This window comes from Neodiprion virginianus, chromosome 1, assembly GCF_021901495.1.
Source record: "Neodiprion virginianus isolate iyNeoVirg1 chromosome 1, iyNeoVirg1.1, whole genome shotgun sequence".
In the NCBI taxonomy this organism is placed as follows: Eukaryota; Metazoa; Arthropoda; class Insecta; order Hymenoptera; family Diprionidae; genus Neodiprion; species Neodiprion virginianus.
In genome coordinates, this window is record NC_060877.1 from 12999119 (window position 1) to 13143297 (window position 144179).

Genomic DNA, 144179 nt, shown 5'->3' on the forward strand with positions numbered 1-144179 from the left:
TTTCAAATCTGTTCAAAATCTATTCTAGGGTCTGACGAAAATCGTTACTGTATTTTAGAAATAGAGGAACAATTGGAAAAATCAGTAATCAAATTGGAGATGCGATATGTATTAGAATTGCGTTCATTTTACATAGTAAGATGATCTGTAAATTTTAGCCCTTCAACTCTATTGGTCATCAAGGAAAAAATGATTATTTATTTTGTGCGAATTGCAATTGTGTGGTTAGCCAAAAATAGATACTTTTGAATAATTTTACCAAGCGATAATCATACATTGAATATTTATCGAGTTATTATATTCGTAAGCTAGGAAGATTTATGTAAGAACACAAAAATAGAAAAAAAAAGGAATTATATATATAAACAAAATTCTAGATCTCGATGCTTAATTTCATTTTATTCAAAAGAATATTTTCCAAGAAAGAAATTTCAAGACAACATCACGTTGGCGTGGTTAAATATCTTATTCTAGAACATTGCGTCGATATAAATTATAACAAACAAATTTCTATATTGAATTGAATACTGAAAACCCATTTGTCGCCTAGAAAAACGGAAAAAAGGAGTGCTGAAGGCAAATAGATTATTAGTTGCATTCAATTCAATTTGAAGAAACTTTTTATCTCAAAGAAATAAAACTAAATTTTTTCAACGAAACGTGCATTTGTAAGAATAAGAATCTTCATTTTTTTGCGTATACCCGATTTTTAACCGATTTTGAAGCGATTTGAAACGAAGTATCGATATCTAGGCTTTTGTTAATAACCACAATATTTTTTGCGTTTATATTTTCAGAGAGATCTTTGTAGCTAATACAAGTATAGTATTTCAATAAATACTATTAGTTTTGAAAAACCGGAAGAAATCACGTTCTCATTTCACTGTCAGGTCTACTGCGCAAAATTCACTTCTATCATTTCGGGGTGATCAAAACGCATGTTTTTTTATATCTCAGAAGATAAAAATTGTCCAATTGTTCCATACTCGCGTGGGGAGTTTTATCATCGCATCGAATCGATATAAAGTGAGGAGCATGTTCACGGACTCATTACGGGCTGTCAAATTTCGCCCGCATAGCCTCCGGGTCACTCTATTGTCTTGTCAATCTTGAGCAGGATATGTGGTCGAAGAGTCTGTGAACTAGAGGAAAATCGACTTTACTCTTAGAATCCATAGTAAATATCATAACATAGCTATGGTGCGAACATATGAAATTTTCGCAATAGGTAAGTGCAAGTATATCAAATAATATAATCCGGAACCTGGCAGTTTCGAAACTCGAAGCAATTCGAAAAATTCTTGCTCGATCAAACGGAACCCAAAATCACTTTGTTACAAAAGCAGGATGGAAAATGCAAACAAAATCAATACATCGATCTCTGATCAAATTTACGTACAAATTTTTCTAACAAATAAAATGCTTCACAATCTGCTGTTATAAGATCAGACATGTTGTTGTTTCGTCCAGAATTTTTTCGGAAACTACGTTGAACAATTTAACGGCTTGTGTATCCTCGGATGAAGCCTAAAATACCTACTGTGGAAGAGAAGATTTGTCTAAACACGGATTCGAACGGATTTCATAATTACGTACAGTCAAGAACATGATAACATGGCCATGAAATTAGCAGTGAGCCATTACATCGTTACAAGTATTCGTATACACTCAGATATGACCCGCCATGGTCTTAGTTTTTTTCAAATTTTCAAACTCAACGCATTTTATGGACAATCCGTACAATTTCCTGCCTTACTCGGAGAATTTTCATTTCGAACAAGCAAGAGCATTCATGCTAAAGCCTTTCCTTCCAAGACATCCTGTAGTAAACAATACACCGACAGACAATTTGATTATGTCGATACTCGATATGAAGCACAGGTGCAAAGACTGTTCCTCATAAAAAATGGAACAAGGCACCGGTGGTAAGAGGCAGGCAAAGATTAGTGTCACACAATTTGAACCGAGTATTCTGGTTCTATACATGTATAGGGATATCAATTTGCCAACCATTAGCGACTCGGTCTAACACCGGGGCCATCCACCACCTTTAAAACGTTTTCTAGAAAATAGTCGGGTCGATATGCATTAGCATGTAGTGAACGTGGAAACGGATTGACAACCAGTCAATAATGCCGCGCTATGGTACAAAATTTTAATCTTCTCTTTTCGTACATTCTCTTTTCTACTTCCTATCAACCAAAGACGATAGACGTAATGTATTGGTCTCAGTCAAAAATCGATTTTTGTAATCCCAATCAGTTCTTAGATCTTTGGGTCTCTGGTATCCGAAAACAGATCTTCAGAAATACTTCACACATCGGTTTGTCCGTCGGAAATCTGTTTGACTGTCCCGACAATCGTCCGCAATTGCCCCGGAAACCGCCTCAATTTTACAATCTTAAATTTACAGAACTTTACGTTCAGAAAATGTGATAGGCGCAGATTTACTGTACAAAAGAGTTGTCAAATTACGAAATCAGGTTGCGAAATTATAAATTTCGTGCAACGGCGTAAAGTACTATACATTTCCCTTAAATTGAAAATAAAAAAGTTTGATTTTACTAAAATTTACAAGAAGAACACAATAAAGAATTTTAATTCGCTAAATTGTGTAGTAAATTTGCTTTATTGGTAAATTGAATGAACAGCCAACGTATGATGCATTCACTTATCCACGTCCGAATAAAACTTCCAATACAGTGTAGGAAGTTCCATACAGAAATTTTCAACAGTATAACCTTGTGACGTTACAACGCCACAGCACAAACAGCGAATTATAACGATTTCTAACTTCACCTGTATCTTTCTTGTGTCGTAAAGAGACAATATTACAATACCCTGAAGTGAAAATTTCTACCAATGATTCTCATTCTGTTAATTTCTGAAAGAACCGCGTGTAACCTAGCCTAGTGTGTAATAGTTGAACTATTAATATACATAGTAGGAACTGTCAAATAAGTACCATACCATATAATACGTTCTCTCTAGGCAGCAATTTTATACACATGAATTGTTTGTTTCACAGGGTGACTCGCGTTGTTCTATTGTTAGATTATACCGGGTGTCCCATTTTAAAGTACCACCTGATTTGTCTCAAAAATACTGCTCCAATCGAATATTAAGTCGAATAAAACTTTTAGAGTTCGAAGGAGAACGTTCAAAAAAAATTTTGGTTTTTTGTCTGAAATTACACACATACGCACACATTACACACACACATTTAAACATGGTATGTTCAGCCTTTACCTCCTCGTGGTACATACGTACATTCTGGGTAGCGCTAATATAGTCGGAAATAGTGTCCTTACTTAAAAATTACTAACTTTGTTGGAAAAAATTTCATACAAAAGTTGTTCGCTGTGATATGACTAATTTTTTAGTAGAACAAAAACTTATTTTTCCATTTCAAACAAACGAGTCTGCTATCTTAACGCCGCCATTTTGAATTTTGGACCAGAAACCACATTTTTTTTGAACATCCCCCTTCGAATCCTAAAAGTTTTATATGACCGGAGCAGTATTTTTCGAGATAAATCGAGTGGTACATTAAAGTGGAATACCCGATATTGTTAGATTTCTCTCAAAACTGTTTTGTGTAGGGCCAATCGTAACTATTTATCTATAACTAATATTTGAAAAGAAACGTACAGATCTGCTGTTCAAAATAAGTTTTTCAACGGAGCAGATATAAATGTCGCTACGCAACTGAACACCTTTGTAAGCATAATTTATATTGCACTCAGAGGTGCCGAATACATTAATTGCATGTTGAGTGAGGATTCGTTTATTGCAAATACTTGTACGAAAATTGCAGATGAGCGTCAAATATTTCCGGTTACCACCTTCTCGTTTCACCTTACATCTGGCATGCCACGAGCATGCTGTTACGTACACTTTAACGCGGCACCTTTTGCGTGCTTATTTCCATTCCCGAACTTGACTTACTCATTCCTCGATTTTCATTACAAATTACCTCATCCGTCAGTCTGTTCAACCTACAGATATACATTCAACGTATTGATATTTTTCTTCCACGTTTACATCGTATTATTTCAGAGCAATAGTGAAGTATAACTATGAATTATCGACTATATGATATACTGTGAATCGAGCAGGAAAGGGTCGAGTTTGATGAAAGTACATCAGGAATAAGCTATGTTGGTCAAAAGAAGCAACCTCTGGTGTCGGAGTTAGTAGAATCCATAATTAAGCAACTGGATTTGGGGAAATTTTACTACAATTATGAATTCTTAACTTCAAATAATGTTACGACGATTCCCATTTTGTGACAGTTTCTGTTTCCCAAATGTTGCAATACCTTGGGACTGTAAGCAGGATGGCCACACACCTGAAAAACCTGGTATTGTCAGGAGATTTTCAATTTGGCCATGAAAAAAACTAAAAATATTAGTTTTCTATCATGGGAATTAAAAATGACCTTTTGACGTAACAAGTTTACTTTTTCTCGTCGAGAAAACAAATTGGCTTAAACTGATTTTTTTTTGTACCTTACATTTTTCTTCAATGCGAATTGAATTTGATTCGGATATAGAGTTGATAAGCTGAACGATTTAGGTTTTAGTAACTTACTAGAACTGGGAAAATGTCAGGGAATACTAGGTTTGAAAAAGAAAAAAAAAATTGTGGCCACCCTGATAAAATCAATTTTTGGTGGGCAGTTGAATTCGAAAGATTCAGATTCGGATTAGCCGAGTGGACGTCTCACCAGCAGGGTGCTTTGTGTTTTTTTTTGAGGGACTACTTGGATGAACGTCAAAGGTATATATTGCGAATCTCACAGTGCACCCGCGGCAGAAAGATACATAGTTTTTTGTGGACATTCGACGTTGAGAACCACGACTTGCACTGCGATCGTTTCTATTGTGTTGCGAACTTCAATATCCTTTAATACAACTGGGCTATTGACGAGGCAACCCCGCGTCTATGACACGTGACCAACAGTTTTTGTATCATAGACCAGTTGTCGGAGGGTACCAACATGTAATATTTTACAATATTCAACATTGGAGATACCGGTTTATTTTGTAGAAATGCTTTATAGACAATTTAATGTCTAGGCTGAGTCCGCCAGCATTTGTGCGATTAGGAGTACATTTTGCCAGAATTCGCATGCATTTTAGCAAGTTAGCTGTACGTTTTACCAATCAGCATCTCTATCATGACCCACGATTGGAGAGAGTGAGGAATCGGCCAACCGTAGACAATAAATCAATTGTTGATCAATAAAACGTAATTTTCACGTAGTTAAAATGCACGCAGATGTGTAACGCATTTTTCTGAGACATCAAAATTTTGTTTTCACCAACGTGCGCAGCTTTTAGATTAGTTGCGGGGATAATTTAAATCGAAACAATAAGCTTGCCATTCGAAATGCAGGTCTGTAGCCCTCGTCGCTCTTTTCATATTTTATTGCACGTGAGACCTTTATACCGATCCCGCACATAACAAGACCGTGCTAAGATTTTTCAAAGGTATGACCGAAAAGTACTGGAAAAGTGTCAAATTCATTTTCTATGGTGAGCTAATTACGTGTAGGAATGATCCTAAGAACAGATTTTAGATCGATTTTCACTTCATAATATTCTGCAAGTACAATCATTCATTATTATACCTGAGAGTGGGTATCATTCAAATGATGTTTCTTCTCTTGAGAATCTTGTTACCCGAGGATAGAAAAAAGTGTAACTATTCAAAGTAAGGCTATTGGGAAAATAGTTGCATTACGTTTAGTCACGGATTAAATTTTCTACAGAAATAACCGCCGATCGATGGTGTGAGTCTGAGTTTGTACGTAAAGTAAATATACCCGGTGGCGTTGAATGTGGAGCGAGACTCTTGTCAAAAAATTGATAGGGTAACTCCCTTCTTCGACTATCCTACTAGCTCCCGCGATTTGTTTGTACGGAGATTTCTGCGCCCCCTATGTCCACTATGCAAAACTGGCAATATACGATACGAGTGAAGATGCATACACATGCTTCAACGCGTTCATATTAGAGGTACGCGAGACACGAAAGAGTATTGAAACAATTAGATTTTTTGAAAAAATAGAATTGTAATGATCTCCTAAACCAATAATCAAATCGCAATTACGCCGATCGAGCGAAATAGATTGTTGGGTGAAAAAATAGTGGACCAATCCCCGGTGACATTCTACTTATACACAGTCAGGAGGCCAAGAAAGTGATTTTTTAAGGATTTTTCATGCAAAGACATTTCAATTTATTAACATAACAATTTATAAACATATAGTGGTAATATTGAACTTGATTCTGACATTTTTTAATGTTAAAGAAAAATTATATTTAAAGCTGCTATAGCGGATCTCTGGGAGCACCTCTAAAAAAAGACGGCTTGCGGTGAACAAGATTTCTCGGAAACGGCTGAACCGACCAGTTTCAAATTTTTAGAGGTGCTCCCGGATATCGGCTATAGCAGCTTCAAAAACCATTATTTTTACAAATAAAAAATATCAGAATAAAGTTCAATGTTACCTTAATATGTATATAAATTTGTACATTAATAAATTGAAATGTCTCTACATGAAAAATCCGTGAAAAGTCACTTTTTTCGGCCACCCGACTGCGTATAATCCCTTAACATGCCTCTACTACCGACAGGTCACGGTAGAAATCGAAATTCAACAACGACCTGGCTACCAAATAGCTGCAATATGGTTTTTTGACATGGCGATGGTAGATTCTTGGTATTCTTTTTCGGTAGCCACCATATACATGGTTCCCATGTACACTGCTACTCATCGTCAGCGCTGGATCTAGGATGTTTTCTAGGGGGGCAAGACCTTAGGCTGCCGCCCCCTACTACTAACTTAACCTAATTGTCACCTCAATTTGCTTCTTTAAGAACTGGAAATAAATTCAGGTATTTCAGAAAAGCAATGAAAGTGTGAAGTTAATGAAAGAAACAAATTATTTATTGCACGAGTAAGTTACATGATAATATATTTAAGAAATCAAAAAGGCCGATGGTTTGTAGCAGAATTCCAGCTTTTTCTTAAATATATTTGAAAAAGCGGCATGTATCCTAAAAAAAATATCCTCTTTAACCTGATTTGTTTGAAATCAAAAGCCAACCTACACAAAACTTCTGGAGAAATATGTTATGGGTTGATATGTAAACAAAACATTCTTCCTAAGAGAACTCGTTTTCTCAAATCTATTCGTTCATGAGTGATGGCAGATGAACAATGTCACGATAAAACCTCTAGGAACGTGTGAAGTCAGTATGTTTTTTTTTCTTTCATATTCTATTATCAGGTAAAATATCTTGGGCAAATGTGTTCGCAATCCGGCAGTTCGATTTCTTTCTTTTTGCCGCCCCATTAAGTTGCCGTCCAGGGCAAGTGCCCCGGCTTGCCCCCCCCCCCCCCCCCCCCCCGCAATAGATCCGGCGCTGCTGCTGCTAAATGGCACCAGATAGAATTTACGTCAGCATAACTGGCAATGTTTGTATCCCAAGCACGCTATGTAACGATTGAATACACTAGACGTGATGACTCGATACACAGGATTTAAATGGCCAGCCAATAATATCACCCTATCGCCGTTTGGCAGTTTTTAGTCGTCGTGTAGTCGACAACAATATCCAACATATCGGGCCTAAATGTAGAAACAACCTACGTCGCCGCCTACAGATAGGCAACCGGGCGTTACATTTCGTTCATAGGTTGGCACTTTGGAAAACCGCGTAGCGCGGCAACCCGGCAAGATGACTCAACCTCAAGTTTGAGGTGTTATTGGCACTACGGCCGTATTCGTAAATTGACTGATAGTGCTGAAAATTCCCTAGGACAGAGTCAGAGCTATTCGCGAACTTGGAAGCGCAAAAGAAATAAAAGATTGCTGACAGTACTGTTAGTCAATTTTCGAACACGGCCTACGCAGCGTTCCAGAGTGCCAACTCACGAACGAAATGTAACCCCCGGTTGCCTATCTGTAAATGCGAAGGTTGCTTCTTTCCATGTTTAGACCCGGTAGTTGACTCCGAGATGGTTGCCAAGCGACTATACGTAATACTGCGCAATATTTTTAAGTTTTAGATGCGGCAGCTGGGAACCAGAATTGCCTGTATCGTGGTCCCAATTACTTCACAACGATATAACGTCGTTTTATGCAAGTTTGCTGCTTCTTTGGTGATAGAAGCTAACGTAATCTAGAAGCAAGTTCAAAACCGACGCTACATAACATGTTTAGTTTGCCATTGCCGAATACATGCCACGGGTGCGTTCCGAAATGAGCCGGTAGCGTTAAAAACTCCCTAGGACAGAGACAGAACTACTCACGATCTTGACAACGCAAAAGAGATAAAAGATTGTTGACATCATTCGGAGCTAATATCCGAACACATCCCAAGATGAGTCATCAATTGACCACATGGCAGTTACGAACCTAGACGGATTATCGGCCACCAAATAGTTTTCACATAAAACTGATAGTTATTTCTATGATGTAATTGTTGGTATTCACAGTTCAAATTTACTATTTCCAAATTTTTCCCTGCACCAAGAAGAATTTTTTAGTTAGACGCAACTAGATTAGCTTCAGTGTAATTTTTCAAACTTTTATTTCATCACCTTCTTGTTTCAAAACTTTTCTCGACTCAACTATACATCCCGTATATTCTAATCATACTTGTGATATTGATGTACTTGGCGTAAAATATAGCATTCCGTGATTTTCAAGAACTGTAACTTTCAAATGATTAGAACATTCGAATATCGAATTCAATTTTCATATTGAATTTTACTATTTGCTTAGATTTGATTTGACCGATATTTGGACACTCCTAGTCTGGACACGTTCTATAAGTGTGTACCAGCATGCAGGGTTGATCCGAAGTTATGTCTCGTGCCACAGTGGCGTCATGGTGCGACGGAGACCCGATGATTATCGTAAACTGTTTGCGAAAAGGAAAACAACCATCAAACAAAGTAAGAGTTAGCATGGATCGGGTGTATTCTGAACAGGGGAAAAGGAACCCCTCCGGTCATTGCTGGGCCAAGGGCAAAGGTAAACAGTAAATTCATTTCGATCAAAGCGCAGAGCGTGCGTTATTCTCCGCGAATTTTTCTCCTCGCTCTATACCCGGGGGAAATCTTCAACCTCCGGATTAATCGCATTTATGCGTTTTCTCTTTACGTTCGTTTGTAAAGCTTTACCTCTACCCATATTATAAAGAGAACGTATACCAAATCAACTACTGAACAGTAGAACACATGACAAATTACGTAATTCAGTTGGAACATCGTGTCTCCCGAGCTGTTCGTGACGTACGATTTATGTCGCATACCTATGTGATGAAAGCTGCTAAATCATGTTGTACAATAGGTAGTAATTCTGCAGGAGCATCATAGGTGTATTTACGTTAGAATGTTTGGAATAAAAATAGATTTTTCAACGGGCTACACGTAGCTAGTTTAGATAGAAGAAAAATTCTGTCAAAAGGTGAGCATTTTAGTTTGAGTAGAAAATTGGGCGTATTAGCTTTTTAATTTTTTTTATTTTACATTTTTTCGAAGTCATGAAGAATCAAGATGTAGCAGTTCAATTATAGCTCTTTTTAAATTTATATTTAACCCAAAGATCACGATCCATAACATAGCGATATATCGAACGGGAGTTTTATTTCCCTAAATTAAAGGTTCATATTTATAATACAACTATTTTATGAGATTGAATGAATACGAAAAAGTTGTCAGATACACTTGTCAAACATCAACTGGAGACTAAATATTACAATTATAAGCCTTTTTCACGACGCAAGTTGATATTATGATTGTTTCAAAAATAAAAAAACCTTTTTGTTCACTATTCTTCATAAATTCATAAAAATATAAAAAAGTGAAAAATCAAATGCGCCCGATCTTCCGCTCAACCGAAAATGCTCATCTGTCCACAGAATTGTTTTTTCTACCTAAACGGACTATTTCAGCTGCAGCTCGTTCGAAATTTGAATATTTTTTTATTTGGAACACCCTAATCTACGTGTATTCCCACGCAGCACACTGGATGAAATTTCGGTTACACAGTTTGATAAATTAAAGTCGAACGCAATGTCGACAGATAAAAAATTTAACTTACAGTTGCCAGGAAATCGGAAAAACAGTGACTATTCGCCTGAGATGTGGTAATAACTGTTAATAAGCCAAAAGTCAAAGCTGTACCAGCCGTATGTCAACGAATCTCGTTAAGATCACGCCAACCCCAAAACAAAAATTAGATAACACATAGAACTCGCTACAGCGAATGTAATTATCGAGATTTTAAAGTTTCGCTGTACTGTTTTTTGATAACGACAAACACTGGTAAATACAAATTGACGACTTAGTGGACATTTTTAATCGTATGTTTGACACGTAATCAGCTATTGTATTCAAATACGCCATCTTCGGCGGTATCCGATTAGTTGATTTCATTTTTACCGGTATCGTATAAGTCAAATATGCGTCAACTGTGGGTCACTTCAGGATTAGAATAAGTTTCCAATTGCGCTGTCTTACCACCATAGCTGCCAGCATCGATAATGCAGAACGTGGAGTTATCACTTTTTCGCTTATGCGAAGTGTTCGCTGTTTCAAAAACGAATTGAAACTACGATCGGAATGCAGGGGCGGGAAATTATTCGTCAGTGGAGTTGGATAGTTGAAAACCTTATGTAACTAGCCATTATTGATTTCTTACCGACCTTGAACGGCAGTGGACCGGACAAATGCGAGAGGTATTCATTTGAAAATCCTTATTGCTAGTGTGCAAAGCAGTTTCTGGAGGAATCTGCAATACGTATTTGTAAATATTAAGATGTTTCGTTAAGAAGCAACATTTTTTTCGCTTTCAGCCGATAAACTTGTACATAGTAAAAAACGAATCCTCACGGAAGGATATCTTTTAAATCGGATTTTCGAAGATTTTTAAGTTGTTAATTCTCTACAAGAGATTACAAATACAAATTAATAAACTTGACTGTTTTAAGATTATTTAGAAGAAATGGTCTTTCACATTATACTCTGAATAAATATCTACCTAATACGACCAGGTGATTGTTGAAAAAAAATTTAAAAACCAAAATATTAGTTCATTTACTAAAAACATCTGAAAGATGTTTCAAAAACGTATTACGTAGTTTTGATCCAAAACAATGTCAACGCTACAGGTACATGAATCCACTGTTGATTCTGAACTTAATGTACGAGACATGCAAATATTTAAATTTTAGTAAATTGTGAATAAAATGAATGTGTATCCCACGATCCTTCGAAATGCAGAAGTACAGAGATTTTACCAATGTGTTTCTGAGTATAATAGTTGGGCGTCGGTATGCAGCTAAGCAGGGGCGTACCAATCGTAAATGGCACCTAGAGCAATCATCAAAGTTGCGCCTATTCATAAATTATCTAATTACAAAATAAACAGATACACTAAATAAAATGGTCGTAAATCTTACAAAACATTTTTATTTTCTGTCTAAGGGCAAAGATTAGTCAGTGCAAGTGCTTTTTTAATAGTCTCAAACTTCAAATTGCACCTTTCTTGCCTTCTGCTATGCGAATAGATTTACAACATTTTCGAAAGTCTACGGATGTTACACCACTAATCCTCTCTCGCTCGTTCGCGGAAGACCACTAAACGAAGTAAAAGAATTATTTGAACCAAGTGATATTCGATTGATTCAACTAAACGCTATAGTTAAATGCGGCGAACACTCATTTAGCAAAATACTTTTGTCGGACGAAGTACTTGTGGTAACTTGATGTAGAATTGAATCAAGACTTTGAATGATCTAGCTGACTATCGATTTATTCAAAATAACATGCGCCGTGAGTTTCTTATGATAATGTGAATTTTGTATCAAGAAAATGTGTGATCGAGATGACGAAAAATTCGATTAAACGTGATTCGATGGTTCTGTCTTAAGAATATGAAATTGTTGTACTGAAATAAATTGAGCTTCGTATTTATGTATTGCTGAGTCAAGAGTTCAATGGTTGAAACAGGCCAGGAAATTTGTTGCTACAAAAATCTTCTGCGTTGACTGAACATTAGAGTTATTCAACCGCACAAATCGTATTTTTCAACTGAAATATTCTTATAATACTATTGACTCAGAATTTTGTGGGATTTATCCGATATTTAATGGGCCTAACCCGAAAACTTATGGTTGTAAATGTAGAAATGTAAATTGAACATATGTCAACAGTTTTTGTTTGTGTCGTCAATATTAATTTCGATAATTCGGAACTTCGTATTATGCTTTCTTCGTTTGTACTTTGCGATAGGTTATGGTGACAGATCTATCTTACGTTGTCTGAATCAGAACTCCTAGCCGACTACCCGTTTTTATAACTATCTCTGAAGCTACTTCCGTAGCGAGAAAGTTCACCGCCTAGCGGCCGTTTATAGTACGAGTACGAGTACGATGCTTACGATCACTACTACTTGTTTCAAAGCATGTGGTGTTTCTTTTACCTCGTTAACAAATTAGTGCATCTGATTCAACCAGTTACGCCAAACAAACTCCGGTTAGATCAACAAAGTGTGTCATTCAATTAATGTAAATATATTGTTAGCTAGATTCTTTCTTATTTTATGTGAACCACTTCATTTCTTGTCAATGAACACGCGATTTGGAGGAACAATATATAAACCTCGAAGGTCGAAGGAAATGATATTTGGTTGACTCAATTTCGGAAACACATCGAGAGGTTCACTCGAATGAATATTTCATTCGATTGCGACAAGAAAGGCTTTCGTTGAATCAAGGGATTCTCAACTAAATCAAAATTGTTCAATCGAAGTCATCGTATTTGGAACAAATAAGGGGTACTAGATTGGAGTGAATTGACTCCAACAAAATAAGTTTTGTTGGTTCAAGAATTTCTCTTCTTCCGTACACGTGCAGGAATCACGGTATTATTTTAATATGAATTATGTTGTTGGTTTATGCCGACTTTTAAGTTTAACAATTTGCGAATCGTGCGCCCCATACTCTTTGAATGGCGCCCAGGGCACGTGCCCTACTTTGCCCCACCCCAAGTACGCCACTGCAGCTAAGGGTGGTAAGTCGAAGCGCGGAAACGTGACACTCCTGCACAAAAACGTGGGTTTTAAACACGGAGTTAATACATCGAAATCAAAGGGTATAACAGTCACTCTTTTCGCACAACATTTTCATTTCCAACTCATTAAAAATAACGAGCCATGAGTGGGTGATGTTTTCCACAAGTATATGATATCCTGCATATTATTGTTACCAGACCGAAATGCTAACTGCACAGCTTTATTCTAGCCGCGTTCAGCCCGAACGAGAGACGATTAACTCATTGAGCATTAATTAATCGATTTCGACGAACGATTGGTGTCCAAATATCGTGACCGGATGTTATTTGGACTTTTCAAATGCCAAAATTTGTGTAACCCAACGTCAAAACACAAGCTTTTCATATAATTACCGTTGCATGTAAATCAAAGGATTATTAAAAATTTATACATTTATAAAAGTTCGTTTCCACAATAAAAATTTAATTCCGATGGGAAGCTGGAAGCGCAGAATTGCTAACTGTGACTAGATCATGGATCGCTAGTCCATCCTCGCCGTTTCATCAATGTTCTTACTTGCTCGTCAATGAAGATTTAAAATTTGCTCTACATCGCTGAGAGTTAAAAAAAAATTTCTAGGTTACTGTAAGGCATGGCTTTAAACATTTCTTTTGTACTTAACTTTAAATGGTGTATATATTGTTGCATAATGTTTGTCACTTGCCTTGTTACAAAATTCATTGTTCGTGACAAATGTGAATCAAATGAAATATTCGTTCTGAGGAGGTCTCTCACTCGGGCCGATAATTAAACTTAAAAGTTGTTCGTCTCACCGACCTCCACATCCAAGAATCCCCCAATTCATCAAAGGATTATTCTCTTTCTGTGAGGAAACCGAACTTTCGATGAGCTGACTGCTTGTATTGATGAGAAATGATTAATTCACAATCAATATTTGACCTTCTATCACAATTTTAATCAAAGTTAATGAAGAAATACTTCATTTTCTGTATTTAAGGGCATTGGAGTGAGCTAAATAATATTTAATACGTAACTCTTTCTTCGAAGTTTGAATTGTAATAATCAAATGAAACCGCTCCTAAGTTGGTATTTTGTTACGTATCCTTCAAACGAAAATTATAAAAATAGCGTTTATTATTGTTGTACGTCACGCTATTTTTATTTTTAATCTAACGGTGCGCCTCATTGGTAACTGATCATTAATACAATTTTAATAATAATTAACGGTAATAATTTTGTCTTACGTACAATATCAATTCCGCAAACGATGATATGGAATCTTTGCATAATTGTTTCGCAGTGTTTAATGTTATTTCCAAAGTCCACCACCGAAAACCCTGAATCAGATATTTTCGAAAATTTACATATTCTCATTTATCTCACTGTAGTCAAAGTGATACTCGGTTCTAAGTTCCGATGCCATAAGTTTCATGTTGTGACCTAAAACATTTTGAGATTTTTTTGTATTCTGTCTCGTCTGAACGCAGATTTGTAAACGCGGTTGTTACGTCCGACTCCCGTCCAACTACAACAAGTAAAACTGCGACAGGAGCACGAAATGGAAAGGGGACAGAAAAAACTCACGGTGAGAAAGCAAATCAATAAACTTCTCTCCCTCTCTCTTTCTCTTTCTCTCTTCCTCCCTCTCACTTTCTCAGCCTCCTTGTAGCTCCTTACGCCAACCCTCCCATCACACCATCCAGCTTGTACTGTGTAATGCGCTCGGGCATTCCCTTCACGCGATTAATGAGCCAAGCCTCTTTTTAAGGGGGGTGGTCACCCTTTCGAGCTTGATTTTTGAGGTAACTTTGAATAGTTGCTATTGACACGCGGAGATTTGAAAATAATAAACGATTATACAGCTGAAAGATACTGCATAGTTTGACCTTTATTTTTTATTTAAAATTAGAAAAATAATACAATTTTTTTCAACTCCACTCATTTTACTGGTAACGAATCTTTCCACGCGATAATGTCACAACTGTTGGTGCGATTTTTATGAAAGTTGATACGCATTCTTTTCTGATAATACAGTTTTTGCAGGAACTAGAATGATTCATGTCTGACAATGACTTAGACGATGTGAGTTGTGAATTGGAGACGTACTATTATTCGAGAAGTTCAGCACGTCTCTCGTAATTTTATCGAATTTCAAGAGAACTTTAATATATCCAAAGTTATCGTGTGACAACTATTGAAAAATGTCATTTCAAGTAAAATGAGTTCGGTTAAACAATTATGGACTGTTTATCAAATTTGTAGGTATAAAATGAAGATAAAAACTAGCATATTTCAGTCGTATAGTGATTTATTCAAAATTATTATGTTTTAGCTGAAAAATCAAGCGTGAAAGGGTGACCGTCCTCCCTAAGTAGCTTTCCTCCTTGTGGGCCACGAAATCTAACTTTGTCGATTACTAACGCCGCTAATTCATTAGATTTAGATTCTACGGCACATTAAGGGCTACTTGAACTACATTTTTCCAACTCCACTGCAGCGAACTCGGAGTTCGTTAACGTAACGACTACAACACATTCTATCGTTACTTCTAACTGGCGAACCTCAAAGCGACGAATACCGTTGACCTAGATTCTTAATTCCTTGCGTGTCCATTATCATGTTGATCACTTGTACAGTTTTTGTTCAATGGACGTAAAAATTTTCACGCGGCTTTTCACACAAACAAAATGTTTGTCTCATATGTTATTATTCTTTAGTATAGATTGATGCTTCTTTTTCTTGACACAAGCATCTTCATTTTGTGAACTAGAAATCTGTATTTATTTATCTATATCTGATAAATCTATCCGTATTCTGCGCTAGACACTGTTACGATATGGTGTAGCGCGTGACCGATCAATTTCTGTGTCGAGGGTTTGTTTTATTAGTAACGATACTTGAAAAATACAACCATTATGTTTTTAAAGTTCTTTCGTGATTGTGGCGAAAATACAGCCTTCTCAAAATTTTCCAGTTAAAGAAGACAGGTTGTTTGTCGCAATAAGTCAGTGATTGCAATAGAATGAAACATTTAGTTCTGCACTATTAAAATCCTGTTAATCAAGTACTGAAATACTTAGAATCATAAATAAAGAGGTTGACAGGTCATAAACTACTGTCAAAATGATCAGAAACATTTAAATTCAGCACTGCTGACAATTAATCGCTATGACTAGGTACTTAAAGAACGATGATATGACATGCATCAAAAAGCGTGACATGTCAATGATGCAGATCCAGTATTGGTATAATATAATGCAGGATGATAAAAGCTGCACAAACTTGCGTAGCTTTTTTCTAAACACCATCGTACAAAGTTCTGATAGTAATTAGCACGTAACTACAAACCGAGAAGTAGTCAAGATGAGAGTATAAAAATAAATTTGCAAACATAGATGTAGTAGATTGTTAATAAATAATTACTGAGCCAAGAGACAGGTCTCCGACTTCTGATTTCTGAGCTTGCAAAGAATAAATTTACAGGCCATCGGGATGAGTTTGAAAGTTCACTCTACGCATTTGCATATCCATCTATTTGTGAATTTTTTGAGCATTTAAAAAATATTTATTCATTGCATCATTTCCAGTCTGTCACTTTGCTCGGTAACATTTTGCTTGGATAAATTTTTTTTCCAAGGATTTGAAAAATAAAGGAATAAAATTACAGGAACTTAGGTAAAGATCCCTGCGTATAAATCTAATTCCATAGGCCAGTTACAGCAAAGGAAAGGCACAGGCAAGATGCAGCATAATTGTCATTCTCACCCTAAATTGCATTCGAAATTTGAATAAAGTCATTTGTACACTCAGCAGAATCTAATTTAGTTCCCCCGCTGCAGACTACTCGTCTCTCACTACGCAAAGCGGTCATAAATCAACCAGTTGCTCACCCGCTAGAACGCCACAGTCTAGCACGCCCCTACGATGTCGGCAAATGGGTTAATTTCATTCAATTGTGGTGTGGAAAAATCCATAAAGACCACCACCCGCGGTGAACTGCGACTCGTGGTAACATAGGTATACTACATTCTTTAGTTTCGATATACTGGAAAATACTGCGGCGTTAGCTGTATAGATGAATGATTTCACACATTAGTTATATTATATATATATGTATATAACGTATGCCTTGACAGTTTTATGAAGAAACTTCAATCTGTTTCTAACAGGCTCATTCGTAGTTTAATTTCACAACACAATCAAATTCCCGATTATAAGCTCATCGGTTCGCACAATTTTTATTTGCAAAGAAAATTTTTTATTTCGGAAGGTATCCGGGTGTCGAGAATATTTCTGAAATTCCTTCGATTTGACAGGCAAGTGAGTAATTTCCATTAATATGATTAACGAACGAGATGCAATTAAGAGCGGTTTATGAAGTGGTTGATTGATCTAAAACCATATATAGGTTCACACAAACACTTATTGGAAGGTTTTAAGCATTGTAAATAATGATAACTTATATATTCTTCGTTAATATACATATCATACAGATATCATAAAAAATGTAATACAAATTGACGTATTACTGAAAAAATACGTTTGGAAAGGTAGACAGAGGAGAAGAGGCCTAATGGAAACGTAGAAGCAATAAATAAATAACTGAAAAAAACAGTCCAAGGCAGGTGAGACAGCTATTTCTAAAGATATAATGTATCGCTAAACACCCAACAGCCAGAATTTAAAACATCCAATCTCTTTCTCTCTATGTATGTATGAGCATGATATCGTGTAGCACAGAAATTTATTTAAACATCCATCGAACATGTAGACACCAGACAGCCATCTCACCCCCCGCCTGCACACTCTCAGAATTTCACGAGTGTCAAACTTGGTATTATCACTTCCCAATACGAGATTATTATAGGTATGTGTATGTCCTCACTCGGATGCTTCAATTTTATTATTTAACATTACAAACATATAATATATATTTATATTATATAAACATATTACGCAGAGAGATCAACGAAATCGGCAATATAAATATATTATGTATATATCAATTTTTAAAAATACATATTTTATAACCTATAATGCGACACTGCTCTTAGACCCGTGCGTGCTACGCTGTGGAGCAGCCTTACAGACTCCGGGAAATTCTAGAAAATAGAATTTCCTTCAGTCATGCGCGAGTAGCGTGCTTTTAATCGAATTCCACCCAGCACCAGCGGCAACAATAGGAACGCACGCTTGAGTTTCCCGAGCGACCACCAAACGCGCATAGAGCTTCTGCATGCAGAGTCACAATATATCCGTCGGTACAGTCTAAAATTTCGCCCGTAGCATGCATACGTAGCATGCACTATGTCGTCGTGTTCAAAGGAAAGCCTGGTTCCATTTCTCTTAAAAAATACGTAACAATGCCTTCGTATGGACGGTTTCAGATAGCACAAATCATATACCTCGGTATAAATATACACTCGAATACACACCAAGGCTGAATCACGCGCCTGCGTTTATGTATATAAGCTTCACGCGCATGGCTGCCTTTGAATTCCAAAAAGTAATCATGATAATAATAACAATAATATAAGGTGTTTGGTTATAATGCCTCATTACCTCTCTGTTCAAGCCACAAAAATATATGCATCGAGTCACATCTGCATGCCTGTTTTATAGCGAAAACACATTGCATTGATCGTTACGATTCTTGTATTATAATTTATACCGTACCATTCGCACCATTTTATTTACGAATAAAAAATAACTCCGTGCTTAATCCAGCAAGTTCGCTCAATTTGAATGGGGTCAGCGTTATTCTTACATGTATTCGTTTCTAACGGACAATCAAATACTTTGTTTGAATTTTGGATAACGTTCCAAAGGAGCTTAAAATTGCCGCGACGCGACTGAAACTTGGCATATTTACAGGTCAGAGACATCGACCAGCGTTGCCAGTCCTGAAGAAATTTCTTTAAAATCAAAGACATTAGAGAATGTTCAAAAAAAAAAAAAGTAAAGTTGTTTTCTTGTTAAGAAATATTGTCATTTAGGCCGGAATCTGACGAAATCTCAAGATTGATGGCGAAATCTCTAGATATGGCCGGTGAAATCGAAACAACAGACTACAAATCAACCAATCGTGAGGTTCCTGAAAAAACATGCGACAATTAGTAGCTTCTGCAATATTTAAGTGTTAAAAATAAGAACACATTATATAAGTAAAGGTTGTTAATATCTTTATACTTCAAATTCCGATTGTAGGATATATTTCTAGGAAAAATGTCCATGTTATAATGCAAAAAAATTAAATATATTATATATTCCTATATTTATTCAGGTTCAATCCCGTCAAACATCACTGTTGAAAATGAGAAATATGAAGAATTATTGTGGCGCCATTGAGACATCTGAAAAATTATTGTGATGCCATCTAAATAAGAAATCTAAAGAATTGTTTTGGCGCCATTGAAAAAAGTATTTGTCTGATAGGTTGGTAACACTGATATCGACCACATCGATTCGCAGGTGAATTGCGGGCCGAGAAGCGTGAAGCGCAAGCGCCGCATCCGTCGCCACGGTACAGCGATACGCAAGGACTACACTATGGCTGCGCCAACAAAAAAACGTGAGATCCAGCCGAGGAACGAGAATATTGGCCACAATGGGGAAGAACACAGTTCGTCGGATGATCAGAGTGATTGCGAAAATGAGGACGCATCGGAGGCTGAGCAGGTTAGCGAGATTGCACATTTTTTAATCGTTATTGAGCAAACGAAGTGATCTAACCTCCACGAAGCACGTGGTCGGTTGCCACATCACTTGTCAAGAATTTTCAAAAAATGACGAAAAGTCGAAACAGGCGACGACTGGTCATCTGCTCTGTTCGAAATTTAGAATCTACTCAAGCAACCGTTTACATTGATTCAATTAAATGATCATATTGCAGTTTACAGTTTGCTACTTTGTATAACTTGCGAGTTGCGCGCATCCCATTCTCTGCAACACATGTACGTATTGACAGTTGCCGGTACCCAGGCGCTCACGGTTGAATTTTATTTGTAACAAATGTGAACTCAGAATTTTCACTCGTTTTAAGACCTTTAATGTGAGTTTAAAAAATGAAAATGAACCCTTCAATAATTATGTATTTGTAATAACTGTATAATTAAAATGGTTCTATGAAATTCATTTTACTGGAAAATGTCATTTTCAAAGTAGAATTGGCAATTTGAACGGTTTGAGACAAGTTTCACCCTTTAGCGATTACAATTTTTCAGAAAACAAATGAACTAACTGATAAAAAATTCGATCACATTCATACTTTTTTGTGCACTCCGGTATGTAGTGGATTATTTCCAACCAAACCTAGAGTTAAATCCTAATATAACTTCCAATGATATCTGTAAAACCCAGATTTCTTGGGATTGTCTGATAGGCATATTAAATAAATTAGCGATCAACAGCGATCACCTGGATCGAAAGCTATCATGTATTACTATGTAACAGACTATTATAGAATCTTGGTGATCGGTCAATTACGTAAACGTATTTTTAGTTAACGTTTCGACCCGGATATGGGCCCTCCTCAGAAAGATTTATTTATTCAACTGTCAAGAACAACAAAAAATTTTTTTTAAATAATAATACTAGAAGTACAATCAGACATTAAATATTGTAGATGTAATAGCCAAGACAATTAATTCATGGCTCACCACTAATATCACACCTCCCACCTCTAGTGTTAAAGATAGCTTTTCCTTAGTTGACACAATAAAAACATTGATTATCCCAGACAACTATACTTTAATATCGCTAGATGTAATATCACTTTTTCCAACGTTCCGATAGATCTTGCATTGCGCGCAGTAAACAACCGTTGGGCTTCTCTTGAAAATAAGATCCCAATTCCTCTTATTGAACTAGATAAAGCTTTAAAAATATGTTTTGATTCTGCAATATTCAAATTTAACAACGATACGTATGCACAACAATTCGGGTTGCCCATGGGATCTCCTCTCTCCCCAATCTTGTCAGACCTTGTCATGGAAGACTTGGAAACGTCTTGCATCAACTTATTTAACATTGCATTAACAATAAAACATAGTATCAATAAACAACATACTTTTAACTACGACAATACAAACATCCTTTGTGAAGAACACAATTATTATAAAAGACTATTACTAGAAATGTGCAACATTGTAGGTCGCACCAATTCCGTTAATCTTAGACAAGATGTTGAACATTTAAGTAATATTTACAAACCTCTAATCTCCGCCCACACAACAAATATTGTTTAACCTTAACTAGATACAAACAAATTTTTGTCCCCATAACACAGTTTTTCTACATAATTTTTTTCACAAAATATTGTTTGTTTTTCTGTATAATTGTTTATATTAGGTTCACCTTCACTCTGGATCATATTTGTTTCTCCCATCAGTCGTTATTCACCTGTTGACCCAATCGGTTCAACCAACAATAATTTTTGGTTAGACATGTGGAATATGGTCATAAAGAGCCTACCTCCACTTCTTGGACACTTGCAAATTAATTTTACTACTAAAAAGACTTTCTTTAAAAACCTTTTAACACAATGACATACTGACTGTGAAGAAACATAGTTCTTTAATCTTTTTAATTAATGACTTCCAACTATTAACTCCTACATGTAAAATAACTAAAAGATTGACATTGACTACCGTCACTCAAAGAACATTGTCTCCACTAATTGTAAATTGTGAATTCGACTACATCTTAGTCCACTTACTTATAAAAAAAGGTAAATAACACTTAAAGCCATTCTTTTTTCAATTAATCAAAATGTTCTTACTAACCAATAATATATAATAGCCCTAAGAGTATTACATCTACAATATTTAATGTCTGATTGTACTTCTAGTATTATTATTTAAAAAAAATTTTTTGTTGTTCTTGACAGTTAAATAAATAAATCGTTCTGAGGAGGGCCCATATCCGGGTCGAAACGTTAACTAAAAATACGTTTACTTAATTGACCGATCACCAAGATTCTATAATAGATTATATACGAGGTCGAGAATTCTTATTCATCACTATGTAACAGAGAAGCTTGCATCATTATGTACATTTTATAAGAATTGTATAGTAACGGAAGAATCGTGTTATTTTGTATTAATTTCCACCCCTACTTCGTCAACCATTAATGAATAGGTTACAGTTATTGTTTATCAATCAACAGTGTTGGAAATCAATGTATCTGCGTTTAGAATGTCAGTATTCGATAAAGTTTGAATTTGAACTCTCTGTACAAGGAACGTACAGCTCTGTGCTATTAAATAAGGAAACATGTTTTTATGACTAGATGTAACATATTTGCCGTAATGAGTCTAAATGTACGATGGCTATCATATCATTATAAATTTGACCAAAAATCACGAAAAATATTCCACTTTTAGGGAATGGAAATCCAGGTAGATTTTGAGGGACGTAATCCGCAAGATCCTGACTTCAACGGCATTAAAATACTGCTGCAGCAATTATTCCTCAAAGCCCACCTCGACCTCAGCGGGCTCACAGACTTAATTATTTCTCAAAATTACGTGGGATCAGTCGTTAAGCAATCATCCGATGACACGGAGGATTCAGACGAGGACGAGAACGAGGACCCAAACAACGTTTTCGGAATCACAACAGTCGTCAACATATCCGACAGACAGGTAGATGTATGACTGGATTATATTTCTTCACGCATTCAAATATAATTAACTTTTCAGCCTCGACAGACTTAAATCAGATTGACATAATAACTATTCCCTGAATTACGTGTACAGCATATTGTTTTCTTTCCTACACACGTGAAGGAAGAAAAAAAATCAAATCATAGGAAATTGAAAAAATTATAATTTGTGAAAGCTCACAAGAATTGTAAAACAAAAAATGATTTTCTAAATGATCTGTGCAGATTCTGTATGGGCAGATATAGATTAATTTTGAAATTGTTTTCAGAACCAGCCATGCGTGAAACAATTGAGAGATTTACTAAAGCAGCTTGCAGAAGAGCATGCAACCGACGCTACCAACGCCCTGATTAGAAATGTACTGGAAAACGACGCAGCACCGTTGGGTCTGTTGATCAATGAAAGATTCATCAATATTCCCGCACAGATATCAGTGCCGCTGTTTGAAAATTTGGTTTCGGAAATTGATAGGGCAGCAAAAAAGAAAATGCCATTCAAATTTTCCTACTTCATACTAATATGTAAGGTGTACGAAATCCAGAATCCTAAAAAGGATCCACAAACGAAGAACAAGAATAACGCACCTCATGTTGACATACTCTGGAGTAATCGTGAGGAGGAGATATTCGCCGAAGAAGCAGACTGCAGCTTTGAATTTTCCGTTGAAAATGAATCCGATAGTGGATTAGAAGGGACCTGGACTGAAAGTGATAACGAAATGAAGCCATATCGAAAAGTTTTACTTTTTGAATCTTCAAAACTCCAGAGTATCATTGACAAAATCAAACTTCACATTGCGGGAGCTAGTAGTTAAGACTGGACCGAAAGTTTTTAACTCTAATGGACGAAAAGTACTCCTTAACGAGCCTTCTGGCTGCAATTCGTATTCGAGACATGGAAAAAACGTTTGCTTGGAATTAAGCTGGACGATGTTCTGTTCCACCTGATGAAATGGAACGTTTAATCCATCCAAAATACTATTGAAGTACAGTTTATCTATTTGGTTTAGTCGGGGACCATTAAAATTACCAAGTCTTATGAGTAAATGTGGATTCTCGATATATATTGATATTATTAATCTTGCCGTTGGGTCGTCATTTCGGCCGTTAATGTACTTTTCTGAATTTTTTTTTGATTAGATATGATTTCACTTTATACGACGCAGCCTGCTCTCAAACGAAATGGTCAAACTGTACAGTGTAAGATTGGGATTCTAAAACTCGGGACGAAGTGACTATTTCCAGTAATATCTGAACAATTTTGTTCCGTTTTCGTGTCGGCGTGTGAGACTAAAAAATTTTTCTTCAAAACTATTTCGCTAAAGTATACAAGAAGTCATACTTTTGTTTTATATTGCTACAAACAATTTTTTTTTAATAAATTATTTTTGTTATGAAGCCAATAACTCCCATTTCCGCTGTTTTAAATATATTGAAAACCTGTTGATGTATTTGTTCCTTTCTTGAAATTAAATTTTATCTACTCTGATGGCAATAAGATCAAAACAAAAATTCCAAATATAAATATGAATATGGCTTGCATAAATCTTGATTTCCCTGTGGTTTTAACCCTAGAACGGTACACTTTTTCGCCATCGCGTGGTCCTCTTAGTTACAAAACACAGATAAATACGATTTATTTATCACGATTCGTTGCGAAACTGGAGTTTATCCTACTTTCTCGCATACTCAATCATTCAACAGAAAATTCTGCGTTGTATTTATGAAGAAATTTTGATTGCAGCTGAAACCACAGTTTTTTTGAAGTTAGCCGGGTGGCAAACACCCAGGTGTACCGTTAGTAATCGGCTGCACAAGTGTTCTAAGATTGAAGACGAAACTCACTACCTCTACATGCATTCATCATCCATCCCCTCTCAACCAACCATACAGAGGTTGAATCATAACATTTATAAGAGCAAGAAATACCGAAGAGTTGAGTCAATAATTCGCGATGACTCATCTGTTGTATCCACTTAACACATAATGAAATAATTTTGTAATGTGGGATGATTGATTTTGATCGCCCCAAGTGAACATTCCATAAACAAAAAGAGATACAAAAAAAGTCTTACACAAAACGTGTTTGGTTTCAATGGAGAAAAATGACCTTGATATCGGTTGACACGTGAATAGTTTCATTTTTGAGATTCTGCAAGTGACATCTGTCTTTAGATAGAGAATGCATATTTTAAATATGAGCAGTTGATAGTGAGATCAAAAACGAATTCAACGACGTGAAAAAAAATATTTCAGTGTTTTTCTTGCACGTCAGCTTCGAAATGTATATATTGAAAAAAATTCTTGCTGATACAGAAAGGTATTCTTTGCAATTTTTGTTTGAATCATAAATTATGGTCACAAACTTTTTTAGCGAGGGTGAGGGACAGTGCTTGAGTGCGAAATTTAAGGTGAAAGAGAGTGACGAAAAAATTATATAAAAATAATGCATTGTGTTATAAGTGCGAAAAGTGAGTGATTTCCCACGAGTGTGAAGTTTGCATCGAGAGTTACAAAAGCGAGTGTAGTAATCACACGAGTCAGATATGACTTGTACGCACGTGTGACACACTATTTTTTCCAACATATGCGAAGGTAAGTTTAATTTGAGAAATAAACAAATGTAATATAATAATTTAAAAGAAGTAGATCAAGGTAATCGAAAAATCCAAAAGCATGTGCCCAACTTCATGACGTCTAATCCAAACGCACAAACTTCAGGTTGAACTCACCCCAATGACGTTCCCAAATGTAAAATTGAATTATTGAAATGCGCATGCGCTGAGAAAGCCGTAGTGCGTAAAAGTGAGAATATCATTAAGCGCATGCGCTAGCGTCGTTTCACCGCACTGTTTAGAAATGGGGCATCTTACGTACGCTTCACAAACTTTAAACATCCAACTTTTTAAGCATGTGGTGGAAAAACATTATTATTTACAGAAAACAAGTTTTCTAGAAATGTTTCCTCATTAAAATTAAAATTATTTGTTTTGGGCCAAGACGAGGAGACATATGTGATACAAAACTGATACATTCTCAGGGTAATGGAATTTATCTTACGGTAATAATAGAGTTTGCTGAACAGAATTTCGACAATCATTTTAGTACGTTAGATCGTTATCAGACAAAATGAAAATCAATAACCCGATGAGAAAGGATTAATAAAAAAGATACTTTATTTATAAAAGAATACAATATGGTAATCGCGAACATACTTAAACGCAACGGCATTAATCTATATCGTGTTTAATACATCGACGGCAATTTCTTTCGCAAACCAATACAGCAAGAAGTCAGTTTCAGGATGTCAATAGCGCTACTTTTAAAAAAAATTCTTCATCACTTCGACTTGTGTTTCAGTATCCTATTTTCAATTCTTAGGAATCACACGCACGCAATTTTCTTTCCTTTGATCAGATCATTCTTATCCATAAAAAGGTCCGCCGTTACTAAATTGAAACAACAACAACAAATATATCGCACATATTCACAAAACTCAGTAGCAAACATAAGTTTTTCTGCATTCGCGACATTTTTCACATTGAGTAACCATCTTAGGATATGGTTACTTGACGTTTTTAATGAACATGTTACAAAAAATGTTAAACTCCCGTGCTTTCGGGACCAATATTCTCTTGCTGTAATACGTTTGTAACACCTATAATACTTAAACAAGTCTCAATGGCCCAAATACAATTATATGTTCCGATACAAATACCGAAAATATCTTCAAGTAAATTAAGTCTCATAGCGCGAATCCCATTGGCAAGCATTGGAACGTATCATAACTCGAAAAACGAGAGCGCATAGCCTTAACGAAAAAAAGAAATCATTTTTTCCATGATCAGAAAAGTGCCCTCGTTCTTGGTGCTACGCGGTTGACTCGGAAAATTTAAATGATTGTCGGGTGGGCTTGGCTCTCCGCCTCATCGTTCCCAAGATGGTCAGCATTTCTGAGACCGCAGGGGGAGCAGCTTCAGCTTCTTGCCTGCGTTTTCGCTCTTCGTCACGCTGTTTCTGAAATAATCATCATGATAATTGACCTTACTTATTCAAAAAAAAATGATTCATAGTTTCTGTATCCGACGTCAATATAACAGGAAGATTCACTGAGGGTTGACGACGCAAACGACGCTTGTCGGTAGATAGGCAACTGAAGTTACACCTGGGGTACCTGTTGCGTGTGAGATGTAACTTTGATTGCCTATCAGCCGACGAGCGTCATTCGGTTCGCTAACCCACAAGGAATCTTCCAGGTATATATTTATATGTGTGTATTTACTTACGTCAGTCTGCTTTAACGTGAATCTCCCGCCCTTTATCTGGCTAATTACGTCGTCGATGGCTGGAATAAGCAGAAAGAAATATTATGATAGTGTTGCATCAGGGCGTGAAAAGTTCGTGCAAGCTGCTCAGCTTTTAATTTGCTGCTCTGATTGTGAGCTGACATAAAGTGAAACACCTAATAAGAAATTATTTTTCTAATTAAATACGGTGATCTCCGATTCGTGTATTTTCCATCACTTGACGGCGTCCGCCGATAATTCATAGTTCCATAATTCTTTTCAAGCATATTACACATGGAATAGTACAGTGTTTTGTTTGAAAACGACATGTTTTTCAACGTTGATGAATTTCTCCCAAAATCAACTATGATCTTATTTAATGAGAATGATAGGTTTCCAATGAAACATTTCAAAACCCCGACCTCTGCTTCGCGCACTCGTAAGTTATCAACAGCATCATTTTACATCCCCCTTTAAATTTTAAAATCTGTCGCCGAAATATTTTTTTTAAACCTACGTTCCTCGAGACATTTCCAGGGCATTCCATTCGAAATGGAAGACCTCGTATTATATTGACGCATTAATTGAAAGACGCATTAATTTTCAAACTCTTACCTGGTTGCTGCGCGACCGCAGCTGGTCTCTTATTGATACCAAGCATATTCTCCATGTCCGATAAGGCCGAATTATTACTGTTCGTGTGGTTTTTCTCTCGCGTGAGTAGCTTGATCGTTGCGTTAGCCGATTCGAACATTGGCGGTGGGGGCGGAGGTGGAGGTAGCGGCGGCGCGGGCGGTTGTGCTGCTTTGGTCTCAAGGTCCTTTATCTTCTCCTCAAGTTCCTTGACAGTTTGTTCCAGTCTCTCAACCGAAAGTTCAGCACACTCTGACCTCTGTACCGCAATCTCCAGCTCAGTGTCCGCTAGCTTAAGTTTTTCCTCCAATATTTCGAACTCTACGTTTGATTCTCGCTCTTCAAGTTTCTCCTGGAGCGCCTGGACCTGCGCAACATGACGCTGCTGCTCCTCCTCCAGCGAACGCTTCAAGGATTCAACCTCCAAGAGGACGGCCAACAATCGCCCGTCAGAATCCGTCGCGATCTCCGCCAAGAGTAACGAGCTCTGATGCGCAAGAACATTGCGCTCTTTCTGCGCCTGTGCATTCAAATCAAATATGATTAGACGTGCTGTGGAAGCTTTCTTCGAGAGAAGAAAATTCACCATGAAATGTTTGGCTATCGCTCCAAAGTGAGACGAAATCAAAAATATTATACAATCGGACCACAATTCTACGGAGTTCGATTCTCCGCACTCTCCATCCCTATCGCAAGAGTAGGGGTAGGTGGGTTCTATGAAATATTTCTTCCTCGTCAGTGGTTCCTCGATTCTGCGGAATTCGGTCCCAAGTTATCCGTAGAATCGAGGTCCGACTGTATTGTGTAACAATGAAGCAAACTCGTTCTTTTCGGGCCGCGCGTAAGTTTGCAACATGAGTCGTGGGTGAGCACGCATATGAGTGGAAGGTGAGTATGCTTGTGCGAACCGGAAAATTGAGGTTAGGATCGCATAATGTCAGATTTGATTGCGACAGCGCATGCGCGTAGTACGGAAAAGATCACTTTTAACTTCTAGGACTTAAAAGTGGTCTTTTCAGTACTCCGCACGTGCGCATTTACTGATTCACTCTACCGTTATAGAAGTGGATACTTTAGAAGACGAAACAGACATGAAAAAGGCGTGAAATATGCTTGTCTTATATAAAAAAGTATTTCGTGAACTGATGTGATTTTGAGGAAGAACAAAAAAAAAAAACTTTAATATAATCTTCAGTAATGTTATTTGCTCCAGTGATGGTGAACACAAATGAAACGACATCCTTACGAATGTGCAATGACTGAACAACATTTCAACAATTGAAGAGAACGTTTGGTAGTTCTAACATGCAAAATACTTGAACTCTTAATCCAATCCTACTGTTTTTAAGCTTTTTTTCCGGAGCATAAAAATGTCTAGAGCATTCTGTCGTATGTTGGATATATGATAGCTTCTCCCACATTTTACATAACGAACAAACTATGGAGAGGTCGGATATCGATTTGAATCGAACTATTTAATGCTCTTTAGCTCTCTTCAATCCGATTCAGGTTTCTCTGTACACGCGCAATAACGTATTTTCGTCATGACGTAATGTTCTATCGGTACGTGGCACTGCATTCGGCAAGATTTTGGCAATTTATTAGTGGTCCAATTTATGCCCTTGGATTAAACATGGATCACTCGATAACATCACTTATTTACTCAGTTGATAATTGATACGCGTCAATTCTTACCGGACAATGAGTCTGTACTTTGTGGATATGACATTGTGCCATAGTATAGCGCATGACGTCAGAGGCAAGGATATTTAAATTGCAAATTGATATAAATCATATCTTGATTGATTCAAATTAGACGAAGCGTTGCAAGCTTTGGCTAGCTCTAAAATAGCAGCCAAGTAAGAATTCCAAAATATAGTTAGCAAATCCTGATGCAGTACCGTAAGTGGCATCAGGTGGACAAAGAACTAACGATAAGCACTGAAAAATTTGACAAAATTACAACACGGGGAAGAAAATCTTTTGAGGAATGCAAAAGTTTCGAATTTTAGGGTGCCTAGACGAAAATTTTAAAAAACAATATTTTGACCAAAAATTTTTCAAAAAGGATTCGTTGATTTTCGATTAAGAGGGAATAATTATTGCTGAGATTATAGCAACGAAGGTAACTCGTCTATTACACAAAGGAGATCCCAAATTTTCTAGATGAGTATTTTCTCCTTTTTTTTTTAATATCATTGCTTGACTTTATTTACTATTACTCTATTACCGGATGGGAAGCAACTAGTTGAAATTTTTTTTTTTTCGGATTAGAACAAATATGAATGGATTTGAATTTTGATGTCATGATTCTTTCTTGAAATCTTTCAAATGATCTTCTCCATGCACAGAAAATCGGTCTGAATTAGCTGGAACAACCCACCCATAGACGCTCGAAATAGAAGGAGGAAAAAAGGTTACTGAAATTTACTTTCAATGATTTTATCCAGCCGTTATTATACTTCAAATAAATCACTCGAGCAAATCATCAATAAGGTATCATGCTGTGAATGGATCACTGGCAATTTGCAGTCAACGCTACTTATGGTGCAACATCTAGATGTTACTACATGCTTAGAGTTGATATTATTCGTTACTTACCTTGTCGGCTTCGATCTTCATATTCTTGGCGTTTTCTCTTTCCTTTTCACACTGCTCTTTCAGGGCTTGAACCTCATCAGCGACCATCCGGGTCACTCGTTCCATGTTTTCCCTCTGCTTCTGGAACTCCTTAATCTTAGCCTCACCTGCAATAAATGAATAGCCTCAGTTATTCACAGATTACCACGTTCCCTAAAATGTAGATGCATCATCTGATGGATCTCAATCGCACCTTCCTCTCGAAGTGCTCTTTCCTCTTCGAGTTGTGAGGAGAGCAGGGTGACCTGTTCCTGGGCTTCGAATTCCTGAAGTTTTGCCGCATTCAACTCCGTCTGCAATCTGGCAACGTCCTGGCTCAATTCTGAGAACACAATCACGATATTTTTATTTTTATTGCAATCCCGTCTTCGCTGACTTGCGCCAAATCTTAAATTTTTAATCCTAATTCCTGTTGCAATTATTACAAATTACGTATCGACATTCTAGGTACTCAAGGTCAAATAAAGGGGGAGAGTCAAAACTTAACGTTTCGGCCTTGAGAAAACTAAAAGAATACATTTATTCAATTATAATAAGCAAAAAAGAAAATATTGTAACAAAATATTTTCTCCTTATAAGCGCTAACCGACAGAAAAAACATCAAGAGAAATACAGTATGATAAACTTACAGTCATTCAAGTAGAATCCGCTTAAAAACGGTGAAAACTTGAAGACCAAATTCAGATTTAATCTGATGAATAGAACTCAGTTCTCCTCGACATTTGGTAATCACTTCAATTTAGCAATGTTTGGATTACAATGGATTGTGATGTGAGAGTACCACTAACCTGCCATTCATTACATTATAACTTGGAATCCAGTGGATTTGAATAAGAGATCGACTTTTTCTGTCGTAAAGACATAACATTTATAAATTTCACAGTCTATTTAGTAGGCGGTTTTTTCGTTTGAGAATTTAGTTTTGAAGTTTACACCGTTTTTAAGCGTTTTCTACGTAAATGAATGTAAATTTATTTTACTGTATTTCTCTTCAATTTCTGATATCAGCTTATCGCTTATGAGGAAAAAATATTGTGTTACCACATTTCCTTTTATGGTTAGTGCGATTGAATAAATGCCTTCTTTTAGTTCTCTGAGGAGGGCTCCACTCAGGGCCGAAACGTTAAATTTTCACTTTTCCCCTGTATTTGACCTTGGACACCGAAAATATTTGTACATACTTCAAGATGAGGTCGACAAATTTGTCAAGATTACAAATTACATTTGCAATACCTCTGACGGTTTCTCGCAGCTGTTCCGTGTCATCGGAATTCGAATCAACTTCATCGGAGATATCGATGTCAATATCGACGATACCTTCCGGGTTGACTTGGAGGAACTTCTGCGCGAGTACCTGGGACTTTCTTTTGAGCTCTCTGTTTTGCTTGTACCACTGAAATGAAAAGTGAATGCACGCGGTGTTAAAAAATAATAAGTTTTCAGTATTTATCAATTACCATTTTTGAATTACGTGTCAAATGCTGATAGGCACAATGTCGTGGATGTAATGAGAAAAATCTTATTTATTAAGGTGACCAAAATATACGAATAAAATAGATATCGTTGTAGTAATGGTTTAAACATTGTTGGAATTACAAGAAAATGTGGTACAAGTAACTATTTAGTGTGATATTTATAGTTAACAATACCACATATTCTTGCTATACTCAGCAAAATTTAAATCTGTTCATTTAGTTTAATGTTTTTTTTTTTCAAAGCAATAAGGCCTCAACATCAATCTATTGTTGTAACAACATAAACTTATCGTAATAGTTATTAAGAAATACACGGAAATGTAATCAATACGAAAAAGCCCAGCAACACATAGTAGATTTTCTGCATATAATATCAGATTTCGTCACCATTGGTTATCGTTGATGAACGTTTTTTGGCCGAAAATTGAACCGAAGATGACTGAACGGACCCAGCCGAAAGCTCGAAGTAAATAATGAGAACAAAACATTCATCAACAATAACAAACACTGACAAAATCTGAAATTATCACAAAACCCAAGACACGAACTCATACGCATCATGGTATTTTTTGGTTACCATTACTATAAATAGTACCAAAAACTAGTCATTTCTTTTGATGCAATTTGCGCACATTAAGGAAATCGAATGAGTATTGAATCGCAGAAAAGAATAAGTCTACAACGCAAAATATAAATCGATTAACCCTTTGCGGCATGGCATCTCATATATGAGACACCTTTTTTAAATCAGTTCTTCAAGATTTACATTCAACTTTTGAAATATGGCTGTAATTTTTATTTTTTTATTTTTTCTCCATAAATGGACGTCTAAGATGTCAATGTTGATGTTTTAAGAAGAATTATGACGATTCCGCAAATATAATGAGCGCTGCAAATAAACAAAGTGTTGGAAATGCTTGTTTTTACAGAGCACGTGTAATTGTCAAAAGGTCATGGGGACCAGAAAAGTGGAACTCGGTAAACTTGGGTTTTTTTGGGTCGCTAAAAAGAATCTGATGTCGAAGTTTCAAAATTAAAGATGGCCGATCCAATATGCGGGTCTGGAAATACAAAAATTGATCCTATTCGCTTGAAATTTGTGACTCGGGCGTTTTCGGGATCGTATTTGGTGACTGAGAAAACCCCTCAGTGTGCATTTTCGAGCCATTCCGACCACTTTCACATCTCCAGTCCGTCACGTTAGATCCGCCGTTTCAAATTTTTTTTAATTTCTCAAATCTGACCTCATTTTTGAAATCAACGACCTCGAGAACCCTTGTATATCCAATTTCAAGAAATTTGACTACAAGAAAAAAAATGCATGCTTCAAAGCGTTAAATCCTTTGTAGCGTCGTTGATGCTTTATTAATTATATTTTTTACTTGTTACGATGATGATTCATAGGTGTACCTGAGTAGCCTGTTGCATCGCTCGGTGCATCGCTCCCGTCTCGATATCATATTGCCGTTTCAGTTGTTCGTATTCCTTGCAAACGGCTTCGGACACTATTCGAAGAAATAAAACGCATAATTAATTTGTCTGCGAAGGTCGCCACGTCAGTTATACGTGAACTTTTGCCTCGACATACTTCACACGTGTAAGCGTGCATGTGCAATACTTCGTGTAATGCATTTTACGCGCGCTGCACGAAACGCGTTAGTATTGTTGCATGCATAACAACATTCGGATCGGACATATCAGCGAAGCTCTTGAATAAAAATTCTGTACCTGTTCGTAGCTTGTTCAGTTTCTCTTCATTGTCTACAACTTGTGCTTGCAAGCTATTGTTTTGCCTCTGAAGATGATTGTATTTTTTTTCCAAATCAGCGTGATCCCTCAGATCTGCAAAAATAATGTAAATAATCTTTATTTATATTACGATGGCGTCGCGATGGTTGACAAACACTTTGACACGTATTATTGGTCGCACGGCTTGGTGATGAAATACATATATTAGTGGTGATTGCAGACAATGAAACTCGTCTCTGGCCACACCCAAGGCATGTCTTTTGACCAAGTCATGGTTACGATCACACGTTATAAAACTCGAATCTCACTACTAACAAAACATCTCTCTGCACTTTTTTTCCTACCTAGAAAACAAATCCATTGTCTGCTGCAGTATTTGACATTCTGCAAAATTTCGAATTTCCAATACACGCACCATGTACAAAAATAAAATGAGCATGTTTCTAATTTTTAATTTTACTAAGTCTATCTTACGCAGTGTAAAATCTTGACTAAACATGACAATTGTATTTTGTTTAGTTAGTATTTCAAGATTGAATCAGTGATGCATCGAAGAAAACTTTTACAGTTAGTGTAAATTATACAAAGTAATAGCGGCGTGTCGTTTTCATTTTACACACATTTTTAATTTACAACCAATTTCATAAACACAGACTGCAGTTATACAGTAAGCATTTGTTCAATGTATGGGTATATTGTTGATTTGGTCAAGTATATTATACTGCAGCAGCTGTAAAAATATGTGTCGTTCGAATACACCCAACTTTTAAAATACCTCTCCCCCCTCCGCCCCTCCCCCCCCCCCCCCCCCGCCCCGCCTATTCGCCAGTCACTCGTACAATTGTTTAAATCTCGTCTTATGGTAGTCAGCACAGCGGTTGATTATTTGCAAAACAAATTGAGCAAAGAATTCTTACGATGGATTATAAACAAAATACCAATGAATTAAGGTATGCCAATATTATGCAGCAGTAGTCAGTATTTACACTTGCCTTATTGATAAAAATATTTTTGCTGAAAAGAAAACAAACAATGTAATAACTGTATTTGTAATTTCATACTGGTTGAAACCATCGCACGTATGGAGAAGGTGTACAACGTGAGTCAGTTTGGTAGCTACATAACACGATTATATGTCCCCGGTTTTGGCATATTTGGCATGATTCACCAGTACTCGAGCCCAACGGTCTGATTCAAGCGTCCGAACGCCAAGGCGCCGTTGTTTAAACCTTCCAACTTTTAAAATTATTAACGCTCGAGTCCGGTTGAGTCGTTGTGTGCCGGACCACAAAACACCAATCTGTCATGAAATATCTACGGAAGAATGAACAAGAGAAAAACTGTTGTAATTGTCCTTGCTTTGTTGTTTTCCTCGACATTGAAGTTGGCAATGAAATATTAAACAAAAAGTTTCGATTTGACGGAATTTAGTTTGCAGAACATGGATGAGCTTTCCTTTATTAAGCCTTATCAAATTTTAAATTATTCCAAAACAGCGAAATAAGGGGATTTCCAATAGCTGTACCATTACTTTAAAGTTTCGAACTTCATCCTCATGGTATGAGCTCCACGGCGATTAACCTATACTTTCATGCATACGATTTCATACAACACAAATATTGCTACCACACGATCTTAAACGTGGAGTTTTGGGATCGGTAAAATCCTTCAAATTTTCCCGAAAATTGTCCGGTTAAGTCAACGATAGAAGAGTAACTGAAACACGGCTGTACTGTTGTTTCGACCTTATAGGGATCATCGTTCGGCACCCACGCAGATGCAATCAAACAGTATGACAAAATGAAATTTTCGTTCCTTGAAATTCGCGTGTTTATAGTTCCTCTGGGTAACAGTCTTGATAAAAGACGCGATAATGACAATATACAACGAAAGCATTTTATTTTTACTTTCAATCAAACACAAGATCGGCTACTGCATGAAACTTTTTGTTAAACATGCTTTCCACGCACGTTTCGACATCCACTTAAATTGATTGACGTCACCACGACAGAAACGGACCATCGTCGCATCGAATTTACAATTAGAGACATAATGATAAACGACACATAAGGTTCGATTTGAGGCAGTCTATGTACCACCGTGACGTATTTTATGATACTCTGAATGAGGCTGGGGATCCTCATTCAATTCTTTTTATCACCTTTTTTCTTTCTCATTTGATAAAATTCGCGTTCGTGACGTAACGTCTGAAAGTATTCAATCACTTGAGCACCGTTTAATTGCAATGCGGTAGATGCTTAAATATTCGTCCGTTTGCACGCGTAGCAATATTTGTGTGTCGTTCTACACTAAGAAAATAATTCTCAAGTTTCTTACTAGATTCGCTCTTTTGCAGCAGCATCTTTCTCCGTTTTTCCGAGTCCTCGTACTTGGACTTCCACTTGCTCTCCATGAAGCTGTTACTTCTGTTTAGTTTCTTATCGCCTAGTTCCAGGGTACTCCTTATGGTCTCGACCCTCTTACCATCCGTCGAGTTCGTTCTCCACATCATCTTTTCCTCGGTATTTCTCGACTCGATTGGTGAATTTGAAGAATACGAACGAGACTTGTTGTTAGCCTGGACCGGTGAAGTATCGCCCTTTTCGAACGATGCTCGCTGAAGAGCGACAGAGGTCGTACGAGCTGGACTTCTCCGGTTTACCATCTTCTCCGGAGATTCTCTTCGTGCCGGTGGATACCGGTCCAGGAGTCGGACCGTAGAGGAAACCTTCGGCAGGGGGATGTGAGAGTGGGACGAGTTGCCAGATGGCGAGCGTGGCGGCTCCGTCGCCAAGACGATCTCTAATTGAGTCTTGTTCATCGTATCTGCAACAACGTTATACTTGAGCTTCACTCATCCGGAGATCGCGATGAATAGGACAAGCACTGAACAGGATAGAAATAGAGAAAAAGATTTGTTCGTTCTTTCCGGTGTCACCCCGACAGTTTTCACAGACAAGCTTTTCACTTCAAGCTCGTTAATCACTCGACAATTTTACTTGACCCTTTCGTTCATAAATTTTTCCTTACATGTGATTCACTTGAAATTTTGCATACATGGGCTCATGGGGTCGCCAATTGCGAATCTGAACTCGAAATACGAAAATTCAAAATGACAGATCCAAGGCGCGGACGTAAATTCAAAAAGTTGTTTGATTTAAAAAAAAAAACTTTGTCTATCGTCGTTTTTGCAGTCGCCGATCTCAAATCTCGGATCCAATATAGCGGATGAACAAAAATTTTGAAAAAATTTACAAATGTTTTTTGGTGTGTATTAAGTTTGTGTAAAAATCGGTATTCTGATTTCCATGGTCAATTAGCAGAAAATGGGTTTTTCGTGGGAAATCACGAACTTCGACCGTTTGTTTACACGTTCTACTTTTGCAATGAATAAATAAATGAATTTTGTGTTTTTTGTAGACTTAGACGTATTCCAGGGGACATCCAAGGACCAAAAACTCGGCGGTTGTTACCAAAACAGTAATAAATAAATGAAGAGGTGCAAAAAAACAGGTGGAACGCTAAACGACCTAGCTTGAATTGCAGGGTTTATGGAACTAGAAATTTTCACAAAAAACCCATGGATGGTTCTGACAATATTCGCATTATACTCATAATTTTGAAACAAAAGAACCAATAACTTTTCAAATTTCAAAAATGCTGCTCATTTTTTCAAAAATGTCTAATATTTATACTCTAATGTTTAAATACTCCTTTCAGTTTTAAAACATAAGCTCTAGATAATAATAGTTTTTACAAATTTGGAAAATGCTTAAAACATACTTCAGAGCTCCGGGAATATTGCCCATTAATATTTTACCACGGGCTACCCGAAGAATGACATTGATCATGTGACAAGCAAACACCAACGAAATCAGACCTTCTTAAAACAATGTGTGGCAAACTGATATAAGCGTAAACACGCGCCGCGACAAAACGTCTCACGTCTTGGAATTTAATCAAGCCGTTTGTACTTCCAAGAATTTTTCTTACGTTAGACCTGGTTATGGTCGTTGTCAGGCCATTGTTTTATGCGCAACTAGTTTGACTGATCGTTATCAGCAGATGACAGAGCTCATTTCGTATGAAATACCGTAAGCAATTATCATCACGAGTGACGTAATAGAATTTTCCAACTGCACTTTCACCGAATTCACGACATCGCAGATAAACGTCTTCCTATCAGATTAGATTACACGGAAACCCGGATGACTTTAGACCAAGCTGATAACGGGCATTGCGGTGAACTCAAAGCCTTCCAATTTTTATGTAATGCGGACCGTGAAACCTCATTATCTGAAAGTAAACATTCATCGAAACACAATTACGCGCCTTGTAGCGAAGCTAAGGGTTAATAACTTTCTGGGACTTTTCTAAAAATAAGCTTAATAGACGGCCCCCTATGAGGACCTGGAAATAGCGCGGTGTCAAAGTTTAGGAGCAGCCCCACGTATATAGTAGCGTAGATATTCTAAAACCAAAGGAACTGCTTTCTCTGCTTTCCGGTTTTCTCTTCGTATTCCAGCCAAACTCAATATTCGGTGCTCAGGTGTTCCCACAAGTCCAATATATGATTTCCTTGTACGATGATGAAGTTAGCAAGGATGCATGTCCAGGAAAAATTGCTACTTCGCGTCTTTAGGAATGTCCGAAGTTTAGTAAACCAGTAAAAATAGAATGTACTATTATTTTGAAAAGTCAACTCCTTGAAAGTCATTCTAAAATCGCCTATTACCGACGATTTTTTACCCTAACGTTTCGTTACGTTAACGCTACCAACTCCAGTCTCATTTCCTTGTTTCAATCGCCAACTACAGATTACATTGTCCATTGCTTACCGTCGTGACAAACGATTAGCTCACCATCAGAGCATTTGGAACGCAATTTTAATAAATTAATTATATATAAAAATGTTGGAGCCAGTTATACGAAGTTTGACTTCCGTCAAAGATTTCTGAAGAAGAGATTAGTAAAATTATACCTAATCAATCCTTGTCTCGTACAGTCGTCAGAGTATTCCTCTTATTCCCGATATAGTCTAGAATTTTCTAGAGTACCATGAACCGTGTTGCACTTTGTCCAAAACGACGAATACAATATTATCATTCCGGCGTTTTCAAACAGTAGAACATGATCTACCCGACAATTCCTCGTGGCGGGCTTACAACGTTATAAAATAGTCTGTCACTGACGACATCGGCTGAAATCTACAGCACGTGTTACGCAGGTAACACAAACGTTTTCCTTTTCCTGCCTCGCAATCGTTCGCAATGCCGAATTCCAGTAAAATCAAATGTCTGTATACAAGGATCACACTGCACTCGGTAGTACTTTTCAAATCAACGATTACCCAAAATTGGACGTGATTCAGCCGCGGCAACGGATGAGATCCGACTGTCCGTCCTCCTTCGCGTCTCAGGACAGACTACGCACGACACCCAGCAATATCACTTCACTTTATCTTGGACACTCCACACCGCTGTTCTTGACTCGGTACTTTGCTTGGCAGTGTGCTGAGTTAGTTAAGCTAGATCCATGAACGCTGAATCCGACTTGGGCAGGGGGGGGGGGGGGGCTCGTACGTCCATTGGTGTTGGTTTGTACCGCTATCCTTAAACCGCCGACCAAGCTGCTTTTTCTCCAACACACATGCACCAGCGAACAGTACGTACGACCTTCGATTCACACGACCTAACGACACAATGAAGAAACAATTTGCAACAGTGGGACGGCAGGTGTCTGCATGTGTGTGTTACACGTACATGTCCGTGTTTACATGCTCCACGGGGTCGCCTCAGCATGGGTCTGTTATTGATATTACGGTTTTTACGTACTAACCGAGCAGAAGACTTGAACGAAACCCAAAAAAACAAATTGGAGATTCCTTCTTTGCTTTGATGATAGATTTTATGGAGTGTTAATGTTCAAATTGCAAACATTTTATACGTATTTGAGATTGAACTGTCGCGTAATGATGTTAATGTATAACATAACGAGTGAAAGGATATATACAATTATTACGCAATGAAGCCTGTTTGCAACATATCCCTCCTTCAAACACTTTGAAAACCATCGTAAAACTACGGACAGCTGGGTTTCATGACAGCAGATACAAGAGCTATAGCGACTTGGTTGGGAAACTTTTTAGAAGATTTATAAAAGATAATGTCTACACGAATAGGAATTATTTTTAATAATTCAAAGAGTAGAAATAATTCATTTTTCCAACACCTGCTTGGAAAGTTACATTTTCGAACAGTGCGCTAAAACGACGTTGGCGCATGCCCATAATTGAAATGCGATATTTAACGAACTAGAGCTTTCTCCGGTGCATGCGCACTTTCGAATAACAGAATTTTACCCACTACATCGTTGAACATACGTTACCTAATCCTAACTTTACATGCTGCAAGCTTCGCTGCTCCTCGAATCACTTTCCTTTGTTAGGTTTCGGAAGTAAATAGCGTGTGTCACACACGTGCGGATGAGCAATATATGACTCGTGTGATTACAGCGTTTACCTTGCTTACATAGCAAACTTCACATCCATCGAAACTCACCCACTTTTCGCACTTGTGACACAATATACTAATTCGTTAACACTATATTTAAAACGGCACGTTATATGAAACGAAAAAAAAAAAAATAGACTGGACTCTGCGGGATTAAAGAGCGTGGAATGGAGAATATTAATCAGATTTCAGTACATCGACATAATCTTTGAAGGGACTTCCTCAGATTCTAACATAAAATCGGGATTTAAAGAAAATGTAAAGAAATTTGACAGGCGTGTAATATAAATAAGTATGAGTATATTTGCAGGTAATGTACTGATACAGTGTTAAAGGGAATATCAGCATGGATTGCGTTATTGAATGAAGTGAAGGCAGTCGAAAGATTGTAGTCCACCTCTTAACAGATATGAAAATTTGAGAAACCCTTATTCTAATTATGTTATAATACGAATAAGTAGTTTTCATTGAATATCGTCACTAAAGTTCTATGTACTTTGTAGATATTTCCAAACCACAATACCCACACAGACATGCTCGGGGTGATTTATGTCATGTGTACCTGTAACAAATATGGCGAAAATTTAATATTCTTTTCATTTTAGAAATTTTATTCAATAAAGTAACAATGAATATGGGCGCAGCGTCATTTTTGTTAATAGAGAAAGAGTCTACAAGATATGAAAATTCGGTTACTTTATAGGTTTTTGAATACATTTTTGCCTTATGACCGGTTTCGTGATGCGATGCTGATGCGTCTATGTCACCTATAGCCTTTATGTTCTTCCGTATGCTTCTCGATCAACGTGCGTGAGGAAATGGAACAAATCATTGCTTAATTACGCACATTAGCTATATTAAGTGGGAAAAAGTTTCCTGTTCGATTTTGTGTTTAACATATAATATATATTTCTTACTAGTAACGAAAGCGTTGAATGTTGGATTTCAGTAGCAAAGTCATGCAGTATTTATTACCAATAACTATACGTTTGTTTTACATTTTACATAATCACGCAACATGCCATTGAGATTAATAAAAGAACAACGGTTGATAAAAATGGAAAAATAACAATAACAACAAAATATTCATTCGGACTAATTTGAATCCCAGTGAAATATTATCGTGAATCGGGTAAAACTCTTTACCATTCCATAGTTATATTTGCAGAAAGTTATTATTTATAAAAGTTGCCACGAGATTTCAGTAAAATTATCTTAAAAAGCAGAAAATTTAATTTACCTAACACATTACTAACACAGAATTTATAACCGTTCAGATAAGTATGCCTGTTATCTTTGACATGTATAAAGTACTTGTAAAACAACAGTTACACAGTTATACACAGTTTATAAATATGTAATTTGACGGGAAAGTTTTCTTTCTGCAGTTTACATCTTTCAAAATTCTATGAAGAATTATCCCTTTAACTATCACGTTCCACAGTTGGTTAATAACGGACATAACATGTTTAGTAATGAACTGGCGAAAACAAAAATCAGGTGATTTTCACTTACAATTAAAGGTACCCTGGTCAATTTCATTTACTTATACATCGTCAAATATCGAAATCCACGAATTTCAAACGTGAAAAAGGGCTTAACAGTCCCATTTTATGAGCGATTCTGAACAAAAACACTCTAATACATTTTCATTTCATGCTGAAATAATGAAATCGCAATAGTAAGTTAAGATTAAAAAACAAATTAAACTAATGCTGGTTAATTAACTATGGTCTAACCATAATTTTCGCAAGAAATTAATATCCTTGTTTGTATCAATTGTAATATTCAAATACAACTGACACCTTTATTCGATCCAACAACAACTTATGAAAATAATCAATCACTGCGTTAAATGCTAAATTTCTATCATGCAAGTATTTACGGAAGCATGCGGATGTGTACGAAAGTATCTAAATAAGTATCGCATACTTATATACTGAAATATTTTGAATTTTTGCTTCCATAACTACATAATTAAAATCTAATTTATAACTTGTAATTGTCTAACTATAATGGTTTTCATTGCTCGAGGTATAGCAATATGGAAGTATGTATATGTCTGCATCAGGTGACTCTGGTGAAAATTTCCACTACGAATTTTTATTGAAATTGGAAAATTTTGTATTATTTCATACAAAATTGTATACGTGCATAGTTTTTTTTAAGAAGAATTGTTAAATTTTTTGTCAAAATCGTAGTGTCTTGTAGATTTTTTTCATTGAAACGATACAAATCTTTATGAAAATATACAAGCTTTTTATGAGAAAATATGCATAGGTATTTACAATTTTGTACAAAAAATTGTTTTCGTACGAAATATCTCAATTTCTCTAAAAATTCGTAGATAATTGTGGAAATCACTTAGACTAGGCAAACCGGGGTTACGTAATACACCTATTTTGATATAATCCTCACGTCATCGCTCAGATTGATCATAGCTGAAAAACAAAATTTCTAACGCTGTGCGGACTAATCGACTAAGGGGCTTCGCGTCTTGCCACCACGACCCACGCGATCTAGGTGGATTTCAATGAAATGAAACGTGAGACTTCGTACAAACTTAGCCGTTATATTCAAGGAATGAAGATTTCATTCAGCGAAATTATACGCAGCGCATGATATACCTACAGCTATATTTAAAATGTGAGCCATTGCTTACACGATGATACATAAATTACCCTTGTGTCGTAGTGCTTCACTTCGAAAGAAAAGAAATTCACGGGAAAATCTGTAGATGTATCTGCGTACGAGGTTCACTGTCACAGCCCGCAATGAACGCGCGTAATAATAACATGCTTATAACAACCAGACCGCGCACATCCTCCGGAATATTGAAATAGATAAGACGTAGTCGGAGTCACTTGGCTTGAGTCATGCTCTTATGAATAATGAGACTACTTGGATATCATTTCCTATTCATTCTATGTTCAATAGCTTACGTAGAGAGTCTATAGCTTCCTGCTATCCGCAAAGATATTCCAAAAATTTAGTAAAAAAATGTTTTACCCGGGCGGGGTTGAAAATCCGAATTTGAATAACCACGACAAGTCAAAGTTCCGAAAGGGCGAAAATGAAAAAATTTGATAACCGGAAGCATCGAAATTCCGAATTATCGAAGATTTTCAGTACTGTGAATTTTGAGCTTCCTGAAATTTCACCACTTTGATTTTTCTTTGTTTTGGATTTTCGATATTTTCACGTTCGGAATCTTAGTCATTCTGATTCTCGGTTTTTCTAATTTCTTACACCAACTCGTTGAGTAAACTACTCTGTGTGAGCGTATTTTATATTTCGCAATTTTACTCTAACGGAACTTTACTTTTCGGGATGTTGCATTTTGAAACTTTGAGCTGTCGAGTTTCCGACAATTGCATTCGAAACTTTGTTGTGTTCGTAGAAATTTGATTTCTTTACTTCAAGTTTTGCCATCAAATAATACGAAATTAAGCGCTTTCGGAACTTTTCAAATTCGGAACTTGAACCCCGTCCCGTTCTACCGGGCGCTATAAAAAAAACTCGAATATAGGACGTATCCGAAGCTAAATAAAGAAAGATGTAGGTCCATATTTATACGTTATTTACTAAAAAAAAAAAAACAATTCTTAGTCCTCTGCAACGTAATTTATTCATACTGATTGTGAGCTGTATATTATTTTGTGCTTAAATACATGTATATGTATACCTACACTCACTACTTATATAAGTCGTATTAGCATCGAAAGAAAAATCGAGAATGTCTGAGCAAATGTTGAACATGCATAAATTATATGCATACATACACCTACCCGTAATTGCACGGACTGTGAAACGCGCAACGGTGAATTGCTAACCTGCATTGTAGACGAATGCAATCTTACTTTCACGACTCCTACTGCAACACTCACGCCTCTAGCCGACCATGATAGACGCGAAGAGGCGTGCTATTTCACCTTTACCAGCCTCCGGCCTTCCTGGACAGATGAATTGTTATCGGAAACCCGCTGCATCGGCTGCAGATTGCACTCTACAAATTCGTAGCGTATCTGAGAAAATGCAGGTATATCATGACTGGGTAACCAATCTTATCGAGCATCGCTTTTATTTATTTCTTCATTTCAAGTATAAAGATATAAAGAACAACCGATTCTTGTGAATGGTTCGGGATCGTAAAACCAATTTCACAGCCGTTTTTGCCACTTTTAGTGCCGACTCAGATCTGAAAGGGAATCAAATTTTACACTTATCATACTCTTGATGTATCAGGAGAATAGAATGCTACTACAAAACGGGACTGAAAAAGACGCTATCTCCCGTATACATCTGTTTTCTTCGAACATTCGTTGGCATCATTACGGCGCGATAGGTGTTAATTTAAAAACTTGCATGTTAACATCCAGTAAAACATTGACGATGCGAAGCATAGATAATTCCAATTCCTTGTAGTAACAGTGTGAGGAAAGTTTGAGGGTTGCAACGATTTAATAGGCATGTTTTTTTTGTTCAGTTTAAATTTGTTGATTTTCAGGTGAAAATGAACAATCTTTTCGAATACCATACCAGTATGTTTTTCAGCACCTACGCGAAAGGAATTATTTTGATATTTTCATTGAAGAATAAAAAAATGTTGACAAATTGGCCTGCCAATTTTTGGCAACCTTGCAAATTATTATGGAAAAATTGAGATAATGTTGAGTTTGATAACGCTTATTGGAAAAGTCGGTGTGCTTGTTCGTAAGCATTTGACACATTCGTGAGTAATATTACGTGCTACGCATCGCGCGATTCTCCATGTAATAGCTGCTTGTATAACTAGTAGGCTGTACTGCAGCGGGCTGGCCCCACAGTTTAATCACTTCATTGTTTTAAATTACACATGTACAGTTCCCTGCCCCTACTGAGGAACTAAGCTACATGAGTCACGCTGAAATTGTTCACTTAGGTTATAACATCCTAATCATCCTCGTCCACCGCAATTAATTTTCATGTCTCTTGCAACTGCGCGCAAAAAACGCTTTTCATGCGTCCTGGAAAGCTACCTGCATCGCAGTGAAATATTGAAAGACCATTACAAATAAGGATAATTCTTTACTTTTTATCACCTCTGGTTTCGGTCAAGGATCGCTTTTTTTTTTTTTTTTTTTTTAATATCAGCGAATCTTTACATTTTTGAACCTCTAGAATCCGAAAAATAGGTTTTCGTCACGTCAGTCCGTCGGCCTATCGCTTTGTCCGACGAACTCCCGCAATGATACCGGAAAAGGCGTGAGATGATGAAATCTGAAACTTGTAGGATTTTACCACCAAATAATGGGCACAAAAAATGCAATTTCAACTTCCGGTTCTACCGGAAATGGACCAGTTTTTAATGTTTTACCGACAAATCTATACCTTTTCTTCTTTATTGTGTATATTGCTAAGTACTTTTTCTAAATAAACAATCACGTTTTCCGAAGTTTATAATTTATTTTTTAAAATGTTGTATTTTTCAAAATTTTGTTTTTTAATTTTTCTTTAGATATTTTTTCGTTTGGCTGTCAAGTCCTGTCAGTTCCATATTTTGTATTCAGCCGTTTTCGAGATCGTCGCGGAAATTCATCGGATAAACCGACAGACGCTTCCTTTTCATGGCGATGAAAAGTATCGCAAAAACGGGGTTTTCCAGCTTGTTTTCTGCTGGAACAAGATCTAAACATTCGTTTTTGGCGCGCAAAATATTTTATTAAAGTACTGGATTTTACCTCAATATTTCAAGAGGCGTCTCACAGAATGTGGCTTTTATCCATACATACAACATAGGTATAAAAACATACTTGTTGGAGCTTCTTCGCATAATTTTTCACAGTAATCGTAAGTGCGACATATATATTCTATGGATATAATCGTATAAATAATTCGATTATAGCTCAAAATAATAATAGTTTTTATTTCCGTTGCAGTAACCAGGAACGAGGTATTAGCAAAATTAAGATTTTTGTACCTTTTGTTCAAAATGGCGAAATGAAGCTGACATTCTACGGTCTGAAAAATCTAATAGATTATTAATTAATTATACGAAAATGCAACCAGTCCAATTGTCAAACCGTAACACACGATTATTTCAGAAAATTCTATGAAAAAATTGGAATGAGTGTATTTTTTTACACGTTATGAATGATACATAGCCTCTTAGTATATAAGGCACCTCCTAAAAGTTTAGATGAAAAACCTATACCTCGGGAGGATTTTGAGCTAGCGTAAATTAACGTTAGAACTTATTCCAGGACAAAAAAGTATTGCCCTTATCTGAAAAGTCCAATTTACCATATCGATGTATGTTAGTATCCACATCAAATAGGCTATTTTTTTGATCAACAATCACCGATTTTGATCATCACCAGGTATTTTGTACTACTATGCCCGGTGTCATTCATGAGTGAGAGTTACTCCAGGTTAACCTAACCCACAGTTAGCGTGTGCTCGACTTCACGTAACAAAAACAGTATCACTGAATTTTGGAATAACCCGTTGTTAAAAGCTGGAGTAGCCTACAAACATATTATGGTATCTGCGAAAAGTTAAATTGCAGCATAGATAACCCAGGTTTAACTCTCGTGGAGCCATATTTTCGCAGGTTATTAACGGCGTACCCGTCACTCGGCGAAATAATACCGATTTTCTAACTACTGTAACTCAATGGATACTGCGAGAATAACGACTTCTTGGATTGACACGTATTCTAAGGTTAGATTCGACGGTCATGGGTTGTGTTATGTTTGCGAGATTGAGTTAGTTTCGCGCTCGGCCGACTATGGCGCTGCAGGTTCCTCTGCCTTGCCAACATAACTGTCTAGTGTAAAAAATTAGCCGTCTCAGATTCATTGTCCCTAAGTGTACAGTAATGTTCATCGATACAACTGTAGCTGATGTAAAAGAACCAAAATTAAATGCGCCTCAATAAGTTTTTGTTGGTCATCGACAAGCTTAGAGATGCTATATATTCTAAGTTTGATACAAAATTCAGATTCCTCGGTAGACTGTCATCGCTTCCATTATGTGACATCAGAGACCAATAGCTGAGATCGTTAACATTAATATGCACGAATGATCTGGAAGATGAGTTAGTGAAGAGTATATATATGGGTGGATTTAAGCTTGAGACGGCCCTGCCGTCGACCGTGGTTCGGGGGTATGAAATTTGAATAGTGGTTTCGTTATTGTGCTTGATTAATACATACGTTGGCAGAAAATATGGAGGAGGAAGTAGGAGAAAATTTATTCGACATGTAATGAGACCGCGTTTTCCATATTATTTCACTTATTAGTTGTTTTACAGAGCGTAGACTTTTGGTGCAACGCACAAATGTACGATATCATAGGTACGATACTGAGTAGCGAGTTCCGCTATCCCCACCGGACCCCCCCCCCCCCCCCCCCCACTCCACCTCACAGAGCAGAGTATAGAAGACCGTAGCTCCCTCTTACTTCGTGACCGTGGCCATGAGCAGTGTTCTTGGGAGATGAGACATTTTATTTTCGACGCATGGTATTGTTTATATTTATTTATTAAATGCAATGATAATCTACACGCGTTTCACAAATGTTTTTTTTCCTGGAGCGCTCAATGATCCTAGATTTTTCGTATAATGCATGAGCGGACTCTAGTGACTGAATTAAGAACCTCAAAGCGTCCCAACAAGCACCAAGGCACAGTATTCGACCGTGAACACAGTGTCACACTGTGTCTCCTTGCTGGAAAGCTCCCCTTAACTCTGCGTGTCCATGCTTCCAACTGTTGAGAATTGAAGAGTCAAGATATACGCAACAGCTGATCGACCTAACCTGTCAGTGACACAAGAAACAGCATAAGGATGCGTTTACGGTAGAAACGTGGAGTAAAGTTTTATTTAGATTCACTTGAAGCTTTGCAAAGAATCAAGGTGAATTCGCTGAAAAGGAGGTGACAGCCATGGGTAACCAGCTGGTGGGGATTGCTCCCAGTCAAATATTTCCTGTCGAGCATTATTTGACAGATCACAACGATCTCCAATTTGACATAAAGTGAGTACCAGTAGTTGATTTACACGAATTTTGTTCTTATTCAATACTTGCTTATTACAGTCTAGGAAGTACCAGATTTTTCAAAGTCGCTCGAGCCCGCAGCCAGGAAGGTCTCATAGTGGTCAAAGTATTTGCCATCCATGACCCGACGCTGCCATTATCCACGTATAAAGACAAACTGGAGGATATCAGGTCGAAACTCGCATCAGCTGTAAACTGCCTACCCTTTCAGCGAACTATTGTGAGTAAAAATACTAACTTTATTATTCTAGGTGTTAACACATTAAGGCACGAGCTTAAGTTGTTTGGTCTTCAATTGTTTCTTCCATTTTTAAGTAACAATTTTCACTAGTGTTTGGATGATCTATTAAATTGAAAAAATGTATTTTTTTAAATTTACTTCTGTAAGAGCTCCAGTCTATTATATCTGATCTCAGATTGAGCTTTTCAAAGTCCCGGCGATATTTCGATACTACTTGAATCACATATTTCCTCATAACCAATCTACCATGACATTACAATAACAAATTTGGTAGATCGTCAAGCAGAATGATGAAGCTGCAACCATACAATACACTGTTGTTTTAAAAGCTATTACACTACTTCTAGAACAACTTAAATCGTGTTGAACTGGTTTTAGTCACCAGAAATTGTTGATAGAATAGAATTGAAAAACTATTTTGTTCAGTCACTTTGTATATGGGTAATTTTTTTAATTCAGAGGATTGTTTCCGGCTCAATGACTCTGGCCAGCTAGTTCAGTAGCTAATAAATGACCTGTATGTTGTTTTGCATGAAAAACATTTGGTATATTTTTTTCAGAATTTTAAGAACAACTGTAAACCGGCTATTTCCACAGCATTTTTAAAAATTTTTTTCTTGTCCTGCACTAAGTATTTCGAAAAAAAATTCCCTCGACACATGTTCTTTATATAAAAAACTTTTAGCTTTCTGAGCAAAATATCGATTGTGGTAAAACTATTGCTAAACGAAAAAAATACGATTTGAAGAAGAAATATAATTTTTAAACTGGAATACCCATTTTGTTTAATAAATTAATATTTGTTTGGCGGTAGTATGGAAATTTCAGCCCTAAAATTGTCAGAGTAGAATCTCCCGGTGATCATTGATTTCAATAATAGTATTTAAAAAGAAAGATTTAATAATGATACGTTTATTCATAAGGCTTGAATTACTGAAGAGTTCTCAAATATTGTGTAATAATGGGTGAAAATTCCTAGAAGCTAGAGTTTTTGCAAGCTCTGGTTGTCTCGGCTGTCTATTATTAATTATCATTGAATTAAGTAATCCCATTGAGGTTCCAGTCCGAAAATTACAGATTCACAGTAAGATGACTGACTATACACAAAAAAAAAAAAAAAACATACTACGGAAATTATCTGTTTCATGTTATTTTTAAGCACACTAATAAAATGTTGATGGAACATTGTTATAGAATAATCGAAAATCATCCCGTCGGGAACTACGCTAAGAATTGGAAGAATGATTCATATATCTTTCTCTTCTTTCAGTAAACTCATCGAAAGTTCGATTCACATTTTTGTAATTAATTTTGATGTATTCCGAAACTTTTCAAAGCTGAATATATATTAAATTCACAACTGCAACAGCTCCTTTTTCACGTGTTCTTGATGTTTCTGAATGGGAAAAATAACAAAAGAAAATTATTTTTATCAAGTTTGACAAATTTGCAAAGTCGGAGGTCAAACGATGTAATACTAGTATGGAGTAGAAGAAAAAAATTACACGGCTTATAAACTAAATTTGGTGATGAAATTTATACACGTTTTTGTACAGTGACAGAGGAATAGTCTTTTAAATTAACAGTGAAAAAAAAACGTACGTTTCTGTAGAAAACTGAAAAGCTCAAGTATTTTTGATTTTTTGGAATGAGTTTTATAATGTAAACGACATGTGAACCTGATTCGGTTCATGATGTACGATAATTTTTTGTAATCTGAATTGTGTAAAAAGCGCCGTACTTGTACGAAAGAAGACAGGTATCAATAATGTTATCAATAATGTTTGTTTGAATTGTGAATTGAAATAAAAACTTGTGACGAAATACAGAATAAGAACTGTCTGGCTTTGTATAGAAATGTAATATATGCTGTTGTTTCTTATTTTCAGCTAACGGAAAAAGCTGGATTTATAATGAGAGAGTTTGTTAAGTGCTCTCTCTATGACAGAATTAGCACAAGACCTTTTTTGTCCAGTATAGAAAAAAAATGGATCACTTTTCAAGTGCTTTATGCTTTACATCAAGCTCATAAGGTGTGTAATATTGTGAAACTAAGCATTGCTGAATTCTAAAGTATACGATTGAAAATTATATACAGTTCCCAAAATGTGTCTTTATACAATATTTCAGTTTGGCGTATGTCACGGTGATATCAAACTTGAAAATATAATGATAACTAGCTGGAATTGGGTATTGTTAACTGACTTTGCAAGTTTCAAACCAACCTACTTACCTGAGGACAACCCAGCCGACTTTTCATACTTCTTTGATACTTCGAGGCGGAGGTTCGTTCATTATAATTCATCATATTTTAGATTGTTATTTTTAATTTATGAGTTGGATTAGTTATGACTTGAAGTGGTTCTTCTTTATTTTCTTAGGACATGTTACATAGCGCCGGAACGCTTTGTCAAGACATTGTCATCAGAATTGAGCAATACAATGTTGTTACCAGAACAGGAAGTCAAAACAGGAGACCTACATCCTATGATGGATATATTTTCTGCTGGATGTGCCCTAACCGAATTGTTCAACGAAGGACACCCCCCCTTTGACTTTTCCCAACTTTTAGGTACATGACATGCAATATATTAAAAGCTTGATATCTTGCCAGTAATGAGGCATTGAAATAAGAAAATTCCCGAGAATAGATAATAGAGAATAGAGAAGCTAGACATAATTGATGCCATTGTATGTCTGATTGTCAATGTACTTTTCTATTAAAAGTACACGCTTTTAAGTGGGGATATTGTGTTATGAAAATCTGACTCAGGTTGCACATAAAAAAAGCAAACTATCAAGCTTCCATTTTAAACCATTCGGAAATCAGCAGTGTTACTATTATTTATGCTGATAATAAATGAGTAACATTGTTAACTGAAGAAACTCACTGAATTTGCTTTAATATTTTGTAATTTATTAAGTTGGCATACGTGTTTTTAAATTCTGATTTTTCTTTTTATGATTTTTTAAGCATATAGAAACGGAGAATACTCAGCAAGTAAACACCTGGATAAAATTGAAGATAGTGAAATGAGAGCGCTGTTGGCATCAATGTTAGAAAGAAATCCTGCAAACAGAAAGAGTGCTGAAATATACTTGGCTCAAGAACGTGGCAAGATTTTTCCAGAATATTTTTATTCGTTTCTTCAGTCATACATGCTGATATTTTCAGCTGCACCGATACTTTCACCAGATGAAAAGATAAACAGACTCAGAAAAGATATAGCTAATATAATAAATATATTAAAGACTGAAAGCAAGGAGAAATCAAACCCGAGCGAGTCTTCTGCGTCTGGTTGCCTCAAACTAGATGATAAAAATTCGGCATCAGTGAACGAATTGGTTAATAGAGAGAACATAGCAAAATTTGTTCAATCTATTGAAGAAAAAGAAAAAATCGATGAAGAGAAAGCTATGAAGGATGTAAAAACCAGTGAACATCTGGAAGGACTTATTATAATAACTCAACTAGTCACTTCTTGCATCCGAGGCTTACACCATTCACAATCGAAACTACAAAGCTTGGACATTTTATTGCAACTCGCAGAAAACACTACTGACGAAACGATTTTGGACAGAATTCTACCTTATATAGTAGGTAACACATTAAATCCCCTTAGAATAATAAAGTAACTCACAAAGCTCATGAATGCTTGCGAATTACGTTCTTATTCTTAGTAGTAGCCAACATATTCTCATCGTACATTGGTATATGTTTGTCGAGTTAATAGTTGATAGGGAAAAACATTTCTTATTATTTGCAGTTCCATTTGGTTCACGACCCAGCGCCACGTGTAAGAGTTTCTGCACTACACACATTAACGAAATGTTTATATCTGGTCAAGTCTATCCCCCCCACAGACGTAAACATATTTCCAGAATACATACTGCCGGGATTGTCTCATGTAACGCTAGATGACGCTGTGATAGTTAGGGCAGCATATGCAGAAAACATTGCACACTTGGCTCACATAGCTCTGCGGTATTTGAAAAATTCTCATTTGACGAATTCGAGTAATAAAGAAGGACTAAAGCCGAGCTACGAGAGTGAACTTCAAACACTGCATGAGATGGTACGAATATGCAGTTCTATTCTTAGACAGAAATTGCTGCTGAAATTACCCTAAGAGGGAACTATTTGGAACTATTTTTTAAAAAAAATTTTTTTTCTAAATTTCCAGGTTCAACAATCAGTTGCAATGCTGGTGACAGACTCTCAGAATCTGGTAAAACAGACCTTGATGGAGAATAGCTTAACAAAGCTGTGTGTATTTTTCGGAAAACAAAAAGCGAACGATGTGATACTGAGCCACATAATAACGTTTTTAAATGATAAGGACGACAAACAGCTCAGAGGGTCGTTTTTTGACTGTATTGTCGGGGTTGCAGCCTACGTTGGCTGGCACAGCAGTTCCATTTTGATGCCTCTGCTTCAGCAGGGTCTCACCGACCCTGAAGAGTTTGTCACTACTAAAGCTATTAACGCTATGGCAACACTCACCGAGCTTGGCCTTCTGCATAAATCGGCTCTGTATCAATTGCTTTCAGAAAGTGTAGTTTTCTTGGTAAGTTTTGTGATACATAAAACGTATATTTACATAGTAATTATCAAACAAATTGTGGTTAATATCAATGCTTTCAGGATTCTTTTTAACAATATACATTGGTGATTGCATTTATTTGAAAATTAACAAACAGGATAACTATAATACATTCACTAGATGGTACCACTAGATGATTTACTGCTGAAATTTTCAGGTTCATCCCAATTTATGGATTCGACATGCAATTGTGGGTTTCATTTCGGCCTCAGCAAGGACTTTAAATCTAGTCGATGTCCAGTGTAAAGTTCAAACAATGATTCAACCATATTTAAGACATCCATTGATACAAATTGAAAAGGAGGTTTTGCTGTTGGAGGCTCTAGTTGCTCCAATTCCGCGAATTGTTTATGACTCTGTCATTAAATACAATGATATAGATGAATTATTCCGAGTTTTCGAGCAGAGGCAGAAGGCTCGGGTAAAAGCAATCTCTGGTATTATTCCACAGTACAGTGATATGAGTACTACATTGAAAAATGTAAGTGAAACGACTAAAAATTTTTTATACAAAGTATTAAATTGAGTCAAATACATCGATGCTGGCTGAAGGTTTCAGCTGCGAATCTAAAACTTGTACTTTTTAATACAAAAAGAATGAACTTTTTTATCAACTATTTTTGATATCTGTCTAGTTGTTCAGAAGATTAAGTTCAGAGGCAATGACAGAAATGGAGGAGGATCAATTATTGATGATGAAACCGCATTTATTGAAAATCAATAAACATCGACAGTCAATAGAAGCAAAACAAGGAATGAACAAGTCTTCAGTCGGGAAACTTGAGTTGAATCTTATAAAGGACAAAGTGCGTCATCACATGGTTGTCTTATATCCTGACACAAAAAGTGATCTCGGCATGAATGCGTTCAAAAAAATTGATCGCAGAACTCCCGATAGTATTGTTACACACGCTACTATGAATCAGGAATGGCGTACGATGTTCGCTGCACAAGACAGTGTACAGGTTGGCCGTATTATTTCTTACCACCATATAATGATCATTTACCAACCTGTTTATTATCTTGGGGGCGCCTATGGATAATATTTTCTCAAGTCGAAAGCATTACAAATTATGACTTTCATGCATCAGTAAACATTTGTTCTTGATTTACTTTTACCAACGTAAATGTAAACCCCAAAGCATTTTTTCTTTCTTCAGCACTTATTGGTTTTGACCAATGAATAATAAAAAATTTCGAAGAATTAGCAGTTTTCAACTTACGACGTTTTGTTTCTGCAAAGTGACTTGCTATAAAAAAAAAAAATATGCTTGTCCATAAAATGATCACGTTCACTCAAAGTTTGCGAAAAAAAAAAAAACTTCAAACTCCCATTACAAACAATGACAATACATTTTCAAATTCAAACACAAAATTGACTATCACCCAAATACATCATTTATAATTTTGATGTTTTATTTGAAAAAAAACTAAAATTTTCACCCCTGAATGGACATGGGACAAATTTCCTTTGATTTTTTTTTTTATTAATTTTCAACTTTTTAATTAGGATCTTCTGAAATAACGCTGACTGTTGCATACAGAATGTCCCAATATGTGAATTAAATTTATTTTCAATGGTTCTGTGATCATCCGCACTAAATTCGATTAAAAATGACCAAGAAAGTAAAACAAAAGTTGAAGTGAAATTTTTTCTTGAAAAACAATTTTATTTTCATTATTCATCGTTTAAAAGAATGTTGATGAGTTGAAGTTCGTGACTGTGGAGAATAATATTCTAATAAAGATCAAGGATGGACTGATGCACATTTAGCAATAAATTTTATTTTATGTACGACGTTTCGGCAGGCCCCGCCTACCATCATCAGGTTTCTTTAATATAAATAATAACAAATTGTTACATGACTTACACTTGCTCACTAACTACACAGTTGGGTAATTGTTTATCTCTATTGCATCTAAATAAATGAAGAATATCAATATTAAAAAAATGGTGTACTTTGGAAATTTCCAATCTTGCATCACAATTCGAAAGTATATTGCTATTATTTACGATGGGTGTTTAAATAATTTTTTTTCGTAAATTTTCAGTGAAAATTACTAGCTTATGTCGCGACAACTTTTGACTTAGAGCAAGACATCCTTGAGAAACAGAATGTCATAATACGCGTTGTGAAGTGGTGGTTCGTTAATCTAGAGCAATAAGTGCAAAGAGAGAAAAGAAAATTATTTGAGGTATGCTTCTATGTTGAAGAAGTAACAGATAAAATAAATTTAAGTAAAATTCGATAGTCGGAAATTAGAACGCTTTACACCTTAAAAAAAAATAACATTTGAAGGGTTATTGTGGTGTAGTAGAATATTTCGACAATTCAGTTTTATTATAACAGTTACTAGTATTTTCCAACAGAATTGCTCAAACTTTGAGATTGATGCGATTCCGTCTTACGGATCTATCTAAAGTCGAAAAAAGACAAAGTAGTCTTACAGATTTTACTGTCAAATACTAGTAATCTGCTGTAACAAAAATAAGTTGTTCAAGTATTCCATTACAAAATGCAACAGCCCTTGGGATATTATTATTTTCAAGTAATTTAGGAAAGCGGTGAAGAAATAACCGCAAGTTTTTCTGCTTCCAGCATACAATTGTAAAGATGTCGGATATGACTGGAGGTGGAAGTAGTCCCAGCAACAGTGTCCATGGTGGGGATATACATTTGTCGCCACAGCACAGCCTGACAGATGTAAACAGTATGAACGATCACTCCCTGCATGAAAGATCTTATATTCAATGTGAGTTTTTGAAACTTTTCCTATGTCGTGGTAACCAAACTATGAAATTTTTTTCCAGAAATTCCAACTATAGAAAAATCTGACTTAAGATGCGTCTATTTCTTGTGTCATAGTTTACATTCTGCGTGCACGATTATTAATCAAAATTACCTGAATTTGCGATAGTCGCAACCCTCTATGGTTTTGCAGACCGATGTGCTCCATGCAGACTGGAACTGCGGCAGTTAACATTTAGGAAACAGGAACAGCACTCTGCTGCACTAAGAGCACAACACTGGGCTGATAACATTGCGTGGCAAACTGGTGAGAGCTAATATTCTTTTTATTTCATTGAAAGCTTCATCAGCTTGGTGTCAAAGAAAGCGGCAGAACAATTAAAATCTTATCAACAATATGATTTTTTTTTTTTTTTTTTACTAATTTCCAATAATACGAAGGTTCTCGGTTGTTGGCGAGTGGCTGGAAGCCGCGTGGTATCCCTGTAGCTTACTTGCACGAACATCGGGCAGCTGTCAACAAATTGGTTTCCATCCCTGATACAAGCCTCTTTGCCAGCAGCGCTGCTGATGGGTGCGTCAGAGTTTGGGATGTCAGCAAAATGGAAGGCAGAAATATTGCCAATCGTTCAAGGTACTTGCAAGAACTTCATTACGCATACGAATTTCAGAGTGAAAAGGATGCCTATAATCAGTAGTTATAGATGGAGAATACAAAAATGTTTAATAAAATATTTATCGTAAGTCGTTAGTTTACAATTTTGTAGTTGAACTAAGAACAAAAAACAGTGGTAAACAGATATAATTGGTGAGGATATCATATACTGCAGATCCCTAAGGGGGGATGGTTGCTCTTTCGTGTTTCAGTTTTAAGGTAACTTTGAATAGCTGCTATTGATGTGAAAGGGTTAACAAATCACCAACACTAGAAAGACACTAGTATTGTGTCTATTTCAATTTTCTCACGGACTAGAGTGATTGAGGTTTGAAATTGACTCTGTGAGTTCTAAAACAGACGTATTGAAGTTCGATAAAATTACGAAAAATGTACTGAATTTAGCGGATTTTAGCAGCTCTTTGGTTTATATCTCACCGAGTACATTTCAGATCTGGATCAGTCTAGTACGTGTACAAAATTTCATAAATGCAGTAGTAACAGTTTTGACATCATTGTATGAAAAATATTGTAAAGTTTTGTTGCAAGTAAAGTGAACGTCGTTAATTATATATGAACCAATTTTCAAATTAGAAAGCTTATAATCAGTAAATATAGATAAATAATAGTACACAAAATCAGTATTCTTCAGCCATGTAATCGATGGTGATTTACAAACCTTATCGTATCAATAGTAGATATTCAAGTTAACTTAAGTATCAAACGCAAAAGGGTGAGCACTCCTTAATTTCCGTAAACGATAAACTTTGATCAACAATATTTTTTCCAGACAAGCATATGTCCATAGAGGCGGTCCGTTATTCGGCCTAGCAGTGTGTGATCAAGGACAGTCAATAGCAAGTTCAGCGAGCCAATCTGGATCTGTCTTTGTTTTAAGAATTGAACAAGCATCGAATAAAATGAATGTTCTCTATACGAGGCAGCTTGATTTACAGGTATTTGGGTTTAAGCTTTAACTATAAACTTGACATTCAATCCCCCATTGAAAATTTCCCCCTATCCAAGTCTGTAAAATGTCTCTGTCAATGTCCGTGAATGGAAGGAAATAGGGATATTTAGAGTAATTCTATACGTGAATTCATAAACTTCTGTGATTAATCCTACATTTTTTCGGTTAGCTTCGTCATTTTCCTGCATTTCTCATGATCTTTCTGTTCTTCTTTTAGAATATTTACGTCAAATTCTAAAATTTTTTTGCGTATCATGTAATGTACCTTATTTTTTCACATTTTCCTGGAGAACTGTAATCGAAAGATAATGTTTCATTAGCTTAAGGGGTAACAACACTGTAAAAACCTAAAAAATGCACGATTTTTTTTTTCTTGTTGGAAGAAAAGGTAATAAGTTGATAATGTTTGAGGAAGTTATTAGGCATATATTTAAGTTAATACGAAAGATTATTATCGAGAATTATTAAAAAATGGTGACACTGAAGCCATTCTCGCGAGACATGTGAAAAAAAAGCATCACTCAATCTACACATTATTATCTACAGAAAACGTAGTAAATTTAAACATTATTTATTAACAAATAAGTGCACTTTCTATGGTCGAAAATTGAACATTTTCATTCAAATACTCGCGAATTACACAACAATTAATATTCTCAAAATCCCCTACATATTCCTCTGGCTATAGACATGTTGATTAAGTAGTTGTTTTTTTTCGACATTCAAATTTGCACTAGTTATACTGCGTGCCACACAATTCAACATGTCTCGCGAGAATAGCTCCAGTGTCGCCATTTTTTAATATTTGTTGACAATAATTTTTGTATTTTCCTTAAATATATGCCTAATAAATTCTTTAAATATTATCTTATTTCCTTTTGTTCCATTCAAAAAAAAGTGATCAAAAAGTGCTATTCTTTTGTTTTTACAGTGGTGTTGCCCCATAATTCAATCATTACTCCAACCTTCTTATTTAATAACAATAAATATTTATTTGATTCACATCAATATGAGTTCAGGTATCAGCTAAAACCAATTAAATTTTAAATACCTGTACTAATATTGACTCGTAAGTACCTGTACATAAAATATTCACTAGATCATAAGAAAAGCCATATGCTTCGATTGAGTGAATGAAATTCTACTCTATAGGAAAAGATAGTACAAAGACGAAAAGATGTTCGCAAAGAATCGGAATTTTGCAATTCCAACAAATTTATGAAATTCTAGAACAAACAAAAATTCTAAGAATCCAATTTTGGGCAAATGTAGAAGATTGCAGAAATCTTTGAGACAAATTTATACACCCACAGAAATAGTGTTGAAACTTTTAAAGAGTTACAAAAACTTATAGAATAACTTAGATCATTTCAGATAAACACAGAGTCGGGTAAACAGAAAAATCTGTAGAGATTAAATTTACAGAGGAAATATACATTTTTTTTATATAATTGTGAAATTCTCTGGATAGTTTTTTTTTGAGAAGTTCATCTCTGAAATCTTGAGAGATTAACAGAGTAGGTTTTCGCTTTTATTTTTTGTGTTTTGAGCTATTACACAACAGAAGTACTGACGTACTACTTTCTTAATTATTTCCTATTTTTTCGTGACATAATTTTTGCGTTTTGAGTGTTATTCAGATTGCTTTCTACAGTTAGCTGGTTAACAAAGATTCTTCTTGCCTAAGAACTGCTCAAAATTCATGGTTAATTCATATTTCAGGAAGAGGGTTGCGCCGTCGATCTACAGTACTTAGATTCTGGTTCTCAGTCAGTCCTGGTCTATGCTACGTTGTACGGATCTCTGATAGGGTGGGATCTGAGGTGCCCTGGAACAGCATGGCGTCTAGAAAATGACCTGAAACATGGGGTCATCACCTCTTTCTGTGTTAACAACTATCAACAATGGTTGACATTAGGAACAAGCTCTGGAGTTCATATATGCTGGGATCTAAGATTTCAACTGCCAATCAGTAGCATAAAACATCCCACAGGTAAGCTACTGAGTGAATGATGCAGTTCCGAAGACTTCATATAATCGACAAAGTCCTCTATTCACGTACTTATTTTTAGGTGCAAGAGTTAGGAAAGTGATTACTCATCCGACGGAACATTCTTGGATTCTCTCAGCTGTGCAAGGAAACAATGAAATATCAATGTGGAACTTGGAAACAGGATTTCGACAGACGGTCCTGTGGGCATCAAGTGCACCACCTTTGAGTCACACACAGACTGGTCACAGCATTTGTGCTATGCACTCAGGTGCTATTGATCGAAACGGGTTTCTTCTTGCTGGTGGAACTGACATGAGGCTTCGATTTTGGGACTTACAGAATCCTAATGAATCATATGTTGCCTTACCTGCCGCTAATGACACAGTGCCTCCGAATTCCTTAGCTTATGAGTAAGTGTGCAGCAATACAAGTGCAAATGAATATTCAAATCCTAAAGACAAATATACCCATCAGTTTGAAAGTTGGTTTCAGAAACATGCACAAAATATGCATCGTTTTGAGAATAAATGGGTTGTAAAGATCTCTAACAGTATTGTTTGTGTCGATGACAGTAAACATAATTGAAACAATATCCCCACAACGCGATAGAAATTACTTTGAGCAAGTTCGAATAACACAAGTTCAGATATTGACAATTTGAGTAAGTGTTCTTTAATTAAGATGCTTAAAGTCTGGTGTTTTTGATATGATTTTAATGTTTTTGGGCTTATTTTATTAACATAGAAATCTTTAGGGATCACTTGAAAAACGTTTTACCTATAGTCACTTTTAGAGTAGATCAAAATAGATTTATATGGGTACGATGTACCAGATGTTCATCAATAATTGAATTGAATTAGATCAAAAACCGCTAAAATTGAGCACTTTGAATGTTCTAATTAGTTTTATCAAATTGTTGATATCCCAGCTTGTGTTGCTAGAGTTTGCCCAGATTCTTTTTTATTGCACAGAATTGTTGCTTCATTCGTGTTCACCATCATTAGCACGAATAATGCTACTGGAGATATTTATCTGGATCTGATTGGCGTAAATTTGAAAGAACTATATACTCAAGACCACCGGAATTGACAAAATTCCACTATAATTTTTACACTATAGTATAATGAAAAACGTAACTTGAGTCTCAGCCAGAAACATCTCTAATTCAGATTCTGGAGTTGCGAATTTTCTATGTTATAATACTCAGCTAAATGAGTAGCAATTAATGTAATCCATTGTTTACTCGATTATTTCATCACACAAGTTAGAAACTGTATACTTTTAAAGCTAATGAATTACCTACTTGCTAGGAATTACAGAACAAAAAAATTTTAGTTCTACAGATAAGTCACAAGAATGTATTTTCTGTTGCAGGCAACGACTTATTGATGGAACCAATGTAGTACAAGAGGTATTGGTTGGCGGCGTTACGACTGGAAGCGTCACCGGAAGTACTGTCCGAGGTAGAGGACACGAAGAAGGTGGTCAGGGCCAAGGGCCAGATTCTCCTCCAGCCGGTCACCACGATGCAATATCTGCTGTCGCTATGTCAAATACTTGTATATTAACTGGTAGTACAGATGGTTTAATACAGGTCTGGAAATAAGCAGTTATTGATCTAGGAATTTTCAAATTTAAGTAAGAAAGTAGAAAAGTTTGAAATACGTTCAGTTTTGAAGCATTTGGATCGAGTACGACAAATTCTTTTTATTGTTTCATAGCCACCTTCGATATGTCGTATTTAACTCTTTTATCATTTTTGTTTCACTGCGCTGGTCGTCAATGTGCAAGTGTATGGATATTAGTTTGTCAATACGATTGCTATGCTGGTCCCACGTTTCTCGGGATACATTATTCGAACTCATAGAAAAGTGTTGTCAAACTGTCAAACTTAGTTCCGGACAAAAAAAGACTATCGAATTCGAGCAATATGGAAAAAATTAAATATAATGCTTATGATTAGGAAATCTTAAATTTATACATGACTATATTTTTGTACAAATTCTTACGTTATTGTAACGTATTGCAAAGTACGCTGTAAACAATTGTACATAGCGAATTCAAAATTAATTTACCACTATATAGTCAAATTTTAGTACTCCAGTATTTTTAATGACCACATATGTCATTTGTATGGAAATCGAGGCTATAAAAATAAGAATGATAATTTTTTTTTTTTATTCCACAAAATTACGAAACATAAATGTGGCTGATGTTATAGTAGTTACGCAGTAAATGAATTAAAAAAAGTAACCATCAGATAATACAATAACAATGTACTGTAAATAAACTAAGCTTATTATATTATAATTGGTCGTAATTACATATACCATATATATCATTTTGTTTATTTCTATAGTTTTTCTATGTTTATCAGATAAGAGCGTTCGTAATTCGTAAAAATTATTCTACATATCAGCATCTCAGTTGATTGTGGATACAAAAGTCATCAAAGTATATCCAATAATGCATAATTATATTTATTTATGGCAATTTCGTCTGTATATTAATCATTAGGTACACATAACACACATCATAGTTATTAGCCATACATTCATATTAACGTACAATGATGATTATCGTGGTCACAGCTTTATGAGATTTCCTGAAAAGTGAGCAAGGGATAAAAAAAGGGGAGAAACGAGCATACTCACTAATGTATTCCTATTCGTATATTCATATTGTCAAATTGTTATAATATACGTAATACATTCATACGTATATGCATGTATGATATACATAAATGTGTATAAATAAAACCATTCTTTTTTACTGAAAACGTACAGTAGTCGCTAAAATTGAGTTTTGCTCTACAAATTCGCAATGATTGAGATGTTTCTTTATAAACGATATCACCAAGGACAAAGAGGCCCGGCAGAATGCGGTGTCAGTTGTCCTGGGAAAGCCCAGTTATCGGGAGTAATTGTCCTGCATATTTCCTTCCAACGTTCCCCGCCGCTTTTTCCTTGTCTATGCGGTCTTGGTCGATGACCGCCGTAATTGTAGCCCGGGTTTCTTACGAACAAATCGAACCATGGTGCGGTTAAAACGTATCCAGCCATCACGGTTAACAGTCCGAAAATAACGAATATTGCTTTCATTTTTATATTGCTAATATAAATACCCTGACCAATGTTATTTTCTCACTTCTATTCACTTATTTATTTTTCATTTATATTGCGACGTTGACTCGAATATCTTCTCTATTATCGCAGCTGCAGCGAACACCAACGACTCAACTTCTCGGTTCGATCAAAGTTATCGCCTGCTTTGTTGTTATTTCGACTGGTTCGAAGAATTAAGCAACCGTGTTATACATTACTTATATCGGCGTGTCTGCAACATTCAATATTACGTCCTAAATTAGTATCGACATTGAAAAATATCTTTCGTAACTTGGAAAATTTTCAAAATTTTTATTTTGTGAAATGTCTGCTTGTTTAGTTTCGTAGAAAGTTAAAATTTCATACCAAATTTTAGCCTCCTAATTCTATTTTGCTCGAAGTTATCGCATAAAACGTGATTTTCAGTTTTTGCCAATAACTCCGCTATTTCTACTCAGAAAATTTCGAAAAAAATCGTAGATCCAGCAGACATATGTGCGCTTATTGAGGATTTTTTTTCAGTAGGAAATTCCACCTGCTACACATTTTGGAACATTTAGATCGGTGGTTTCCGGTAGATTTTGAAGAGGCACTACCATCTTTTTCCACAGCATAAACATTTGCATTCACCGGATTTTTCGTAATACTTTCAGAATTTTTCCAATTATGCGTCATTGTTAAAAACATCGAAAACTGACATTTTTCACTATTTAAAAATTTCTAGACGGTGGAGTTTCTTACCGAAAAATCGGAGAAAATTCTCGAAATATATATATATATATATATATATATATATATATATATATATATATATATATATATATGTCTTCTAGATCTACGATTTTTTTCCAAATTTTCTGAGTAGAAATCGCAGAGTTATCACGAAAAAACTGAAAATCTCGTTTTATGCGATGACTTCGAGCAAAATGGAGTTACACTGCTAAAATTTGATATGGATTAGTCATTTGCCAAAAGAAAACAGCTGGTCACCAGCAGAATCCATTTCGAGAGAGGGCACTTTTGGCATACTTCCCCGGCTATGTATGCCCTTCCTTTCTCATTCCAACGTAGGTATAAATCCGCTGAAACTTTTTTCCTATAAAAGCAGCCGTCAACAACTTTGATATAGCTTTATCTGCGCTTTTAAAGCGATGAACAAAGTTGCGAACGGCTGCTTTTCTACAAAAAAAAAAAGTTTCAATGGATTTACACCTACGTTTTGAAGAGTTAAAAAGATGTTTTCATGCTATGTCAAATGTTTCGGAAACATTAAAGTACATATTTTGTTAAATCACGTTCAAGAATGTGTAAACTTTATCCAGGCCGGTGAGTCAATTCACCACGAGTTCAATAAATATCGGCAAAAACATAAAACAAATTCCATAGACAGTGATAGAGTTACAATTTGAAACTTAAACATGCTGTTGTTGAATGCTCATCAAGGTATGTTCAAATTAAATTGAGACAAAATAGAGTTCAATGTTTATAACTTCACTATGATTATTGTTAAATGTTAATAATTTACACAAAATTATTTTTAAATGTTAATAATGGGTGACGCTAAAAGTAGTTATAAATTTTATAGATCTATTTACTACTTGGATACGTTGAGTGCGTATTATCTGATTTTTTTTAACCACGTATAACTCGAAAAAAGGATCAGCTAGGATTTTCGTTTCGGTGGATTTTTCAGAAATGATGGTGCATCAACCGTGATGAACGTTGATCCGCACTGTGGTGGACTCATTCGCAATCAGTGAGCAATTAAATAATGTTGTTAGATCAGAACTTTTCAATTACAAATCTCATGTAAAACTATGTACAAATCGTCAATCGTGTAAAAGTACGGTAGAAAAAATAACCCTTATGTTTCGCCTCATTGTCAGTGTACGTGGAGAACGATAAGTCGTTAGAGAAATCGTTATTGCTGTGGATATTTTAAAAAACCGCTGTATCTGCGTTTGTATACGTTTCCCATTACACCATCTATTAGGACTTGGAAATTTCAAGTTTCGCGCTTTCAAAAAATGCTCGTAAACGTAATCTCCCTAAATTCAAAATTCCGAACGATTTTCCAAACAATTCAATCAAACGACAAATAAGTGAATTTGTATCGGTGTATCAGCCAGCCAGCCTATTCACGAAACAACGATGATTTAAAAAGTGTTCTCTTAAGCGATTAAATCATGCGCACAACTGCAGTTCGGAATAAAAACCAAGAGCACAACGAATCATTTCAGCGCGTCAGTGGCTTTGGTTTTATACGTAAACAAAGTGTCGAAATGGAATATAATTATTCACCTATTTCAAGCATTTGTGGAGCAGAGCGCTGTTCTGTCAAACCAAATGAACACCCTATGTGAAAGGAAAATCGAATCGGACCCACATTTTCAAGCGTAAAGTTAGCCCTTCTAAATCTCGACTGGATTGATGCCTTAAAATAAAAATCAGCAGGGAAATTCATACCACAGAAGGTGATCTTCACGGCAAAATTTCAAGCTGACTACAAGTCATCCTATTTGTTTCTAACTTAGTCGATCATTTCAACGCAAACGGTTTAAGCAGACTCGATAGAGACAATACAACAGAGATAATCTTATTGCTCTATGCAGATGACCTCATCATCCAGGCATCCAGCGCCATAGACACGAAAAGAAAATTGATGGTGCTAGAAAATTGTTGCATAGTTAAATAAATTGAATGTAAACATAGGAAAAACAATAATTCTGCACTGCAAGAGAGGGAGTATCGAGGTATAGTCAATATTATATAAGCTACACTAATTATCTAGAAGTGCTTTTCACGAGCTTCGTCGAGCAACCCAATCTGCAATCCGTAAAGCGAAGGTATTATGGCATCTGATGCGATTTGGTGCCCTGATCTACAGTTCTTTAAACGAATAACTGTAACAGCATTATTAAACTTTGTTATGATATGGTAATCTGATTAGTGTCTCTCTAGGCATGCGCGTTACACCCAACTGTGTCAAAATCAGCGTGTCTCCAAACAGTACCCCAAGTAAAAAAAAGAGCTTAGCAGCCCCATTCTCTAAAAAATTCTGAACAAAAACACTTAATCAAATACATTTTCATTTTACGCAAAATTAAAGCAATGGCATGAATTGTACGAATTTACTATCGCAATCTCGGAGAATCCTCGCCATTTCTTTACTTCAGCGTCAAATGAAAATGTATTGAAGTGTTGTTGTTCAGAGTTGGGTATAGAATCGGACTGTTAAGCCTTTTTTTTTGCGAAGCCCTATGCTCACGTGCCATAAATCATTTCTGTGCAATCTCCTGTCAAAAACGAAAATGTTGTGAAGTTTTTATAAACATTAGTGCGTAGTAATAAACCTTTAAGCACTAGTGCTCGTAAAAACTACAAAGTAATCGATTTGTTGAGGTAGCGTATAAATATTAATAACCGACGGTCGGAACGATCAACGCAATATTGAAACACTATTTTCAAAAAAAAAAAATAGCGTTAGAACAAGTGCTTTGATGTTAAACGAATGAAAATATGACGCACATCGAATTTTAAACTTATATTCGTTAATCTCTATATTTTATAAAGTGAAGTAAGAGATACGTTCATACAGGACTACTATTTTAAAGCAATAAATTTTGACTCTGTTCCATACTTCTTATCAGAGGCCATAGCGTTTAAATCCACTTGGAAGGTTATCCTACCCGCTCTGCACTTGTTCTTCTTCTTCTAAAATCATAATGGTTATACATGCCGTTAGGGTAAGTGCGAACTTACTCTATTTCATTCAGTTATTAAACTATTATACGTCAATATGAGTATTGTAATTTTCTTACAGTGTAAAAACTAAGATTTATGAATATCATGAAGGTTATATTGATTTTTGAAAGCGCCATTTGGTGAGAATCCATAACAGAAAGTCAGACCATGATTTAATATATCGGAAGTCGTGAGTGATATTTTTTTATTGTAAATGTAATGGGAGGATTTGATTTATCAATCATGATAATCAGCCAATACTTCGAGGCTTCGTCGAGTGTATCTAGGCTGAAAATTGTACGGATGATATTAATATGATGATCTTTCCGTTTCGTCGGTACGTCTATTTAGCCCTCCTGCTCCATTACTCCGTACAATGTTTTTTAAGAACTTAGATTTCAGAGCTCAAGAATCATAAAAGCTTTGGTATACATCCAAGGATTTTTAAGATTGGCGAAAAACGGCAAGAAATTATTTTGTACACCTAAAATATCAGGATGTGAATATTTTTCCACAGCAGTGAACTGAAATCACACAGTCGTTCGTTACTTATCTGCTGTTTTTAAAATAAACTTTATTTCTCTGAGTTCCGCAAACGTAACTTAATTTCATCCACATCTGTGACGATTTGTGTTCGGAGCTGCTACTTCCTCGTATCAAATTGAAGGATCTTGGAATGTCAGCGCCGCGGTAATCTCCCTATTTTCTCAACCATAAAGCACCAGTTGGGGGTCTACTATCAGAAGCCACTGCGACTTTATGATAGAAACATAGTTCTAGTAACTAATCTCTTGTCATAGATAAGGTGGTTAACGATTTTGATTGGTGGACGCATAGTTGTCCGGAATGGATAGCTGATGACAGCAATGGCGACATCGCTTGTGACTCCTATCGCATGTACAAAGAAGATGTTAACTTGGTGAAAGAAATTGGAGTGAGTTATTTCAAGAAAAACCACCGTCAAATTCAGTTCAAGTTTTATCGCTTCTCGATCAGCTGGTCACGAATTCTTCCAACTGGACTTACTAACGATGTTAGCAAAGATGGTGTCACGTACTACAACAATTTGATCAGACAATTGCATATTAACGGTATCGAGACTATGGTTAACACATATCATTTCGACCATCCAATGAAATAATGGTCAAATGGTTCGTCGACTATGCCAGAGTAGTTTTTACGGAATTCGGGCCCAGCGTCAGAATGTTCACGACTACCAACGAGCCGTTGAGCCTGTGTTCAGGATACTAATGCTCATCTTCAGCTCCCCGTACGGCCCAACTCTATCGCCGAGCACAATGCCACTTTATCCGATATTGCTGATAATTCCAGAAAATTCTAGAGCGTAATTGTTGGATTGTTTCAGAAAATAATTTCAGCGATGTTGAATATTACCTGTGCTTGCACAATGTTTTGAAGTTTTGTACAATAAAGAATATCGAACGTTTCAGCACGGTCAAATTAGCCTTGCCCTTATCTGCAATGGATACATTTTAGATGAGAATAATGAAATTGCTTCTGCTGAAACGTATTTTCAATTCAGCTGTGGCATCGTTACACATCCAATTTTCATCGGTGATTACCCATAAATAGTAAAGGAGATTAGCCCTAGTTAGCAAGTCGCAGAGTTACATATCATCTCGCCTTCCTACATTTTCCCCAGAGTGGATATCGCACATATGTTAAAGTACGTACAGCCACCAGACTCGACAGCTAATTATACCCTCGTTTTTTATTAGTTCGGTTAAGAGTTTAATATATTTCTTCACTGTTTCTATCATTAGAGGAGCAGTTGATTACTTCGCTCTTAATCGCTGTACATCCCTAATCGTGTCGTCGGACCCAGGTGAACTCCATGGAGTACATAATACCGACTCTGGCATATTAAGTAAGCCGCATTCTAGCTGGCCCAATTGAAGTTCCTCTTGGTTACGAGTAAGTATTGAAAAATAAGCCTACTCTACCCATGAGTGTGTTTGCGTATTGAAACTCATTGAGTGATTCTTGTCGAAGGTTTTTCTCGAGGGTTTCGGAAATTTACTGCGAAAGATTAAGAAGGAGTACAATGATCTCCAAATATATCTTACTAACGATAAGAACGGGGTTTTTGACTACGGTGAAATGAAGGACTACGATAGAACAAGTTACTTTCGCTCGTACTTGAAGGAATCGATTATCGCTGTAAAACGGGATGGTTTCTGCATTTCAAGGTACACAGCTTGGAGTCTTCTTGACAATTGGCAACTTGCTGCTGGTAACACGTAAGTCATTTTTACACTGGTCAAAACGAACGTTTAATTTCAAAGTTCCCTCTCTCCCCTTAATGGAAGTTTATATTTGTGTCTTCATATTTCACCGATAGGGTGCCATTTGGAATCATAAAGGTCAATTTTAATAGTATCAACAGAGAAAGGACACCCAAACTTTCAGCAATTTGGTGGAAAGAAGTTAAGTGCGGTTCAGGCTTACTCTATTATAACCTTTACTCGGAATAACGGGCATACTTCGATTTGAACGGATATATTATTCTCAGTTTTTACTTCAAATGAAGAAATATTTATATTATGTATAATTATCTACCGAAAAAAACGGCTCTTCAATTCGTTGACTAGTGTCGACACGGACGTTTTTCTCTTCTCTTTCGAGACGACTGTAATCTGTGAATATAAATTACTGTAAGAATACAGTATATGGAACATTGACACTTATTTAGGTGATTCATATGATATCACTCAAGTTCCACGTGAATTCATCTAAGTTATTCATGAGATATCCTGTACGCTCGTTCTTGCCCAGTGATGGCCACTTAGCTAAAAATTACCGAAGCATCGATTAATCGAGTCCCAAAAAATAATCGAACACGATTCAATTGAATCGGGAAAAATTAATCCATTTAATCGACTATTTTGAATTTTTTTAATACGGTGCATTTGAAACTAAAATTCCGTGAAATTCAGTATGTAGTCTTAACAGCCTGAAAGGTTTTTGATAACTTACAGTTTCATTTAAAATACTTTTCAATTTCAGCTGAAAATATTCATTAATCTTTCATTTAATTATATCAAATAGGTACTTAGTAAGAAAGACAGTGATAACAATTCATATTTTAATCGCATAAATTGATATTGTGTTGTGTCGTTCAAGGGACTGAAAAACAAAAACCGATTGTAAGGAAAAATGATCGAGTTTGAAAGATAATTGATTATACTCGATTAATAGCGAAAACATATAAAAGAAGAAAAATTATCCAATTTGTATCCGAGATTTTTAGAATAGCGTGTTATAATGCAGTTAGATTTAAAAGTTGCACAGTGTAGGTCCTTTGAAGTGCACATCAGCGTCTTAAAAGTTTTCTTTAAATCTAGGAAAATGTTAGCTTCTAAATTGTTTTAAGAATGAATTTTTGAAGGAACGCATAACAAATTTAATTTATTCTGACGTATTTTTGACAAATTTCATTTCTTCATCAGTGGTGAAGATAGAAGTTAGTAAATTCGTAGAAATAATGGCAGTTTTTTATTTCTGCGTCAAATAAAAACGGATTAGAGTGTTTTTGTTCAAAATTACGGATAGACCGGGGCTCTTAAGTCCCTTTTCGCGTTTGATATACGTGACTGCGATATTTGGAGATATCGGGACAACCTCTTGAAACTTGAAAATCAACTGCGCATGCGCGAGATTTATCGGCTGTTTGTGCAGGCTGGCCATTCCGAGTTTCAATTGTCAAACTGTTTCTGGCGTCGATATAGTTGATACGAATTTTCGAGGTTAGAATCTTAAATAATTGAGGTAGTGACTCGGAAAGGTTTGGGAAGCATTTGTTATTTGGTCAAAAAGTTTATTCTTCAAAGAACGGTCGGAATTTAATCCTTACGCTCTTTGAAAATTCAAACGTACACATTTTGTGTAAGTTGGCCCGCCTGCATCGCAGACAAGAATATCGCTACGGGAAGATTTCGCCGACCAATGAGATTGAATTATTTTACGCATGCGCAGTTGATTTTCAAGTTTCAAGAGATTGTTCCGGTATGTAACGTCTAACGTCGCAATCGACCAGGGTAAACCCTTAAACCCGTTTTAAAAAATTCCTATGACTAATGCCAAATTTCCGAGGTGTAAATCCTGCAGCGTGCCTCATTTCCCTTAAAATTTATAGAAATTCAATGGCGTTTCGGAATTATTATGGGGAATTGTTATGGAAACTTTATGGAGTATTGAAAATTTCTTTGGAATTTCAATCAATTTCTTGGCGTTTTGAGAATCCCTGTATTGGTTTGTTTCAGACTGAACAAAACACGGTATTTGATGTTATACGTAACATTTCGCGCATACTTATTGTCAGAATATAATATGATTGTTTTATGTTTATCGACCCGATTAGCCTTGAATAGTACGGACCCGGTGAATGCATGGACTAGTATAGTGATATTTATACTTCAATTTCGCACGTTTACGGCATCGTTTTTAGAAATATACTTTCAAACTTCACACTTTCTGAACAGTATGAAATGTGAAATGACTCTGATTTATTTGACCATGCCTCGTTATATGATACAGGCTTTGATTAAACACAGTTCATTCGTGATTTGAACAAACATTTCAAACACGCACTTGCTGCAAAATTCTTTCATGGGTGGTTCCATAATTCAATTGACGAGAGTCAGAAGTAGTACTCATCACACTATTTTATGGCGTGCAATTTCATTCAATAAAATTGATATATTTCGTATAGAATTGTGAGAATGATGCAAAGTTTGAAATCGTATGATTAGTTTTGATTTACTGGTGAGAGATTGCATAGCTTTCAGTGAACGCGATTAAACTTTTTATACGTATGAAACATTAAGTAAATAGTAAAAAAAAAAAAAAAATAACACGTTGAGTGATAACAAATGAATTACACACTGTCCGGATCGACAGTTTGAAAAATATTTCTGGGGAATAAAGAAATTGTAGTAAATAAAAAATAAAATATTTTGCAGATGATACTGGAAGGATCATTTCATGAACTATTGCACGTCTTTAGTTAGAAGCATTTTTACATAAATGAAAATCAGTACGAAGAATACTTTAGTATAGAATTATGTTTGCTTTCACTACATATAAAATTAACTGCGTATCTCGTAAATAATAAGTATATCTCTGAGAGATTAATCTTACGACGAAACATATTTCCTTGTATTGGTAAAACTTTTATTCGTCCAAGACAATTCTTATCAAATAAAATCGTTTCTGAGATTATAAATTCAATTCTTGTGATGCGCATATTTGTGATATACTTACTTTTACGTGACATTACGGAGTACCAGGTCAGACCGTATCGAGTTCACTAATTCGCATTGCCAATTGATCGCCAATTATTATTGTGGAAATCTTCGAGCGTGTCTCGATGAACTATTCAATGAACGCGTTAAGCCAAGACTAACTCGAGTTAAAGCCAGAGCACTTGCACTCTCGTACTCTATCTCGTAATGGTCAGATGCTGGATGCCCTCTCACATTTTATAGAGGAAACCTCGCGACGAAGTTCCCCTCGGAAAAATCCCGGATCAGAATAAGAGAGGGAGACGGAGAGAGAGAGAAAAAACAATCAAAAGAAACAACAAAATAACGAGATGCTGAAACGTGGAATGATCTTCTGTACCTACTTGCGTATCGCGTTTGAATGAATGTTTGCGAATTCATGCCATATTTTATTCTGCGCGCGTCATCAACGTTCTGCAGAATTCTATCTTTGCTGATACGGACCGGCCATGTGGTCCATAGGCTCTATCCTGTATAACAAAAATTATAGTACTTGCACACGTACTTCTTCATTTTCTATTTCTATATATTTTCTATATATATTCATTTCATAGACGAAATCTGTTGTCGCTTTGTCTCTCGTATTTCATTTTATTTTTTTTCTGAAAGATGAAGACATGGAGCGAGAGAATGGGAAAATTCGACTGTTGACGTATTATTCATAATTAGGGTTAGAAACTTGTCAAGCACTATAATTAAACCGGTCTAGTTCGTCTGGCCAGATGCGAAGCACGTGTATAAATAATATTCGCTGGTATAAGATACCTACAAACCAACTCGATACACTCACACATTTTGATGAAAACTCGTGGTTCAAGTCAATGCCGATATGATTATTAACATGATAAGCTATGTGATAGAATTAGGAGATAATATAGAATTAAAAAAAAAAAATTATTATTGCTAGGGATTATTGTTAAAATGATGGAAACTAAAAATACGTTCAATTGTGTCGGAATGTGAACATAGAAGAGAGAAGTTGCACGTTGAGTGTGCAAGCGGCAGGAATCTTTTCGTACTGATGAAAGTTATGCTGTAACATAGTAAGTATTCCTAATTCTTCTGCACGCAAGTCAGGAGATTCAGATTTAATCACGTTCTCATCGTGTCGACGAAATATGCATCTTACTTGACAAGGCGCAAGGATATTGAGTTTTTAATTAGTTAATTTTGTTCAGTTCTTTTGATAATTTAAATAACCGATAACTCTAAACTTATTCGACTCTCAATCATTTAAAGTATACGATCGAATTTCAAACATATTAACTTCGAATAAATTGCAAATTCGACGCGTAAGGAAAGTATATCTCTGTAATTGAAAAAGATAATACTAAGAAATCCAATAATTCCGAGAGCTTTTTTTCCAGAGAATTGGAAACTTTTGAGACAGGAATCAGTTCAACATGAGATATTGATGATAATTTTTATTTACACAAAAGTCTTAAGAAAAGAACTTTTGAGGCCCTGAATATAAAATTCCTTTCTTCGCTGAAGGAATACAACGAGTTATCTAATATTCGAGAAATTATTGTATTTCCAATTTAATCTGTGCTGGTAATTAATTATTTTCAACTATGTACCCGATACTGTGTAACGTGTTATTGTAAAATGTATACCTTATTTGAATATAAATTTTTTGAATCAAACATCTTCCAAGCATAATAAGTCACGAATCAATCTCTTATTTGCACTTTTGCGCAATAAATATGTCTGCAACACTGGCGTGGAAGTAAAAGATATGAAATAAGCATATTTTACATGACTTTGCGAGTCAGGAAATTTCGGTGGCGTCGTTATTTTATACATAGTAGAAGATTATTATTCCCTACTTTTACTGAATAACGAGTCGAATAATACTAGCTATTTAAGTTAAAAGTGTAAAGAGAAAGATCGTTTAATCGTTTAAGTTAATTGTTCTGGAATTGTGAGCGACGAGGCTCGTCGAGTTCGAATCGGCGTTTTTCTTATTTTTTAATACGTTTAGGAGATCTCATAACCTAATTGTATTCTGAGGGGATTATTAATTCACTTTTTACTCAAACGCGCACCTTGATCCTCTGATATTTTGGCTTATTCGAATTAAAGATACTTGAAGAATTAAAAGGCGCGCAAATTTTCACGTATATTATACCTGTCAACGACCTTCACAATCCATGCTGAGTGAAATTGGAGTTCATCATAGTTATTGCCAAAAATTTCAGCAGAATGAACATCCACACGACAAGGTTATCAATATTGTTAAAATTACCAACAAATATCGTTACACAAATAAGGATTGAGGTAACTGTATTTGAAAAATTTTACTGTGTTTTTCTTACGCGAAACACAGAGGCACTTCCAAGAGCTACAAAAAAGTATAGTATGATTACCAACTGTGAACTAGAGAAAAGGAAAAAAAAAAAAAATAATATCATCCATATTACTACACAATTTGTGTAAATAGTTACAGCACTTATTCGCAAAATGACGAAAAATTATCATTCGTCAAAAGATTTTTCCAATCCAAGCCTGAAGTGCAGACTTGGTATAAATACCAACCATGAAGAGGGATGATATCAAGGTACCTGCCCGTAAACTTGGATCAATTGCCACTACACGGCAATTTTCCTATTATCGTAATGACCGGTTCGTCATGTCCCAGCTATTAATAGCGATCTGCACTGGGAGAGAAAGTCCGTACTTTACAGGGCTCGGGATAAATGTGTAAAAGACCGTAGACTTCCTAGCTGTGGCTCTCTAACGACTTCCACTGTTCGGCTTAGAATAGCGAGCTTATAGGTAGCCGTTCACGTTTGCTTCTCAGAATAGATCTAATTTGGCATTCCCACATGCGCTAATTTTCTGCCACTTCGAGCCGTTTTACCTTATATGCAGAGTCGTTACAATATTAACTAATTTGTAATGTAAAGGTTATTTATTATGTAATATAAAGGTAGATTGTATGATTACGTCTGAGGTTGAGAATATTCGCGCCTCGTTATCGGTCATCGAAGTCTTGATCTTGATACGGCTCGTTTTCAGTATTACCTTCGTGTCGTTGTTGACAGGGATTTAAATTAACCCGTAACTATGAATACGATCTATGTAATAGCTGCACAGCAGAGTTCGCAGAAATAGACTAATTGAAAAGAAAGTTATATTATACGAGTACAGCGTTAAGTTTCTTACATATGAACGTTGTAAATTACTTTCTGTCTTGCGCGTGTTTATTACTTATAATTGCTTCTATTACACGTTGACGGCGACTCGATGAAATCATTTGATTTACAAGGCAGCGTGACCGATCTGTGTGTGTGTGTGAAATGATTATTAATTTATTCAGGTTTTACACCCTCCATTCGTGCTTTCATTCGGCAAATGTAATGTTGCATTGTGCAAAATCAATAAGGCATCGGTAATTGTCGGTTTAAAATGGTCCGAATAAAATGTAAAGAAAAAAGAGCACTTTGTTATCTTTTAACTTGAAAACTAATATCTTTAACGACCTTGTTCCAAATAATCGAGGAAATCACACTTGCATGTGTACAATATACGGCATCTTGGATAAGAAACGTACATATGTAACGTTTGAGATACGAGAAGTTGGTCAAGGCTCCGAAGCGCTGAGAAAGCGATTAATCATTATATTGTCAACTGCATCGCTATATGTTAACATAGGAAGAAAGTTGGGAAAATTATGTATATAATTATATATACATGATAGATTGTAAGTGAAAAAATTTATCCGTGCGCATTGAGGTGTTAATTCGTTTGGAAGCTCATTTGAAAATCTTGATATACGTAAAGCGAAGTAAAATTTTTTATTTAAACTCCACGTCGAAGAATATCTGATACACCTAATTTTCATATTTCGCGCTCAGAATTCAAAGTTTGTCTATTCGAATAACGTGGAAAGATCTCATTAGTTTTGCAAATTGTTCACGCTGAATTTGAGGAGGCTTAGATTCTCTTCTAAAGTGTCCGTCAATTGAAAGTCAATTTTATGTAAAAATTCGTCGTTAAATGTCTTTTAAGGGCCGAACTATTCGCTTTACAACAAAAATTCAAACAGCACTTTTGAATCTCTGGAATATACTTCCAGATTCAAGTTCGTGTGATTGAACTGAGTGATAACAAATGGAAAAATGATATCTTTCCTTGCGTTACTTGTCGTAGTTAGTAGGCAAAATTGGAATTCTGAGTGCGACCTTTTGAATTTGGATTTTAGAGATATTCTTCAAAAAAGATTTTTGTTTTTATAAGTACATCAAGTTTGTCAGGCTGGAACGAAAAGAAATTTTTACTTCCGAACCGAAACACCTAAAGACCCATATAATATACGTTCGTTTTAATCAATTTCTACCGGAAATGCCTGTATAGTCGTGGGGATTTTATTGGTGGATCAACATAAATGTATAGCTAAGCTCCAATACGTTACTCTGATTACTGCCGGAGCTAACACGTATTATATTCGAAACGTTGATTTTGTTCTCCACGTGACCATCACGTACATATGGCGAATAAATCGCTGCGGGATAAAGATAGAATTGCAATACGTGAGGTGATTTTCGCAGGTTTATTTCGTCGATTATTCCAAGGTGACCGAGCGAAAAAAATGTCCCAAAAACAGGACGAAAGAAAAAATTGACTCATTAAAATCGATAAATTTAAATCTCCAACCATCGTCCGGAACACATTAAACGAAGTGATTGTTGCTCACGACAAGTATTCAACAATAGCCAAGAGAAAGTGGCGCGAGTTCTCTGACAATCGCGATAAAAAGTGAATATCGAATGAATTCGACGATGCTGTTTATCGTGTCCGCGATGATCGGAAACAGAGTCGTAGTATCAGCGTGGAAACGAATAGAATAATAAATATATACAAAGATCGGAAAGAGTGTGAGTACATAATATTGTGGCGGTACGTGCAGGAAAAGGATAAAAAAAAAAATAAGAAAATAAATGAGCAGCACGTGAGTTGACTATTTTATATATCACGCTCGGTACACTGCCATCAGGTTTCCCCCGAATGATGTCGATAATAAATTGTCATGCGTTCCGCACGCCGCTCACTCAGATAAATGGGTAAGCACCCAACTACAATCCATATGAAACAGATGTTAACAAAAGTTTTCAGAATTCAGGATCTTGTGCGAGACCGAAGGAACAAAGGAATAATCGGACGTATACCATTGGCAATAAATATCTGAATGTATACTGGCAGCTCAACACGCGAATATTTTCAAACACTAATTTTGTGAAAATATTAGTAGACTTTCAACATTCTTTTATTTTCTGAGAACAATTTTCGCGTATTGGAAAATTCAGTTTTGTGATCGTTCTGTTTTACCAATTCTTCAACATTTTTACAGATTTCGGGCAATGTGGCAGAAGGTTGCCCGGGGAAGCAGATTCGGAGTATAAAAAGAAAAAAAAAAAAAAAATAACGATTATCGAAAGAAGTCCAAAATCGAAATTTGCGTCAGCTTCGTACTTTGTAGTTCACAAATAATCTCAATCTTCGCAAAAGTAACGCGAGCGATTATAACCACTCGCTGCCCAGGGAAACTCAAACTACAAATATAAGCATTCATGTGGAAAGTGCGAAAAGTTCAGCAAATAGGAACATGTTTTATCCTTAGAATTGAAATGAAAATAATCGAGGGCAGAACAACATCGTTACTAAATTTGATTCAAGAATATCTTGTCTCAGAATTTTATTTAACAACCGGGTAACTCTGCCATTTTTTTTTTTTTTTACGATTTTTGCTTACAACATTTTCTGAGGATGTGCTACCGATGGTAATTAAGATATGATTGTTAGATGAGATTGGTGCTAGTTGCCTTAAATATTGTGACGAAGTTTCGTTGATGCGATGTCAAATATAACGCATCTAAAGACGATTCCAATAATCTTTGAGCTTCGGTATTCGTGACGTTCACTTGAAAATAGTGACTTATTATTTACCACTGATGATGAATAATTCATGAAAACAATTGAATATGTTAGGTTACAATTGCAGTTACAGTTGTGCCCCAGAATTGAGTTATGACACGGCAAAGAGTGTTAAATTTTAATTGCACTTTCCAAGTTAATCAGTACCGATATCATGCAATAAATTTTCATCCCGCAGTGACGCAACTTCTAAAAATTTAAGAGACGGAATCTTAATTTCAGATACGATGTTGTTTAACAAAATTCAGAGAGACGACCTTTTTCAATCAAATTTTGAAGCACTGTGTCGTTGAATCAAATTCTCAGATCCGATGTTACTCTGCTCATGCTCAACCACCGAAATACTCATTTTTCGGTTGAGATGATGAAAATTTTTTACAACTCACTTAACTTTGTCTAAAACGATGAAGTAAGTTGTTAAACGCTATGACTCGTGTAATACAACTCGAATTTCATTGTCAAAAAAAAAAAAAAATTGACAACCTGCGAATTTCAGTTTAAAAACCACTGTTACTCATAGTTTTTGAGCAACGGCACAATTTCATGATTTTTATGATGACAAAATCACATATACAGCGTTGATGAATATTTGTAATTTATTTTGTTCGAATTTCTTACCAACCATCCTAGAAAAACATTCTTCTCTGTCTTCAATTGATCAAGAAATCATTTACTACACAAAATCACCTTAGGTTATGATGAATAAGTTCAAGCTTTGTAAAAAAACATGTTAACGTTATTAAAAACTCATTCTGAGCCATGTGTAAAGAATCCATTCACGCACAACATGAGCTCTGATCCGTCATAATATTGAATGAACAATATAAAACGTTGGCACTGAAAGAACGAAATAACAACACAATCTTCCTGAAATTATTCGAAATAGCATTTACATCAAACGAATTACCAGTTGCACATTCTCTGAAAAAAAAATCATTTCAAAGAACCATGTGTTAAATAGTTTCGCATTTGAAATCTTGAATTTATTATTTTGGCGCATGAGCAATTGGCTTCTCAGTTTTGTCAAACTTGCACAGCAAATGCATAAAATTTTTTTTGTAATCTCTCTAGATTTACTCAGGTCATTGTCAGGAAATGTGCTCTATAGGTACGTCCGGTTAGTGCATAAACCAAGTGATATACATACATACATGTGTGTCTTACTTGAAAATCTTCGAGAGTACAAAAATTCTCAGACGTACACAATCTTGCAAGGCTACCGGAATTTTCAAGTTGGATGAAACGAAATTTTGTTACCGCATTAAGATAGTTGATAAATGGTTTAAATATTTAACTCGTACGCAGCTTCGCCCTGCGAACGACCGACAGTTCTCCCAGTTTCATCGTCCCCTGATATAGCCGCCGAGTTTCAGTTGCTCCATAAACGTGTTTGGGACAGCTTCGTGCGGAACTATCTGACTGCGGACTAAAACCAGTGCGGTGGCTGCACGCTTAGATATTTCAAAACTTTTTTTTACATTCTTTTTTTCTTCTCTTCCTTTGATTCCAACGTCCAAACGCCGGAAGGTGTTGGCTCTTTGCCAAACGGTAAGGAAATGAACGTGAAATGACTGAACGTTGGATGCGTTCTAGTATTTCACACCGTCAGAATCACCGCGATAGCAAGAGCGAACGGTTCTTAGATTTCAATTAGCGCAATTAATGTTATGCAATGATTCGCGCGCGGAATGAATGATCTGTAAAATCGGTAGAAAAATGTACTAACGGAAGAGTAGAACGAAAAAAAAAGAGAAAGAAAAGTAAAGAGAGAGAGAGAGAGAGAGAGTAGGAACGAAGTAATGATCAGTAAGGAATCTATTGTACACGGTGTCTTCGACGTGTTTGACAACGGCTTACACCCATTACCAGTTTACGATCATTATTGACTGTATGTAACGACGCACGTATTGTACGAACTAATGTTTGTGTGAGGCTATTTAAAACTATTACTCTTCAAACTTCGACTCCGATATAAACAATATGTCGGACAGCGAGGATGCAGGAAGTGATGGGAGCCAACAACGATTGCACCGTCCGAGTCTCTCGAGAAAAATGCGGAGGAGCATCAGGAAGGTCAAGAAAAGCATCCAAAAAATGACAGGTGGGCAATTCGAATTGTTTTTTTACGTATAATTTCGTAGATCTGATGTGTGCGTGGAAATCGTTAAACTTCCGTGATACAATTGATCGCTGCGTTTTTCACCCCAAAATAAGAATTTCAGTATACAGCTCGATCTCTTTGCGAATAATACTTCGTATAACGCGAGAATGTTTTACGTACGCAAACTACCCGTCTCTTTGACGTTGGAGGGAGTTTGCGAATGCGCATGCGTGAAGTGCTGAAAAGACCACGTTTGAAGTCCTAGGCGCGTGCGCTGTTGCGAACAAGTTTGACGTTACGCAACCCTAACCTCAATTTCGTGCTTCGTGACAAAACGGGTAACGTACTCTTGTGTTATATAAAGAATCGTATGTAACATGGAGGGCAACGGTCTTTTTGTCTCGCGTATTTGCAGCATTCAACTTCGGCACGTATGCGTGCTCAAATTTCATAAAAATCATAAAATTATTTTCACCTGGGTTCCTGGTTTAGTAAGATAATAAATGTTAGTTTTTTCAAGAGACTCTCTTATTGAGAGAAAATGACAAGGTCAGTCTTAGGACGTAAGCCTGAATTTCGCTAGGAATTTCTCTGCTCTGTAATAAGTTTTATTCGTGAGAGAGATGCGACATCTAGCGGTAGTTCAAAAATAGAATTTCATACTTTGTCATACGTATTCGTAAACTTATCGATTTAAATTGACTTCTAAAATTCTCGATTATCACAATTTTTCATAAAAATTTGTACTGTTTTATGAGAATTCACGGAGTTTACGAAAAGTTGTACTTTTCGACATTTCGAATTACAAGCGTAGATATATCGTTATAGATCTGTTCTGCTTAATCGTGATAAAGTATTTCATGTAGTTACGGTTTTAGTTTTTGCATAGACTTTCATATTTCTAGATTCAGTGCGAATTTGAGGCTCAGATTTTCTCAGATCGTCGTAGTTTTAGTCTGCTTAATCGAAAGAAACTGTTCCGTTCAACTGCGGTGGTACGTTTTCACAGATTTTCTGTTTTATTTTCTCGAAATGTAAGCGCAACTATTTCTCATAATTTCAACTGTAGATCTTCATGGATATTCATACTTTTCTACCAAAATCTACGCGAAACTATTACGCTTTACGGAAGTTGCATATTTTCGTGAACTTACGTTAGACGTTGTTAATTTTCACAGTGATTTATGCAGAGTCTTAGTTTCATATGAAAAAAAGTACGATTCTTGATGAATTTTTACTCGCCCTTTTTCTTAGTTTCTCATAGAAATGATTTTCACCAGGGCTGCGACTCATATTGCAAGCTTAAGCTCGGTACTAAAGACCGAGTTTGCCTCCACGTTACAAAATATACTAAATTGTAACTTACAAATGCAGCGAGACGAAAAATTTTGCAATTTCCACCCAATAACGGGCAGCTGAGAAACGACGATGCTATTAGCCGCCGTTCGGCTGGTTCGATTCCGATTCAAATAGATTCGTATATTTCGCGGGAGAGCGTGTGCATCGCAATCGAGCGTCTCGTTTCTCAGACTAAATTTAGCACTCGATCGGGTATCGAAAGACGCGAAATGTTTTCATCTAAAAATAATGCAACTGAATTTACAAACCGCGATAAGCCTAACCTTAGAAGAATTAAGAGTCAATCTCGACGTACGATGAGGGCGAAATATGCTGATCGATAGCCTGAGTGGTTCACCGCAGTTTCGCAAACTCTAATTCCTCGCTTAAACTGATTACGTTTTTTCTGGCTAATACATCGATCATCCTCAACGACCGTGGGAGTATGTTTGAATACACGTTTCAAATATGATTACACTGTAAATCATCACATCAGTTTTCTGGACAAGGAATGTTACACACGCATATATTATACATACTATATATCCGCGTGCAATAGCGATCTTCGTAACGTTGGAATTACGTGTAAACTGTCGGGAAAAAACGTATTTTTATACGTCGGCTTGTGTATACCTACGCGGTGCTAGTTTTCTCGGCAGCAAAATTTACATCACGTGTCTAGGAAAAAATTTATTACACACCCATCTTCGAGCCACACGATCTTTCCATCATATACGTACGGATGCACGTCAAATATAGGCATTATATGTATGTGGTTAGTATTAAAGTTCGGATGCAAACAATCGCATCGAGTGAAGCTTAAAAAGATTTCACGATATCACGTTTTGGAGATTATAATGCAGTATTTTATAGAGAGCATTTTTCCATCACGTTAATATAAGACTCATTGTCAGCCTCTCTGACGAGCATGATAATTTCAAGAACAAAATTTTAATACGTACAATTTTTAAAACCTCAACTCGAAGCTCGTTCGCAAATAAATTGAATTAGAAATTTATGTCGTGGTTGAAGAAATTGACCCTCGTACAAAGGGCGCACACAGTTTTTCTTTTTTTCTCTCTCTTCTTTTTTTTTTTAAATTCCTGTTGATTTAACCGAAGTTGATTTTACAGCACTCATTTTACTTGATGCAATTTGTTGAATAGATTTTAATCAGCATTTTCCAGTAATTGCGATTTGTTGTTATTCTATTTTGATTGAATGAGTTTTGTTTACTGAGAAATGTTCAGCTTTAGTTGGAGACATTTACTACAGTGTCATGATATATAGTTACGGCTTGTCATCTTAGCAAGCTTCATTCAACTTCTGATTTATTTTCGGCGAGACTGCTTGCACCCTGTGAAAAAATGTATACAGATATGCGGTAATAGCATAAATCAGTCTGTGCAACAACAGGTTTATCGTTTCAAGTCCGGGCAATAATTACGCACAGTTACGTGATAAACAAGAAATAGTGAAATCGATAGGGCGATGCCTTGCCAGTTTGTTTATCGCACGTCTTTATACTTTGCAACCTCGGAAGTATAACATGATTGTGAAAAATTTATGGTTGTGGTAAACGTAAAAGTTAGCAACATTATACACGTGTATTGTAATCGCTTTTACGGTTACCACACCATAAATTTTCCTCGACAATGCGCAACTTTCATGCCATATACGCGCGTCATTCAACGATCTTGTGTGGCATTTGAGAATCGAGTTTACTCGACTGTAATCGATTTCACGTTATATTTTCTACAATAATAGCTCGATGAACTGTCGCATGCGCATCTCGCAGTGATAGTACGGCAGATTTTGTGCATGAATAAAATCGGCAACGATACTTTGGATTACAAAAAAAAAAAAAGACCACGTGATCCCTTGCACAATATAACTCGCGAGGTTTTGGTTTGCATTTACTATCTTTCCGAAAAATTATTACATCAGATATTACGCAAAAACTATCAAGCAATATTTGAAAAGCTAACAAAAATGTACGCAATCAAAGTGCATAGCGAGATAAGAATACTGTAACTGCTCCCAGCAACTATTTAAGCAACATTCAACCCTTTGTATTTCCACTGAATGAAAAGGAATTTTCTGAAAATTTCACTTCTCTAGCCTAATTAGCTCCCGAGTAATCGTAAAATTTTTATTTTCAGTTTTTACTTTTTTAACTCGGATATTTGTATAGACTTATGCTGTTTTTTTTTCTTTTCTTTTAATACTTGTCGACAAAAATGATCAAACAAACTGTTTTTAAAATATTTCGGAGCACAACTCGATTTTTGCTAAAGAAAAGAAAGTTGATAACGGCCGTTTCATGTATTTCTCTCTAAGTACAATTATAAAACTTTCAAGGAATACTGGTTTTTTAAGTGCCTTCACTCGCAATTTTTTTTTCAATTTCCCAAAGTTTGTGGAAATTTCATTCTTAGGCAAAAACAGAGTTATAAACTACGATTTGCCCTATTTGACTAAGGTCCAACACCACCTTTTTGATAAAAGGTTTCATCATTGAATGTTCGAAATAATAAAACTCTGGTGTTTTTATCCGGTTCTAACGTTGTTGAGCTGGTTTTGCGTGCTGACAAAATCCCGATAAATTTTTTGACAAACATTCAAGACATCTCACTTTGTAGTATATCGTTATAACGTGCAAATGTAATTGGTGACGACCATTCGTCGTACCGTAGTTACGAAAATCAATTTTTATTCACTTCGCAGACAAGTATTTGTAAACTTGTTCTTGTCCAATCTCTGAAGATCTTTATGATGAACGAAATGATCGGTCCAATAACATCAAAAACGGATCAGACAGACCAAAGTTCAATTTTGTCCGTCAAATAATCTTGATGTCAAATTCATGTCGGTTACAAAGCAGTGACGTCGTATCATCCACGTGCTCTGTAATTGGTGGAGATTATATTGCTCGAGATCTTTTAAACCGTTTTCTTCTCTTTTCCAAACTTATGATTTAGACGATTCAGTCGATTCATCCTTAACCCTTTGAGTCATTGTGGTAAGTATTCGTACCACCATATATTCATATATTATATTATCCATATATTATATCCATCTTTTTAATATTTAGAGAATTTTTCAACATATTTCTTTACGGTTTTCTGCTATTTTTGATAGTATACTAATAGGTTTTCAGTATTCGAGAGGGATTATTGCGATATAGTGTAAATTATTATTGTTACAAACAAATTGATTGAAAAAATTGTGACAATTTAAGAAATAATTCGTTTCGGAGAATGTGACCCTTTTATACATATACATGTTTTACATGAGTATAGGTTTCTGGGGTTGCTGATTATGAATTTGAAATCGGAGTTAGAAAAAAATCAAAATGGCGGATCCAATATGGCGGCCGAAAATTTCACATTCGATCAAATCCGTAGAAAAACTTCTATCCAGGAGTTTCTGGAGTCGGTGATTAAGAACCTGATATCAGATTTTGAAAATTCAGACGAATTCAATCAGCGACGCCGAAAACCCCCGTATAAAGTTTTTTGACCGTAATCGATCAAATTTGAAATTTTCGTGCAACTTATTGGATTCACTATCTGGAATTTTCAAAATCTGATTTCAGATTTGCAATCAGTGACCCCGAAAACCCTTGCGTAGAGTATTTTGATTGGATTCGATTGAATTAAAAATTTTCCTCCTTCATGTTGGATTCACCATCTTGAATTTCTTAAATTCCATTTCAGATTCGTCATCAGCAACCCCAAACATCATGGAATACTATCTTGTTATAAAAGTTGACTTAGCATAACGATGCGTGACTCAAAGGGTTAAATTGCACAAAAGTATAATACCGTTATCGGGTCAAATCAGAACCACCATTACTCTATCGTCTTGAGAAACATGTAAACCTTTCCAATTCACCGAAATGGTGAGAAAATGCCAACTTAATCGTAGTGGCTTGCAGTGGACGATGGCGAGGAGGAAACCAAGCCAATCCATGTGGTACCGGAACGATTGGCAGCCCTGTCGATCCGCACTGGTTTTTCAAGGAATGAGATCTGCAAGATTTACAGAGCTTTCAAGCAGCATTGTCCGGGCGGTGCTGCGACCCCAAACGACCTAAGGCCGGCTTACGCGAAGCTTTTTCCACTTGGAGATTCCACTAAGTACGCTCAAGTAGTATTCAACACCTTCGATACGAACAAAGACGGTCTCGTGAGCTTCGGCGACTTTTTGACTGGCCTGTCTCTGATCGTGAAAGGAACCGCCGAGGAGAAGTTGTCCTGGATTTTCGGGTTCGTTCACCGCATATTCTATTCAACTAATCTTATTTTGAGTACCACGTGCTGGGTGCTTAAGCGTGACTCTTTAACGACTGGTATTGCGATCCGATGTTGGTTCATTTTTTTTACGTTACAGATTGTACGACATGAACGGCGATGGTCACATAACGAGGCACGAAATGTTGTTCATAGTATCGGCGATTTACGAGATGGTGCGAACAAGTCAAACTATACAACGCGCGGTGAACAGACACGTTGATAGACTTTTTGAGAAAATGGATCTGAACAAGGATGGCGTGATATCTCGGGAGGAGTTTATGACGTCATGTATGAATGTACGTTATTACAAGCAGAGTTGCAGTAACTTTCCATCAAAATCAAAAACAAACTCATATTATTGTCTATCCATAGATGACCGACATTTATATCGAACTCAATTATCTCACGTGTATAATCGTTTCAGGACCAAAGTATATGCACGCAGCTGACGGTCTTCGACGATCTTTGGTAACATCATCGATGAGACGTTTGTTTAATATGCAATAATGTACTCGATGCTCGTTTGCAGATTGCTATAAAACATATTTATTCACTTAACACCGGGTTTACAACCTGGATACTGCACGTATAAATATTAGATACATAATATACTAGAATTGATGCTGTAACATTAACCACAGTGCACAGTCACGTACAGTATACGTTTCTCCGTTAATGAGCAAATTGCATTGGAATGTTCAGTGACAGAATTTTTATTCTATGAAACGTTTTCAATATTATTTTTAATATTGAAGTGTGATTGTAAAACTGGTTGATTAAAGTACTTCAACGCCAAACTCGTAATATGCAATTTTCCTACAACCACAGCACTCATGGCGAACTTACGTCAGTTTCGGTGATAAAAACAGCTGCCTGAAAATGTACAAGCTGTACACAAAACTATTCAGCGCTTCGAATGACACAGTTTTTTCAGTTCTCTGAGCACGGATTACAGAAGGCCGGGTGTATATAGTTTCAGTTACAAGTAAAAACCAATGAGCTTTATTGCATTTCTCTGCTGTGTAATCAGAGCAATCGTTTCTGAAGAATGTAAAATACGCAGGCTAAGAAAAATGCAAATGCTAGAACTAGCAACGCTTTATCGGTAAGTTCGCGTCGACCATATTTCCCCAGGAGCTTTCCAGACTGCACTATTACCTGCTGCTGATGTTCAAGCTCATCTTTCGTCCCGGTCACTTTCTCCGACGACGTAACTGCAAGGAAATACATGACAATGTGTAATTAATACGCTAATGTGTAAATACCAGTAATTTCCACACTATACGTTTTACCTACATAAATGTGATTTTACAGGTTCGAGTTCGTAACGTTAGTACAAAAAAATATTTTCGAAAAATCCTTATTTCGCAAGTTTACAATGATTAAAAATACGGCCAATACTATACATAACATAAATTTAAAGATAAACATATCAGTTTACAACTACGACCTCTTACAGGGACAAGATAATTTTTAACAAGCAAAATATAATTTTTCATATTTCACTATTTCGTTACGTTAATGTTATGCAAAAATTATTTGCGTTGATTTTTCTGATGAATACTGTTTCCGTTGCGAAAATAAATAAATTGTCAACCTCCTACACCGCAAATTCAATCTATTTTCTATCGTAAAGGTTCTCTAAAGATGGGAACGGAGCAAATAATAGTCCAAAAGTGGAAAATTGAATACAACGGTCTTTGTATCGATCGACGATACGATAAAGCTTGAAGCGTCGGCTGAAACTTTAGATTTCCTCAATGCATTGTATTTATTACATTGTTGAAGTTATTCATCGTCTGGTAATCTAGTAAATACTTATTTTATTCAGATATACAGGGTGTTTTCAAGTAAACGGTGCAGTATGTTGGGTTGCCTACTACCGAGGCGAACGAATATCGGTAAAACAGACCTGCCGACTCACTATCACTTTAGTCAAATCAAGTCATATAATCACTTTAACGTGGCTTCGGAAGGCGATCACTGATCGCTTCGGCATAGGTTACAAACCACGGAACAACTGCTTGACCAAATCCACACAACTTGGCAATATGGGCAGTTCCAGCTCACTCGCAAGGACTTTAAACGTGCTACCTACCGATGACTCGTACCGATATTTGTTCCCCTCAGCGACAAGCAACTCAACATACTCCGCCGTTTACTTGGAAATACTCTGTATATGTATATCAGATTATGCAATAAAAATACGCACTGAATTATTTCTTACAGAAAATGAATGCAACAATAAACCATTTCTAGATTGGCTTCTTGTATTTGAATTTCATATCACATATTGGCTTTTTGAAAATATTATTTAATTGCAGAACATCTTTTTGATCAACAACGAACGTAATTATGAAATTGTTATAAAGAAATAATTATGCCAGTAATAAAATAATAATATTGCGCTGATTACAGAGTAATTTTAATGTGTGTGTATATATATACATATATATATATATATATATATATATATATATATATATATATATATATATATATATATATATATATATGTATAGAATACCTAGTTTACCTTGCGAGTCTCATCCAAAATATTGGTAAAAAAATGTTGGTTATAAGTTTTTAATTACAAATTCTTGTCAAGCTGACTGAATCCTGTGATAAAGCTAACGTATATCAGAGAATAAGAGGTGAAATATAAGGTATAAAGTACGTACTTAGGGTGTCTAAGGTGTAAGCGCTTTTTTGAGTGGTTTCCGCCAGATGCCTAGAGATGCCCAATAACTTGTCGGTAACGCCGCCTGACATATTTATCAGTGCTTGTTTATCTCGCCGTTTTCGTAATGCACTCTGATGTCCGTCGGGCATCCCCAATAATTCATCCTTAGCCATTCTGTCGATAACACAGGCACTGACAACATTAGCGTTGCGAAAGGCGGCTAAGGTAATAGTCAACTGACTTTTATGACTCTCTATTTCTGAATAAATCTCCAATTTCCGTTTATCGCTGCGTTCTTGGAACGCTAAGCTCTCCAAACGCTCAATACTTGATCGCAGGGCCGCTATTTTCGCTCTGCCTTTTGCATTTAGCTCGTTCAATAACTCTGTCGATTCGGTGCAATTTTGAATATCCTGAAATCAGGTAGTTGCGATTGGATACATAATGCGATATGAATAGTTAAATCAACTACGTTGAATTAGTTTCATGCAAAATATATTATTAATTAGATAGATAATTTAATAAGGATAGAATTCGATTAAGCTGGAAACGATTAATCAATAAAACAATTAATTGAAAGAGCATATTAAGTGATTAATGGAGAAAATGATAATAATCGAAGTTTACCATTAATTGATGAATCGCAGAGTCCTGATAACGCGGGTTAACGTGTACGTATGTATGTAGTGCGAGATGTACGGGTCGGTATATTAAAAAAAAATTAAGGGGGGGGGGGGGGGAGGGTCGCCCATCCTGCAAATGTATCTATGAGAAGTAATGGGCGTCGAAATTTGCCAATCTTATTTTGAATACTTCACATTAATGTAATCACATATGTTATAGCCCTCCCTTGGAAACATAAAATTGATTTTGATCGGTTATTCAACTCTTTAACAATTTGCATCTACATTGGTCATAATGCAGAAGTTGCATAAATTTTTTACATTTTATATTTCAGTAGTCAAGGGAAAATAATTCGACAGTTTATTTTTGTTGTCCATTTGAAGAAAAGTTAAAGCAATTTCAACAAGTTGGAAAAGGGTACGGTGAGAAATCATCCTTACTCATGTACACAATATCGGTAGACATGTATCAAAGACAATGGAACTAAATTGCGCATAACTTTCGCAATTATCGTTTTTGGTAGAGAATACGACCTAATTATTGTTCAAGTCTCATGAAATCAAACTTTATTGACAAATGTGGCACTGAATGCAGTAGCCGTTTAGCCTTTTTGAAAATATCTGTTAGTTAGCTATATTAAATACATTTTTTTTTCAATGATTTTCGACCATCTGCCACATGATGAAATTGAAATTTCTTAAAAACTAAAACAAAGAAGCCCCTCGGAATTTTATGAAATCATAAAATGTCTCACAATCCCACAATTATTGCGAGGTATGAAAATTAATTTGACTTATGCGTAAGTAAATCATTGACGGATCAAATTTAGACGCGCATTTTCATACCAAGAAATTTCCTAACCAAATGTGAAATTCAAATATAAAACTTTTTGGTCTAACATTGAGAGGCTTGCAATATTTTCGGAGCATTTTGAACGTATATTTTTAAGATAATTCAGAATCATGTTTAATTGACAATCATACCCTGGCCTAGCAGAAATTTCACTTTTAAATTTGTTGGAGGACTGAAGAATTCAAATTTTTGTTTGAATTTTTGATATGTTGTTGATATGTATAAAATTTGAAAAAACAAATCAATGTTTAAGGCATGATTACAAGGAAACGGCTCGATCTACGTCAATTTAGTAAGAGAGCTTTTTTGTAGGAAATTTAATTTCCTTCAAAAATATGGATTGAAAAAATTTTTCAGATTGATAATTGACGGATTCTGGGTAAAAAAAATGCGGTAACTGTTAAAAAATCAATAGATGTAACGATACACCCCTTAATATTAATATTAAGGGCTCAAACTTTCAGGATAATTTTTATTTGTCGTCATGAACAATGTTTTTACAGTACCATTAAAAAAAAAATTCATCGTTTTTTTTAGCCCAGTCTAGTGCGCTGCAAAGGACAGACATAAAAAAAATATTGTTTTTTACAACTGTAATTCCAGAAAGTAAAAACACATCATCGGAAATTATTATCGCATAAAATAAATAAGTTTGTGGATATTTTTGTTCGGCATTGCACATAGGTTTGGTGCTATCTGATACATTTTTATGACAGTGATGTGTAGGACTCTGATGGCAGTCTAAATCAGTTATACTTTACATCCTCTTAAGAATACATTGGAAGTGGAATTCAAAAAAAAGTGCTCATTGTCGACGAATTCGACGTAAGTTTATTGAAAATGCTGAAAGTTGCCAGGAGCACGAGGTCTTTTGAAGCTTTTCACAGCTTTTGCGGTCAACGCTACAGCTAAAGATTGCAGAAAAAAGTATGAGGCTGAAGTTTACAGTAACGTTACTGTAACAATTAACATTTTGGAAAATCGTTATTTCACAGTTGCAGGAATGTCTGAAATTCAGTAAATCATATTAAGGATAATGTATCCATACTTTGAAATCTTTACTGCTTCAAAGTCACTATAAACCAGTAAAATAGTAATTTCTCCACCCAATGTTTCGTTACGTTAGCGTTACGAACTTCAGCCTCACAAGAAATCCAATGTCATGGATGCGTATTCTTTTGAAGCAGTGCCCGACATTTACCGATTCGTCCATGGAATTATCAATGGAAATTACAATGCTGACCAAATCGGTAATGATGAGAAACTTCTGTACCGATCAAGTCTACGAGTCAAACTTGTTCTGTGACATGTGCTACCCTACCCGTCAAATCTTCGTTTTTTAAAGTACCAGTACGGCCACCAACTCTTCAAAATTCGTATTCCACCATTTTCGCATATAATTCAAGTAAAATTTTTTCAACGCTGATGGAGTTACCTGAATAATAGCTTTCACTTGTAGATTGTTATTGACAATTTCCTGTCGCACCAAGTCCAGCAAATGTTCCTCAGAATTCATCATGTAAATTATGTACGGCGAATGACTCAAAAAATTAATTCACTCGTTACCAGGTGACAGATATCCGGAAATTTCTCAGCAGATTTACCGGAAAAATTCATAAGCCCCGATGATTATAAGATTTTAAGAACCGGCACAAGTACGGAACTCTTCACACCACCACTCTATATCCTAGAGATTTTCAACGTTTGAGGTTGTGTTACACTGACAAAAACAAAAACGGTGCTATATAAATTTCGAGCTAGCAGAATACAACTTTGCTCTTCTGGTTCCGAAATGAGTTAGCATTGGCGTTACATGTCACTCCTGCCTGCAGTGCCATCTGGGAAAAATTTGACCAACGAAAACTGTTTGCTTACCCATTAACGCGTCAAGAATTCTGCAATACCGACACTTGTTAGACTCACGATAAAATGTCTCGGGAACTAGCGCCCTCTCGATAATTTTAATGTAAGGTCTGCAGTCATTGCATTCATAGGATTCGCTAAGTTTGAAATTCGTTCCGTCGAATCCTAATTAATTATTGATCCTAGTCAAATTCATGATCACTATGATTTGCTTTCATTTTCAGCACGCTATCATAAAAAGTTAAAGGCATGTAAATTTGCTTGGTTTCACCTGGATAGATTTATCGTCTTTTCGTAGCATGAAGTAAGCACCATACAAAGAGTAGTTCCTCTCTGGATACGACGGTAAAAATCAATCGAATTTTCATGATACCGTATTTTCTTCCAACATTTTTTTGGTTTCTTACGCTTGTCCCGTAAAAGTATTGGGTAATCAGCTTACATCATGTAGTTAATGTCACGTGACCCATAAATGCGAACAACGTAAGAAAAATGCGGTGTTGACTTCTATACAATATTTTTCGGTCTTAGTCTAACGCTATTTCATGTCGATCTAATACTTCCTGTTGCTAATTTATCATTCTCTGACGTTGAAGTTCTGAATTGATCATGAAAATTGTTCGCCAGTAGTTCATACCGCTCGTTTTAGCCAATTTTAATACCGCCCAATTTTAGAAGGTAGAGTTAAATCGGTCACGCATTTTATTCCGCAGCAAGAAAGTGTCACCTGCACTGCACGTACGACAAAATTATTAATAAATAATACTTCCACTCGTGCATCACATCTATTATATGGACGCATGATACATAAGCCTGTATCATAAACGGCATTTTATCGTAGAGAAAAGCCCGAAAAAATATCTTCTTAGAATATAAGAAGGATATAATATTTTTCACCGTAATCGGTTTATGCTTACTGAAAGCGGACTCAAGCTTGTTTGTTTTCAGCGGTTATTTTTCCAATGAGAAAAACTAAGAGATAGCTGGAATTGAGCAATACGCGTATTTAATCGGACGAGAATCTGTCCCTCCATAAAGCTGATACAGTTTACCCCAGAACTCGTGTAAGGGTTACAATTTTGTTGAAAATGAAACTGGTTTCGGAGGCAAGCATTTTTTTTATATATAATACGTAAAAGTGGCACCTAGTTACATAACATCATACGAATGCTGAAATTGAGCAGGTTCGTCATACCATTCTGTATGATAAACGTATAAATATTAAAGTAATACACTCTAGTTAACATAATTAATAGAATTGAGAAGTAGAAATGAGATTGCGTATATAATATAATATATGTCAAGCTGCATATTTAACGATGCTATTTCAATAATTATTTCACTACAAATAACAACAATAAATATAACTTATAACGTGCAGACTGGGACTTCCCTACCAATGAGCAATATGAAACGGTAGCATTCGCTCCAAATCGTACAGGAATGGAACATACATGTATATAACAGAGTTAAATTATAAGTCATTCAAATGCAACTATGTATTACACAAATAAAACAGATGCAGTGTTGGAAGTGTTGATGGATTCTTTACCCGTAACTTGTACTTTAGCTTCCCAAATATTATATTATGCCGGTTACAAAACAATTTCCTGTCTCTCTACCGCATTAGCTACTTCTATCTAGCAATACTGTATTTGTATTATACAAAAATATATTATGACGAGCGACAGTTGGAGAATAATTACAAAATCATTTCAGTTCAATGTGGGCATCGAGATAATCCATAAAGAAAAATTTCCCGTTGTGGCGACAAAATTTCGGTCTATAAAAAAAAAAAAAAAAAAAATTATCCATTATATCCAGTTCTATACATCACAAAAAGCATAAAATTTGGCAAAATATTTCATTGATTGGATAAATAGAGTTTTGTTTAACGTATAATGATTTCTTAAATACCGTATCTTTGAAAAATTCATTTGATTTCAAGTCATGGATTTCAAGTGATTTTAGAAGATTTTACGAACGATAAGAATAGATTCCAAGGTATTACATATTTGCGCAAGACTTGTTTTTTTTTTTTTTTTTGCTTTTCGGTACAGAAGTGCGTTGTTTCGGGTCTGAAAGAAGCACGACCGATTCGCCATTTCTATAATCTAAAGGTAAACGAAATGCGAGTAAAAGTGAAAACAAGGCAGCTTTTCTTCCAACGTATTAATTTGTCAGCACCACTGCTCTGTGCAAACAGCGTCCCTGACAACCCTCCCTCAATCCTGGCCATAAAACACTTCTAATCTTGACTCCGTTCGGATCCGGCGATCCGTGATGTCTGGCGTGTAGTTCTCGCTGAAAATCGACACCCTGGGCAACGTCGAGTACAAGAGGAGTGGACCTGGCGAGACAGGCCCAGGCCAAACTGGCGCAAGAATTTGCGTAATCCCTGATCTCCGGGCAGCTCCGAAGACAGGGAAAATCGTAGAGGGTTCTTTCCAGTTGGCTTAAAACCTGATCGGACACTTCAGATAGCCCAGTTCGGGCTCCGAACGTTGCAAGTTGTCTCCTGATGCAATCTTCGAATTCCGAAGACGGAGCCGAGCTTCCGGTTTGCTGGGATTGAGTTCCGTTCAAAACGTGTATCGCCTCAAAACGTCGTGCCGTTTGTATCATTCCCGCCAGACGCCACGAGAGCTGAAAATCGGAGAAAGATGAATGTTTGTTTTAGAATTAAAGGCAAGTATCAATTACTTAGAAACGGCGAAGCGTAACGCGAGATTACGTTGAGTCGTACAACGTAAGAAAGTGCAACGTCGGAATCGGATCTGATTAACGTAATTGAAGCGTCATAACTAAAAAATCACTGTGCTCTTTCACGTTAGACTTTTGTTTCTTGTCATTGCACACTTTCACGGAATTTTCATGCGGTCGTTGACTTTGACTTGATTCATTAGGATGAATAGACCGCGCTCGGCTTCACCAGCTTTAATAGATGCTTATAAATGGATTCCGAGCCACAAATTCATGTAAGACATTGCGTTTCATTTTAACTTTTCATTGCGTATTTACGGTATTTTAATACTGATGTCAAAAATCTGTCACAAATAAATTTTTAGACCGTCGGTACTTCAGGTTTCCTAGTTATGAAGGGAATTTAAAGATATTCGGTTCTCGGTACCTTCTCCACAAATTGCTGCGAAGAAATTGCGCTCATACGGGACAAATAAAACTTTCAAGAACACAAATTCTACAATTTCAATGGAATACTCCTCAATGTTAAAGAAATCCTAATATTTTCGAAGTGCTCTTTCTCGATAGCAGAAAAAGGATGAGAAAATGTTATTCGGCAATGTTATTCCAGCCAATGATATAAGTAGGTACATCCAATATACGAATGAAACAACGTCCCTACTCTGCAATAGAAATGGTTCTGAGCAAATTCGAGTGACACAAGCTTACGAGATATCAACGATTTGGGCAAAGTTATGTAAATAGAGAAATAATAAACTCTGTTGTTTTTTATCCGATATTAGTATACTTGGGCTTGTCTCGCCCGCAGACCAGATCCCCATCTATTATCAGAAAATTATCCCAGAAATTGTACATCATATTATAACATGCCAATGAAATTTTCGACGACCATGTCTGTTGTTATCCATTCTGAAGGCAACAATAATTCATCAATTTTTTAGTTGTTCGTCTTCAACTTGGTCTTGCGACTTTGAATAACCGTGTTCGTAGTAGAGGTCACCCTTGCATTCGTCGTGTCTGCGTCAAGTACGTCTTCTGTCTTTATCACGCAAACCTCTGTGATGCTAATCCTTTCTCTCTCACGCTCGGAAATGCACACTCTAAACCCTCTCACGCGTTCTTGGGTTTCTCTGAAGGGTCTGCTCTGTATCACAAATCTATAGGTCTTTATGGCCTAAAAGCTTTCCCTTAGGCATCTTCTCGTACAGATAGTTTAAAACTATGCCTGATACTACACTTGTGTTATTAAAAATCGCTCAACTTTATTTCTGTAACATAGTAGAGATTTTACTCATTCTTGTTTACTATAATTGGGGAAAATAACATTTCTGCAGATTTTTTAAAAGGTTTTCTTTCCCTACCTTACTTTTCACTCAGATACAATTATATAAAAACTACTCGTCACTAAAATTCTATCCCTCAAGTTTTCTTTGGACTCGCTTTTGATTGCATAAGACAATTGGATAAGCAGGTGCAATAAAGGATTGCAAAATATAAATTTTTTGCACATCTATACAGAAATGACTTTTGACTTTTGGAATATCTGTATTTTTATTTCCACAGCATTCAACTCCGAGGAAAATTTTACTACTTCAATTCTTATCGATGTCTGTACTTGAAATACGAGGTTTTAAAATTCCACAAGGTTGATAGAATTACATCGCATGTGCATTTCTTAACACTTAAATTTATCAAAGAATCCACGTATACCGTAACTTTTCGACAAGCTCCAATTTCCTATGTAAGTCTTGCGCTTTTAGTTACACCTTCATACGAAGTTTTACAGACCGTGCTTTTGTAATCATCGTATATCGCAAAGTTTCCTTGTGAGCTGCGCATTAATTGAGGATCATAAACTATCGCGAGCAGGTGTTAATTCGATGAGAAAAGATTACACAGGTCTGCGATGAAAAAGTTTTCTGATTACTTCTACATGATACATATAGACTTTGTTGTGCTGATTCAGAATATCAACTACGTTTTTGCGTATCACGTACGTCACGATTTTTTGCTACTCACATATACATGGAGAGATACTTTTCTCAGAATAACTATATTAAAATAAAATTTTTTACCAGTTTCAAAGGAGTAATCTAGTAAATTTATATTCACTTCGTTGGTACGAAGATGCAGACTTTCGGAATGTCATGACATGCTAAGAAAAAAATGCTTGATATATGCATATATACATAAAATTATTGTGGTAAAAAATGTTAAACAGCTATGAAAACTCAGGGTGTGATATGAGTCTGAAAGTTCACTCTGTATTAGATTGGCGCTAATTTTTGTGTTATTGTAGTATTATAGGGGGGGGAGGGATGGTTTCTAATATAATCATGATTTTATTCCTAAATTCTACGTTCCAAAGATTAAAATTGACGGAAAAAATGATTGCAACGAAAAAAGAATTTTTTTTTCGGTTGAGCTGTACAGTACTTCTTTGATCAACTTTAAATATTGAAAAAAGTGAAATTTTTCATCTATATATTGCTTTTTCAAGTCACGTATAAAAATGTCGATAAAATAAATAAGTAGAGCCAATTTCGAAACACCACGCTTACTTCTAGGGTCGATGACATCAAATCTTACTAAGATTATTCAAATATGAAGGACAACAAAACCACTGTTGATTAGTGCAATGAAAACTTTACAGGTAGTTTTATTTCATTCAACCAGTAGTTTGCACCTATTTACCATTTAAACACGGTTTCATCTAAATCTGCTGAATGTGACGTTGGTGTATATCATACGAGTGTCGTTTTATATTACACTTAAGACTACTTTCACGAATATTAACAATCCAGTAAAAGAACTTTAAATAAAAAAAAAAAAAAAAAAACGCAGGCCTGTGTTATTCTCCGTGAAATCCAATATCTTAATTAACGTAAAGGCACTTGCCGTGTGTGTAAGATTTTCTCCAAGCTGACAATTTGGATACGAACAATGACGTGAAGTAGCCAATACCCATAAAATCGTACACGTCGATAGTTTGAGAATACGAGTCGCACAAAGTTACGTTAGATTTATTCGCCACCAACATGCTATCGATTTCTTCGTTGCTTTATTTTTCGCTAATTCTTTCGCGTTAAATGTTGATTTCACTAAAGCGTATAACTTGAGTTTTGTTCTATTCCCAGGGATTCGCAGACACTTGGGAAATTATTGGAAAAATTTGCGATTGAAAAAAAGAAACGTACATGAGAATGCAGCGGGCGATAAATTTTTATAAAGGGACTGCGTAATTCGCATATCGCGTGAGGTAATTTATGAAACTTTTCCTACCTGTTTCACCGTTAAAATTAAATCCTGTGGGCATGTAACAATCCAGTTCACGTCTGAGTTTATTTATTTCAGTTTATCGATTTTCATGGCTCCGTGCTGTCAGCTGTCTGCAAACTTGGGTATTTCCCCCTAAGGCTGACACTTGACTGACTTATACGAACCTCACCTTATATATATATATATATATATATATGTGCAGTATGGATATGAAGCACGCGGTATGGATGATGACAATTGCGCTAAGAGTTCTCAGCTCAATGGTAGATGGAAATTAGTTTGGCTGACTAATTAATCAGTCTTGGAGAGAGGACCAGCTTTGCTGCGTGAATGTTTACAAGAAGTAGGCTGATTGTGAGAAAAAATCTGTGAAAATGATACTATTCGATCTGCTGAAATGGCTCACCTTCAACCGTACCTTATTTGATCTGAAGATACTTTTTTTTAAGACTTTAATCTAAGCTAACGTCACGTTTTGAATTAAAAAAAAAAAAAATGAGAGCGCAGGCTTCTGACTCTTAATATTGAGTGGATACATACACTGAAAATCTGAATAGTATTCATATTACGACAGAAACTTATTAGGCTGCAAGGTGGGCTATATTTACTTTTCAGACCTCTCCGAATATCATTTGCATCGGCGAAAAGTTAATAAATATGCAAAAGATTCGAAGAGTGTGCAGTAAATGTCTGCAGACACAGAAACATATCTACACCAATAATATTTTTACAATTTAATCTTCTCTACTTCAGATACTTGAAAAAGTACGCGATTGGATTTTGGAAGTAATCTCAATCACTTCATTCCGTCGACTTGTTCATTTTGCTGCATAAGAGATCGACGAAATGAGCAACTTGCGGATCAAATTTATAATAATCATGGTTTACTAAGACAGGCTGTTTCCTGAAGGTATAAATTACAACGTACATCTGAACGCATGTAGCCTAGATTAATATCTTATTTTTTATATTTCAATAAAGTCTTTGACGTCAACTTTGTCACGGTCATCAACGTATTTTCAATCAGCATAAGTGAAAATAATCAATTGACGTACTCCAGATTCTTTTTTAGGAGCCTGACATTGTGTTTGAATTTGAAAATTATAAACCAAGAAGTGAAAAATAGGATTGGACTGACATTCGGATTCCAACGCTTCGTATTATGATTCACTATGATTGACACATTGATACATTGAATAGTTCACGTAAAAACAAAACTTTTATCAATCTTCCATGATATAACGGGTTAAAAAAAAAACCATTTCCGAAACGAGTAAATTAAAAAATCTGAAAAAATTCACACAGAGTACCTTTAAGTAGTACTACTATATAACAAATTATGGAACAGATCCGAGAGGATAAAAAAAAGTGCCTGAGTTGGCGAAGACCGCCTCATATATTAGGGAGATTTTTTTTAAAACTTTTTCTTTCTCCCTTGCGCACCCTTTGAAAAGTTAGTTTCTAGCCTCAAACGAAGCTTCGCGAAACCGGAACTCAGTAGCAAGATTCTAAAAGGTGCCTCATCCGGTTTGAATTTTTCAAACACTCTATCCGAAATATATCGAAAACTATACAAATTGAACAGCTGTTTTTCATTTCATTTTGTAGATAGTTGAATGTTTTATAAAAAAGATCGAGCACTACTATACACGTAAATGTTCATCTTGTATTCCATACGAACGTTTAAAGTTAAGCTCATTGAATAAATAAATGAAGATCTTATTACCTTGTAAAATTTTATACCACCCGTGTCCTAAGCTCACACAAATAATGTCACGTACTAGTCACGATATTTTTCAAAGAACATTTGATTATCTACAAAATGAAACCAAGAACAGCTTCCTAACTTCTACAGTTGTCGAGATATTTCATTCTCATGTTCGAGTGTTTGAAAATTCAGACAGAATCAGGCACCCTTTAGAATTTTGCTACCAAATTCCGGTTACACGAGGCTTGGTTTGAGGCTAAGAACTAAGGAAGAATGCGTAAAAAAACGTTAAAAAACCGCCTTAATATATATATATTATACATGATTATGATTCAGGAAGTGAGACTCACTTTGGTTAGTGAAAAGTTTGGAGAAAGGAGGGCTGTTGGCAAAGCAGCCCGAACTTCTGGTAAATAATTATCTTGAGTTCGAAATACACATTGAAAACGTTTACAAAAATTGGTGTATTCCGTTCAAAGCCGAGCGTAGTTAGATAATTTGGCAAACTCTTTTGGAATTCCGGAGAATCAAAGCGGTGCTAAATTGCATCGTTATCGCGGGTTATCGAGGCCTTAAACTCAGTTATCTGGATCAGGACGCCTCATTTCGAAGTTTTGAAACTCACGAGTGCCTACGATAAAATTGATCTGTATTCAGGATAAAGCTCGGCAAGATGCGTCCCCGTCTACCGACGCCCGGAACTCTACGGGCACAAGAGTTTTCTGAAACCACTTCAAAGGCAAGCAGTTCCAGAAATTTAATTCCCACGTCTACCTCAAAATCCAGGGAAAAATTGCGCTCGCATTCAGTACGCAGGTGAAATTTGTCTGATACATATATATATTAGGGTGGTCCTTATTTGGGGTGTTGACGAATTCCGATAAGTGCGCCCCCTAGACACGTTTGAAATAAATTAAAAAAAATGTGTGCGAAAACGGAGCGCTGTAGTCCAATTAGAAGACGTGCCTGTAAGCTCGTTTTGTTTTTCATTTGAATAACATGGGATTTTCAGACTACTTCAGTCATTATGTTTTTGAGTTGTCCCCATGAACGCAAAAAATTCTTTTTTCACATAAATCTGTTGTTCATGGGTACAACTACGCGTATATTTTTCCACAAGTCGTTATCACAACCTTTACGCCCTCCATCCCCCTGATATTATACACGACGGCAAATTGATCAACGTGAGAATACCTCTTTTTAGCCGCTTGGTGCTTGACAGTATTTCACCAATTAAAAGGCAGTCTTATTTACGTCATAAGTTTGTAAAAAAAAAGTAATTGTACATGTGGGAAAAAATATGTATTTCAATTAGTGTATTTAAAAACACATCGTTTATACTTTATACTTTTTTAAAAAGTAATAATTAAAATTAAAATGTTTTGATCGCCGTCTGTTTTTCTGGATCGGGAAAGATTTTACGATATTCCGAGATCCATGAACAACAGATTTATGTGAAAAAAGAATTTTTTGCGTTCATGGGGACAACTCAAAAACATAATGACTGAAGTAGTCTGAAAATCCCATGTTATTCAAATGAAAAACAAAACGAGCTTATAGGCACGTCTTCTAATTGGACTACAGCGCTCCGTTTTCGCACACATTTTTTTAAATTTATTTCAAACGTGTCTAGGGGGCGCACTTATCGGAATTCGTCAACACCCCAAATAAGGACCACCCTAATATATATATATATATATATATATATATATATGCGAACGTATGCTAGTCACGAAGGACACGGTTCCATTTAATCCTTACTAAACCGGGAAATCAGGAGGTTTTTGTGTGCTCCAGGAAATAATTGCACGAGGGAGAGATAAAAAGCGAGATGAAAACGTGGCGTTGGTTCTTCAAGGGGGGAAACCCTTACAAGCGACGTTTTTTCAAGATTTTTTTAATAAACATATGGAATAGTTTAACGAATTAACGTAAAGTATATCTCTAAGTATGCGATGTGAGGTATATTGACAAATTTGTTTAAACTAAAATATTCCAAAATGGCAGCGCTACAGCTGCTGGAAGTCGGCAGCTCAGATTTTAGCTGCGCACAGTAGCTCAACGAATTTTCAACCGATTTAGGTAAAACTTTTGAGAAATATATTCAACTTACCATGACCCATGCTTGCCGTTCGGATTGTATGGAAAAACTAAACAATAAATATTGTTTTTTATCGATAGTTTACACAGAAATGAGTGATGTTTTTTTCAAAATAGCCCAAAATTTTTTATTTTTTTTTTTCTCTCTGTTATGCAACGCGTATTAACGTATTATAACAATAAGAATTTGACTCGTTGATTTTGGTTTTGGCTAGATTCCGACTTCCAGGAGCTGTAGCGTCGCGATTATAAAATATTTTAGTGTAAAAACATCTGCCATATATTGTGAGATATGCTTTGTATTAATTCGATGTATTATTCCACTTCGTTATAAAAAAAAATTTTGTGAAAATGTACGTTTACAGGAGTTTTCCCTCTCAGGGTGCTTTGTGGCAACGAATGTGGTAGGTATTATACCATGCGGTCTACACGCGAGTATAACCTGGGCGGTAAACTCTTGAAATCCCAGAGACTTCCTCTACCTTGAGGTAACTTAATTTCGCGTCTTTTGCTAGAGTTTTCTAATGGACGAAAGACACTGGGGAGCCTGACTGGAAGAACCGGAAGAACAGGGAAGGCAAGAAAAGAATAGGAGTATGTTTACATGGTCGTAAACTTATACAGGGTGTCCTATTTTATCTATTGTAAAAAATTGTAGCTTTTGAAGAAGAATGTTTCATTGTCAGATGAAGGTATTAGGGTTTTGAAGGTACTACGAACAATTTTCTTAGAAATTGTAGTAGGGAGAAGTTGAGGTCGTCTTTGGTTTGTGCACAGGTCATTTGTTATTTTGATTGAATACGCTTATAGCTGACCATGAGATATATTCAGAGGGATAAAAATGCGATTAGCTTCAAAAACTCAGAAGTTATGGCAATTTTAAATTCAAAGAGGATTCGTACTAGAGTTTTCACTTTACGTATGGTTTATTGGACAACCGTTGTCAAAGATATGATCATTGTTGTTAATTCATATCAAACTTATAATCCATAACACAAGATTTTGGAAAAATTTTATGATTTAAAACCTAAAATCAACCGAAATTTGTATACTGACGTTTAGTGGCTCTCCTGTTTCATCAATTTTTGTAAGGGCTAAGGTGAGTCTGCCACTAAACAGTAGGTACTTATTTGATGAACCAGATAATTTGAAATATGGCATAAATGAAATTTGATTCTCACCGTACAGGCGTTTAATGCAGGAAACTGAAGATTTCACGTTATTTGGTATAGAGACAAACATCTCGCTTCTGTCTTCCCACAGTAAATGAGGTTTTTATTTAAGACCTCTTCAAAGTCAGAAGTGCCTAAATATCCAAGTCTTTAAAGCTATTCGCGTAAAACTTTTTCGTTATATTTCTCTCAAAAGCCAGATATGATTTCGTTTTACAAAAATGTTAGGTTTCTTACAAAGAAGCCTGAAGTCATCTCAATCTCTTCTTACCACATTCATTCGGAAAGTTGTTAAAAGCATTACCTTATGCCCCCCTTTGAGCTCTCAAACTTTTGTTGAAAACATTTTTCTATAAAACCCATGTATTCTTGCCGAAAAATTTGTGCATTTAAATTAACGCTTTGAAGCACGCATTTTTCCTTGCAGTCAAATTCCTTGAAACTGGGTATATAAGGGTTCTCGAGGTCGCTGATTTAAAAAAAGTGTCAGATGGTTGGATCTAATATGAGCGAATATGATCAATTTTTATATTCTCGGTCCACCATATCGGATTCGCCACCTTAAATTTTGAAATTCTGACGTCAGATTGGTTTTCAGCGACCCCAAAAACCCCCGAGTAACAAATTTCAAGCGAATCGGATCAATTTTTATATTTTCAATCCGACGTATTGGATCCGCCATCTTGAATTTTGAAATTTTTACCTCGGATTCGTTCTTAGCGACCCCAAAAATCCGAAATCACCGAGTTCCACTTTTCTATTCCCCATCACCTTCTCGCAATTACATTTATTCTGTGAAAACAGGCATTTCCAACACTTTGTTTATTTAGAGTGCTCGCTATATTCGCGGAATTATTATAACCCCCCTTAAAACATCACCATTAGCATACATCTTAGATGCCCAATTCTAGAAAAAAATGACAGCAATAAACGAATCAAAAACTTGAATAATCGATTCAAAAAATGTGTCTCACATATGAAGCGCTGTACCGCAATGGGTTAAAACGGGACACCCTGTATGTAGCTTTCACGGATGGCAACCATGTTGGCGTGCATATATGTATGGGTATCGGTAAACTGTTCCCACGTGAGCCGCCCTTACTTTCTTCCTGCTGTGGACGTCTTTGTTTGAGGTTATGTTTGTCTTTAAATGTGGAGGCTGCAGCCCAGAGGGATGATTTATCTCCTGCCGGCTGCCCACAAGTGCACGGAATTCAACGCACAACCACCTCTCGGTGGCGTTGTAACTACTGTACTGTAAACGATGTCGACGTCGAGTCAGATCTTCGTTCTTACAATTATTACACTGTCTCGGCGTCTTGGTACCCAGTCTCTCCAGTGTTACCTTGAACTGCTTTAATTTGACCTGCTGAATAACGCTCCCGTGACGAGCGAATTATACGCGTTGGCAAAACTTGACGCCTTGACATTCCGAGAGAATTGTTAGTTTGTGTTTCGTACCAGGTAAGAATCTTTGCGAGAAATTGTTCCACGATTTAATTTTCTCGACCTTTGTACGTTCTTAACTATTGTGGATTGGTATAAATTGGTTCAACGTAACGCATCTTTGCTTGTTTAATAATTTCGTATAATATCGACACCAGGGTGGTCCTTACTTAAGGTGATGACGAATTTTTTCGGGGCTGTCTCGCGAATGAATTTCAAATAGTTCAAAAACAATCTTGTAATATTATCAGATTTTTACCTCAAATTCCCCGTTTAAAATACACTTGTTTCGGACACATTCTCAGGATATATTTTATTGTAAGAGTAATAATGTTCAATCAAATCTGTAACTGCGAGGTTTTAGTGGGCATTGGTGTTGCTATCTGATAAAAAACTCACGTCATCAAACCAGGTAAGAACTCGGACCTCGTGAAACATCATGAAGTTAAATTTTTTTTGTACGATTTTGTTATTTATGCAATTGAAAAAATATCCAAAACCTAGTTACTCATAATTGAAGAAGAACCCCGTATATCCCGGAGACATCGTCGGGAAAAAATTCATCACATACGCAGACACAACTTTTCATTTGCAGGGTGGTCACAGCATAAAAACTTTTTTAATCAAAATAATGTAAAATAAATAATCCCTATATTTGTAAAATGAAATAAGCCTTTAGATTTGTGGTTTTCATTTTTAAAACTCAATCCTTTTAATATTCATTTAACCGAAAGAATCGTGTTAAACTAATGAAACGTCTGTTTTCAATGAAAAACGAAACACTTTCGTATCATTCTGTATGATTGAATGGAAAGCAATGATCTTTGCCGCTAATAACTTTTTTGTATTCTCTTTTTTCCTAAAATCAAAGAGAAAGATTTCTACTCACCACGACAACGGAATACAGAATCTTTGCTTTCAAGTCTGGGGCATCCTTGAGGGGTTCAAGGGCGTCCAGAGCATCGAGGGTGTGAAGCTGGGCCTGAGCATAGAGGGATCCGTAGCGCTCGACCAGTTGGCTGACTGTCATGTCCGCTGGGAACGGAAGGCCTTGATAACTGCAATCGCCTCCACTGGGATCCCCCGGCTCCGGAGTCGGACTTCCGCTTTCGTCGGTGTGGTACCCGGCACTGCTGGACTCCTCCTCGTAGTCGTCCAGGGTGTTTTCCTGGACGATAGGAGAGGCCTGCACCTCTCTCGGTATTTCCTCACTCATCAGCTGAAGGGCAAGACCGCAGCCTCGCGCGCACTGAAGAAGCCGCGCCGCAAGCGGAGGATTCTTCGTATTGGTCCTGAAATTTGACTTCCGCAACGCGGTCCATTGCCTCAGAGCTTCCTTGTCGTATTCGACCCTGTGCTTCAGTTCTCGCAATAGATTTTCCAGGGCCGGGCTCGTCGCCTTCTCAAGTGTGTTTAACAGCCCCTGATTGTTTATCAGGCGTTGCTGGATCTCGCTGTACTTCAGCGACAGCTGCCTCTGGTGAGACGCTGCCTGAACTCCTTGGCCTCCTGGTGTAAAAGTTTCGAGGAGAATGATCAAAAGAAGCCACATGAATGAAACTAGTAATTGGGAATTTGAACCGTTTGTTATAAGGAAAGTATCCCAGGTCGATCTCTCCGATTTGATTTCTTTTTTAATGTGTTATAGTAGACTAAAACTAAGTGACAGGTATTTTTTTTTTTATCTGCCATTAAACAATTTAAGAGGGTGAAACCAGCGTTATAATCCCTTAAAGTGTTTAATGGCACATAAAAAAAAAAAAAAAAAAACGTGTCGCTTAGTTTTTAGTTTACTATAACATATTACAAAAGAAATCAAATTGGAGAGATTGACCTGGGATACCTTCCTTGTTAGTCAAGAGCCATTGTTATTTTGTATTAACCTTGCGGAAGTTTTCAAAATAATTAACTTTTTCATCAATGCAGCTGTACACCTTTGCTGATAGATGAAGAAAGTATCAGTTTTATCATGTCAAACAGTTACGCTTGCTATCGTTATCGGATTTCTTATGAGGAAATAATTAGCTCATTATTTTTTTTTAAACGTTCGTATTTTACTCTCACACAATATTAAATAAGACAGCCAGTTCAATTTTGGACACTTAGTTCCAAACATTTCCAGTACAGAAGTATGCAATATTGATTGAAATAGGATCGCTCGTTCTTGTTCCAAATCGGAACGAGCCCTCGCACGCTACATTTTGTCATTTTTTACTAGAATAGATGAATAATATTTCATGATAAATTATTTCCTCATATCAGGCGATCTGACATTATCGGGGCTAACAAAATTTCGCTACAAAATTTTCATCGAACCCATGTCAAGGTAGTTTTTTTGTAACAGAAATTAAGTTACTTTAGAGAAATTCCCAATATTAGTTTTTTAAAATTTGCATCGCTATGAAGAGAAAATATAAAACAATACATGCGCTAGACAATCGAACAAGGAACAAAAAAGTTTCGCAAAAAAAGAAATACTAATCACAATTGTAATTTGTAATTAGAAAAATTCAAATTACAAATTACGAATTTAATTCGTATTTTTTTTTAAATTAATTTTAAATTATCAACCCAATTAGAAATTTGATGTAATTATATAGTTACACAAAGTATTTAGTAGTGCCCAATACTGCTCCTAATCTATTCCTGCTGTGTACTCGGTTAATTTACATGTGACGACGTTCTTCGGGTTAATTTACTCGACTCAACTCCCTTTATTACCCATATTATTTTTTATACTTAATTCTGGGACACCCTGTCTGTATAAAAAAGCACAATCTGAATTTTTGGCCTTAAAATTCAAAATCTCTTTGATACTGACCTATACGATAATCCATTTTTTCTAAATTCCTGTTCTGGAGGAACCTTGAGCATTTACGTTTTATTTAATAATAACATTTTTTAAAGTAAATCTACGCGTGACAAATTCAAATGTAAGAATCCTTTTTTCATATTCGGTCAATAATAGACCCTCAAAGTATTATGTTGAAACAGAGTTGAATATTCTACCGGACATTCAAAGAGGGGATAGTTTTTGATATTTCAAAGAATTCCGAAGCGTCTGTAACTTGATTGTACCGGCCATCGAGTACAATTCGAATATCGCTTTAGGCGAACGAACAAATTTATAGGCCACACTGGAACGACTTCGGAGTCGTGTTTATCTCAAGTCGGGCGGTTAAGGTAAAACCCATTTGAGGCGATTCCGCTGAATTCGTGATTAGTTTACTTTCCGGGTGAATCGGTTGATTCGTTCCTCACCTTTATTGGTTCCGGTGTGCTTCTGGAAGTTTTCTATCTTGTGCAAAGCGAGTTTATATGCCTCGGATCGGGCCTCGAGCTCCTCTTTCAGCGCAACCGGAAGCGAGACGAGGTTCTGAGCGTTCGTATAATCGAGACCGTTCCCCAGCTGGCTTGAGGGTACCAACCCATGTTTTCCCAGGCCCTCGACAGCCCGCTCAAGGGCTCGCTTCTTCGTTGCCAAAACAGCCTTGGATCCAGGAGCTACCTTGGAGAGCGCAGCCAGGAGCTTTGTCCAAATCCTAACGTGGAAGTGATCCTGGGATGTGGATATAAGGTAGACTATTTTCCACAGGGCCGGTTCAACCCTGATGACCTTGAGTTCGTCGCAGCTGAGCTCGGCCAGTCTGGAATAGAGGGTCTCGAGGAGGGCGAGGCTGTGCGGGAGTGCGTCGACCAGGAGATCAACGGGTATGTCGGGAAGAGCGGCCTTCAGGGTGTAGACCGGTATCCGGGACAGGAAACTGGCCGCTTCTCGATACTGCCGGCCTTCGTAGAGCTTGAGAAGCCGGCGCAGTGCCATCCGCGGATTCGACGCCTCGTCCTCCAGAGAACCGAATGGGCCCACTTGAAACTGGGCCCCGGACCAGACCAGCCGCTGGATTGGGTTTCTGGGCCTTTCCGGCCGTATCCTTTCGCAGGAATTTAGCCCTGCCAACGGCAACGTCCGCTTGCTCATTTTCGATGCCTCAATCTCGCGCATGCGGGCCGCTTTACTTACTTCAATCGGACTCCCATCCGGTCCACCGGCTGAATGCCACGGGCGTCGGCCCACTTCACACACGCGTATAATATGTATCACGCCCGGCACAGAATCACATCACCGATTCAAAGAGCCGCACTTTCTACTCCGCCTTTCGTCGTTAGCGCGTCTGTCTGTCTACTGTCGCTTCTTCCTGGGGAACATTTCGTTAAAGTATTCTGTGAACGTATCTTTATATAACGCGAGCATGTTTTACGCATTTTTCCGTACGCAAATTACCTGTTTCTATGAAGGTCGAGTGAGTCTGCGAATGCGCATGCGCGGAGTACTGAAAAGACAGCTTTTAAGTTCTAGGAGTTAAAAGTGGCCTTTTCGGTACTCCGCGCATGCGCTGTTGCAAACAAATATGACATTACGCGACCCTAACCTCAATTTCGTGCTTCGTGAAAAAACGCGTGACGCACTTTGGTTTTACAGAGAATTGTGTGCAATAAGGACGTAACGGTCTTTTTGCCTCTCGTATTTGCAACATTCGTCTTCGGCTCACCTACGATCGATATTGCAAACTTAAGCTTGGGGCCTGAAAAGACCAAGTTTGTCCCCTCGTTACAAAATATACTCTTGTATACCTAACCCCGCGTCGGCAAGGTAGGTCTTCTAGGGTAAGGTGCTTTTCTATGTTTGGAGGGACAGCAACTCAAATAAAAAAATTTTCTTGGATAAGATTGTAAGTAACAAAACAAAGTACTAGAAAATATCCTATGGATCGAAAAGAGTGCGAGTAAATTTATTCAGATATCGCCTCGAGAAAAAAAAAAACAAAAAAATTATAGACCTAATGATCCACCTTGTCGAAGACGTTAATGAAATCCACCTTACCGACTGGGGGTTAACGGGGAATCCGCCTAACCGTCTAAATCAGAAGTCAGAAATAGGGGAAGAACCGTTTGAAAATCTCCAGCAATGTTATTTGCGCCAATGATTGCGAATGCGAATGAAACAACGCGACTGTGCTAGGTGGCAGACATAAATCTGAGAAAAATCAAACGACATAAGCTAAAACAGTAACAGTTTCAGAAAAGGTTTCATCATCAGAAAGGTAAAAATGATTACTTCCTGATATTTATTAAACAATTCTAATAGTTTCACGCTTATTTTGCTCGCTGACCACAAAGTCATTTTCATCCACTCTGAAGATAAACATTTGTAACATTTTTTTCAGGCTATTTCTGGGTAATTTTTGAGATCTTTATAGCGAATAAAATAAGTCCACAAACGTTATAATTAAATAAAAAATACTAGAGTTCAATCGTTTCAACGTTTTGATTATAAAGCATTTCCTCAAATTTCTAATATTTTATATAGTGTCACAATTTACCCAAATTTATCTCTATCATACGTATAGTGGGGACTAGGGGTGTGATTTGGATTTGCAAATTTCTTCAGTGGCTTCTTCTCTTTTCTGAACTTTTGGCTCAGACGGTCCGACCAATTTGAATCCGTAATTTTGTACCGGATAACGGAGCTGGAGGGCGTAGACAAGCGAATGAGGAGAAATCGAATAAACCGAGCTTTACGCAGATTGTCATTCATATCTAGATTATAACATCTTCCTATGAAAATATGACTCTAGGCTGTTTCACTCACATCTATGTGTGTGTGCATACCTGTATTATACGATCGCGTACTTGCTTTGCTGATTGCTACAGAGATATATATACAGTCGATTGAATTATGAGATATAGTATAATCCGTGTATATGGGTCATACCACGTGAATTGTGACACACTTTTCTACCTATACGTCGATTCACGTCATGGATTGTTTTGTAATTTGATCGGTAGGTAATTAGATTTTATTTTTTGGAATTTATGAGTTCTTTTGCTGAAACTTGAAACACCGCTGAAATCGATTCTTATAATTTGCTAAACACTCGTGAAGGATTCGTTACGTTGAAGGATAAAAAAAACGCCATTTTTGTATTTAGAATTCTGCCCGATTTGACTAACATTCCTCAATTTCGCAAGGAAGTAGCTTTTTGTTTTATGTCATTTTAATTGTTAATTTCAAACTTCTTGGGTTTCGTTATTGAAAAATACTTGAATGGAGCACATGTGCCAAGGCTGAGAGAATGCGGACGAAAACCATAGATGTTCAATTATATCCAGCGCGTCAGTGAAAATTGGCATTGGTTCTCCTCAAAAATTAATTATTATCAAAGTTTTCACTTCGTGTTGAAAATCATTCTCGAATATGTGAGGGGGCTGATTAGTCGCGACGGGATTTAACGGTGAAAAAACTTGGTTTAATTATCGTAATAGCAGCTAATAACATCTGGAGCGTGGAAACGGATCTCCATTCTCGTTATCTGGAGGTCTAATTAGACAAATGAACATTATACCTATGTGTGATACTTGAATATTAATGACCGTATTGAATTTCGAACGTTTAGTTTCCAGCGAGTTTGAGCTTCAATGTTTTCAACTCTATCTGTACTCGTGTCTACGAAATTGCAAATGCAATATTTCATGGCTATCGTTGACTGATTGAAAACTACTGCAGTATATAAGATAGAGTCAAAGCGCCTCGCATGAGAACCGTTTTCGTTTAAAAATAAAATTGCATTACAATTCAAAGTAACGATTAGGGAACAAAAACTCAATATTCGCGTCTAACGTTCGGCATATCAAAGAAATTCGATCCATAAGGACTCGACTCGGAGTAAATCATATTTACGATCAACTGACAAATAAAGTACAAGATTTTGTCTCAAGTGCGTCACAAGAATGGTTTGTCTTAGAAAATCAAAAATTTCAGCTCACCGAACGGCTTAAAACTTTTGACTCGACTGGCCTACAGATGAAAAACAATCGTTCTATGATCCAAGGAACCATAGAAAACCGAATAATTTTCTTTAAGTCGGTTTTTCAAATCCCCTGAATCTGAAACTAGGTTTGCTCACAGCTGAAGTTCATCTGGGAATTTGCTCCTCGTTTTTATGCCGGATCAAAAGAAGAAAAAAACGGAGAATCAAAGGAACGAAGATTGTCAAAGTCCAGGCTTGCTGTAGACGTATACCGATTGATGAATGCGTAAATCTGTGTATCTGGTATAAACGTCAGTATGAATTTAGAAACAACGTCCGTTACTTCGATTCGGATGGCAGGAAATGGTTCAAAGCAACGGTTCTGTATTGAAATCACGTCCGTTCACGCGTGCAGTCGTAACTTTACGCTGAATTACAATACGCGTTGCATCTTCTGGCATTTCACACAGCTGTGTTCTGATCGGCTTGTGAATCTTATTACCGCGTTACACATGCGGCTAGCAGTATATGCAAATGTTACGTTATACATCCTACGGAAGTAACCGACACCTGCATACATTGTACACAAGTATTAATCTCCCATATCGCAATCTAATTTCAAAGAAATTACTAATTGATCACCGCGACCTCGAAATCTTGGTTTTAATCTTAATTGCGATTAGAAAGAAAAGTTTACACCTGACGGCTAAAACTGAAGTTTCTCAGATTAATAATAGAGCTCGCTTAAGGCTATTTACCTAACCAATAAAAATAAAAATACAACCAACTTATGACTAACGCACTGGCGAGAAAATATATGTATAAAAATAGTAACAATGTACGTGCAATATACGATCGAGTGTGCAATAATAGATGCTGCTTATTCGGAGAAAATGGATTTTTGTTAGGATAAAATCATTCGACGATCGTACTTTTTTCATTTTATTTCGTTTCTAAAGACTGCAATAAAATTTCTTTAACCAGTAATTGTTATTCGGGAGCATTTTTGTTTGAGGATCCTGCGATATCTTTGATAATTGACTAGAAAATGATACTGGCCCGAGTTTTTTTCTTTATTTTTTTATATGAATTGTGCACGAAAATATGTATCTTCAAATTCTACGCTGGGCTGATTTGCAAATGTACTTTTGCAATGTTTAATTTTCGTACCACACCAAAGACCTTGTAATACATAATGCAAGTGTATAAAAGTTGAAGTAGATGAATCACTTGTGAAAAAGTACGTCGTGCAACGCACTATTATTCATTATTTTAAGTTATTCACTGAGTGTAATACGAGGTGGGGAGAAAGACAGCTTATTTATCGATTATCGTAACGAAGATAAATAGAACTGTATAAGGTACCCATTTTTCTTGTATCAAATTACGTGTAAATAATTTTTACATTTTCAAGGCGCGAGCTCGTTACTGGAATACAGATTATCGGAAATCAATGAAGATTGCATGAAATACAGAAATCGAATGTTATTTTTTGACGCATACACCTATACGTACGTATACTACGGAACGGATAATAAATTCGTTCGGGCATAATTTAACCTTGTGAAATATTTTAATCGCTTAACGGTACGTCTCGATCATTGGAATTTGTGTAAATGCAAATATATTCCAGTTTGCGTACACAGTTATAACGTGTATAATCAGCGAATCTTACCAGCTGATACTTTTTCTTTCAATCGGTACAACGAACTATCACAACACCATTTATAACAGAGTAACAATATTGAATTACACGCAACCGCAGTTTCAGAACCACATTCACGTATTATTTTTTCATCAGGTACCGTAATTACCGAGAACCCGTCTCTTGTCTAATCAACGCTCGGTTCGCGCAAATTGGATGCTACTAATCGCACGACTTCCCGGATAGATCACTCGCACATTTCACAAATCACAATTTTATTTCCGGTTCCGTACCGCGATGCGACCGGTGAATTAGACGCGGCGACGCCGGCGACAAACTCTCGACACTGTATTTCGACATCTCGGAACCAAAGCAGCGAATGTGGGTCCGAAATCGCGCGCTTCGGGGTCTATAGACTCTCCCGAGAGTCGGCTGGAAGTGGTCCACGGGCCCAGGCGAGACGGCGAGGCGAGGAGAGACCCAACGACGTGTGCGTTATACGCGGAGGATTGGGCCCGATGAAGATGCGGTGGCGACCTACTGTCCTGCATACCGTGGTAACAACCTGTCCGGGCCCGAACACGTTTTAGCGTAGGTAAATAAGACCCCAGATCTTCGATGCCCTCCGTATCCCTGCCCCAATGTCCTTCCGGGCACATGGCTCGTTGAATTCGACCCGAATCCGCGGAGCTGATTTTCTCAATCTTAGCGTGTTCGTTATACCTAGAGTTAGAGGCGCGAGTCGGACTGCAGCTGGGATTGAGTGGAAGATGAAAAGTTGAAAATAAAAGTGAACGCGATCTTGATATTCATTCGATGCAAAGCTTATCCTGCTGAGGGAGAATTTCGTCTGACTTTTTGTTGGATGTTAGGCGTTTGGAGATAATTTTAATGAGATATAATACATTAGACCTGTCTTCAAGAAGGGCAAAATCGAATTTTGATTGTCTTATCCCTCAAATTGGTTCGAAATAATTTAAAAAAAATGTCCGAATTTTTAAAAAAATGTCCCTCCATATTTACCCACGCCTAGGAACCCTTACTTTTTCCCATAAGAATAGCATTGGTTTCTCGGGATTTTGAATCGTTTTTTTACCGCTGCCGTAATTGTCAGCTAAAAAATCGCAAATTCTCAGAAAATGTTGACAGTTGTGTTACCTTTTTGTCCAATTTTTTGGAATTCGATACAAGCATTTTTGGGCTAGATTGTGCAAGCCCTCCCTCACGTGTAAGATTCTCATCGGCCCGGGGGGGGGGTGGGGGGTTCTCAAGGGGATATGATTTTACTTGAGTACCAGCATCTTCAGCATACCGCAGGGTCTTGCGAAATGCAGCTTGAGGCTCCAGGTGAAGTATCAGAGTGTTCAAAGCCTACGAAGATGATGTCGACTGCATCTCCTATCTACTTTTCATAAGTTAACCAGCTTACCATATGTTGGATGCAATTAATACAAACCCACAGGAATTGGGATCACCGGAGGTGCCTGCTAGGGTTTCGATACCCATTGAAAAATCACAAACAATCCAAAGGGAGACGGTAAATAAAAAGCAGAGATCATCATTGATACATTTATTGATCTTTAAAACTGACACTAGCAGGCGAGTATACCAATACGTTAGATGCACCTAACGAAACCTGATGCTGCCTCATCGTGAGGTACAATGAGACTCTTATACACCATAAGATAAAATTCGAGAGAAATCTAAAAATGAATCAGGTGTAGATTGGGATTGTGGAAAACGTCCATCACTCATTTTCTGAAGAATGCTCTCGCGGCTGCAGCCACAACAGCTACCACCGCCCCTGCTTGAGCCCACTGTGCTTGTCTTCGAGCTTCGATGGCACGTAGCTCGGCTGCTTCGCGTTGTTTCGCAGCTTTTTCTTTCTGTCTGCTACATCCGGCCGCATATTTCTGCACTTCTTCTTCTTGTCGGCGAAGCGCATATCGCCAATGCTCATCAGGTTGCCGATGCTGCTCCAGAGCACGTCAATGCTGCTGGCCTTGTTGCTGCTCCTCTCCTGAACGACGGTCGTCATCTTGCCGGAGACTATATTCGCGTAGCGAGATCTCCTCCGGGTGGTCTGGTGAATCAGCCATTATGAATGTGATACAGAAGAACAGCAACTGGTACGTGGTTACTCCACAAGTGTTCGTCACAAACTGAGCCATTCGACTCGTTATCGTACCATACCGTTGCGCTAGCGGAAATATTCACGAATGATTGCGTCATCCGTTATCGAAACTGTCGTTTAGTTTTGTGAACATCGAACATTTGATACACAACTAGTGCGCACTCGACTGGTTCGGTTTTCTGTCACCAGGCGTCATGGCGTCATTGGCCAGATCCCATCGTTTAAACACGGCGAATGGATGTAGTGTCTGTATTTATAGTGTGGTTGATCAGAGAAATCTTCATTCGAGCTTCCCAGCGTTTCTCCGATACGGTGAATTTTCTTAACTCAGTATTTTCTTCAAGCTCTACATATAATACGAAAAGACTTCGTGCCGGAGTGCTCGCACCATCGAGCTACCGATAAGACCGCGGCGCACGTGACTCTCCAACGCCGCATGGAGCTCCTGGTCACACAGTAGATTGAGATGCAGCGACTGTGCTATCTTTGAAGAAAAAACCATGTATTTATACTCAGGTGTATCAACAGTAGCTGCAGCCCGTTACAGAGCACGTCGCAACATACAAAAATTTGAGCTCGCAACGGATTTTTCAACTTTGTATAATGCAAGCCTGAAAGCCCGTTGCACATAGCAACGCGCGTGTAGACATTCTTTTTAATTAATTAACCACACGTGACGCACACGCGCTGAACTTCCGTGAAATTCTCAATAATATTATCGAGGACAACCACTAACATTAATACCGAGCGATACGGTTATCGTTATCCTCATTTTGCGTTGGAACGATATTATATTTATAAAACTCCCGTTAATATCACTGTTGACACTAGCCTTAGGATCGACGTTACGTTACTAGAAGTCAAAGTTTTGCGCCAAGGTGTTCGTTAGCTCTGCAGCGTTTATCTTCCTATCTTCTTGCAACACCTGAGAGTCTTATTTTGCAGAGATTCATGCCTAGACCTTATCCAGAAGCGTGCCAGGAGGCTGGCGACCATCGTTTGTGGTGAAAAAATTCAACTGCATTCTGAGCCAAATGCATCTCATTGCATCAGGTTGACAATGCAATGTCGAAATTCCTATTCTCACCTGATGCTGCATCTAGGAATTATGCACCGTACGTTATTGTGTTACAGACTGTACTTGTTCCACATTTTAATGTAATTCCAGCAACATCTAGATCGTCATTGTAAAGATAACGATTTCACTATAATTTACTATAGTATCTGTGACAAATGATTTTTTTTTCCAATGTAAACATATAGCTAGTTACGATGCTTGTATTTCTTTATTAGACTTCAGGGCGTATATGAGAAACAAGCTTGAGTTCTTTCCTGCACTTCCTTAATTACAGATATTCAACGTCACTATTTACGCAAAGTCGTTCAAGGTCTTTAAGGATTATATTAACATTGGATCTCGCTAGAAGTTTTCCTTAAAACTATCAACCATCTTGATCACATGGCCGAATAACGAATACAGATTGATAAAAATAAACTGAATGAAATTTGACGACTTTTTTTTACATTTCGGAAGCGTATTTTTTCTGTAGATTACACTGTCCAGTGAAAGTACAAAAAAAAACCAGGTAAATTTACCTTGTTTGCTGGGTGCAAACTCGAACATGAAACCCCGAGGGCCTGGATCAACATCGAAACTGCGTTTGACGCCGTGCTGTCTAGTTTCTTCGGTATTTCCGATCGTTGTGAAAGGAAGCGTAATTTGCGGCTAGTGAAATTCATGTGTAAATACAGCAGGAAGAGTTTCACACTGAGCATATATTAATTTTCAAAATTTCAGTAATTCTCCTTTCCCGTTCTCATCATTACGTAAAACTGTTTGTAAGTTGACGTGTACAGAATATTTTGAATTTTTTTGGTCGGAGTATTTTGACCTTAAATTTTGACACTCTTCGTTTCAGCTTTTTAGCTTTCGTTACCGAAAGTTGAAGTCAAATGGAGTGTTTTAAACATGACGTTGATGCATTATACATATTTGACTTAAAAAATTGGCCTATAAATTGTTTAGAACTTATACACGTCATGCGATCTCTTTGCTTTTTACTTTAGAATCGTGTGGCCGGAACGATAACTTTTATCCATGGATTTTTGGATTTGGATGTTCTCGCTATCAAAACCAAATGGAGGATGAAGTGTGAAGCTTATACATCCTCCAGAACGAAAAATCAGAAAACCTGGTATACTCAGATTTGCAGACTGCAAGAAATATTCACCCTCCGCATATCTCAAGTAATACGGAACCCTTGCACGTCTCAATCCGTGTAGAATTCATTGCTCCACACGTCAAATATATAATATCCTGCGTATCAAGCTTCCGTTTCTTTAACGATGCATCGACTTGACTCGAACATATAACTGGATTAATTAGAGAAGATGTGAGCGCATTCGATCTAAATTAAAATAGTGTAAACGAATGTCGACGAGCATAAAATTTTGTGTGAAGCGAGAAACTGCCTGATAAAATGATGGTAGAAGACTCTAGTCACGTTTGATTACCAGCTATATATTATAAGTCACACATACTGTCAGTTTTAAAATCGAGAGTTCACCTCGAATTCAATATTCGCGCAGATTTCGGAGCGATCTGGACGATTTTCTCAGTCAAGGAAAAAGTCTCGACGTTATCAGCCAAGCGAGTAAATGCTTGATATCGAAAGTCAAACTAGGGGCGAACGAGTCCTCTGGCAATTCAATTTTTCCATCTGACTGCGGCTTTGGAGTACCTGTCTTCTGTCTCCTTGATGCCTACCCTTCGGTTGAACCCTTCCAGTCACAATGGGATGTTTAGCAACTCACTTCAAGAATTTCCATGTCCTAGCCTTATCAGAGTTTATTTACAACTTTAAGTAATCTTTGTTACTTCGTATAACCCCAAAAACCCCCGAGTATCAAGTTTCGGCTAGAATCATCGAACTTTGACAGTTTTTCGATTTTACATCCGCTGTATTGGATCCCCCATCTTGGATTTAGAAATGATCTAATTCCGACTTCAGATTTGCGATCTGCGATCCCAAAAACCTTGGAGTAAAAAAATTCAGGCAAAATATTCGGTTGAAAAACGTACCTATAATATTTTCAAATGCTTCTTACGGCAAAACTATCGCTTATTGAGACCTTGAATACTCTTGTACACGACTCGTCTCTATCTTGGCTTACAAATATCATCGTATCTCCAAAACTGTCGATCTGACTGTAAAGAAATATAGCCTAAAACCTGGTCAGACGTTGCAACTATCTACAGAAAAAAAAAGGAATCAAAATCGGTTCACTAGTTCCGGAGTTGCGAGCAAACATACGACAAAAAGACTTTTCAATTTTATATACAATGTAGAGAAGAGGTAACTCGAATTTTTAACAATCGTCTCTTCACAGCCGAGCGACTTTCTATCCTCTCGTCTCTTCCTCCACAGCGAAACAGTATCAAGAGGAGCTCGGAATTGCTCTGAAATTTCTCGCCCCATCACAACGGAATCGACAAGCGTAACGAAAATCAACCGTCTTCTTCCTTCTATGAGCAGAACAATTATTTGTGTTACAATTCTCGTGTCCCGTTCCGCGTCAACGAATTCATAAGGCGACTGGATTATAACCAAATGCTGACTGTTTGTTTTTCGAGCACCTTGAACCTCTCGCACGGTTCTATTTCGCCTTTCGTAAAAATACATAGTCTTGATCGCGTATTTTCTTGAATTTTTTTTCTCCCTAAGAATCCGCTTATCCACCGTCTACCCAAGTGGGAATTTTTCTCGAGATTTGCGCTCGGATAAGAGAAAAAAAGAACTTCGCGACTATGAACACGCTCAGAATTCCGGGATGATAATGTCCGCCTTATCTTCGCATGCACGGAGGCCAAATTTTCCCGTGAAAGATGTTTCAAAGATTATTACGGGACAGGCTTTATTTCGTGGCACACTTTAACCGTTACAATATATTTATTGCGATATAACAAGAAACAGAACTTCAGACAATTAGCATAGCTTCTATTTTAGCTTCACCGACGGCGTCAGTTGCAATAAATTAGCGGCATGAGCTCTCGAGAACAAGACCACGGAATAACAATTGTCCAGAAGGTCAACTCAGTCTGTGTCTTAATTCTGTCTTTAAGGCCTCTTTCTCATTGGTTTATTATATTTGCAACAAGAGATGGGACTCTGAAATAATTGTTCAAAAATACTCCACTGATAGAAATTGACGGACACTTTGTATTCAGACGGGATACCAAAATCTGCATTATCGCACTAACATCAACAGGGATTTCGTCTCATAATTAGCATTTTACGATCACTGAAGCTATTCACTGATACAACTTACGTCAGTTTAGGTATCATGATACCTATAAGCATCATTGTATTGCCTGGCGATTTACTACCGATTGTGAGCAATTTATTCGCATGTTCCACTTATTCGGTTTCTAACGGTAAACAATGAGTGATTTGCGGATGCTCGACGAGCGCGAAGGCAGCGCCGAAGTTTCTGGATATCTTCATATGTTTTCAACTAAAATCCTTGCTATTATTTTTCAAAAAACCTTTAGGCAGTGTCCTAATTTATAGGCGTTAAAAAGTGATTTTCGACAATTGTTTTTTTTCAACAGGGAGAGAAGTAAGGAAGCTTCTTAAAATTTGGAGTGTATTTTAACATACGTTTGATAAGTACGAGAACATTTTTTTTTTTATCGTCAAATAGTCGTAAAATCGCGGAGTTGTTAGCTAAATTACACTCAATATTTTAAAAAGCTTCGTTATTTCTCTCCCTATTTGCCGAAAATCACTTTTTCTAAGGTATCTAAATGAAAGCATTGTTTCAAAGCGCAGAATTGAACGTATTAAACTTTAACGGCGATCCGAAATTTCAACAGACGCTTAAACACCGAAGAACTCGCAAGTTTCTGCCACTTTCGAAGCTGGTTATCTGCATAGATTTCTAAAAAACTATTTGTTTCAAGAAATCCGTTTCATAAACCGATAGAAATACTCGTATTGATTGACACGAAAGTCGAAACAGATGGTAATTTCGTACCATAGCATGGATCGGAGAAAACGTCATGATCCTACTTAAAAGTGGGCTGAGTAAGATCCAGAATCTGAATCCAAATCTGCGGCTCTATAATTCAAAGTAAATGTTCACATTTTAAAAATCTGGTATTGGAAAATAATGATCTTTGACATCTGATACGTAATATATCTACAGATCTACAGTAAACGATCCAATCGTAGGTAAATTTCACTCCGAGAGCTTCTAAATTTCAGTAATTACACGAGCATTGGTAAAAACACTTTCCCCCGCCTCGTTAATTTTATTCATATATCGGGCATTATTTTTAATATTAGAAACGTCCGGTTCGGAACTGGAAAAACTTCTTCCCAAGCCTGAAACACTTCTACGTGAAATAAGACCTAAAGTACAAATCTCAACCACTGACGCATTGATCAAGCCTCAATTAATGAAACATTCGTTTTTTAAGACAAAAAATTATGAAAGAAATCAATGAAACAAGTCGGCTGGCACGATTCAAGGGGAGTAAAAAATCATCATTCTTGAGGTACCAGCTTGAATAATCATAAAAATATTGTAGGTATATTATGGGACAACACCACTGTGACCCCCTGTTTTTATACATTTTTCAACCATTTTTTTTTTTTGTGGGAAAAAAAAGAGATATTCGAAAAAAAATTTTTCGTTTTTTTCCTTGTTTATTAATTCTTCAAAAAACATTTTTTTCACATTTTTCACGCCGCATGGTGGCGCTGGGGAAGTTCACGCATCAGGTGCTGTTGTCTCCGCAGTGGTTCGCGGCGCGCAGAAAAAATCGCTTCAAAGTCGACTTAAAAAAAATACGCAGTGTTTTCATTAATAATATGATATTTTGAAGAGTAGTGCGTAGGGATTTGGAACAAAATTGATTTTTAAAAAATAGGCACGCTTCTGAAATTAAAGAATGATTTTTGAGCAAAATTTCTCGTCGAAAATAGGCTACAACTTTTATTATTATTGAGATATCGAAAAAATCCTACGCAGTACATTAGATAATCTATTTTCATTGATACAGTAACAATTTAAAGTCGATCGGATAAAGATTGCTCGAGTTTTGCTGCGGGCCGCACCCAAAAAAGTGGATTCGAGAAAGACACTTTCAAAGTTTTAGGTTTGTTAATTTGTCCCACTCCGGAGGCAAAAAAATCGTTGATATTGCAACTGATATCGCGGTATTAGTGTTCAATGATGGCCTGAGAAGCCTCATGAAAGTTCTGGAGACGTTGGGGATAATCATCGGCCCAAATTGTTTCAACTTTTGCGGCGAGACCGACGCACCGCTCCACAAAATATTCAATATCTACGAAAGTAATTATTTTTTCGACCTGGGTCCAACGGCATTTTAATCTCAAAAGTATTTTAGATATTTTTAAATGGTTTTCAAAAAATCGATTTATGAAACCGCCTCAGTGGTGTTGTTCCTTAAATCAGGTCAGTAATTGGGATATTCGCGTTGTCTTGTTGATTTTTTTCTCTAGTCGCGTAGTTGCGATCACGATCCAAGCAGAAACTTCGATCAGACGTTGCGGAATTTCGTAAAGTGTAATGCGAGACCTGGCGTGGCTAACTCGACTGGACTCACGTCTACTCCGAACGAGCAAAACCGCGATTATGCAAATTCTCAGCCCCTCGACTCTCCTGTTCAGCTTTTATGAACCATAGTAGGTATATCGAGCTCAACGTGGTTTTCACTTTCCATAAAATTATTCTACACGCGTCTTGAGGAGCACTGAAAATACTGCCGAGCTATACATGCCCGGCTACCGAAAATCCGGGAGTCTATTACGACGTGATTGCCTATTTGCTTGTCTTAAACTCGTTTGTCGAGATTTCAGGGAAAATATGAGATTTCAGGAGCGATCTGTGTACTTTATCGATCCTTTCCAATTTCCACTGTGTCTTGTCCCGCAATGCCATATTACCTGGGTGATTGGTGACTACGGTGTAACATTGCAGTTCTTTTTAAATTATCGAAAGATCTTTTCTCCATCTTCGCGACACGATGTAACGAATACTTTGAATTTAAACTAGGACTGTGTGTTTTTCTCGATTCATCGATTGACTTTCAATAAACTGTTCATTTCGATTAGTCGGTTACTCTTTCCAGAGTCAGTCGATAGAAGGCTGCGATTAATCAATTAGTCGGACAACCGTAATTCATTCGTCTTTGGGGATAATTTTCACGAGGCAGAAACGCGCGTTCAAACAGCCAAGTACCGAAAAAATCATCGAATCCAACTTCCCAATGTTCACGTAACTGGTTCACTTTTATTTTCACACGGTTAGCGTTCAGGATTTTGCATATCAATTCTTAATCTATTTATATAAATTATCAATATGAACATTTTAGTGACAAATTACATGTGCAGTTCGTAATTAATGCGGGACAAGTTGAAGATTATATTTATAGTTTGTAATTCAAAGAAATTGAATTACAAATTACATTTTTGTTTCGTAATTAGGATGAAATGAAGTGTATACCTACATTTAATCGCATGATATTCTGTAATTAGGTTGAAATAAAATACCATTTAAATGTGTAATTGGTAATTAATTTATATTGCAATTTTGCAAGGTATTTAAGCTATCTTTACTTTCGTCAATCTCAATTATAAATATAAGTAGACATATTAAGAACGTGTAGTTACTCGGACGTGCATATGTACCATGATGTAAGGAAACAAAGTGAAACAATGCGCACACGCTTTAGTCGAACCAATCAGAGAACATATCCAAGGTGACGTCATATAGGCTTGATATTTTGTCCTTCGGTGTTTATGTTATTATTTTTGCAACTTTTGACTGCGGAAACTCGCATTTTCAGCAAACAGAATATACGGAAATAATTAAGTAATCTCAAGTCACCTAATTACGTGATTTCTGTGACGTCATCTTGGATACGCGCAGACTGATCGAAAGTCGGTTTTGAGTACTGACGCACCTTGTTTTCTTTCATAATGATACATACTACTAAATATATTATACGTCTTTTGTATCTTATTTTATCCCGTGTACAAAATAGAAATGTAATTCATAATTTATTTCACCTCAATTCGAAAGTATAAATGTAATTTTAATTTTATTCACCTTCAATCACGAATTACAGATATAATTTGAATGTTTATCACGTTCAATTCGAAATTGCAGCCGTAATTTCTACTTTGCTGTCGTACCAATTACAACTTAGACTTGTATTTTGTAATTGACTAATTAAAACATCTCCCATCAGTGCTTGGACGGAACTCTGGTTTCGTACAAAATTCCCTGCTATAATAAAATTTGACAATTAAGATCTCGAGATGATGTGAAAAGTTAAGTAAATGCCAAATCTCATTAGCGCAAGGCATGTATCAGGAATACAAACTGATAAAAATAATTCTCACCACTTAGTCACGACGTTTTTTCCACCGATGAATAAATCTAGCTTGTTTCGTGATTGCGATATCGATAAACCTTGAAAATGCAAGTGTAAAAAGTTGTAAAAAAATATTGATTCGTGATTCCCGGTTGATATATCTTTGTGTTATAAATCGTGATCCTGGAGTTGAATATGAATGTGAGGAAAGAAATAATAACTGAAATGCTACAACCTGTTTCTTCAAAAATTCGAAAAAATGTGAAAAAAAAAAAAAAAAATGAAAAATCGAACGAACGCGACTTCACGTAACGTAGAATGCTCATCTTCCCACAGACTCTTTCTTTTGATCCAAACAAACTTTTCAGGGGGTGCCATGGTGGAAAATTGCAAATTATTTTTTTCCTCAACACTCTAATACACATCTGTGCAGAGAGCTTCCGGTGTTGGGTCAGCTCACAGTGCAAACGAGATCGACGTCGCCCAAATTGCTAACATTAGATTGATTAATTAACAACGCTCCCGAAGAAGCGAGAATCTCGATGGGGTTGTGTTAGGGTGAAAAAAGAAAGGCAGCGGAGTTCACGTACGGATAAAGTAACGCGAGAGGGTCGGCACGATGGAAATGAAAAGGCGAAACAAATAAAAGGAGAGAGAATTCATCCGTTAGCCTCGTTGTGACTCAAGGCTCCGAGACAGACGACGATTCGTCAGAGGCGAATGTTTCTGTTCTTACAAAGACACTCCCAATACGAGTTACACTAAAATGAATAAAACCTGCCGAGTGGCAGCTCAATTTTGATTACAGTGTACGTACCTTCAAGATTGGAATGTCACCGAGAATCGGGCCTTGCGTCGTAACAGCCGCTTGTAAATTGGATCAATGACAATTTGATCGCTGATTTCTAACAAACGGCAATATGTCTCCGTGAGAAGTACTGCACGGAAAAAAAAAGTCATGTGAATTTTACATCTGTGTGGTGAATGTATGGACAGAACTTTTTTCGAGTCGAATCTACATCAATTGTGATAAATTTTTACTATTGACTTTGTAACTGTTATTATCGGAATTGTAAATCTTGCCATAATTGATGTAAATTTGACTAAAAAAAAAAGTGTTGTTCATACATTCACCACGGGAGATGTAAAATCTACAAAATTCGTCTTGTCGTGTGAGTCGTAAATTTCTTTGTCAAGTTGGTACAAATTATCGGATTTCAAGCGCATATCCACAGTCCGTGAGATAATTCTTGATTCTGCAATTCTGAATTCACGCTAATATGTCCCAATAACAGAAAAGCGATTTAAACTGCGACGCGATTGGAGAATCCATTGATAAGTTGAACTTAATTTTTGTAGCTCATTAATTCGCGTACTGTGTATAATACTGATGATATCGTCGCGAAAATTGTATTTCAACGGTCATTCCGTTGCGTAAATTTGTAAATAAATCGAAACTGTCTGCGCTACAATTTAACTTACGCCATAGATTGAAAAGAGCATAAAATGTACTTGTTAACTCATTTACAAGTATTGAGTGGCATTAAAAAATTGTAAAACCTCAATTTCAGCTCACGCTTATTTAATACAGGAAAATGCATACGATCGGTATTTTGTGGCAAAAAATCGGTGAGTATTTTCCCGGGCATTAAAAGTATTTTAGTTTGTTTCAACTGCAGACCATTGCACGATATTCTCAAATTTCCGTCAGTTGATTGAAGAAAAAATCAACTTTTCCTTCACTCGCTTGTGCTTGTCTTGAACGGTACGGATTTGTTCTGGTTTAATGGATTTCAGATCGAGGCGATGAGTAGACAACTTCAAAAATATTGCCGGAATATCTGCGACTGGAACATTTGACCAGTCTACGCACATGCGAAGAATTGAGTAAAGGGATCTTATCCAGGATCGGAACGACGGTCACGAACTTTAGGTTGGAGAGTCAATAAATGTTGATACTTTATACGCAGTACAGCCATGTGTATATCTCTCGTGGGAGAAGGGGCTTGATGTACCACAGTGTAGAAACTTACGGGAGGCACAGTCTGAATAAAAAGTTGGGAAGGGAGAAGGTACAGTTTGAAACATCCCCAGCAACGTTATTTGTACCAATGATACAGTGAAAACGAATAAAATACATCCGTACTATCGATATGCGACAGAAATGAATCTGAGAAAATTCGATCGACACAGCCAAAATATTAGCAATAATCGAAAAAAGATTTTATAGTTGGATCGCACACAATGATGAACAATCGGGTGTTTTTCATCCTATTTTCATGCACTCGGACGAATACCGTATTTACAGATGCACATTTATTCTTGTCTACTACGAAGATAACTGTTTGTAAAGTTTTACAATTATTTTCGGGAGGTTCCTATGGTGAATAAAATAAACCCGAAAACATTTATAGTGGGATAAAAGACTCCGGAGTTTAAGCGTTTTGAACTTTTTTACCATAAATTATTTTCTCAAATTTTTGATAACTTAGCTTGCGGTGTTCAAAATTTTTCAGATTCAGATTTTCAGATACTTGGGCTTACCACAGTGAAATCTCAAATCTATTGAGAAGTCTGTGATTCGGAAAAATACTCATTTTCGTTAGACAAATGCACCGTGCTTTACACTTGATTCACTCGTACATATTCACATACCGAATAGGTTATAATTTTAGAACACATTTACACTAGGAAGTATATTATTCAATTGGTGAAAATAAAACAGGAAAAGATTTTTTAAACGGTTTTTGCTTTTCATTACGTACGTTGGAATAGGAAAAGTATTGTTTTCGGTCAAAAATGACTTTATCTAATTTCAGTGAACCTTCACGCTCTCAAAACTCTAGTATCCTGAAAAAAGGTTTTTAGAAAAATGTCGGTCTGTCTGTGCCGAGAAACTTTCACGATTATCCCGAAAACGGCTGGATGCAAAATTTGGAAATTGACACAATTTCACATCCAAATGATAAGCATGAAAAATTGCCGAGTCCTGGTTTCCTTGGAAAAAGTCTCGGACTTCGACACAGTTTATAAGACGTTTAAAGAAAATTGTACAGAAATTACTGTGAAACAAATAAAATAATGCAATAACAAAGAGTTTCACGAAAAATTAAAAGAGAATTTAATGAAAAAAAGAAAATTTTAATGACAAAAGGTTTTCCATCATTCTTGATGGTATTTCCAGTATTTCAATTGGTTTTTATAGCGGTGAAAAATACCATGAGAAAATACTATATTTCCGGCTTGTTCCTTTTCTTTTCCCGACTTTTCATTCGGACTCGACTCTCATTCTTAAGCAGACATCCGAGAGGTGGAGCGAATACGTATCCAAAGTTTCAGAGATGCTTGATCGTCTCGGTTAATTCCCAAATGGGAATAGAAGCTTGGGAATGCGTAAAAACTAACTACGATAAGCCCGGTATGATATCTTACGGTCGACCGTCATATCTCGTAAGGACAGAAATTCGTCTGCGAAATTTCTCCAAGCTTAAGCCATGAGCAGGCCGAAAATCCTTCCTTGCGCCGACTATTGCTGCTCCCTCGTTATGCTGCTAATTCATTGTGGCAAGAAATGGTACTTCGAGAGAGAAAAGAGAGAGAGAGAGAGAGACTCGTCTCTTTTCATCTTATCCTCAGAACCGCCTTGCCCAAGAAATTTTCCTTTATCTCGCTCTCGACGTTCACCTCATAATATGACTTCTGCCTCCCTTTTCTCTGAGCACATAATGTTCAACCTCTAACAAGGCTCGCAGGATACGCAGAAGCTCCGGGAGATTTTGCATTTTTCAATGAGTTTTACGCTCGTACCGATAACAATGAGATTTTGAGTGTATTTTTCCAGGGTTGGGCCTGTGCATAGAAGGACACGTCGAAATAATTGCGTGGCATTTCGCTGTGGAAGATTCTAAAGATGAGTGCAGAGTATACGGCTGACTTTGAGTGCCTGTAAAAACTATGTCCTAGATGGCAAAAAAGGACAAACGTATATCATTGGATAACAAAATACAAAAAACTCCGAAATCAGGAATCAAACAAACCGTATCCTCTCAAAATTATGTTTTGTTCAATCAAGCTAATCGACAGCTGATACATGGGTTATATTAAACACATGGGATTTCATTGATCGTTCGGTGAATAATTTAAACTGTTGGCACTGCCCATTACTCGACAGTAGGAAGCATCGATTTCCTGCCATGGTTTAGACAGTACAAAACTTGGGAAATTATTTTGAAATGAATCTTCGGTACCACTACTTACAAAAGCAAAGTACAAACGATTAAATCATTTTTTTGATATGGTGTGGTGAGGTTAGTGCCATATCTTTGATACCGGGTTTTGTATAGCTTTGAGAGCTTTTTGTACTTTGTTTTCCAGTAATATATGTCAGTACTGTTTTGGTCGTCTAGGAAATTTGTAATATTCAATTCTGAAGTCGGTGGTAATTTTTTACATTTGCAATGTTGTCGCGTATTTCCGTTTTTTTCTGTATAAGCATATCGACTTACGACCGATACACAAGATTTTTAATAACCGAAAAACTTTGTTACCCGAATGAACTAAGTTATAAAATGAAATCATTCTCTTCGCTCGTGAGTGGAATCTTATCGTTTTGCTTCATACTCGACGTCATTTTCACCCAATAACGTAATTCTCAGCTCAAAGCATCCAACTTTGGCACACCGAATCTCAAGAAACAAGTTTTCACATACAAAGTCTAACAAAACGGAGAATGAAATACGCAGCAAATTGTCTGGACGTTGGAAACTCTACGAAGCAAACAAACGATCTAGATTTCGTAAACTGAAAAGCGAAAAATTTCGACATTGAAAACTACAGAACGAACGACTACCTTCCACTGGACATCGAGAACTATGAATGGAATACCCAGACATTGAGATCTTTGGAGCGGTTACCCGAATATATTTGGATAACATGTAAAATAATTTTGTAAGCAAACGGATATACACATCCCTGATTTGGAAGCGATGAGACTACTTCTCGAAATATGGCAACTCATCATTAACGCGTCTTGTAGAAGGTCTGGATTCCATTTCTTTACAGCAGGGTGGTTAATTTATTATTAAACGTCATTAATTAAAGTGGCTATATGGAATTAGTCCAAGTGCTTGTACACTCGGTGTAGGTACGACAATTTCGCTCGACGATCATCGCGCAGCGTCTTGCAGTGTTTTGGGGGTACAACTAATTAATTCAGGCTAATTTATACGGAATTAATGTTCAGGACTACTTTCGTGCCATGGATGAAATTTATGCGCGAACATTTCTTGTCCGTATCCATGCCGCGGATATTCCCAATGCCAGCATAGACATGGGCGTAGAATTCATTGTTCGCTCTGTACGCGTTTCTGGGTTGGTGAAACGCACACGTGACACAATCAGATGCTGTAACAATGGTTCGCGGTAAAAGTCACCGAACGTATATCAGCGGCAGGTTGTTACGCCCCGTCATTACATTTCCCACGCAGGTGTGAGTGACTCTTGAAAAATGGTGCAATGCACTCCACGCTCGAACACAATGGCTTCACGGGCCTAAAAATTTGTAGGTTACCTTAGCTCATGGTGTAAGGAATTAACTGCGCTACAGCGCAGCTTTTCGGACGAACCAATAGAAAAGTTCCGCCGGTTGACGTCACAACAGGCGGTCAATTCAAAACTGTTAAAAGATTCCAAGTTGGATTAGAATGTTACACATGAAACGTTGACTGAATACTTCAGTTCGTGCATAGCGGATTCTTACATCCCTTAACCGAAGAGTTGAACATTTTATTGAATTCGTGAAACGACCCACGATATTTGTTTATACGTTTGGCGAAGTTATAGTTGAGGTTATGTTGTAATTTGTACGTGCGCATGCGCATGCGTTGTAGGCTTACCATGACTTGCCGTGACGTCAACTGGCGGGATGCGCGAACTTGTACGAAAATTGGTCCTCTATTGAGCACATCTCACTCCCAACACCATGCCTTAGCTAATATACTGCACCTGTACCGTAAGAATATATTTTAATGAAATCCTGTGCAATTTCAATGTTTCGCTCGAAATCTAGGGTCTAATCCTTGTCCGTTGACGACTCATTACCTTCCCGAACTTATACCTCTAAACAACGCGTTTCTTAATCCTTTGCAGAACCGAGTCTTTATCATTATAAAATTTAAGTTTAGAGACCCGTAACGTCTGCCATCAATTGATATAGAAAATCCCTTGATAAATATGAATATTATCCTCCTATTTTCCTACAGATGCAGCAACACTTTCTTGACTAATTTCCAAATCACAACCCGCGTCCTTCTATTTTACCAACCTCGCCCATTCGTCCTCATTGGTAATTCGTAAATAAAGTTCCTTCCACAATTCTTGCCCATACATCCCAATAATTTTAGATTTTCTGTTATATTTACTCAGTTGTTTTTCAACTTCAGACTCGAACACTTCTTTCTTTAAAGCAGACCAACGGTATTTAACACTAAATAAAGTTCAATCGGCACAGTTCCATATAAAACCCTCTATCTAATCATTACAAATGGGTAGATTTTCTTGAAAATATCCGGTGAACAGAGTTTTAACCTCGAAGCGTGTGTTTTGACTCTAATATTACAAGAAACGCTTCATCGTATGTAAAAAAAATCTAGGAGAATTTAAAAAACGTCAGAATCAAACTTCGACTGACAATTGAAGGTGGAAATTGAGTTGAACACCCTTTAATATTAATTTTTTTCATCCTCCCAGCGACTTTTTGAAAACCCGTTTTTCGAGAGCGTATTTCTTGGCAAGGAATAAAGATTTTTCAGATTTTGGAACGCGGAACGAAAGGATTATTCTTTTAATTTTTAACAAAAAAGTTCTTCAAATTCGGTCGAAGCGTTCTGATTTTATTCACGTTCGAAGTTGATCCGGTTTTTTAGCCCACCCTGTATGTCCAATTTGAATAACTGAAATTTCACGTAGGAATTTATTAAATTTACAACACAAATATTCATCAATTGTTAAACGTTACATTTTAAAATTTTTGTTGTAAATATTAATGAAGTGAAATTAATTTAATCTACATCTCTATATGATGTATTACCCGAGAAGTTCTCTGGCAAAGACTGGCTCGACATTGCATTTCGTCTAGTTTACAGGCACAGCCAACTTTGTAAAAAATTTTACCAGTATTAGGTAGGCACTTCCGTAGAAGACGCTTGATCATCTCGAAAACACGATTTGTAGTTTTTATAAACCACGGTGATTGATGCTTCATTTCGAGGGAAAATGGTCGAGTATTTCGCTCTTTGGAAATTGCTAAAAATTTCGAAAAATCTGGAAATTTGCCTGAAAATTTGGATTTTTTTTTAACGTTATCTGTTCGTCTTGAAACCCGCTTTTAGGCAGTCATAGTCGATATACAGTTAGGGTCAAAAATATTCGTACACTACGTGCACACTGTATGTACGAATACTTTTGCCCCTCACGGTATGTCTTCACTAAATAAAATCACGAAGGACTCGAAAAATCGGGAACGTAGCGCAATCCTTAAATCAACGCATATCAGAATTATCTTCCCCCTCGAAACTCGTCAAGTTTGGTATAAAACTTCTTTTCGTATCGCTTCTGGTTTCCGAGATATTCGCATGGGCCGATTACAAAAGACCACCGTGTATACTTATTACGTATACATATATTACATATAAATAAGAATCTAATTTATATTTTATTTTGTCCTAATTAGACAATAAAAATGTGTATTTCTTTATTTTCGTTTCAATTTAAAATTATATTTGTAACTTGTCATTGACTAATTACACTTTTTGAAAGTGCCATTTCGGGGACCACAAATTTGACCACGGCCCTCGCAAAAGCGATCAATTAAGTTGCTTGGAGACCAAATTCCATAAAGATAGGTTAAGCAGTTATCAAACTACCAGGAGTACCACTGAATGTCATCAAAGGCTTGTGCCACCACCTGAAAAATATGCATCATACGTTTTCAGGAGCCCAAAACTCATACAAAGTTCGATGAAAATCTGAGCCCGAGCCCTCGCAACTGTATCTTGCGAATCTGTTATAATCCTTGGTTATAATGCCTGTACAGAGTATCTTTTCACGGCTTCACCCACTTTAGCCCTGTCTCACCTTTGCTACACCTTCATCTCAACCTCTAGGCGTCTGTCCCTCCTCCTGCGGTACTTACCCTTCACATTCCGCACTTTGTCTTGCAAGTAACTTCACTTCTTTATACCTACCCCGTCACTATACTTCACTCAGCGTCTAATCTGAACTCGCTGTATTATTCACACATCTCTCCTCTTTGTCCCGTGGCAAGAATTGAGATTGGTACGCAGCAGGGCATTTCGCCATCCCTAGGTTACCTTTTTCCTCCAGGGTCACCCGATGCTGCCGCAAGCACGGTATATTTTCTTTAAATACCATCCTCGGGGAAACTAAACGCCTCTCGCGAACTCCTGAGGCTGAGGACGATGGAAGTTCAGGGTTTTGTAAGTTCGGTCTTATCGTCGGTTTGCAGGAATTAATTAATGCCGGTAATTTCGTCTTACTCGCCTAATCCGTGTCGCCCTACGTTAGGCTCGTCGATTAGTTGCAAAATCAGCATTGAATCGCATTGACATCAAACGATACGAAGTCTGCGATATGAGATATCCGTTATAGATACTGTACACCTTGTCCTTAAGAGAAAAGAAAGTTACTTTATTGTGTCCGTCGAGTATGAAAACTACAGACCACGACCTGTAAGCATATTTTAACATAATAACCAAGTAATTCTGGTTCGCGAAATTGAAGTGATCCTGACAGATTAACGCGCCCCTTCACCGCAACAGTGGATTCCCCTTTAAACTCCACCACTGTAGCCGTAACGAAGTATCCGTCACGTGCAGAATATCTCGGAGTTGATCTTGTATACGTGTCTTTCACCCAATCCTAAGTGGTTAGCAAAAAAAAAGTATTGCTACCATTTTCCGAAATGGCGTATTCCCACCCCACGTAGGAGATCAAGGAAATCTATCTGAGATGGTAAAACGGATCGTCCCGAGGGGCTGATGATTTATGTCAGTACGTTAAGGGCGATTTCGAAACTCTCATGTACGAAGTACGTGTGCTCGCCAATGTAAATTACAGGTACAAGGGCCGGTGTCGTATGCGCATAAATCAGGCTTCGAATAGACAAACGGACAGCGAGAGAGAGAATCCTAAGGCTTGTGAAAAAACAGTTTGCCGATGGTTGGATAATTTATGAGGAAAAGGAAGAGGTTGTTGGTTTGAGTGAAAAATTCCGTGGAGAAAGCCAACGCGAAAGCGTGTTTTGTGGTTCACGAGAAATCACTTTTTCTCGCCTGCAAACACGAACGGTGTCTATAGACACTGACGTGATATATCTATGTACACGCGCTTGCCTATTCGATCTCTTCAAATTTATAAACATTCATTTCCAGTTGTCGGCTTGAAGAGAGTAGAATCTGATTTGCGATACGTTTTCATCGTCTGGTCAGAAAGTATACACGACTCCTCAGAATGGTGGAATCAGAAGGAACGCTTTTGAACTTGCCATCCTAAGATTCCGTTTCCTTATCTGGATTTGATACTATACTTTTGGCTATTTACATGGAAAGGAGGCGAGAAGGTGATTGAGACAGTACCCGGAGGTTTCTTCTGGGTTCCAGAAACAAAGGCTGAGATTAGGGCTCGATCGAGGGATTCGAGAAAGCAGGCAAAGGGTCTCCGAGGATCAATCTCAGGCTACAACAACGGACTCGGAGGGTGATGGCTGAAAAGAGACTGAAAATTCCTTCTCTCGGCATCTGGGTGTGGGGTCTATTTTCACAGACACAGCTTAAACGAGGGGAAAAACGTCGAGGGTTGTTGAAGACTCCCGAGCTGCTGAGAATCGATTTGCAAAGTTAAATTATCTCGTATCGACTGTTTGGAATATTGAAATACTCTTGAACCGTTGAAGCTTAACCACACCCAGCCAAAACCACCACGCGTTTCTTCCACAGCTGTTTAATCCACCAGAAACACTCGAGGCCTGAAAGCAATGCCATGGCGCAGTCAGTTTGCATTCCGTAGATATTTCAACGCTTCGATTAAATGCACTATGAGAACCATTGATCCCTATGATGCCATTACATGTATAGGAGTACGCGGAATCCTTCGCGCACCATTCGCGAGATTATTTCCTTTGATGAAAAAAATTTGAAATAAAGGTGGGGTGAAAATTCTCCAAACATTTGTCCTTTGACGATATCTCGAGAACTTTTCAAGCCGCATATTTAATCAAAGTCCTAATTAAGCATCCGTAGAGATCTCGACTACATGATCAAACAAATATTCAATCAGAACTGCGAGATCATGTACTCGCAAGACCTTGTATTGAATGTTTATCTTATCGCTACTTACGGATGTTTACTTTCACTTAAAACCACGTAACAGTCGATAAATAAATCCTCAGATTTAAAAAATTCTGATTAAAATTAATATTACTTCATAGTGACCTAACAGAAACGTATCAAATTTTTATATATTCAAAATGTCTGCACGCCGTGATACGGAGTATTTATTTATTATATATATTATTATATATTAGATTTACCTTTACCTACAGAGCTCTGAATGTCGGTTTTCAAATCGATTCTTGGTGTGACATAAAATGTTCTTAAGAGATTCACGTGCCTCTTTTTAATCAAATCATTTCGAGGAGAAGACAGAATCACTTTCCCCTTGCTTGCCTACTTATGAATATTCATTTAATTATCATCGTTATCAATAATACTCGCTAGCAGATATCAGTTGAAATCAATCAAAAGTAGAGTTTCAATGCTTCGTCGAAGGCTTGCCCAAATATTGTGTAAGTCCCATTAAAAATACGAATCTTGCGATGAAAAACAAGTGGAAAGTGCAACGCAGGGGAAAACTAAGATTTTCAAGTAGGTAAAATATTTGCAGAGGCAAAAATTATTTCGATACAGAATAAATGGAAAAAAAATAATTCTAAACTAATCAAAGTTTGTCCTAAGCAAGAGAGAAACAATAACGCAGGAAACACAAATTGAGTATTTGAATGAAATTTTTATATTTCATATTCTTGTAGATTGGAAAAAAATATTTTGGACGTGTTTTTTATTTTTTCGATTGAATCGATATTGCCATTAACATAACAGATTGAAAACTATAACATTGTGACACCACCCATGTTAAGATATATCTATATATATTAAAATCAGTGAAATTCAATCACCTGTAACATGAAAAATTATCATTTTTGACGATAAAAAAAAATACGTCCTCATTATTTTGGCTTGCACTGCATTATGCACCCTTAAAAATGGAAAAAAAAATTTCATTCAAATACTCAATTGCCTAAATCTTGGCCAGAGTGTCAGAGAAAATTATGAAATACTTAGAACTGCTTTGCAAAGACAGCAAGAGAAAATGTAAAAATTTTCAAAGAGCGCAATACTCGTGTACGATAAAAAATGATTTTGAAAATTGTCAAGTACTCTGAGTAATTTAGAAATCTTTAAAGACTGAGAATTTGAAAAAAGTTTTTTTACTTCGTAATAGTAGATGCGGTTACGGTTACGAATGGTTACGAAGCGGTCGGTGACCAAGACGACCCGAAAGTCGAAATAGCGAGACAAATAGACGAGCAGGCCACTCGGGTACAGATGAGGGTGCATGGGGATGGGTAAAAAGAGTCCAGCGATCTCTCACCAAGTCGTACCGAGTGTTATTTTTTCGTTATTTTTGACATTGGGTGAGCTTTTAGAAGATCCGATTTTTCACGTACAAAATTGTTTTACATTTCATTCTGCCTGTGATAACGAAGCATTCGTAATTCTTTTAAAACTTTTTCTCGATTTCTTCCCGAGTTATGTATTATCAAAGAAATAAAAAATTCTGTTTCAGTTTATCAAATTCAGAATATAACTCAAGATGGAAAAATAGAATAAATGATTCATTTGTTTCAAAAAATGACAGTTTTTTAAAATTCTTTTCAATCGTTTCGTTTACTTGTAAAAAATATTCTCTGATTTATTGGTTATTTTGATGAATCTGAAGCAAAGTATTATTATAGGCTGATCACTTATTGCAGGTATTTTTATTTACTTGAATGTGAATTTTTTCGAGTTCGTCTTAATAAAAAAGAGTTCAGTTTTTGATAGCTGAGAAATTTCACATAATTTTTCTCGATTGAGCTGTACTTTATAAGGCAAAGTTTTCATTCTATTAACGAGGATAAATAAATTTACCTAGAGATGAAAAAAACCCGCCTCATAAAGTATCGTTCAACCGCTTGTAAATTTCTTGAAAAGAATTTCCAATCTGACGAATATGAGCTTTTATCCGAGACAAACTCGGTGAAGTTGATAACAAAATAAATAATAAAAACATAGGAAGTTGTCCATCAGTAATGTTCACTTGGCTGAAATTTCCTAAACATCGATTATTCTTGAGGATATTTTCAAACGGTCACCAGCGTAATGAAAAAACGATAAATTATCAGAATTTGGAACATTTAGTGATTTTTGAAGAAAAAAGAACAACATTTTTGTACTTTTTTTTGTGCACCCACTGTGCTCAAGACGAAAAAGTACATGTGGGTACTAATTTTTTTCAATACCTCATTTTATTTTCGAGTGGTTTTATATTTTATTAAGATTCGTAATTCACGAACAAATTGAGATAAAAATTTCTTCTTTAATTGGAAATGCTGTTTCTGTTGTATCGAATGAAATGGAATTGAAATGGAAAGAAATCACGTGTGTCAAAAATTCAACCGTAAAATCTAGTCTGATTTGAAAACTAACGTCCCTATTACATCCACAAAGCCCATTCTCAAATGTAACACAAGCCTTCCTCCCGGTCTCAGAGCCACAGTGACCCTCTTCCAAGCATCGGGAGATTTCACCTCTCTGGGCTATAAAACTCGCCGCGGTCCCGAGTGAGCGAGAGAAGAAGAAGCCGTAGAGAGGCTGCGAAGTGAGAGCGCGACGGAGAGGGAAAGGGGAAACGGGGAACAACCGACCGACCGACCGACATGACACGAATATCTCATACACCTAATGATTCGGATGATATTCGGTCGTTGCTCCGGCCCGTTGCCAAAATCAAACTCCATCCTGTTCCCCCACTGATCTCTGTACTAACTGGATGGCTGACTCCTTACAGCGTTGCCAATTCGGACTCCGCCAAAAACCGCGAGACTCGTTGCATTGTTTCCCAAAAAATTATCACCGAATTAGCGACGTTTATAACAAGCTAAAAAACACCAAACTTCGAAAACCCAACGAAAACAATACCGAACATGATAGCAAAACCAATTTTATCTGTTTTTGTTTTATGACAAGAAATGTTGTGTCTGATGTTAAATTGGAAAATTTGAATATGAAATTCGGAAATAATTTTCTATGCATTCGAGTTTTTATGTGGCCTATTTGTGGTTTGATCATTTGTGATTATATCTGGATGTTGGGTTTGTTTATTTGAGATAATATTTGACTGGTTATTTGGGTTTGGATCTGATTATAGTTTTAATTTATTTGGTTTCATATTTGACTGTGGGTTTAGTGTATTTACATTTGTGATTGTTCCATTTTGTTCACTTAAATTTTTGGAGGAACAAAAAATGGTACAGCAAATCAAACCATCAAATTTCCCGTTAAAAATATAAAATTGGCGAAAACCAGCGAATTTCTCACTAAAAAAGGCAAATTACTTTAAAAATCGACAAATTTCACGCCAACCGCTAAACAGCTAAATATTCTCTCCAACAATCGTTCAAATTCACCAGATTTAGCGACAAAACTACCAAGTTGGCAACTAGGAGTCACTGCTAGGCTTCCAGCACACTGCAGCTTATGCCTGGTCTACACATACACTTTAACTGGGGGTCTTAAAGTCAGTATGTTCAAGTCTGTTTGGGATAAGGTGTGTACTCAGCTACACACAGTACTTTAATGACAAAAATTTATTTCGAGTTGGTAAGCCTGCAACTCTGTTGGGTTCAAAATGAGAACTGTGTGGCACTTGAAGGTTAGAAAGCCTTGTAGCCATCGAACGGAGTAACGAGAAGAACTTACGAACTGTCAGTTAGTGTTTATAACCTCAGTAATACAATACTCGTATATGAAGCAATATAATGCAATGTTCTCCGTAATTTTATTCATTAATTAATAATCACCTATCTATCTTTTATTTTCCATTTTTTGAATAGCTTATAATCAACATATCTCTAATCTGTAATTCGAAACGCATTTTGTTTGTTGCAAACCCTGGTGATACTTCAACATGAATTACATTTTCATATCAATAATTGTTCAAGTAATAAATATGTACGAAACTTGGTTACGGCAAAATGCCGACCGAAGGAAAGAACAAAGCACAAAGAACAAAAAGAACGGGTTAAAACCACGCGAGATTTCAATATATCTGTCATGTCGGTACGGTTGGCACTACTTCTCGCTGAAAATTGAGCTTAAGGTGGGATTCAGAAAATCTTTAAGTGGGAGGCGGTTGAAGTTCATATAAACTCGGCTACACATCAGCTTTAATGGAGGCGCATTTTAAAACCCCCACTTAAGGGGGAATATCAGTGTGGCAGGCTGAAAAATTGGGTATTTTTTGGGAATTTTTTTTTGAAAAAACGGCTCGATCGAATTATTTGGGATTTTGTGTATTTGTTATTGAAGCATTGAAGTATACAAGAAATTTTTTTTTTTTTTTTTGCTTAAATAGATAGTTTTGACCTTTAAGAATATGTCTACAAATTTTCGACATCAAATCGATTTTTTTTTTTCACACTGATATTCCCCCTTAAAGCGTATGTGTAGACCAGGCATTATGCCAATCGGAAGCCCCAAACACCGACACTAGCGATGCAATACCTGAAGCTCAACTAACGGGTCACGTGGGTGATAGCCAATGAGAAACCGATTTAGTCACGTGGTATAGCGTGGGAAAGTTTAAATCCATGCGCCGCGTGAACAAAATTACGATGCTTTTCTCTTTTTCATTATATACTCACTTGAAGAAATGCCTTCACTGACCAATGTGTTTCCTGGATTTTCTTGCAAAAACCAGAAAACCCGTTTTTGTAGGAACATTTACGAGTTGTCAGTTCTGGTGAGCCACGTGATTTGTTAGTTCCATTTAGGCTATTGAAGCGCTGGTGTCGATTTCGTCGGCTTCTAATCGACTCAGGCCGAGGAAGCTACTTAGTATACATCCACTTAGTACAGAGATCAGTGTAATGATGTGAGAAAATAAAGGAATCGATTCTGAAAATCGATTAATTGTATTTATTTCTCCGATTACCAGAATCGATATATCGGATGAAAATAGCGACGATTCCAACGAGCTAATTCAAAGTAATGAATATTACGTACGGTAAAAATAAAATATAAACGATGTTTTGAAGTTTTCTATTATCATTTCCACGTGATCAGATAACAGGAATAGCAAATGACTTCATATTATGAATTATGAGAGGCCGACATCATTTATTAGAATATCTCAGCTCAATATAAAAAACAAACTAGATATAACATTAAATTTTATAGGAAGTCGTTCTTAAACGACTCACATTGTCACAATTAATCAATTCGTACGGGAAAAGAATCAATTCGATAATAACCGTTTCTTTGAAAAATCGAATAATAATCGATTAATCTAACGCCAAAAAAATCGATTCTTCAAGATCGTTGAATAATCTCGCATTACTAGATCAATGTCCCCCCCCCCCCCCCTACCCGTCCCATCTCTCCCCCTACTGACCAGTTACGATCATTCCCACCAGAATTCATGACGAGCGCTATTTTAGCAATATTATACGTGCCGGGAGTTAAAACTCTTTTTGTCCTCAACTGTAACTAATTAATTTCAAAGATCGAGGCACGTTGTCCAAAGTTGGAGGTTTCATACCTTTCGCAGCACCGTCTGAAAATTGTTCTTGGTACGGTTGGGAAAGTCGTTGATTAAAACTTCTGTTTTTCCACCTCGTCGCGTCGACGAGACTCTGATTAAAAACGTGTAACGTGATTCGAAAGGTATTCTTCTGGGAAAACACCTGCCAGTAAAGGAAAAACTTGTACCGATTTAAATTGAACGAAAATAAAATTTGCATCTTAGCTGTAATCGTGAATAATGTTGCAAATATATCGGGGCCGTTCCGATGATGTTTTTTTTAAAAAGCGTCATTTTGGGCATTTCTCATTTTCCGTGAATTTATGTTATGAGAAACTTTTACTCCTGTATAACGGTTATACATTGGTCACGCAGCGTTACTGGTACACGAGTAAATATGTTAATTCATTGACTCATCTCTCGTGATTACTTTCAATTGATAATTCATGCTTAGAAACCTGTTTACAAGATTTCAGAGAAAGCGTTAAAATGCTCGCATCTGAGTTCCATCGTACACAGAGTCTCGATCCTTCTTGAAATGAAAATGAACAAGCGGTTGGAACAATAAAAAATAACCCCATTAATAATTGTGTCATATGAACTTTTTCGTTTTCGCATCCGTCTTTTCACGAAAATAAGCTATCTCAGATTTTCAATCAGTTATTTATATGTCGGATCGACCGGTTCAAGTTTAAATGATGTTATATGGCATGGCTCAGAATTATCCGATAGCTCCAACTTTCACTATAATATCAAGATATCCGTTCGTAACACATATTTAATATTAATTTCCTGAAGTGTGTGAATTATAGCCAGTATCACATCGACATGCACTTGTACCGAAACTTCTCGATAAGTATGGCATTGCAGATTTCACCCTAAACTAAAACATGACAGGACTTACATTTTGAGGTATATCTGCGATTCTCGAATTTTAACAATCATATAATACCTCTATGATTTTAATACGAAATGGAATTTCATTACCAGTTTCCAAATGTGAGAATACCTTTTGGGTATTAGATTTCTATTCCAGAATAACTGATGGTAAATGCTAGGCTGAACTCATTGTCAGTACGGGTTTAAATAAGTTTAAATAGTAATGAAACTCACTATAGGCTGGTTCCATTTCAAACCGCCCAGCAAGGTCGGGACGAAAAATTCAAACGACTTGTAAATAATTTATATAATTCTTTGGTTAATTTAAGGGGACCCACATTTGGTTATTTTGTTCTAAAAAAATTTCATCTCTCTGCACGGCTACTACCATTTTTTGTCAAAAACTCGTTTTTACAGATTCTGTAAATTTACTGTTGTTTTTTAAAGTGCTATAACTTTTGAACGAATTAACGGAAAAAAGATATAGATACGAACTGTATCTTTACTGCAAGAACAAGTCAGTATCCTTGGGTTGAAGAAGCAATAATTTAAATGAATTGACGATGTATGAGATGCTTCAAACATAGTTATAGTAAATTCATGCTTATTGTAATATTGAACTGTTTTGGGATTAATATAGTCTTATTTTTGAATAGATTTTTCACACTTTTCCTACCCACTTATTTCGTCGTATATATGTATTAAACAAAAAGAAACAATGTAGCGACATAAAGAAATCGATTTACAGTACAAAATATAAGCTACCTGAAAATATCAAAAATTCGTGATATTGAAAAATTCATAACTCTTTTTACAGAACTAATCCGCTAACGAAACTTGTGCGAAGAGTTGGTATCTTTAAAGAACTATTCGAGAAAAAATTGGTGAGAGGAAAAAAAAAAATATGCAACTCCCGAAAATCGGGGTTGAATTTTTTCGGATTATTTTACATTACGTTGAATAACTCCGGCGATTTTGTGTCGATCTTCCTGAACTTGGAATTTTCTGAAAGAAGGTAAAAATACGCACATTTTGGAAAAAAATCACTCAAATCCGTTAATTCGTTCAAAAGTTATAGCACTTTAAAAAAAAAACAGTAAATTTACGGAATCTGTAGAAACAAGTTTTTGACAAAAAATGGTAATAGCCGCGCAGAGAGATGAAATTTTTTTAAAGCAATACGACCAAATATGGGTCCCCTTAAATTACCCAAAGAATCATATAAATTATTTACAAGTCATTTGAATTTTTCGTCCCGACCTTGCTGGGCGGTTTGAAATGAAACCAGCCTGCAAGCACAATCTTTTAGAAAACTCCAACGAAGTTAGTCATATTAAGAAGTTAAACGAACCAATCACTTTTGCAGAAACAAAACTAGACGAAAGGCCCTTAATTGGAGATGAAATTCGCGTGAGTAAATTAAATTGAATCAGTAAGCTTAGAAAATGAAACGGTTTCTTGCGAAACAAAGAACAGTCAAGATTGTTAACGGATAAATTATGTACGCAGATAAGAGATACGGTACCGAATGTATCGCAGACTGTAGTCGAGCATTCTATTCAGATTAATTGACTTAATTCTCATTAAACGTGGAGCTGGGTATATTGTATTGTTTAAGTACTGTTTGTTTTTACCATCGAGAGTTTTACATTATTATTAATATTTGACTAAATATTCTTAATAATTTATTTTTATGTACATACTATTATCATTATTATTTAATTCTCATTAAAAGATCAGCAAAATTTTAATAAAATGCGGAATTGGAAAAAAAAATAAAATTACAGGTGCAGGGTAGAAGTTCTATTTTATGTATTCAATTATCGATTTTCGTCTTTTCACGATTATATCACCTGCAGACAAATATACATTATTCCATTTTCATTTATTCACAATGAAAATGATTCGGACTTAGTAGTAGTAGATCCTCATTTTGAAAAATTGTTCATTAGAAAAAAAAAAAAAAAAAAAAATCACAAGTCTCGCAGAAAGTAATCGCAACGTGACTGAACTCCTGTCTTCCCCATTTGTAAAGATTAACTCGCACTGGTTCCAGTGAATCTCTCAACGGACTTCAGAAAAAGCCTTATTCCATCGCTTGGTTGTCAGCTTATTTTTTTCCACGAAAAGCTTTACTCAACGTTATTTCAAATGCTTACGCAGATTCTGAGGAATTCATTAAAATTATGATATATTTAAGGTTGACAGGGGCAAGAAAAAAAATGAACAGAAATTACTTTGAATTATTAAATCTCGCCACCAGTATTCGTGGATCATGAGGTACAATGTTTTCCCTATATATAGCGGTGAAAATAACACGCACTTAAATTTATATCACTTTCAACAAGCCTAACGTTTTTTAATATTGACTTGGTTCATTGCCGGATGATTTATGTTCACTTTTATTCCTACTGGCAGTTAATTATACATCCCACGCAAGTTTGCAAGTTTCTTGGCTGGGACATGCTGTTCTTTTATGCAAACGGTCAGGTTTATCCAGAAAACATTCAACTTTAGTGCCGGGATAATGGCCCCGTAAAACCGAGAAGCATGACTTCTTGGAATTCACGATGTTATAGTGACGTTTTAAAGGACGTGAGCACAGGACGACGATAGTCCATTGTGTGGTTACTGAAACTCGGGTGAATGCGTAGCTATGCGATGCAGTAAAACGTCGATGTGTTTTGGAAGCTACGAGCAAAGTGTCACTGGTATCTGAACTTCGAAGATATTACAATACGTATATAATCACTGCTGGTACGTTAAGGAACGCTAAGTGTGTAGTTGAAGGACGAATCAAAAGTAAGGAAACGTAGGATGGGGTATAAAAATGCCAAAAACCAAAAACTCGACGGGACGAAAGCCCGAAAGTCAAATTACGAACGGTTAAAAACGTGTAAAGATCGTGGAAAAAGAAAAAAATTGAGAAGGCAAAAATGTATAAATAAATTTATACAGACGTTGTTGTTTTTTTATTTTTTAGAATGGGCAAGATTGCGAAGGGCAGAATATTAAATTGCGAAAATGCCGAACAGTCAAAAAGTCCACCTGATAAAATTTTCTTGAATAAATTGAAAGTACGGGGAAAAAGATGTACTGTTAATTGTTATTAAGAATTTGTTGCACATTCATTTGCTTAGGTTTTTTCTTTGGTGAACAGACGATTGGATGATGCAATGAGATAATCTTGATAAAACTAGCAACGAGGCGACAAATTTCACAAATTTCGAATTTCCAGAAGATTCGGTATTTTGGCCTACCGATGTTTCGCCCTTCCAAGATTCTGGTCCTTCTGCATTTTGTGGACCGAAATTTTGCTCCTTCCGAACATTGAGTTTCATTGAATAATGTTTTTTTGTTTTTGGTTGTTTGAAGTATTAACCACTCTCAATTTTTAATTTCGAAACTTTCATTTTTCGATATGTTCTGAAAATACTTATTTGGATAAAAGAGCGTTCGGTTAACCCTTTCAGTCATGTATTTTTCATCTGCACTGATTTCGATGAAAATTGGTACTCAGGGGTTTTCGGGGTCGCTGATTACGAATCTGGCATTAGATTTTCAAAATTCAAAGTGGTGAATCCGATATGGTGGACGTCAAGTTTTATATCTTATATCTTTCTGCTTCTTTTGGCCTGAATTTAGTCATTTGGGGGATTTTGGAATGGCTGATCATGAATCTGAATCATAACTTCATAATTTCTAAATCCAAGATGGCAAATGCCATCTTATCTTTCTTTGTCTATATCCGTGTCTCTCTCTTAGCCCTACCCGGAACTAACAACGAGGACGTGGAGAGCATCTAGTTCCACTTTTTTGTTTTTTTTCAATATTTTTTTCTTCTACTTGTTTTTTTTTTTCAATAACCCTATTATGACATACGCACGCACATATATAAATGATAATGATAAGGAACCACGGATTTTAATTATCTCAAATTTCATCTCAAATTAACTGAAATATTTATTTCTAATGTGTACAATTTGAAGGAATATTCCTGATAAAGTAAGATTTTACGTGATTGAAATTTTTATTGTCACATTGCCCAATTGGATCGACTATAGCGGATTCACCATTTTGAATTTTCAAAATCTGACCACATATTCGTGATGGGCGACTCAAAAAACCCCTAGATACGTATTTTCAGAGGCCTTGGTTCCATATTAGAGCTCTGAGGTGATTTTTTAAAAGGTGAGACCGTAGAGGTCCCACTATGTCTGAAAGGGTTAAATGAATTTTCGGGAAAGAAGTTATTCTACTGAGTGATTTATCGAAAATCCCGATATCGATACACTAATCATACGTTATTTAAAAATTCGTATCTTGAAAATTTGAGTTTTCGGCCAGTCGACTTTTTCGCCTTTCGTGATTTTGTCCCCCGCCCGAAACGTGGAAATCCAATTGGAAAAATCTCCAGCAATTACTATGTAATTTACGTACAAATCTTGTTGAGTTCTTTTCTTTTCCTAATTCTTTTCTTTTGTTTTTGGGCCATCACAAAGATATTTACAGATCGTATAGAGAAATTTCACAAAAACTTATCTCCAACGCCGATAAAGATAAATTGGTACGAGTACATCGCAACTGTACTGTAAAGTAAGATTTGCTGAAAATTTTTCAGACAGCTTATGTGGATCCAATCAGCAAGAAAAATGAGTTCAGAAACATTAGAATCGGATCAGAAACGTAGAGTCTATAATTATTTTAAAAGTTTTAATTATAGAGCCTCTTCTCCGACTATTGATATCTCGACTTGTATTATTCCATGCACGAACATTAATGTTTTTTTGACGGTAGGAATGTCATTTTGTTCGCATTTACCA

The 144179-nt window shown here is 36.5% G+C and overlaps 7 protein-coding genes and 1 long non-coding RNA gene across 21 annotated transcripts; 4 read left to right on the forward strand and 4 right to left on the reverse strand.

Moving 5' to 3' along the window:
• Window positions 1-19583: 19583 nt before the first annotated feature.
• LOC124308793 (protein BCCIP homolog) lies at window positions 19584-24159 on the forward strand. Its single transcript, XM_046771874.1, has 3 exons — window positions 19584-19775; window positions 22481-22741; window positions 23031-24159. The coding sequence occupies exons 1-3, from the start codon at window positions 19647-19649 to the stop codon at window positions 23574-23576; spliced, it is 936 nt and encodes a 311-aa protein (XP_046627830.1). The 5' UTR covers window positions 19584-19646; the 3' UTR covers window positions 23577-24159.
• A 1760-nt stretch (window positions 24160-25919) lies between these two features.
• On the reverse strand, window positions 25920-39053 carry LOC124308766 (shootin-1). 3 transcript variants are annotated; one of them, XM_046771805.1, is made up of 10 exons: window positions 38895-39053; window positions 35882-36370; window positions 33524-33637; window positions 33206-33300; window positions 31554-31713; window positions 30514-30642; window positions 30282-30427; window positions 27663-28200; window positions 27048-27106; window positions 25920-26778 (listed from the first exon to the last, which is right to left on the reverse strand). In XM_046771805.1, exons 2-10 carry the CDS (start codon window positions 36363-36365, stop codon window positions 26632-26634), a joined length of 1872 nt encoding a protein of 623 aa, XP_046627761.1. In that variant the 5' UTR covers window positions 36366-36370; window positions 38895-39053; the 3' UTR covers window positions 25920-26631. The 3 variants fall into 3 exon arrangements, with proteins under 3 accessions (XP_046627761.1, XP_046627770.1, XP_046627751.1); XM_046771814.1 differs by having other exon boundaries at window positions 25920-26772; window positions 38526-39053; XM_046771795.1 differs by having other exon boundaries at window positions 38526-39053.
• A 1412-nt stretch (window positions 39054-40465) lies between these two features.
• LOC124308807 (uncharacterized) lies at window positions 40466-46765 on the reverse strand. Of its 5 annotated transcripts, XR_006909104.1 has the most exons (4): window positions 46339-46765; window positions 43845-44005; window positions 40753-40849; window positions 40466-40618 (listed from the first exon to the last, which is right to left on the reverse strand). It is a non-coding gene; the product is annotated as an uncharacterized LOC124308807 (long non-coding RNA). The 5 variants fall into 5 exon arrangements; XR_006909108.1 differs by having other exon boundaries at window positions 40466-40849; window positions 43890-44005; XR_006909102.1 differs by lacking the exon at window positions 40753-40849.
• Window positions 46766-47726: 961 nt separating this feature from the next.
• LOC124308736 (phosphoinositide 3-kinase regulatory subunit 4) lies at window positions 47727-62344 on the forward strand. 3 transcript variants are annotated; one of them, XM_046771733.1, is made up of 17 exons: window positions 47730-48075; window positions 48136-48316; window positions 50227-50370; window positions 50468-50622; window positions 50719-50909; window positions 51312-51934; window positions 52105-52413; window positions 52522-52905; window positions 53099-53422; window positions 53577-53906; window positions 55542-55695; window positions 55861-55998; window positions 56133-56325; window positions 57137-57302; window positions 59039-59309; window positions 59389-59719; window positions 60684-62344. In XM_046771733.1, the coding sequence occupies exons 1-17, from the start codon at window positions 47984-47986 to the stop codon at window positions 60913-60915; spliced, it is 4218 nt and encodes a 1405-aa protein (XP_046627689.1). In that variant the 5' UTR covers window positions 47730-47983; the 3' UTR covers window positions 60916-62344. The 3 variants fall into 3 exon arrangements, with proteins under 3 accessions (XP_046627706.1, XP_046627689.1, XP_046627697.1); XM_046771741.1 differs by having other exon boundaries at window positions 55885-55998; XM_046771750.1 differs by lacking the exons at window positions 56133-56325; window positions 57137-57302; window positions 59039-59309; window positions 59389-59719; window positions 60684-62344 and having other exon boundaries at window positions 47727-48075; window positions 55809-55946.
• Window positions 62345-66784: 4440 nt separating this feature from the next.
• Window positions 66785-67298, forward strand: LOC124303491 (myrosinase 1-like; the record flags this gene model as incomplete). Its single annotated transcript, XM_046760755.1, has 3 exons — window positions 66785-66847; window positions 66963-67091; window positions 67128-67298. Coding segments are annotated over 3 exons (363 nt in total), but the record flags the coding sequence as incomplete, so codon positions are not given.
• An 11427-nt stretch (window positions 67299-78725) lies between these two features.
• On the forward strand, window positions 78726-85698 carry LOC124308795 (Kv channel-interacting protein 4-like). Of its 2 annotated transcripts, none has more exons than XR_006909094.1 (4): window positions 78726-79498; window positions 84767-85107; window positions 85232-85430; window positions 85559-85698. XR_006909094.1 is itself a non-coding variant. In XM_046771887.1 (4 exons), exons 1-4 carry the CDS (start codon window positions 79378-79380, stop codon window positions 85604-85606), a joined length of 699 nt encoding a protein of 232 aa, XP_046627843.1. In that variant the 5' UTR covers window positions 78726-79377; the 3' UTR covers window positions 85607-85698. The 2 variants fall into 2 exon arrangements, 1 of the variants encoding a protein (XP_046627843.1); XM_046771887.1 differs by having other exon boundaries at window positions 84777-85107.
• LOC124308805 (vesicle transport protein SEC20) lies at window positions 85657-91075 on the reverse strand. Its single transcript, XM_046771904.1, has 3 exons — window positions 90729-91075; window positions 87816-88230; window positions 85657-86348 (listed from the first exon to the last, which is right to left on the reverse strand). The coding sequence occupies exons 1-3, from the start codon at window positions 90810-90812 to the stop codon at window positions 86161-86163; spliced, it is 687 nt and encodes a 228-aa protein (XP_046627860.1). The 5' UTR covers window positions 90813-91075; the 3' UTR covers window positions 85657-86160.
• Window positions 91076-93170: 2095 nt separating this feature from the next.
• LOC124303827 (uncharacterized) lies at window positions 93171-112485 on the reverse strand. Of its 5 annotated transcripts, none has more exons than XM_046761569.1 (4): window positions 112049-112485; window positions 106826-107756; window positions 104454-105073; window positions 93171-93802 (listed from the first exon to the last, which is right to left on the reverse strand). In XM_046761569.1, exons 2-4 carry the CDS (start codon window positions 107565-107567, stop codon window positions 93329-93331), a joined length of 1836 nt encoding a protein of 611 aa, XP_046617525.1. In that variant the 5' UTR covers window positions 107568-107756; window positions 112049-112485; the 3' UTR covers window positions 93171-93328. The 5 variants fall into 5 exon arrangements, with proteins under 5 accessions (XP_046617525.1, XP_046617500.1, XP_046617510.1 ...); XM_046761544.1 differs by having other exon boundaries at window positions 106826-107760; XM_046761554.1 differs by having other exon boundaries at window positions 106826-107785.
• Between the last annotated feature and the right edge of the window lie 31694 nt (window positions 112486-144179).

Bases quoted from the DNA above. Each gene is read 5' to 3' on its own strand.
- LOC124308793 (XM_046771874.1), top strand. From the start codon at position 19,647: ATGGCTGCGCCAACAAAAAAACGTGAGATCCAGCCGAGGAACGAGAAT. The intron at 19,776-22,480 runs GTTAGCGAGATT...TTCCACTTTTAG, and splicing joins ACGCATCGGAGGCTGAGCAG to GGAATGGAAATCCAGGTAGA. The intron at 22,742-23,030 runs GTAGATGTATGA...AATTGTTTTCAG, and splicing joins TCAACATATCCGACAGACAG to AACCAGCCATGCGTGAAACA.
- LOC124308766 (XM_046771805.1), bottom strand. From the start codon at position 36,365: ATGAACAAGACTCAATTAGAGATCGTCTTGGCGACGGAGCCGCCACGC. The intron at 33,638-35,881 runs GTAAGAAACTTG...TTATTTTTGCAG, and splicing joins GCTGCAAAAGAGCGAATCTA to ATCTGAGGGATCACGCTGAT. The intron at 26,779-27,047 runs GTAAGTAAATAC...TGATTATTTCAG, and splicing joins TCACGTTAAAGCAGACTGAC to AAACAGCGTGACGAAGAGCG.
- LOC124308736 (XM_046771733.1), top strand. From the start codon at position 47,984: ATGGGTAACCAGCTGGTGGGGATTGCTCCCAGTCAAATATTTCCTGTC. The intron at 50,623-50,718 runs GTTCGTTCATTA...TTATTTTCTTAG, and splicing joins TTTGATACTTCGAGGCGGAG to GACATGTTACATAGCGCCGG. The intron at 59,310-59,388 runs GTAAGCTACTGA...ACTTATTTTTAG, and splicing joins TAGCATAAAACATCCCACAG to GTGCAAGAGTTAGGAAAGTG.
- LOC124308795 (XM_046771887.1), top strand. From the start codon at position 79,378: ATGTCGGACAGCGAGGATGCAGGAAGTGATGGGAGCCAACAACGATTG. The intron at 85,108-85,231 runs GTTCGTTCACCG...TTTACGTTACAG, and splicing joins AAGTTGTCCTGGATTTTCGG to ATTGTACGACATGAACGGCG. The intron at 85,431-85,558 runs GTACGTTATTAC...TAATCGTTTCAG, and splicing joins TTATGACGTCATGTATGAAT to GACCAAAGTATATGCACGCA.
- LOC124308805 (XM_046771904.1), bottom strand. From the start codon at position 90,812: ATGATGAATTCTGAGGAACATTTGCTGGACTTGGTGCGACAGGAAATT. The intron at 88,231-90,728 runs GTAACTCCATCA...ACCTGATTTCAG, and splicing joins AAGTGAAAGCTATTATTCAG to GATATTCAAAATTGCACCGA. The intron at 86,349-87,815 runs GTACGTACTTTA...ATTTCCTTGCAG, and splicing joins TTACACCTTAGACACCCTAA to TTACGTCGTCGGAGAAAGTG.
- LOC124303827 (XM_046761569.1), bottom strand. From the start codon at position 107,567: ATGCGCGAGATTGAGGCATCGAAAATGAGCAAGCGGACGTTGCCGTTG. The intron at 105,074-106,825 runs GTGAGGAACGAA...CTTTTACACCAG, and splicing joins GCACACCGGAACCAATAAAG to GAGGCCAAGGAGTTCAGGCA. The intron at 93,803-104,453 runs GTGAGTAGAAAT...TCCGATTTTCAG, and splicing joins TTCTGTATTCCGTTGTCGTG to CTCTCGTGGCGTCTGGCGGG.